This window comes from Dermacentor silvarum, chromosome 9 (assembly GCF_013339745.2).
Source record: "Dermacentor silvarum isolate Dsil-2018 chromosome 9, BIME_Dsil_1.4, whole genome shotgun sequence".
Lineage (NCBI taxonomy): Eukaryota > Metazoa > Arthropoda > Arachnida > Ixodida > Ixodidae > Dermacentor > Dermacentor silvarum.
Window position 1 is genome coordinate 132,794,792 of NC_051162.1, and position 144,179 is coordinate 132,938,970.

A 144,179-nucleotide genomic window follows, 5' to 3' on the forward strand; every position below is an offset into this window, starting at 1 on the left:
CAGCTCGGGCGGGTCGCCTCAAAAAGAAAAAGAAAACGCCCACGTTTTACGGCTGGCTGAAACACCTTCGCTGTTCAAAAGTGTCCCCTGCATCGGACAGTCAGGCAACGTGAGAAGCGCGGGGATGCGCCGGCCCCCGTGATTGGCTCCGCGGGGCGCGCGACGTAACGATCGCCGTCCGGCGTGGCCCGCCCCCGGCCCCATAAAAGAGACGGGACCCCCCGGAGCCCGACGCTGACCACCACCACCTGTTGCGCGCGATGGCTGTGCCGACGTTCGCCTCTGCTGGCCGGGCCCGGTTCGCCATCAAGAGCTACAGCGTAGAGGTATGCCTCCCAACATATCATGCTCAGTTCGTTTGCATTCTGTAAAATTCAACGAAAAAAAAAAAAAAAGCATGACTCACTGTAGACTAAACAGAGATTTAATGATTTTGTAATTGCGAAGACTGAATAGAAACTGCATAAAGGATCATCCTGCCACCTTGAATTGCTTTCAGCGGAGTCACAGGGTCTGCAGCGCCTTCGAACAAAATTATGTAACTTTGATACATATAAATGCGTATATAGATTCAAAATAACTTTATATTGGCAGATGAAATGTCGTTTTATAACCGCGATGTTGAACATAGAAAGACATTCTTAGGTTCTGAAGCCGCATTCGCTGACATTTTGTGGTGGTCAAAACTATGTTTAAGCTACTTCACTGAGCTATTTAGGTATTTGTACATTGCTCTTTCGCTCCACTGGAGAAAAATGCAAAAGAATTTTAGTTTGACGGCCGAAATGTAGCTTATTGCTTCTTGTAATATAGACATTTCTTGCATGCAAAATCAATTAGCCTGTCCGCACAAGTAGCACTCAATCGATTATTGTTTGCGGTACATGGGCTACATGGATACCGACTGCATCATTGTCCCTGGCGGCGGCAACACGTGCTGCTGTGTTCTGCCATAATCGGTCAGAAACATTTTTGTGTTGTGCACGTGTCCTTAACGAAGGAAAAAAAATGGTGCAGGTAATGTACATTCCTATCATACTGCTGCCGACGCCTTTACGGCAGCAACTGAGTTGAACATATTCGGAACTTATAGTAATAGTTACGTGCATTGATCGACATGAGCGTCAGAAAGTGTTGGTACAATCTGGAATACTGTAAACTGTAATGCGTATACCGACATGTAAGGAGGTGGTGTTGCGGAGACTCCGTGTGGGGGCGGCACTTACCCCATCGGTGACCTGTGCCTGGCCACAACACCTCCGTGGACCATTTGCGGATACATGCCCATGTTGCCCAGCTCGAGCGTCCGCGGCTACAATCAAACACATGTTGTGAACATGCCCTGGTCTAAACCAGATACGACGGCGCTACCTGCAAACAGTGGGCTTTCATCCCACGCGACCACCGGACTGATTCTTGGCTCTATGGAAACAACCATCGAGCATTATTGATGTTCATCGCCGAAACCGGCCTACATTTCTATATTTAATAGTTTATGCTGTTGGGCGAACTTTCCAAAAAAAAAAAAAACTGAACGCGAAAAAAAAATTTTTTTTTTGCAGCCTCCAGTGTGTATTAGCGCACAAAATGGTAGGCAGGATACCGAGAGGCTCCCGATATCACAGCTTCTAGTCCATGCAAAAGTAATCGTTTGTTTCAACAACCTCAATATTTAATAATTAACTAGAGGATATAATAGCTTGAACTCGCAGGCCGCTTTTTTGCCTCCCTTAATGTATGCACGTGAAATCCATATTGGCAGGGAAAAAGTGCCAGAACATATAGCCAGATTCGCGCAGAAGAATGGCGTGTCTGCTAAAAAAAGAAACAAAAACAAATTACTGTTAGACGTAATGTTCTTAAACGACGAAGCACGTATGTAACATGCACTCTTGTTCACAATTATTAACTAAAGTCATTTCAAAATAGATTCTGCGCGTGGTCAATTACGAATGCAGCCGTATCGTTTTTATGCAATGATATTGTTACGTGAAGCTGATGCTCAAGGCTGTTTACAATTTATTTGCACGGAAGCCAACAGAGGCCAAGATGGCGACGCTATAGCAAGCGGGAGCACGTCGTCTTCCTCCTCTTCAATGCAGCCACACTGTGGCGGCTGTTCCGTATACAGACTTGTTACGCCTGGGGAGATAATCTGCACGGTTATTTGTAGATATTTTACTAGGCTTTCCTTATGTGCTCTCTTTGAACAATTTATTACTCCAATAACCCAGTATTTCATTTAATGAAGGTGGCCTGCGAAAGAAAGTAACGGAATATTGTATTCAAGAATTCGTGTAACATTCAGTGACACTCAGAACTGTAAACGCGTGTAGACAAGAAGGCGGCACAGCTTAAATCTGCCTCTGAAGTTCCTTCTGCCAGGGCGGAGGAATCTAAACGTTGAATGGCGTAAGCTGCCGGCACACTAGTGAACGAAAGGTGGCCTATTGGATCAGCCAAGCGGTAAAATGTGGTTTCGTATTCCCTTCAGTCTCGAGTTATGAACGACCGTCGATAAATGTACGAGATTTACATAATTTCGGGCCAAGGTGCTGCACACTCCATTGAAATCAAGTCAAGGTGGTAGAATGACTCTGTGCATGCATGTTATGATGGCTCATTATAGTTAGAGTAATCGAAAATCTGTTTATTGAACAGTCAGTCATGCTACGTTTCTTCATAAAATAAATTTAGTAAACCGCTTGAACTACATGCGAAATTTAATTATTGGCTGCAAACATTACTAGAAAGGAAATAAAAAATGATTTCGCAATTGCTACCGAACCACCCCACGTCGAACGGCCCGTCAAACACGGTAGTGTCCTTATTTTCCTTAAAGACCCCTTTCAGGGGGTATTACATAAGGGGTGGGGTTATATATTTGACAGATGAAAATCAGTACAGGTCATGCCTTTGGATATGAGTGGTCACGGCATCAAGAAATGCAGATGGGCATGTAATGGCGGCGACTTCGCCGGGAAGGGCATTCCAGTCGACAATTGCTCGTGGGAAGAAGGATCCTGAAAAAGTTGTAATGCGGGTAAGAGGCCGAGTAATCTGAAATGGACGCGCAGTGCGGTGGGATATGTGGGTGCGATGCACAATATAAGGTGCCCGATTTAATTAGCTGTGAAATATATTGCGCCGCAAACAGGTGATGAGGCGACGAAATTCTAAACTGTTGAGCATGAGTGTCGTCACCAATGATACGTTCCACTCAGAAATAAAATGAAAGTACTTTAGCTAAGTAGAACGTTCAAGTTAGCATAAAGCTTAATGTTCTATTCCTTGCTACCACTGCACAGAAATTCCAAACATAAGTCGCGTACACAAATGTGTATGTCGTGACAGAAGGGGGTATAACAAGATTTCGACTGGGATGCTTGCGAAAAATACGAATGCTATGAAGTTGCAGCTGTAAAAAATGGTGCCGTTTTTTCTCGTAATACAGTCTTCAAAAGGTGGACTGGAGGTGCGAGTTATTTGGTTACATTGAGCAAGCTTTGGCTTCAAGAGTTCATAAACGGGCTCGTCGAACGGAGAATTATTAAAATCGTGTTTGAAATGTAGTTATAGTAGTGCAAAATAATCGTGCATGTAGTGAAAGTGAAACAAACTCGGGAAAAAAAAATACGCAGTACTAGTAGGATGAGTTATCATTTGGTTTCAGTTATCGACACGACTGCATGCTGTTGTCTGTTGCGAGTGTTGTGATGTGGTGTGAAACAGCAGATATTGCGCTGGTGGTGTTTTTACCTATAATTCGCTATATTTTTTTTCAGCTTCTATGGGCTTGCTATTTGTTGTATTTAGTACGTACGCATGCTAAGAGATTTAATTGGTGGGCAATAAAATGTTTGAATGCTCGCTTGACCATGCGATGAAATCTTGACAGTAAAAACCTTTTGCAAAACAAACGCTGAGAACTTTATCGCTACGAGACTGATAGCAACGACAATAAAAATAATAAACAGTCGCCGCTTCTGCGATATCGTACACCTCACTTCTCAACATGAAAATAATTTAGGGAATCACAGCGATATCACCTCACAGGTATTCGGATGATGTGTAGTTAGTGCGACATTAACATAACAAATAAAATCAATACCTTGTCAATACTACTCGAAATATATCTGAACTTAAACTGCAAGCATTGCATAATCAAGGAGGTCGTCCAATAAGCTACCGCTCGGTATCTTTTTAAGTAGCTGGGCTGCTCATTCGTCGAAACGCTTCAAACATAAAATAATACTGTTAATTTCGGTCGAATTATCTGCTCGGAAGTCTTGCATAATTTAACTGCTATGGCTTGTGAAGCAACAAAATTGTTTTCATAGTACAGTATTTCTTTCTCGCAGTTATTGTTCTGACAGTCACTGGTGAGGTAGGTGACGCAGTGAGAAATTCACATAAGCTTCTTCAGGCTAAATGTGTTAAATTTACATCTCTCTATGGCGGGCTCGTTCACTGCCGATTCGCTGAGGTCATGCGACCAAGTTGGGTGCAAATGCCCGAGAAGCTACCGCTTTGGGTCGGTCGCTAGCTGCTCGGTTCAGTAGGTGTGCTGCCGCAATCTCAAACCTACTGAATAAATCAGGAGCGCAGGAGTAGGTCGTCGTAATACACTGTCGGTTTATTTGACGCAGCGATGGTTGTGCGAGAAGGCGTGAACGGCGCCCATCACGTGTTTTTCGGCTGTGGTGACGGCAGTTCGCGCTCGCCGGTGCGAACATCGTTCGCCGTGAGTCGCTCCTTGGTCGCCAGAAGCGTTCTGTCGCGCGACTTCTGTCAATCGCCCCGATGTGAACGCGCCCTAAGAGGGCTGACGGAAAACGTGTAAGCAGTCAAGAGTCGTTTTTCGTAAAAGATGGTCACGCACAACAGTGAGAATAGGCCTGTGGATACTAAAGATTATATCATTTTATACTGATTACTTTCAAAACTCAATTTGCTATAATTTGGAAAAATGTTTCTACTACTGTGTAGAAAGGAACGCAGGATAGATACCTGAATTGAATGGCGCGTGCCCAGGAAGCCTAGAGCGTAATTGTTGTTGTTGTTGCCTCCAATATATGACACAATCACCGCAGCAATTACAAGCACTATACAAGTCGTCGTCGTCCTATATTATGCCTGATGCAGGAGACAAAGGACTCTCCCAGCGACCTCCAAGCACTGGCTTATGAACTAGCCAGCTGGTATGCCTAGGCCTGCATATTTACCGAAATCAGACCACCTCATATATTATGTCGTCCTTGATTGCGTTGTCCTTTACGTGGCGCACATTCTATTACACTCTCACAAAAGAGCTTGACTGATGTAGTAGCTGAGACCAAGTGTAAAAAATAGAGTTGGGCAGGTCATATGAAGCGCGTGTAGAACAGATAACCGCAAGCTGCAATTCAGTTCAATTCTATTCAACATTCTATTCAACACTGACGCATGATGTTAGAGGCAAAGGCAAAAACTAAAATGAAAGAAACGTTTTCATCAGCTTGGTCACATTCGCTCCCATAATTTTATCGGCTCTTTCGTTAATTACGCTTCCCCTGTGTCTAACAATGCGTGCACTTTTCATTCTAAAGCGTGCTGAATCCAAGAGCCCAAGCACAACACGAAGAATGGTGACAGAAACACAGGCAGGGGAAGAAAGACGCGAGGAGTAAAGCGGAGAGGAGGGTATGGCGAAAGCGTGAGAAGAAAAGCGTAGTGCGATGGCGCCAGAATAGCGTGCGTCGTCTGGTAGATTTGTTGGCGGCGGCTGCTGCTGCTGTGATTCGCGCCGACGTGTCACATGCTGGCTATCCAGATTAGCGAGGCAGTCGCGCGGCACTCCGCTCCGTTTGCAACGTGCCGCACGAGACAGATTGTCCGCGCCAGCCAATATATCGCGAAATGAAAACACGTATAGGGAGTATCGTAATCTTCGGTGAACTTTTTTTGGTCTGTTTTTCGTGTTCCCACTGAAATTTTTAGCAACGAATCGAAGGTTGTGCTGAACTGCCAACAATTCAAGATGTTGTAGGCAGCATTTGGTTCTTCGTACTTATTAATTCACAAACATAATAGTTTAAAACTTGGCCACATATTATTTGAACACTATTTTCGAGCACCAAAGACAGATTATACGCATTAGGCGGTAGGTTCCAAATTTACAGCACAGATGCCTAACGTCAGCGTGGTTTTGATGCATGGAAATTTGTAAAATATCAGAGAGAGAACCACTTATCTGCGGCACAAGCCATGTGATTGGCATTGCTGACAGTAAAATTTCCGAGAATAGCCTTTTTTCCTTTCTTTTTGTTATCGATGTGGGATGTTTTCTGCAAAATATTACGATGCCTATAGGAATCATTGGACCAGAGCGTGTTACGAAGTCACATGAACCAACTAGCACTATTTATTACGTTCCGTGCCTAATGCATGCAAACTGTTTGTATTTGCATGCATGTATTTTTTCCACGCGGCTATTGTTCCGACATAGTCGCTGGTGAGGTAGGTGATTCAGTGAGAAATTCGCATACGCTTGTTCAAGGTAAGCGATCGTAGTCGGTCGTTCTTCACGCCGGCAAAGCGACTCTCCTTGCTTTCTTCGTTATTAAATGTTAAGTAGGGGCAGTTCGGATAAAGGAACAGCGACTTGTTCGCACGCCACCGAGTGAATGATTGATCCGCGTTGCATCCCCCCGGCTCCACGTCCCAGCTCAGAGGCCAGTAGTGCCAGTACATTACAGAGAGGAGATATTCAAGCTTGGAAAGAAACGGCGGATACAAGAAAGATGAGAGGTTGTGTCACACGGAGTCTCCCATCGATCGGTCGACTCGCATGTCGTTGTGTGACCCCCGGTATCAGCTACTTCATGTGGTGTTCGTAACAGGTGACGAATTTCTTTCACTTCCAGTTTTATAAAACTAAAGTAAACCTTAGGACAAAGAGCCCACGCTACTGTGTAACACCGAGTTTGTGCCAGCAACCAGTCTTTGCGCCTGCTTCATTGACAACGGAAATAGCACATTTATTTTGCTGGAGGACAAAAGTTGATTAGGTGGCGTATTGTCTGTTTACTCCATTAGTCACGTATTTAGCATCCTTCACTACAGGAAAAAATGTATTTAGCCCAAGATTAAAAAAGAAAGTTACACTTTTTAGGTTTTGCAATTGTCATCAATCATGTGCGCATTTCCTTTCTCGGTTCGTGCCGGGAGCTTTCAGGACTATCAGAAGCGCCATGCGTATTTCGGCGCGCCATATAATTCCTGAAAGGAAAGTAGCAGGCGCCAGAACTGTAAATGCACATGAGATCTTCAGCGATTAACATTACTGACGAGTTCAATGCTACAAAAGAATAGCGGAAAAAAAAAAGAAACGGCGGATCTTACGCACGTGTGTGAAAGCGGTGATAAGCCAAGCTGATGATGCGCCACCAAAGCATGGTTCCTACTCACTATGGAGGATGAGCCAAGGATCTTTGTTTTACGCTTACTGAAATTTTTCACTCCACTTCTAAGTAGCTCAACGCGCCTCGCTCAATGCATGCTCTGGTCCCGTTTTGTTCCCTTCGCTTCTATCTGCTCCCTCGGCTGCTTCTGTCGCCGACTTCACTTCTTGTTTAATGGGGCACCCACCCAGGGGTACATACCCATTCTGAGGGATTGGCCAGGAATGTTTCTACTACTGTATAAAAACTGGGCATGCCACTGGAACATGCCCAGTTGCACATATGCAGTATCTCAAGTTGCCTATTCAGACACGTAACCAGCGACACAAGTTGCCCGTTCGGACATATACACAGCGGCACATACCGAGGGGCCCAAGTTGCTGTACACTCGGCAAGAGAGTAGCCTGCACCCCCAAAGAGGGGTCCGGGAAGGAGCAAATAAAAGCTCGCTTAAAAATAAATGTAAAAACTTGGGCTCCAATCCACGCTGATGAACGTGGCTCGTCAACGAAGCTGTGGTATCATACGATCCGATAGACCACTTTGACGTAGCCTTGAGCTGGGTCCAGCCGAGCCTGAGCACAACGCCGTTGTGCATAGTGACGTTGCTGTTCCTTTCGTCACTCATCGTATTCGCGCTGCTCTTCAGGCGTCCTAACTGTGCGTGGCTTGTCGACGGAGACGAAGAAATACCGGGATCCTAGTCATAGCGCAGCTTCGCTGTAAAGTATATGGTTATCGGTATTTTGGAAGCCCGAATTTCTCTAGTCAATTTTTTTCTTGCGTCTTTTCCTGGCTTCGCGCTTTCTTTGTTCGGGCTGTTAAAACTTTATGAACCGTCTTCATCGCTTTCCTTCAGCGCGGAGCCATATTGGCAATCCCGCCCGCCACCATTCAGGTGCTGGCTTCGACGGGAAGGATTAGGAAAGCAGGCTACGGTCGCGCCACCGTTCCGCAGTCGCCTGTTGCGCGGGTCGCTCCCGAGCGCTGCTGGCGATGATGGAGCGGCAGCAGAAAATGGCACTTTCCTGCCCTATTCGTCGCGGCGATGACGTCCGGCCCTAAAAGCTACGTGCACATAGACACAAACACACGCGCTAGTATAAGGTTGGCGTTGCAGTTCGGGGGCAGGAAGCGAAAGAAGGTTTAGACGAGAAAGAAAGAAAAGAAAGAGCGGGGACCAGGATCGGAGGGTGTGCAACCGAGCGTAACCGGAAGGAGCGGGCTCGCTTCCGAGTAAGATGGACGGCACCGGAGGTCAGTTGCTGTCGCAAGCAGCGGCCATTTCCACCCTCTTGACTCCGCCGCCGACGCACTCGGTCGATCTTCTCCGAGAGCAGGCCGGCCGTTGGCGCTGGCCAGTTTGGGTAACGGCACAGTCGACACGTGCCAGCGAGTGGCCGCGACTGCATCTTTAGGCGCGACCCATCGACGAACACGGAGTGTTGGAAACTCCTTCATGTGGAAGTATTTGCTTGCCCCATATTTAACTATGGAGACGTTTCAGTACTCCCCGATCGAGAGTAAGTTTGCTCTGATTGTTCAATTAAAACTGACTTACTTATCCACTGTGTTTGCTTAGTGGCTGTGGTGTTGGGCTGCTAAGCACGAGGTCGTGGGATCGAATCCCGGCCAAAGCGGCCGCATTTCGATGGAGGTGAAATGCGGAAACACCCATGTATTTAGATTTAGGTGCACGTTTAAGAACTCCAGGTGGTCCAAATTATTCCGGAGTCCCCCACTACGGCGTGCCTTATAATCAGATCGTGGTTTTGGCACGTAAAACTCTATAATTTAATAAAGTGGACCTACTTCATTGGAAGGAAGAGAGAGATAGAGGAAGATATAGAAGGGAAAGAGAGAGGGAGAGAGAGAGAGAGATAGATGTGCAGGTGGAGGTGTTACTGGTACAACAACCCTCGAAAATTGTCAAATGTAAAGCGACCAGACATTTTCGCATGAAGGAGTGGTTATTGAAGGCACTTGTATATTCAAATATAGAAGCCCAAAAAGATGGGAGGCTGACTACATTGCGTGTCGAACCAACCTACCGTGCCTTGGAGCAGAGACAACCCTTAAATGTTGCATTTTATGTTCCGTCCGCTTACACCCGCACTAACCGCTTTTTTTTTTTTTTTTTTGGTGTTAGGTAGGTTAGACACACTGCCGAAAAGCATTGCGTCTATTGGAGCATCACGCTTTTGCTTGAAAGTTAAAGTGCAACGGAATATTTAGTACTTGCGTAAAGAGTGCTTCAAAATGTACCCGTGTTGCACTGTCCAGTTTCACAAACGTTTTCTTTATGTATTATTACGTGATTAATCGCTGACCCTCTACCCCATGTATTGTGAGAACCAACCCTTAAAATAAATAAATAAATAAATAAATAAATAAATAAATAAATAAATAAATAAATAAATAAATAAATAAATAAATAAATAAATAAATAAAAAAAACAATGTTGCTGACAAAGATAGGTACTTAGGTGGAGATAGGTACTTAGGTCGTTAGCGGGAACACAGGTGTGGCGCCATATTCTGCGCCAAGCGGCACCTGATATCATGGCAGTGCGGGGACCTAAAGTCGCCTCACGTACCAGCTGAAGCAACGTCATTTCAGAGGGCATCTATGCGTTTAGAAAGCGAATGCAATCCCTATCAACACAGCCAGATGATGGGAATAGGTTGAAATTTAGCTAAATTTATTTACTTTCTCGAGGGTGAAAACTTTTATATAAACCTCACGGAATAGAAATTTAGCAAATTTAGCTTAAATGCAGCTGCGAAAATCGTTGTTGCTACTGTGCCATTTTAGACTCTTCAACTTCGAGCGCGTTCAAGCTCCTGTAAAGCGTGCTCTGCCTCATCTAATGTACATGTGCGGAGAAGAAAACTTTAGAGACACGGTGTAGCAAACAGTTTTCCGGTATAATTCCGATACTCGAGCGAAGAAGCGCAATAGCAACTTCATCTCGTGCGCTGACCTTTAGATATTGTTTTACCGCATAGATTAAACACATACATTTCATAATTATAACAGCGGCAAAAGCAAATACGAAAGAAATTGGTATATTACAGGAACAAACTAGCAGACGTTCTTTTTCATGACCACACTTGGTCTTCACTTCGGTGAAGATTGACTACACTGTATTCTAAAAGGCCCAAAGAATGAACGTAGAGTTTCAATAGATACATAAACGGCGCGGGAAAAAGACGAGGACGGAGTGGAGGCACATATGAAACACACAACACACACACACACACGTGTGCCACAACCAACAATACGAATTTTTTCATCAAACTTCGAGAATTTCAACGACACTTATTGCACCACAAAGGGCCAAATACGAGAATATACTTTGAAATCCGCGACATCGCACTGGCGTACTGGCGCTGGAGCTTCGTCGCGAAATTCAATGAATTGAAGTATTGGCCTTCGTTTTCTGTTCCGGTAATAAACGCTAATGTTTTCTACGAGTACCAGTATAAGCTGATTTAGTGTTTCTCTTGAGTGACCTTCTAACTCAAGAAACGACAAGTCGAAAATATTGCGACCGTGCTCCTTTAGGTCACATTTCTAATATAAAATTCGCGTTTGCGCTTATATCCACGTGCAATCTCCTTTTTTTTTAATCATCCCCGACGGTGATTCGCGTGTTAGAGGCTTATCCTAACGCCAACGGTGGGTGCCTTCGGCTTTTTCCTATCCGCGCTGAGGCTCATTTTTGTTGCAAGTAGGCTGCGACGAGCGCAGTGTGCTCACCCATGGCGGCAGAAAGGCGTGAAATCTGGCCCAGGAGGACGATGACGGAATGGAAAAGCGCGCTTTTTCTCACAAGCGCGGGCGTCACAATTGAGCCCCCCTTCCGAGACTGGGAACAAAGGCGCCCCGCCCACCCGCAGAGACGGGTCCCCTTTGTGCTCGCTTCCGGAGACTCGAATTAGGCGCTGCTCCGGTGAACCCACTGCCTTGGCCTCGTCCGAAAAGAGCAGCAGTAGAACACCGGCTTTGCCTCTGCCCAAGGTCGCTACTTGTTGGCGCACTGGCTTCAGGGTCTTGCTACTTTCATCGACATTTCTTGAAAAAAAATTTTTTTGTTTATTTTGTACAGTGTAGCTCCTTCACCTGCGTGCACAGGCGTTTCTCTATGCACCACGTGTTTCATACCCGCCACGGTCGCTTAGGGGCTATGACGTTCTGTTGTTGAGCACGAGGTCGCGTGTTCAATTCCCGGCCACGGTAGTCGTATTCCGATGGGGGCGAAATGCAAAATAAATATTAGTAGTAATTATGCTAGTAATAGACTTAGTAAATATACTAGTAGTTAGACTTAGGTGCACGTTACAGAACCCCTGGTGGTCAAGATTAATCCAGAGTTCTGCAATACGGCGACTGCCACAACCCCAGCGTTGATTTGGGACGTTAAACCCCACGTATCAATCAATCAATCAATCAATCAATCAATCAATCAATCAATCAATCAATCAATCAATCAATCAATCAATCGCGTGTTTTAGAGACGACGAAGAAAGTTTTGAAAGATGTCGAGCAATATGAAAGGTGACTCTTTCGGCAGTACCGTTATTTGCTCATTCTCGGTCACGGCGGTAGCATTCATGTCAGGGCGGAAAGCAAAAGCTCTCGCGTACGGCCTCCGTCATACTTAACCCAAACACGCCTCAAGCTCCTTCTTGCTTCTCCTGCAGAGGGTGCTGGGGGTAATGGGCTATCTTAATGCCACTTTCATGTATTCAACGTTTGCTCCTTATAGCCCGCCTGCTCTAATGTTAAGCCGCTAAATACGTGTCTTCATTGTGCGGGCCAAGTCTGACGGCGATTGTGTACTTAGATTTAGATGACGTCAGGGTGGCATTTTGAGATCAAGTTTAGTACTAAATTAGGATATCTTGTTTTGTAACCTTCATGCTTGCGAAGTCTCATCCTCTTACACGCGGGAAGAGTGTTACACTTTTTTACAACTTCGAATCCTTTAAGAAACTGGAAGACATTAGTATAGATTATAGAGGAGACACGCGTAGCTGATATAGTGAACACTAAGGACAGGAACTATAGACAAGCCATGTAATGCGAAGAGCAGATGACCGGTGGTCTACTATAGTAACAGAATGGGTTCCGAGGGAAATTTTAAGCACACTAGAGGACGGCAGATAATGGGGTGGTGTACTGAGATTAGGAAATCCGTCGTCATAGCATGCAATCAGCTGACGCAACACAGGGGTGATTGGAGATCACTGAAAGGGGCCTTTGTCCTGCGGGGGGCACCAAATAGGCTGGTGATTCTTGTACCAAACCAGTATATTTTGATTTATTTGACCATAAATAAAGATAGCTCAATATACGAACCTTCCAGTTTTCTGTTCCATAAACTTATATGTCAGAAATTGTCTTAGGTCTATATTTTGTTAATTTTACTTGCAAGCTCTATGTGGTGTTCCATGGAGTTACACAAATGAACAAATATAGAGCGGTAGAAAATGTGTTCGTGTTAAATGTCAACTTGCAAGTAGGAAATTCAAGGTAAGTGCAGTAAGATCGAGTTGGGATCAAGCGTACACGCGCATGGAACGCAGAAAACATATTGGAAATTCCACCGCTCTGCACATCAGCCACGCTTTTACATGTATTAGAGGGCGTCACCACTATCGGAATCATTCGAAGGCGTTTACATGGATGACTATTGGTGTCGATCATGAGGGTTACGATTTATATACTATTCACTTTATATACTATTCATACCAAAGTTCTCTCGTGCATGGAAAGGTACCTAAGTTTAAACTTGAAGGCGGCGAAACGTTCTGCATAACAAAATAAAAGAGGCTAACACATATAGTGCTTTGCACATTAACAACTACGCAGTGAAATTATTATTATTAAAAGCTGCAAGGCTAAATGCTCAACTGCGGTGCCGATTAGCTCTGTTAAAGCTTGTAAGGCCAGTTGATTCATTGTAGGCAGCGCCGCAAACTTGTCCGTTAGACCACCCTGCTCCAGTTGAGTGTTTCAGTTGAGATGAATGCGTCACGTCTCAAAACACGCGATAGCCTTCTTGCAGCGTCCGACAGACAAACGAAATTCTGTCCGCAAGACGTGAGTGAGGCATGTTTGGTGTTGGCATCGTGAAGTCAGCGTGCGTTCTTGTGTTGTGTATGTACGTGTGTGCATATAGACGGTCGGATGGTGGTAAGCATGGAGCTTCCTGTAGAAATTACTAGAGGGCGCTCTGGTGCTAGAGGTTCTAGACCCTGTACCATGGACCTGCAAATAAGGCGGTTCACTCAGCATGCGAATTATGGGTAGGGCTACATGGATTTGACTAAACCTCACCCTTCCGTCTTCAAACGGCTTTGTGCGACTTTGCAAATGAATCATTTTTAACAAGGTACTGCGTTATAAATGTAACCATTTGCAATGATTACGCATGTACGCAGGAACGTGATGCCTTCGTGTGTTTAGAATGACCTCTTGAAAATTTCAGAAAGATACAGCTTAATAAATAACGACCCAAGAATGTCTGAAGGCGCAAGCACGAAGATTAGACAAATCCGTGCTAAGCATCGTTCACATGGGCTTCGTTCCCACATTTGTTGCAGACGGCGAACCAAACTCCGATGCTGTCTGTTCAAATGCATGTAAGACGCAGAAATGCTTTTTCGAGATAAACAATGGACATATTTTAATGAAATTTGCTGCACTTGAGAAAGAAAGTTAAATTCTAGGGACTGTTTGAATCGGAATATTGATTTATGGCCTGAATTATATTGCAAAAATTGCCGAAAATTGGTTAGTATGGAAAAAATAGAAGCACGAAGTTTACAAACTCGTAACTCTGCACCAAGGAAGGTATCGCCGTCCTGTACATTGCATCCGTCACAACATCCAAAGCGGACAAATATTAAAAAATAATTTATATCTTACATGAATTTTATAAAATGTTTACCAAGGTTTTGCAAATGTCCTACTCACGTAGTAGCGGTGGATTTGAGAGCCATGTGTAATACAAGAAATTTGCCCGTTCTAGATTTACTATTAGATGCAATTTACAGAATTTCAATATCGTATTGCATTGCTGAATTACAGAGTTGAAGTAAGCTTCATAGTTTCGTTTTCTGAAGATGAGCGATTTTCAACAATTTTATAAAAAAATGTACGGCCTGGATAAAAAATACGCTTCTAGCAGTCACTAGATTTTAACTTTTCTTTTTTTCAAGTGCAACAAACCTCATCAAATTTGGTACAGTGGTTGCCGAGAAACACGATTTATCATTTCCCATGCATTTAAATAGGAGTCCCTGAGCTAAAGCTCCCTCTTGTCTCGTTCCAATTCTGTCAGGATTCCATTCTGGACATCGTCAAATTGTGTTGTGGTAGCAGTTTCAGCCAATCAGGGAGGCTGTATCGGCCCTCTGGACCAATCAGAGCTGACAAGATGGCGAATTCGACAATATGGCGGACTTTGGCGCTGTCCAGAATCGCACCCCCGTGAAAAAAAGGCAGCTTAGCGAAGACATGATCGAAGTGAAAACGATGCAGGCTACTTTTCTCTTCAAAGCTGGCGGATGAGCAGAATGCATGGAGACTCGACGGAATGATCGTCCGCGCACAGGAAAACGGAGTCAGGCTTTCTCATGCGCTTAATGGAAGAGATGTAACAAGATGCTTAATGTAAGCTACTGTGTTTTTTCATAGCTTCGCACACGCAAAGCGGCGAAATCCAGGGATAATGCGCGCTTTTCGTAGTTTTTTTTAAATTTTCAACGAGAGGTGGCGTCCGGTAGCAAAGACGTCTTCCAAATGCGTACCATTACTTGGATTCGAAGGTGTTTTCTGAGCAGTCAGTAGACTGTCTTCAATGCCAGCCATAATTGGAACACACCCATGTTAGCCGCATGATCGCCGCACCAGAGTTCCGTCTAGTAACTTCTGTAGATGACTCCTCGGTGGTGACGCCGCTGTGTGTGCGTTGAGTCCTTGTGGTGGTGTCGCAGCATGGATACCCGTCGAGGCGTCGTTCGCTGCTGGACGATGCCAAGTTCGAGACGCAGAAGCGCCGAGAGGCTCAGAAGTTACGGTCCCAGGATGAAGAGGCCCTGCTGGAGGACGTGAGTACACACTCGGCGAGGATCCTCCTCGCTCGTTGCCCTCCTGATCCCGAACGCGCTGTTCACCAGGACAGGAAAATGGTGCGCCGGAATAAGGTGGAGCAGACGGAGAAAACTACGCAAACCAAGGTCCCGCTGATAGCTTAGTTGGGCCGTATCGTTCACTGTTAAAAGGAACATTTAATTAGTATTCAAACAAACGTAACTTGAACATGTCATCAACCTCATAGAAAAAAATAAAACTACTTGATGTGATGCGATGAGTAGACCTTGTGGTGAAGTCCAGACGTTGCTGCCACTTTCCTTAGAAAGAGATCACTCGCGGACGAGTGACTACAGTTTCCACAAGCTTTATTGGTAAAATGTTATTTCCGCGATGCCTTCGCGTCAAAACTGAACTGTAATTATTCCTGAAATACCAGGTTTAGCGTTCGCCTTAACACTGGAGCGTACTGTACTATCTGCATAGAAAATAACTTTTCAGAATGCTTGTAACGCCGGAAGTTTGACGTCAAATTGCCCTGTAGCCGGTTCCTAAGCATCGAACACTTCCAAATGTGTGTTTTGAAATCTGAATTGGGTGATGCTTACAGATGAAATCGAATATGGAAACGCAACAACGCATTCGAATTGTTTTTTATTTGTTCGGTGTCGAACTTAAGCCGCTACCATGTAATTGGCGTTTATTGTATTTCTTTCGCAAAGCGCTAAGAGAGACACACGAGACCAAATTATTCATCCTCTGCTCATCACGGGAAGTGCACAACAGCCAATATCCCGAAACCCTATGCCGTTTTGTTGATGGTTTACAACCGTTTCGATGGTTTTCGAGGCGGGGACGAAATAACCACAACAATTACAATGATCACTACGACGGGCTATAATATTTCTTCTGATTATATAGTCTACACTAATATACCTTGTTTAGGCGTTTGGTGGCCTAATAATTGGATTTATCCTGCGCAACTTACATTTCATGGATCCAAATTTCATTTCCATGCCTGCCAAATATCGTGGTACGTTCTGTACGGGCATTCTTATCGAAGGCGGATAGTTTGTGCATGCAGAGCTAATGGCGATTTGCTAGAGTGCTGTTACGTCGCTGTGCGAATGTATGGCTGTGGTATCGTGCCACCGTGCGGTGACGTTCCTGGCAGAATCGTAAATAATAATTTCGTTGCTGCATTGTTTTGTGCCCGCGCTTTTGTGACAAGTGCCGCGCTGTGATGTACTGCTTTGCCGTTTGTTGTTGTGGACAAAAAGTTGCCACAGAGAGATTCCGGTGGTCACGAAGACCATAAACTTTCGGCTTGTCCGCAAACGTATTACCCTTTGCGGAATGCTTATCTACGAGAGACGTGGATGGCAATAGCGACGTTGGTGGCGCCATCTTGTGCTCCAGAGTTTAACAGGAAGACTCAGAGCTGTTATTGCAATCACAAGCCATATTCTACGAGCTGCTGGTTTAATCTCTTATAGCCAGAATTTTCCTTCCCGAAGAAAAATATTCGAATTGCACTTAGACAGCCTTCAATGCAAGATAAGAACGACCAGAATTAGTCTCACACCACTTGCTACCCCGGGTGAGATATCTTGACTTGCTGAAACAGACATCTAGCGCAACACAATGCCTTTATAGTATTCGCATGTTTTCTCACTGAACAAACATGCACATGGCAGGTAAATCGTCTGGCATCTTGTGGCAGTCTACAACATAGTCGTTATTGCAGAGATAGCGACTTCACTTTATACACCTGAATGGATGCAGCGGAACGAATTTCGTGGAGTGTTCACCATCGTTGGAAGCACCATGCGGAAAGTTATTTTCTCAGTAAAAGATAGGCTACACCCTGACGTGTGTTTACTAGATAACCCCACATAACATCAAAAGCAGAATTTCCATCTCTTAAACTCCCCGTTTGAATTTATTAGCCGAGATTCGGTACTTCGCGAAATCGAGGCAACAGGCTAGAAGCGATAAAGTGTTGGCAGTAATATAATCATTAACATTTACTTAAACACTCTTTTTTGTGACAAGAACATCCATGTAACAAAAAAAAAAAACATGTCTGAGGCGTTGTAATTGGGCAGAGCATCATAAGATGTCGCTGCCAGCGTTGCTACTGCCGTCCACGTCTACGGTAGGCCATGGAGTATACTGTAAACAGTAACTCGTTTATGGACATCGTAAAGCTCTGTATTGTCCTTATTGTAACGGCGCACGGACTAATCAGGCTTCCAAAAAAGCGTAACCCCGTGCCACAGTGGCGCAGTCAATGAGCTTATGTGCTGTTAGGCTTTAAGTTTTGACGACACTCGCTTAGTGCCAGACATGAAATTTCTCTTGCATCAATCAAGCCAATGCCCACCCAAAGAGTTCCAGGAGCTCATTCGCCTCAAACAGCGCTAGTATAGAACGCATAGCCTATACATTGTAGCCATCAGTCGAAGTCAAACACAACTTTAGGGTAAAAACGGAGCTGTGTTTCATCTTTTTTTACTCTTGTATCTCAACTATTTCGCGCCCAGAAACGCAGTTTCTGTGTTCATGTAAATGCAAAGAAAAATGAAGCGATGATATTATACATTATATCGCTGAAATATTTTACGTAGTCATTTAGAAGGCAGCATACTAATTTTACGTACTGGCCCACATTCTGTTAGATATTTAGCAGCCCCTGCCGTCTTCATGTCATCTGATGACCCCAAGTCTGCGTGCATGGTACCAGTGATGCAATTTAGCGCTCTAGGGAACATAAGTTGCGGTGTCAGAAATTCTGTATCCGCACGGCCCAGGCATTAAGTCAAACATGAGTGTGCCTTGGACATACGGCGTCTCAGTCTGCAAGTGGTAGCAAGCGCGCTCATTATGAACCTTGTTTTAGAAAGGTTCTAAGCCTTTCGTGTAAGTACCGCGACTTGAAGTACACCACAGTGATGTGTGCCAGAGTGCCTCACGGGCTTCGTCCCACGCTGGGCGGAGTGCGCGCGCAGATCCTTTCCGTAGGAGGAGTGGCGGAGGATGCGACAATAAGCGTCGTGTTTGGCCTCAAGAAGGGCGTCCAGGACTTGGCAACCATCCTCAAGGAGGTCGAGGTACGTCACCCGTAACTACACACTCTTCTGCAGGGACAACTCAGTTCAGTTCACTGCGATTGTTCTGTAACGTATTTTCACTAAGGGCATTGGTCAGATGTAGCCAAGTGTCTAAGGTTGGTTTCAATGAGATACTTTATTGTACTGCATTCAATAATTATTTTCTGTTGCACCATCATGGTTACGATCTGTTTTGTAAGGTGTACGCACCTCGAGGGCCCCCGTCAACCTCCTATCTTGTGAACGTAAGACGAAAAGTCCTGTTAGAGTGTGATCACTGTGGATGCTCTTCCTCTTTGTTGATGTGATGTACTATTTCAGCCTACATGAACAACGAGCTTCAACCTGAGTTTAACCTATCCAAATTTCCATAAAACATATTCTTGCAACTTCTGTCATTCATAAAGTCCACGACATTGATCATTCGTTTACACATTTATTCCTCAGTTAATCCCTTTCAAAATCTTCCTGGATAACGTCCTGCTGTCGTTTGTTCGTTATCTCCTTACACCACAGAAAGCTTGAAAGATCGCGCCTCTGATGTGAAATAAAGGTGAACATTGTCTCTCACCGCACAGCCATCCTTACTCAGCAGTTCACGCGGCTTCTAAAAAAAGTGTTCTCAGTAGAGGAAAAAACGAAATCAGGAAAGAAACAATTTCTGATAACTCCCTAGGAAGCTCCTTAGTTTTCGAAGCGAGATCAGGATGCCTTGGAACGCGCACTTATAAAGCGAGGTACAATAAGGACGAAGACGCATGTGCTTGCTGCGGTAAAGCTAGGGAAACGATAGATCATGTTCTACTAGAATGTGAAGATATCTGCCCAGTGGTCGATTTGGGTACCTCTGGCCTCCTTGAATGCCCCTGGGTTCAGCAAGAGCAGGAGAAAAGTACCCATGTCCTCGATAGAGATTAGTAAGAAGCGATTGGAAGATTGGTGGAAGAAAAGTAGGGAAACGACAGACAACGGAGGAATACAAAAACAAAGTACCGAAAGGGGGTTCAGAAAGTTTGGTAGTGGGAATTCGCGTTTTTTTTTTTTTTTGATGACAGGTAGGACATTAGGCAATATAATAACAAGAGCTTGGTGGCGCAACCCACCGCCCCGTTCCAAAGGGCATCCATTCATCTCTAGCTATGAAACGCATCCATTCATCTCTAGCTGTGAAATTAGAACTGTCGGAGTGGGTGAAAAAAAAAAAAAGATGATGTACTGGGGGAACTACAGAATGGGTTCAGACCAGGCCAACGCTTAGAGGATAAAATGTTTGTACTAACTCAGTGCACAGAGATTTCAGTAGCTCGGAACAGACCTTTATGAACAGCATTTACAGATATTAGGAGAGCCTACTACAACGTAGATAGGGAATTGTTATCGGATATTCTCAAGCACGAAGACATAGATGACGATTTCGTGGACCTGCTGCTGAGGAATATATGTAGAGACAACCGAGTACAAATCATATTGAAAGGCCGAAAATGTAACAAATAGTGGAAATTCAACAATGACTGAAGCAAGGATGTCCTCTGTCTCCATTATTCACGCTTTATGCTAAGGGCATATATAGACGACTGCAAAAAAGTGAGTTAGGGTTTGACTTATCCTACATGCGTAATGGCCAAATGGATGCTACAGAAGGTCCCCGGACGGATGTATGCAGACGACATTATGCTACTAGCGGACAATAAAAAAGATTTACAGACACTTGCGAATACCTGTGGCAATGCAGCGACAAATCTAGGCCTTAAGTTTAGCACAGAGAAATCGGGAATTCGGATCTTCAATGAAGAGACGAGTAATTACGTGGTGTCAATTCAACAGCATTTCATACTCATATTCAAGCAATATAAATACCTCGGAGTATATATAAACGAAGGAAAGAATTACTCAAGCACCCACCAAGATAATCTGTAAAAAAAAGGGAAGTGGAATGCAGCAATAATGAAACATAGAGCACTGTGGGGCCACAATAAGTATGAGGTGGTGCTTGGAATCTGGATAGGAGTAACGGTGACAGCGCTAACGTTCGCAAATGCCATTATGTGCTTCAAATCCGATATCTTGTCAGGGTAGGAAGTCAACCAAAGATCAGTAGGTCGGTTGTCTTTGGGAGCCGATAGCGCAACCACAAACGAGGCAGTGCAGGGTGACATGGGTTGGACCTCGTTTGAAGTCAGAGAAGCGCGGAGCAAAATTAATTTTGAAGAAATGCTCAGGAATATTGATCATAGTAAACGGGCGGCTAAAGTGCACAAGTATCTGCACCTGAAAAGCTTGGACACAGAATTGAGGAAGACGTCAAGAAAGTTGGCAACAAAGTACAGGGTATTTGAAAGCGTAAATAGACAACCAGCAGTCATCAGAAAGAAAGTGAGAGAAATAGAGACAGTGAATCGGATGCAAAGAATGTAAGCAAAAAAGACCATGGAGATATACAAGAATGAGGAGAAAGAAATTAGAAGGGAAAATCCGTACGATAACACGAATGGCAGTGCCTTGCTATTTGAGGCTCAATCTAGTTGCCAAAGGACAAAGACATGCCGGAGCAAGTATTCGCAACAAAATGAGATATGTGTATGCTGCAGCAGATATCCGGACACCACTCAGCACATCCTAATGGAATGCGAAGGAATTCGCCCAGTGAGACCCGTAGGTAGCGTACACCTTCCAGAAGCGCTTGGATTTAAAGTGGACGGAAGCGTCAATCGGTCAGTAGTCGAGATAAGCAAGGAGGCCTTTAGAGTAGTGGTGAAAACAGAACAAAAAAAAAAAAAAAACAGTGACGAGATGGAGACGGGGTCTTTACATGCATAAGTAACTTTCCAATATAGAGACATGGGTTTTAATGACGAGAAATAACTTAAAGTAGGCTAGACTGTCTAAGATGTAACAAACCTGATTAGACCAAGCAGGCTAGATTGTCATCTCAAAGGGATCTTTATCATCGTTTAGTCTTTTGCTGTCATGTACAGTGCCATGTGCAGCCGTGGTCACTGAGATGGCGCTCGTGCAGGCTTGCGGCGGACGCGTGTCGCACCTGGAGACCCGCACGGGCCGCACGGCCGAGGCACCACTCGAGGCATTCGCATCGCTCCGTGGCATGGTGCGGGATGACCTTCTGCGGCTGGCAAAGACCCTGGCTCTCGGCGGCCTCGGAGACATGCGCGTAGTCAAGGACGTGGGCTCCGCGCTCGCAGGAGGTAGGCTCACGAGGCGGAAAATCTCGCGTAGTCGGCGTTGGCGAGACCACGATGGTCCAAAAGGTCAAACAGTGGGCCAATCCAGGCAGTTGATGACGTCAATTAAGGCGGAGTGAGTTAAGGCAGGTTTAATTAAGATAGAGTTCATCACGGCACTCGAACCCACGACCATTGTTGCTAATTAGGGCGAAATTAATTAAGGCACTCGAACCCTCAACCTTTGGTGTCAAGTAAGGCACATTTAAACAAGGTAGACTTGATTAAGGTACAATCAAGTCTATAGTTGGTTCGGCAGCATACAGCGCGAAACAAACGGGACGTCTCTTCTTCCTGTCTACCGTTTATTTTATTTATGCCCTGACAATTTTCGCCTCGACTGTCCTTGAAGTTGCTACACAAAGTGGCAGGACGGTGTACTCGTGATTTAAGTGCGCAGTGTTTACATAAATCTGAATTGCGACAATAAACTCGCCTCAGGTGCCAAAAGGACACCGAAGAGACTCGCCATATTTATCGGCGAAACAATCGTATGCTTACAGCTGCTTCCGGGTGCGAGAGAGGCTGCCATACTTTCTTTAGACTAGCCTTTATGTAAGAATACTTCATAGTGCCGTTTCAATTGACTCATCTCGGGGCGCCAAAATTTTGTGTAGAAGTAAGTATGTGCGATAGTAAGGGGTAATTGCTCATTTTATTGCGCCCGACACACTATACCACCGACACATTCAGAGTAGTTGCAGCTAAGTCCGATATTTGTATTCTCCTGAAGAAGAGGATGTTTAGCTTCGCTCCCTTGCTACCTAGCGTGTGCTGCTGTCGACCACTTACGCACCTTAAAAACCACGCCATGTGTACATAAATTAGCGCGCGGCACAATGCTCTATGTTCACTGACTAATTAGTTCAGTCGCTGGTCTAGTCACCCGCCAGTTCACTTACTTGCCCCCGCCCAAAGTTCGCTGTCTGGCCCACTCAGTCACTCGCTCTATTTCACTGTCCCCTAAGTGAAAGGCGCCTGCATGGCTAATAGTGATTTCGCATGTGACGCAGACATCTGGTTCCCGCTGCACATCACCGACCTGGACTTCTGCACACACGTGCTGACCAAGTTTGAACCGGACCTAGACAGTGATCATCCGGTGAGGCACATGCCAACAATTTAACAGCACATGCAACATCCTTAAAGCCAACAAACATACCCTTATGGCATCACAGTTTGTTCTGTGAGCTGATTTCGCACACGCACTGTTGAAAAAAAAAAAACGTATGCTTAAATTCCTTCACAGAGTCTTATTACTGCCTCTTGCAACAACACATGCTCATGCTCATTAGAAAGGAAAAGCAGGAGGCACCGTTTTTTGAGCGTCGTTGACGCATTGGTATAGAGTGCTAACAGCTGATTACCTCGACAGCTGACGTTCCTGTACGTAACTATTTTATTTTACTTTACAATACTGCAGGCCTGTTAGGCCCAAGCAGGAGTGGAATGTCAAAACAAAGATTAGTGCAAATGCGCATTCACAAAAACGAGTTTCACAAATAGTTCACACGTGAAAAAAAAAGGCAACGAACAAAGAAGGCTGAAGCAACATCTGTTCCAGTGTTTTTTGAAAATCAGTCGCTTCAAAAATGGATTTAAGAAGCGCGTTCCAGTTGGAAATTGTCTGTGAAAAAAAAAGCTATGTTTAAATGCATTGGTTTTAGGAAATATCGGTTTTAGTGCATGATGATGACTGTGTCGAGACTTTCTGATATTTAGGTGTTGAACATATGAAGGTATGGGCATGTCTAATTTACCTTTCAATATGTTATGCAAGAACACTATAGGAGCATTATTTCCGACGCATTTGCAATGTTAAAATGCCAGTTTTCCTGCATGAGCTTAGTAGCGGAGTCACACGTTTTGTATTTACCGAAAATAAATCTAACAGCTTTCCTTTGTATCATATCTAGCTTATGTATATCCTGCTATTGTAAGCATATTCTATTCGAGGCCTTATTTTGTACCTTATGCAGTGTAATTTATCATCGGGTTTTGCGAGAAGCGTACTATGCTCAACGACTGAAATGCGAACAGTAAAGCGTGTGTATTCTGCGCGTCCTAACGAAAAGCAAAGGGCACGAACGTGCATGTAGAACCAACTGTGATGTTCCACGAGCAACGCACTCCGCTGCTCGCATTTCAGACGTTTAGCATGGTGCAGCAGCGTACACCTATCGACTCAGATGCCACGCGAGACGACGTTCACGTTTCTGTTCATGCGAACTTAGCGCCTCATGATGTATGCAAAACTAAGCATACCATAGCGTTATTCTATGCGCTGAAATTATGTTGGACAGGTTTGCGTTTGAGTCAAGAGGACATCCTCTTGGGAAAATTGGCAACGAAGTATCTCGTCTGCAAAAGAACATTCACCGTTCGCGGAACGTTTCTCAGACCCAGAAGTGGTTGAACGAGTGGGGCGCGTTCTTTCCCAGGGCTTCTCTGACCCGGCGTACCGGCAGCGCCGCAAGGAGATCGCCCAGATTGCCTTCGACTACAAGCAGTAAGTGCTGCACAATGTACATCGCGAAAACCCAAAGATCGAGTTGTTAAGGACGAGAAATGAAAAACGCATTGCGAAGAAAAGACTGAACATAGGTATAGATATGCTGGTGATCATTTCGGTGTGGGGGCCTGTTCTATAGCTAATCCTATAGCTTGCCATATCCTTGGCGTGTTAGTCTTAAGCTAGTATGATAACACGGTAGAATGACGGTGTGGTAATGCGGCAACGTGCCACCTGCTCGTGACCACCACCACATAGCTTTACCATGTCACCGTATTAATTATAGAATTAATACTTCAAGCATGACAAAGCCATGACAAGGTCGCTTTATAAAAGATAGCTCCCCTTATCGAGGGTTCGACCAGGCTGTCCGAGGCACTATACCGTGGCTTAGCCCATTGTCCAGAATTAAGAGCTTGACCGTATGAAGTTGGCAAGGCTTCATAGGCCAAATGAAGATTGTAACCGAAATCGATATCCCCCCCCCCTATTGCTACACTACTGAAAACCAATTTAACGCACGCGAAAGCTCCCCCAGACAAGTGCGCGCGAAATTTTTATTGCGCATGCTAAGCTCAAGGTAATTTTAAGTGAATCAGTCGGTTAGAAAATGTCATCAGCCTGTCCTGTGTTCACTGAAAGACAAACGACTCCCCCAGCGGTTTCGGATTACCCCTTGCGAGATTCAGGAAGGAGGAAACGAGCAATTGTGGTGCCAGGGTGGCCGGTAGCTGTTCTGCAAGGTAGTGCCTTTTTGTCGCTCAGTAAGTCTTTATAATGGCGTTGCGTATAGACCGGGTGCCATAGGCGCATTGGCCCCTGGACAGTTTTTTTTTCTCTACCAGATTCAGGCGCAGCACGCTGACTTGGACGATAATTCGAACCGAAGATTTGGAGCACAGGAACCCGATGATCTACATCATCAGTTTAATAGGCGTTAATACAGCATTATTATTTAAAAGTGAGCTTTACCGATCATCCATCCATGCTTAGTCGCAAGAGATGGCCGCATTTCAGGGCGAAGTATCACTACTGTTGTATGTATCACCCACTGTCGTGTACCGGGGACTGTTTCGCCGTACAATGTGCATCGGCTTCCCTTTCCTGCCGCAGGGGACAGCCCATACCGAAGGTCGAGTACACGCCGGACGAAGTACGCACCTGGTGAGTGAACGAGCACACATCGACGAAGAGGCCGCACCGCACTGGCCAAGCATGTCAGCGTTTCACAGCGAAGCTTTTAACGCGAAAGCGTTAAGGGCCCAGTGTCGCAGAAAAACCGGTGTCGGCGCTGTCCGTAAGCGCAAAATTCCGTATATATTTAGGTATATATGTATATGTCATGCCATTCTATCACTAAAGTTGCTCATACCCTGTCTTATATTCTTGACAAAGTTATTGCTCGGAATTTTGAGAATTACAGCCCTCAAACATATGTCACGAACCAAAACACCGACAGCGCATGCCTTTTATGTTAAATCTTCTCCAACTTAAATATTAAAAGTGCGAAACAATAACAGAGACCTGAAAATGATGCAATTTTTTTGGCGCGGCTGTGCACTACCACCGGGATCGGCCCACACAAGAGGCCGCGTTTCCAGCAATCACAGAGTGGCGCGCACCGCGCTACCTTGCAACACCATCCAGATGGCGCTCGTCTCAGCGCATCCACGGCAGCGGCGGCGCCCGCCGTGCGGGAGAAAGAAAACAAAAAGAACCAGAAAGCTAGCTCGCCTTTGTGCATAGCGTTCGCCGCCAGCGTTTCTCGGTAAAAATTACGGTTACATAAGCTGCAGTTGCAGGGAAGCGTGAGCAGTCAGAAATCTTTGAATGCTATCGCGTTCCACTCTTAAAGGCGAAGCTTGAGCGAAGATTAAAGGCGAAGCCTAAGGCGAAGCCTAAAGGCGAAGCTTGAGCTTGAGTTTTTGGCGCGGCTATAAGCGATCGAAAAAGTTGTATGCGAGTTATCACGGTGTCCCGGGAGAACTAGGTCACTCACCGACTTTATATTGACAGGACAAGAAGGGAATAATACGGGTAATGATGCGCAGGCAACTTGTGATGTTGTGATGTGTGGAGAAAGTTGTTTTTGGCTTAATTATGAGCGTTGCAAATAGTTAATGAATACTTTTGTTTCTATTTTCATGCGCAATACGTGGCGCGTCTTAGGCGTCCTTGGTGAACTAAACGGGGCACATTGTTTACAAACGGAATAAGGAGAAAGACCGGGACGATATGTAGAAAAAAATTCAAAGTGTGTGTATTAATTAAAATATTCACAGTAAATTTTGAATGCAGGCACTCCGGAGCATTAAAAAATGTTTTTCGAACGGCGATGAATTTAGCCCACTGTTCTGGAAGAGCTGTAACAGCCCCCGGCTTCAAATTTTGTGGAAATGAGGGAAACATTATAGCAGATGCGCATAAAAAGTTAATTGTGCGTGGGTAAATAAAAGCCTTCGTAAAAAGTCCTTAAGGAAGTGCTTCAAAGGCGTTATGTGCGGTCATCGTTTCTAACGAGTGGACCAGCGGATGAGTCACACGCAGGAAACTAAGCGTGTGATTTAATTACAGGCGACTGCAATTTTCAGTGCAACTGGCCGAAAGAAACAGCATTGAAAATTGGGTTGTGATTCTGCAAGGTCGCGCAAGTCTGCTGTCCCATTCCCCCCCCCCCCCCCCTTTTTTTTTACTGCATTAATAGAGTGAATTTAGATATAAATTTATAGTTGTATGATAGCTACGATTTTTACTGTTTGCACGCTTTTTCTCGCGCATTGCAAGCTCCACAATATTTTTGCAAATCTTGCAGTATTGGTGCCTGCATATATGTATATAAACATTTACCGCTGTGTGCCAGCTTCCTGAGGCACAGATCTAACCAAGCTTTTTTCAAGCGCCTTGTCCGCACTGCAAAAATTTGCTGGATGTTGAATAATGTTGGAAAATTGAAGTTGAAAGCAATATTCATTTCTTTTCTGTCCTTTTTTTCTTCTTTTGCTGGGAAAAAGTTGTGAAATTCTGTTTGGACAACGACGGCCGCATTGCTGAGGGGTGGGATGAAACATGGTGACGATTCAGATTTCGGTCGATTTTCAAAAACTCAAGGCATTTAGCAACAATCCAAAGCACTCCTCTACGGCGCCCTTGATGGTACAACAGCAGCGTTTCGAATTAATCAATCGACCAATCAATCAAAGTTGGATTGTAAATGAGGAAATATCTACAGAGGCGACATAGAGAGCTGGGGATTTCAACGAGACGGTAACCTATAGTGCGTTTCTCTGGATTGCACCAAAGGCCGACTAATGACAGCAGTGGTGATGGTTCAAATGAAGTGCGTAGTGCTAGGCGCAGATGCTGGGGCTCGTCTGTCTCTTGCGCGCGGTTTCAAAACGAGAGCCGCCTACTACATTTTCTATGTTATCACACAAGCAAACTGTGCTCGTACTTGCTATGACAGCAATAATGACGGCGCCGCCAATAGCTTGGCAAACCGCCTCGCGACGAAGATAGCTTAACTAGCTATGAAAAGGGTCCATTGGTGACACTGGTTATTGATAAGTATTTCTGAAGGGGTCGCAGCTCCGTTTGAGCCCACACGACTGTGATTGGCAGTGTATGCTATTCCTCTAGCGCGTCACTTTGTCAACGCAATGTTCCGCCAGCCCACGCACGCACGCGTATGAGCGCGTCGACCATGCCAAACATACGAATTCCTGACCTTGTTTAATTTGTGAATTTCCACCTCATTCTCCGCCATCACCGTCTGCATTTCTCTTGCCTGTAGCCATCCATGCACTGTTAGATTAGCGGACCACCGGTTGCTTGCCTCACACATTCCAAAGGTAAGTAACGGAAGCTCTCCGCACTGAGAATTATTGAAAATGAAGAACCAAGTCATTGTAAAGATTAAAAAAAATAAAGAAAGACACAAGCACACGAAAATGGGAGCTGAGAAGAAAAAGAAAGTAACGAGCTTATCGCAGCACGTTCAACGTGAGTATACCTACGTGTCAGTACTTCGATACCGTGTTAGATGCGACGACAAGTGTAGTTTAGTATAATTTGGAATTGAACTCACCACGTCCTGCCTAAAACTCCGTAGCCGCCACAGACTTTCCAAGAAAAATTACAGGAGAGGTCTCTAGAGCTGTGATCATTAAGCCATACCATGGGAACGGCGGGTAGTACATGGATTTCTCCAAACTTTGTGCTTTTGTCTTCACACACTCTTGCAGGCGTTTTTATTACGCTCTCTGTGTAATTTCCAAGCAATTTTATTTCACTAAACGCATGAAAACCGTGTCGGCGTACACGCGTAATCTTTGCGAATTCTTGCTATTATAATGCATTGCCTTGTTCACCAAACGATCAATTTGCAAAGTCACAAAGTCGTTCATTGAAGTCAGAAGGAGGAAGTTGAGGCAAATGTCCATCGTTCCCTGGCTGCACCCACTGTGGCTCAACCGCCATATACCTGTAGCTGCCGTAGACAGTGGCGCCAATTTTCCCTCTAGCGGCTTTTGTAGGAAACTATGATAACCACCCAGCAACCAGAGTGCGCGTCATGAGATGTCCACCTATGTACACGCTTTCGAGAGAGTCCAGTTCGATGTGCTCGGTGTCATGTGCGGTGCGCGTCGCAGGGGCGTCGTGTACCGGGGTATGCGCGAGCTGGTGCCGACGCACACCTGCCAGGAGTTCGCCGACGCCCTGGAGAGGCTGGAGAAGGAGCTGGGCTACGGCCCGGACGCCATCCCGCAGCTGGACGACGTGTCGAACTTCCTCAAACGCAAGTAGAACGCCAATGTCCGCCGCGCTATACGCATGCGATGGTGATAATTCGTTTAAGATCGACTGTGCCAGTGGCGGTGGCAGGCACAGGTGTTGCGTAGGAGTAATTGAGCGAAACATTGGTCTCGGGAGGTGAATTAAGCTACCACAGGATCCATGGGATGCGCAAATATGGATGTTGCATATACGCACGCATACATGAAATTATTTTTGTGGACACCCCCTTCGCCTTTCTGTGTAATGGGTGACGGTCCCAGTTAATGGACCGTGCATCCGGTACTGGTGCCCATAGAGACACTATATTTGTGTGCTTGTGCATAGTGCTTGTTGATAGTTTCTTCTTGTTGATTCTCGCTTGAGTAATGTATGTGGGGTTGTTAGATAGCTGGCTCTAAAGAAGCTTACCTTCTCCCTTTTCTACATTTAAGACAAACAAATGAGCGAACAAACGACATTGGACTTAGTTTTATTTTGAAAGATTATTATGTTGCGTTCTTGTTCAGATTGAGGATGACGTGACAGAAAATGACAGACATACCGCCGCTGTGGTCAGATCGAGCCCAAAACCAACGAGTCTCGTGCGCTGTGCAGCGTAGACTACGTTAACCAAACGGTTCAGCGGAAAACCGAAAGGTGGAGCAAGTTTCAGATGACAGGCGTCGTGGCGGCAGCGGAATGTCACAGTGGGAGTCTCCGAGAAAACTAAACTTCGTCAAGGGAAATTGACGGATGGCTCGATTTCGCTGGGACGAAGCCCTCGAACGACATCTTCATAGGCCTACTTCGCCAGCCGACATCTTTTTGCCGAGCGGAAAAGCGTTTCTTGGCGGCAAATAAATTCTACGGTTTTTCAAATGGCGTTGATATATTGCAGGCTATTAGCCCAAACAATCCGTATAACACCCTCTTAACAGATACTGCTGCTGCGACAGTAGCGTTTAGTACAGCACGTGTCTCCAGGCACTTGCGTTGGTGCTGCTTGAGAACTGTTGTAAATGCGACATTATTAATTTGCCATTGCTTCGTAGCATATAGCACATACAATAAACCTTCGTTATAACAATATTGCATTATCTGAAATATCGCTTTATTCGAAGTCTGAGGTTTTATTTGCAATGTATGTACTAACCGGATTATTAGAAGTGCAGTAGCCCGGGACTCCGCCAAGTACGATGTTCGAAGCCGAAAATCCGCACTGCATCGCTCGGTGAAGCATTCACGATGTCCACCCTGTCGTCGTACCAACCTGCCTAAGCAATAAGCGCTGCGAAGGTCACTCCGTCACGAGGTGGGAGCTTTTGGTACTATCTAAACCGACCGACGAGGCCATAGGTGCCATTGGAATTTGGCCGCTGTCACATGTCACCAGTGTCACATATGTCACCAGCTTTGCTTCAATATACGTTTTACGATCTCCCAAGCTGCTAGAGTGTTACCAAGACTCATCTTGCGTTAGCAAGACTCATTTATAGTCGCTCCGCTTCTAACAAAATATCGATTAAAACGAAGTCAACTTCCCGTCCCGACAACTTCGCTATAACGAGGGTTTACAGTACTTTGTGTTCACAACTCATCTCACTACAGCCAATTTCGTACTTTTATTACGTATGCATTTTACGCACTTATCCAGCTGTAGATTGTAGACCTCTTGACCAGCCGCGTCATATATGCATCCTTCGTAATCAATCTCTCCATCGACAGCTCATTACTATGTGCTTGTCACTGTTAAATTTGGTCATATCTGGCCCTTTTGCCATAAGGCACCACATCATGAACTTCGCGCACGATCGCCTTCGCTGTCTCTGAACTTGCAGGTCGTAGTGGTTTCACCTTGCGACCGGCCTCGGGTCTGCTGACGGCGCGCGACTTCCTGGCATCGCTGGCATTCCGCGTGTTCCAGTGCACGCAATACATGCGCCACGGGTCCGCGCCCCACCACTCGCCCGAGCCGTAAGTGACAGCCGCAAACGCGGCAAGTTGTCCATCACACCTAGAAATACGCACGGAACCTTTTTCTTCCAACAGAAGTTATGCGCGTGCTCTCTTTCGAGGAGGACGGGGTAAATCTGGTTAAATGGCGAGAAATCTAGGCTTAATTCGTGTCGCTTCCAACTGCTCTCCGTAGCTGTGTTACACCCCTCAATATCTCAATAGGTGCTTTTAGAATGACTGGAAGTTGAGAAAGTTCGTCATTATCTTTCTCTTTTTAACGTGACGCATTATTTGTCTCATTCTTGGCACTTTGCGATAGGTAGGCAGGTAGGTTCCTGTCTCGCCTCACTTCAAGAAAAAAACAGTGTGTGACCGATGTGGGAATCAAACCTCTGCCGTCGAGCACAGCAGCCGAGTGCTTTAACTATTACGCTGTGGTCGCTTTCTTTCGCGCGCATGCTGCTCGCGTTCCAAAGCTCTTTAAAACATGAGGCGCGTGCACCCGCTGCAACTTTGTCGTTGTCTTTCCTTGTGACAGCCCGTGCTCTAAGGCGCCGTGCTAGACTGCACTATCGCTGGGACCGGCCCACTTTGCCCAGTAATTTTCTCGTAGCAGCTTACGCTACGTAGAAACTGTGCGACTTTGTTCAGGTTTCACGGTCGACCAAGTTAATTAGGTTTTAATGCTTCTTCGCCGAAGTGCCCCCAAATGTCATCGTCGTTTTAACATAGACCACACGAAACGTACTATAGTATAACACGTAGTCGCTGATGACGTCACAATCCGTGTTTCTCTCCTTTACGCTCGTCCACTAGCTATGTAGAAGCCAACAATAGCCATGCGGTAGGCTCGCGCCAAACGGCCGGCGTAGAAATTGCGCAATTGCTATCATACGATCGACACGGTTGCCACACTGCTGTCGTCACACACACGCACGCTCGCGACCCACGCGCACAACTGTTCAATTTTACAGGAACACGTTGGTCCACCTGGTATCGTTTTGAGTAACCCAAAACAATGCTCGATAGCGAGGCACCTACCAAATGCTTCGCATAACATAGATCCCCACAGTGCGTGGGGTATGTGCAATTTTTCTCTGGTGTCGCTTTTATGAGAAAATTGCTAGCCCACTTTTATTTCTTTTTATGGTGTTTGTTTATGTTTGCAAGATTAATAATAATAATAATAATAATGGCAGGGATGCACGGTACGAAAAGCAGACGTCCAAACACGGACACAAGTACTTGAACGAATAGGACAACACAGACACCGAATATCGATTGAAAGGCACAGTGGGGGAAAAGAAGGACCTCACAAAACTTATCTGCGCATGCTCGAGGGAAGGCAACGCCAACCCGCTAACCATGACACGTGCGGGCACTCGCGAAAGATATCTGTTTAGGCATGGCAATTCCATTGCAAGATTACGCACGCGCTACCGCTATTAATGGTATGTCCCACCCAAACTATATAAGGCGCACTTCTTCGTTTTAATGCGATTAGCAAGCGAACGCGCGCTTTTCTAGCGGACAATAAAAATGTAATTTTCACTCCTAAAAGAGTCGCTAATGCAACGAAGCCGTTGTTCACTCGAAGTAAGATATGCCGAATCCGAATTCTACAGTGCCAGTGGCACAAAACTGGCTGATGTTGGGAGGCTGCGTTTAGTGCAGCTTTCTTTGGGGCAGCCGAAGGTGTACACGCTGTGGTAGTGTGGTGGGGCTGTGGTAGTGCATGGGTGTGATAATGCCATTAGCATTTTTAGCATACTTCCCCGATACAGATTGTAAATAAAGGTATTTTCTTTACAATGTGTATCGGGGGAAATAAAGCTGTTTTCACGACGGCTGCCGAACTTGCAGCTCTGCGTGCAGCAGTTAATTGATTGATCAGGAAACGCCTCAGAAATGGTCCATTTTCTGCGATTCCAAGGCTGCCCTCCAATGTTTGCTCTCTGTATTACACCGTGGACCCCACGAACGACTTGTCGCAGACACACGAGAAATTTACAATCGGACAGTCGACAAAGGACATGACGTCGTATTTCAATGGCTGCCAAGTCACTGTGGTATCCTTGGAAACGAGCAAGCAGACGCAGCCGCCCGATCTTCACATATACCAGTGCCATTTGCGTCGCTATCCCGATGTCCAGAACAGACGCAGCGGGAAAGCTCCGTGCGCTTGCTCGCGAGCTTACGTTAGCCCAATGTAATTCGACACTTTAAACACTAGCGCCTCGGCTCCCTGGATCCTGATCGGAAGCTCCGCCTTCCACATGGCTTACCACGACGGGAGGTAACTCATTTGTCGCCTATGACTTGGGGTAGCTTTTACCAACGCGTACTCCTACCTTATAGAAATGGCCACAAGTCCAGATTGTGAAGTTTGCGGGTGTAAAGAGATGATAGCGCACCTTCCTCAGCGATTTTCGTCGTTTTAGTTTACAAAGAAAAGTCATCAGCATCACGCCCAACAAGATTGACAGCCGTCCCCTAACGGAAGCCAGAATTCTTGGTCCCCGGTCCCAGCCGACGTCGGCACGAACTGCTTTAAAAGCGATAGTATGCTTTTTAAAAGAAACAGGACTCATTGAAAAACTATAGAACGTGCGAACTGATGCGTTGCTTTTTTTTAATCTTCTCTTGTTTTCTTATCTTTTCTGCCCTTACCCAATCTCCCTGCAGAGTAGCCAACCGGACACTTCATCTGCTTAACCTCTCTTCCTTTCACCTCTTGTTTTCCTTGCTACCAAAGGTGTTTTCAGCAATACGATTTGTCGCTGCATTACTTGAATTCTAATCGCATTGACGTCGACAGTGATCGTGAGATGGGTTCTGCCGCATTTTTTTTAATGTCGGAGCAGAACTACACTGTCTGAAAATCTTGAAGTATTTTGAGTATTGGGGGCATTTTGCGATACTTCTGTCCGTGTTTTCACGCCTACCTTTCGTTCTTCCCGTTCTTGTTTCTCCTTCTCCCCGTAATATATTTGCGACCCAATGCGTTACGATTCCAAACTTTTTTTTTTTATTCAAGCCCTTCTTCCTCCTTAACCTGTATTATCGCGCATGCGCAGGGACTGCGTCCACGAGCTGATAGGTCACGTGCCCATGTTCGCCGACCCAGGATTCGCCCAGTTCTCGCAGGACATCGGTCTCGCCTCGCTCGGCATCGCCGACGAGGACATCGAGAAACTGGCCACGGTGCGCACGGATCCCTTGGCTACGCTCGCAGTCTCGTCCCGCCTAACTATACCAGCTGTAAAGCGGAACATTTTTGGCAAATATCTTTCTATTACTTGAATGGAAATGCCTTCCATATATTTGAAGTTCTTACTTTTTATCTGCAGATAACAATAAATATACGGAGGTATCTTCCAATGAAATAGTCACCGTTATCCGGAACAGTGTTCCAAACACGTGGTACCTATTACCTGGAACATTTGTCTACGCATTCGTAAATGGAACAATGTTTAAGCATACGAAACATCGTCCCACATGCTTTCTCTTTAGTGTCCTATGTTAAATGGTCACTACATAGAAACAATAGTTCAGTTTGGACTGATAAAATGTTTTCGGAACTCTATATTTAGTTATTTTGGCTTAAGAGGTTGAATATTAGGATAGAAAATGAGGGCAAGAAAACTTCATTTCCTTTTTAAAATCCGCGTTTAAATCCGAGCGCCGGTACGTCCAACATGACGTAGTGAATTTGAAAGTACTTTTTTTTTTGCCTTTAAGCCGCTTTGGCGCAATAAATGTGTTATGTTGCGCGGCTTTACGTAGCGAAACCACGAGCTGATAATGTGACACACCGTATAGTGGAGGACTTGGGACGAATTTTGACCACCTGGGGTTCATTAACGTGCACCTAAATCCAAGTTCACGAGCATTTCTTGCTCTTCGCGCCCATCGCTATGCGGTCACCGCTGCCTGGATTGAACCCGTGACCTCCAGCTTCAGCAGCAGAACGCCAGAGCTATTGGGCGGTGGGTCGCGGTAAATGTTCTCGAAAAGTTCAGTGTCTGTGGCTTCTTTAAATACAGGGTATAGTCAACCATTACATCTAAAAAAAAGTTACCTAGACCAAAACATACGCCGCCAGAATTCATGACGTCATTACACGATGGTGCACAAAAGTTCAAGGCGGCCTCGCCACCCGTGCATGCGTATTTTCTGGCTTACTTCTCTCGCGGTAATGGGGTGACTTATTTTGATACTCCACGCGCGTAGTTTGACAGTACAGCTAAGCTTATAATGCAGAGTCTCATAACCGACTCTGCAGCCGCGAGAGGCACAACTCCGTCAACTATTGAGACTGTTTTCCAAAAGACGCCGCCATCGAAGCGTACTAACTTGAGCATTGTTCTGTCGTCGCACGCAGCTCTACTGGTTCACGGTGGAGTTCGGGCTTTGCAAGCAGGCGGGTGAGATACGGGCCTACGGCGCTGGCTTGCTCTCCTCTGTCGGGGAACTGAAGGTGGGTAGAAGACGTCGCCCGGCGCTGGCCGCACATCTGTGCATCTCAAACACCTGGTGGCCGTCACTGACCACGTGACTCCTTCGCGTGTCATTCAGAGGCCATCGTGAATGCGATTACTAAGCAAAAAGAGAGAGAGAGAGAGAGAAAGAAAGAAATCTGACTTCAACGAAGGCCATGAAAGCTAAAAGATGCTGAAAAGAACCTGTTGCCGGGCTAGTTGGTTTATATCTGCAGGTTCCAGAAGAAAGGGGGAGGGGGGGGGGTGCGCAAGAGCGCATTTTAACAAGAAAAAAAATGCAATGAAGGCGCGCAAACAGCACCGTGCATAAGCTAGAATTTCGCTTGGTTGGAAATTGACGACTTGCGGAATTCTGCGCGCCCTCTACTGAGTTATGACCGAACTACAAAATTTGGATTGGTAAACAAGGCACATCCCCGCTTTCGTTATCGGTGATATTTGACAGCTTCTCGGCCGGCTGAGTTGGGCTGAGTCACTTGCGTTTCACGAGATAGTGATAGCGCGGCCTATAGAACACGCGCTCTTCACCACTGGTCAGTCGCTTATGCTGTCTCAAGGTAAAAAAAAAAAAAAAAGAACACGTCAGCGCACATCTACGACGACACATTCCGTTTCTTAGAAAATGGCGGAACGTCCAGATAAGTACCTTTGGTTAGAAAATACATTTTCGCGCATGCGCATAATATTTCAGCTGATAATATTTCTATTCAGTTTATATAAAAAAAATACTGAGAAGGCTTTCATCAGTGGCAATTATAATATGTAATGTTGTGCAGCAGCGAAGAATAATTTCTGGAAAATCTGCTGTAATTTGGTTGCAAAATAAAGGTGATCTTCGGGTTGTATAGCGCAGAGGGAACGACCACCGGTGATGTTTTTTTTTTTTTTTTTTGGCGTTTATGCGCAGTACGGTCTGCGCACCTTCTTAGAATCTTTACATGTATGAATTAAAGTGTGGCTTTTTACGTGCCAAAACCACGATTTGATTATCAGGCACGCCGTGCTGGGGGAACTCCGCATTAATTTTGCCCACCAGGGGACCTTTAACGTGCCCAAATTCACGGGGACACGGCATTTGGCAATTTGGCGATACTTGGCGATTTTTTGCATTTCGCCCCCATCGAAATGCGGCAGCGACCGTGACCGTGACCTCGTGCTTAGCAGCTCAACACCATAGCCACCGCGGTAGCGTTCTTTAAATGTATGTTGTCTGGTTCAAATAAAATTTGTCTGTGATTTAGTGCTGAGCTTCACTTCATTTGCGAGTTAGTGTAAGCCGGCGTGTCTGGGAGGGGAGTTAGTTAGGTTTGATTGGACGCGATGCACTTTATCACGAAAGACAGATCACAAGAATAAGGAACACATGTGCGCGTACCTGCCAACATGACAAGCACAAACTGAAGCGTACTTCATTCATTTTAGCCACAACACGTGCTTGAGTCAGGCTTCGCTGTCGCTGTACCAAGATGAAGTCGCCTTCACAAACGCCACATGATAGCGTTATCCTTGTTTTCTTGTGTCTGCACTTGCTGGCATGCTTCGCGTGCAAACATAAGTGTCAGTTACTTCCAACATACCTTAGTTAGAGAATAGTTCTTCGTCTGTGTCTTACACTAACCATGCGACGTGTCTTTCATGCATCATATAAATCACCACACGCCGATAGTGAAGGAGCAAACCCCTTCCAATATTTATTATTGGTGGTTATATAGAAGAAAGAAACAACGTTTTTAGTGACTCGCAATGACTTATTTGAACCAGTGAGCTGTTATTGCTAGCGATTGCGCAAGCTTGCGACTGGGCTTGTTACGGTAGCCTCTGTGTCGTTCACACAATCCAAGCTTGAAGCCGGATTAAAGCGTTGCTGCGCGCTGAGATCATATTGCCCGGTCACGAAGACCTTGACTTCAAAGGTCTGCGCCTGAGAAATACATTCTCGCGTCGTACCGATCGAAAGGTCTCCGGACAATCTGGTGATGCACGTCTTCAGAATTGAAAGGGTAAACAGTCAGCGAGCACTCTTTTTGAGAGGCACGCCGTGAGGGCGTCTCGGTGCTGTTACTTTTGTTTTATTTTGTTTGGCTTGAAAGACGATGGGGACGTTACGGAGTGGTGATTGAGGAGGATGTGGGATCAAACAAAGAATAGTAAAATGGATCGAACGGTGGTGCAGTGCCTGTATCGAGCGACGAATCAAACAACGTGCCGGACATGTACATTCGGCCACAAAAGTCTACATGACGAGTATGGCGAATCTGAATATCTGCTCCGTTAAGGCGTGACGCTTCTAATTTAATACACGTGGGAAAAACTACTACAAACTGAAGGTTTGCATTCCAGGCCATGTGCTTCACGGCAATTCAGGTCTCTCTCTTTCTCTCTCTCTCTTTTTTTTTTTGCAAACCCGTGTCCCGTAATCTCTTGCGGCCAGTTTACAATAGCGTAATAGTTTACAATCTCTTGCGGTTAAGTTTACAATAGCGTAAAAAATGCATCCTAATCTGAACTCTTTAGATGAAAACAGAGCCAGAGCCGGCAGCAGTGAATGAAATAGAATGGGCAAGACCGAACAAACACTAAAACTGACACTCAAGCTTGTGTCCTCCGGTCGTTACATTTTCATTTGCTGCTTTCACGACGCACATGTTAAACATTCTGGAGTTTTTGTTTCAGCCGACCAGGGTTAGACAGGCAATGCACGTCTCGTTTTATCCTCAGAGACTCCGGCGTATGTAGGTCACACTGTTGTGAATGGAAGAGTGGGAGCTCATAAACGTGTTACTAGAACGCAGATCCGCGCTAAATTCGTTCAGACATCGTGAGATTCATTAGCAGTACTGTTGATTTTTATGATTTTCGCTGGCAATGTTCTTGTGAAAGTTATTCATAACTATATTCATAAATTTGACCACCTAGGATTCTTTATCATGAACCCAATGCGCGCTACATGGGCGTTTTTTGCATTCTGCTCCCATCGGAATGCTTTAATTCTCAAACGTGAAAACTGTTCCGGCACAAGTATCGAGTACCAGAGTGAAAGCTTGCATTGACGATGAACACGTGACCAATCTCGCATCATCTCGCAGCACGCGTTGTCGGGCAAGCCGGCCATTCTTCCTTTCGTGCCGGAGAGGACGGCGGTTCAGAAGTACCAGGACCTCGAGTACCAGGACACCTACTTCCTGGCAGAGAGCTTCCTCGACGCCAGAGAGAAACTGCGGTTTGTATCAGCGATACTGCTTCGAAAGGCAACCGAATCTCTCGAGCCACGCTCGTTTTCTTTCTTTCTTTCTTTCTCTTCTTTCTTTTTTCTTCTTTCTTTCTTTTTCTTTCTTTATTTCTTTCTTTCTTTCTTTCTTTCTTTTTCTTTCTTTCTTTCTTTCTATCTTTCTTTCTTTTTTCACGGCTAACACTCTTAAGTATGTTATGGCATACTTAGATTGTGATGGCTGTGACGTCTTGACAGCTGCGCACGCGTGCTTCACGGGCCACCTTGCACGCTCTCGTTTATCAAAGTGAAGTTTCTATACCTCGCGTTTTTTAGACACTCGATTTCGTGCACACGGTGACGCACTCACGAATGCTCAACACACCTAGAGCTTTTGTTGGATAACTCCAAAGGTGAGTGAAGTCCACCTTTAATTCTGTAAAGGAACGTGCGACCTATGTTGGGAGCAATAGCAGCCCAATGCTCTAACCGTTGGACCACATTCGCACGCATGCTCCTCTCGTGCCAAAGTCGCTCTCTGAAGCGTCTGACGCGTACGTCATGTGCTTGCTTCCGCGCGTTCTTCCTTCGTGACAGCTAGCGCTTTGAGACGTTATGTTAGACTGCACAGCTTTCGGAATCGGTCCACATTTTCTGTTAAATGCTCGATACCTGCAAAGTGGGTCAAGTCCACCGATAACGATATCCCATAAAATAGTAATAATAATAAACAAGCGAATGCTTGGACAAGAACAAAAAGCTACTGTAACGGTCGCTTGACGATGATCCTACCCATGCCCTAGAATGGAGGATAATGAACAAAGCTTCTTTGCATAACACTGTTATAAAGAAACTATGTGATACATTTCTAGATGTGATGATTGAACGCTAAAGCACACGCGCGTATGAGTAAAGTGAATTAAAAGGAGTGCGTCTATTTAAGTTTGTCGTCACAGTTATAGAATATTACAAAGAAGAAAAGAAGTTGAGGTGATTGAGAGTTTTTGTTATCATAATACTGACATAGTGAACACAATATTGAGACAAACAAATCTGAAAGTGCACTTGTACTCAGGAACAGATGTAGGTACGCAGTACCTTACGAAAAGATTTGTTGAAAACAGAACGAAACCAAACATACATAGCAGGATGTTACACGTGTCAAACTATTAACTTGACAAGTGGTACTATGCAAAAATTTCACAATTTCAAGTAAGAATACCTGGGGAGCTATTCTGTAAGAGTCCACCTAGTGGACATGTCCATTTCGCCTGCTGTTGAAGTTCTGATTGGCTGGGCTGGGGTGCGCTTCAGCAGGAGCCAGACGCCACAGCCAATCAGCACTTGAGCAGCAGACAAAATGGACATGTCCACTAGGTGGACTCTTACAGAATACCTCCCTTGATCAGTTTACGTAATCAATTAGTGTTTAGGACGAGGTATGTTTAAGCTGTCTTCCTCCCGTCCTGCTTGCAAGTCCTTTGTAGCACATTTAAATCCATATATGCACAAGTGCGTGAATGAAGACGAAAGCCATCGTTTACAAGTTTTGTTCAGCGAGTCAACAGACAAAGCTACGATGCTGACGAGAAATAAAGCAAAAATGAAACAATCTTGCTCCACTTAAGAAGACGAAGTAAAGAAGGAAAGGGAGAATCGCACATGTAAGAAACAGCGTAGGTGCTGCGCCGTCATGGCAACAGTCACGCATCCGTTGGTACCTCTGCGCCTAGCGCCCGGAAAACATCAAACACCGCAGAGAGTCCCTCGAAGATCTATTGCTAGCTGCATAATGTCGTGGCATACGTGCGTGTGCACTTAAGAAAAAAAAATAATAAAATAAGAAAGGGCGTTCTGAAAGTTGGCTTCTCCTCAGTAAGAGTGTTTTCGAGAAGAAGCCCGCTTTACTGGGTGAGTGCGTGTGTGACTGCTAATGCGTGTCGGAGCGTAACCGAGAGCCATGGTTATGGTAAGCGTAAGCAAACAAGTATTGAATAGACTACAGCCCATGAACATGGATATAACGGGAAACGCGTCGTGCTTACGTAATGGCATGACAGACAAGCATGTCGAGTACCACACGACACCGGGGTGACGCTGCATGCTAATGATCGCAGCGTCCAGGATAGGGCCTATGATGGACATCCAGCGAGAGGCACGCAAAGGTGTAGCCAGGGGAGGGGAAGGGGGCACACCAGACCCCTCCCCCTTATTTCCTGGTCAAGTGCGAGCAGCCCCCCTACCCCCCTAAAAAAATCCTGACTACGCCACTGGCCGCACCACCGTTGGGCGAGAAGAAGAGAACACCGAGACTATCGTCTCTAACGCTTTAGTGACATGATTCCAGAATTCTTTGAAGCGGATCCACAGTTACGTGGGCAACAAAAATGGTAAGAGCGTGCTGCGGCAGCCAGTGAGAGCGAAAGGGCCGATGGCGTCGGTGAGTGAGGAGATGCGGACGAAAATAATCTCTCCAAGTCCAAGGCCTCCGGTTTTCACTTTTGCGGTTGACTGTATGGCGAGCCGTGTATAAGTACTTATGCACGGTTATATGAGTACTTATATGTACACGCGCATATTGACCCATTGGATTAGATTCAAGGAGCGACCACTGTGCTCGCCACTATCGGTGTCGCTTGTCTTTTGTAGGCAAAAGTTTTTTATCTCGCGCTTTTGGCAGTGTTATTTTTTTTGTTCTTCACCGTCACTACAACGGTGACAATGTTGTACACCGCAGGCAGTACGTGGCCAGCGCCAACTTCCGGCCTTTCGAGGTGAGCTACGATCCTCACCGGCAGTGCGTGCTGGTGCTCGACACACCCAAGAAGCTGCTCGGCGTGGTTGACACGCTGCGCGCCGAGATACAGGCCCTCACGAGCGCCCTCGGCAAGATGAAGTAGTGGGCGACGTGCAGCAAGCCGGTCCTGCGATATATTCGTGTTTCAGCTCCGCCCGTGGTGTTTCACTCTAGATTCCGGGGTATGCGCCACTTGTGGGGCCGATCACAGTTGTGGTGTCAACTCTGCTTCCGGGATGTATTCTGCCTTCTGGAGCTCTGCTTCTTTCCTGCCCTTCGTTTTACTCTTGGTCCCGCAACGTTTTTCGCCAAGTATTCTACCTCTCCGGATTCTAGTCTGACGTCATGGATGCCGTTCGCTCTGTCGCTCTAGTACGAGGGAAAGTGGAGCAAGGTGATGAGGACTTGGGGTTTCCAAAAGCAGGCGCAGAAAAGAATACAGGAGAAACGAGAAGGACAACAGCCTACAATTCGACACTTCGAGAGAGAGAGAGAGCAAGAAGAGGAAAGGAAAGGAGGTTAACCAGAGTTGACTGACGATCTGGGGAGCTCACGCTCTACCGAGAAAGAAGCAGTCAAGCCTATTTAATTCCACGCTGCGCTAAAACCGCTCAGCCACACTCGCGTCAGTCACTCACGAGTCTAATCGCCAAGACTGCTCGCATGTATACGAATGCTTTTAGAGCGACAGCCCGAGAGTGCGAGACATGTGTGCTCTGTTGTGATTGCTGAAGGGTTTTGTTCAAAAGTAAAACAGGGGGGGACATTGCGAGGGCGTCTGGCAAATACGCTCGTGTGGTTCAATCAGCGTGCGAATGATGATTAATGCGCGGATCTCAAAAGACATGGCTTCGTACGTCGCGGAGTGATAACTCGCTTCAGGGTTATATGCCATCAAAAAATGTTTGTACAGTTATAGCTCAATTAAACATATCGGTTTACTTGTTTCTATTATCAAAAGAAAAGTGTTAATATCAGAACAAAAATTTAAACATATATCGTAGTGCTTGTGATATTAAAATAGTAACCAAACTTAGCAGCACAATTGCGCTATGAATTGCTTACTGATTAAATTGAAAATATTGTCAAACTTTACTGCTGCTCAACGTTATGTACTTAGTTCGTACAAAAGAACGACTTTATTCGAAGAGAGAACACAATTTAACGTATACTGTATAATCCACAAATACATTGTGAGCCGAGTTCATGGCCAAATAAAGTAGGATGGATGTAGTGCACATCATTGCCACGTTGAACCAACAGTGGCGGAGCAATGTTCCCGCGACAGTTCGTGTTTTTTTTTTTTTTTTTTTTTTTTTTTTGTAACCGTGCTCCAACACCACGAGATATCCATGTGACGCGCCTACTTCGCGATTTGTTGTTTTTCACCCTCTGAGCCAGATTGTGCGTGGTGGGAAGTGGCGAAATTACTGTACTTCTCGTGAACTGTTTATGTGTCGTGCTAAATAAACCTCTTCCGTGTATAATAAACGTTCACTGTTAAAAATGCAGTCTGTCTTCATGCAAATTGGTTTCAAGAATGCTGCAGGTTTTGCGTGAATCTGGAGCATCCAGCAAGCGCCACTGACTACTGTCGTTACCAACTCTTGATGTAGCACATAAACTGCCTCACTGAAGGTTATTTACTAGAGTAATCTCGCCCTATTCAGGATCACCAAAAAGCAGAGCGTAAAACGAGAAGCTTTGTGTATGTTTCGTCTATGTTACATCCATCGCTTTATGCGCTATTGGATGATCATGAAGGCTTTTTACAATAAGCTGTGGAAAATTATTTTTCTGTTAAAGTGGCACTGTGGCACTCTTATGCCGACAGGAAGGAATGAACTAGGCGGGGAGCACTGCGCAACAAAATTGAAGTCATGGGAGTCGGCCCAACATGTGGTCATGTCTCGGTAAGGTTTAGTGTTCCCCACCGCCGTGCGAGCTGCGCTCAGCGCGCGCTCTTTCGAATGGACATCGGGTGCGCGACAGGAACGTACTGCGACTGCCGCACTTGCACGCTGCGACGAAGACGACGAGGACAGGTGCACGCGTTGCAGTGTTTGAACGATTGAATCAAGTGCGCGAACACCACGGGAGAAGATGTGCACGGTGTGGTTGGCAAGGCACCCCCGAACAAGTGCGCGTCGATTAAAACCTACCGCGAAACAAGCACATCGGACCGAGACCACCGAGTTGGCCGACATTTAACAGCGGAGCTGGTTTAAGCCGGGCGTAATGTGTCTGTTGAATCCAAAAATGTGGGCTGAACCTGGCAGTAGTGCAGAAAGGGTCCAAGCGCAATGGCACATTCCCCTGTGAACTAGCAAAGCTGAGCTGGCTAAGTTCAGCTAAGCATGGTTGGGACTACTTAAGCTTAGTTAGTCATCGATAGTCAATCGATAGCCAATCAATAACTAATCGATAATTGATCAATAATCAATGCATTTCGGGAATTGCTGCAGGGGGATGACTTCGTAGTGCTTAGACGAGCCCAAATACGTGGCCAATACCTTGCGATAGCCAACCGATAGCCATTCGATAGCTAATCGATAATCGATCAATAATCAATAAATTCCTGAAAATGTTGGGGTTGACTTGGTAGTGCTTAGCCTAGCCCAAAAGCTAGGACTAGCTAGGTGCCCATCAGCTCCGCTGCCTCTTTAGCATTGCGCCTCCATGAAAACTACACTAATTTTTTTAAAGGTGACAGCCTTATATGCCTCATCGTTCAGTCGACCTTCAACGTCCTTGAGCGAAAACCGTGTCGTCGAAGTGAAATCGTACACGATGACGACTCGGTATTACTACACCGCCTCGGCATCGCGCCTTACCTATATTCCAACGCTCACACAACTATTCTGATGGTGTGCGGGTCACCGTCGTCATCGGGTTAATTAAGATAGAGTAAATTCAGGCACTCGAACCCACAACCTTCGGTGGGAGTCGAACCCACCACCTGTGGCGTTAAAGCGAAGTTAAATTAGGCACAGTTAATTATTATAGAGTTAAATTAAGAGTTAAATTAAAGTACTCGAACCCACGACCTTTGGTGTTAATTATGGCGAGGTTTTTTAAGGCACAGCTAAATAAGGCACTCGATCGCGCAACCTTTGGCCGCAAAAAAAAAAAAAGTAATAAGAAGTGACAACGCATTCGGATGCGAACGTCAAATAATTTGACGAATGTCCCTTGAGCGCGCAGGCTTTCGGCTTCACCCTCTTTGGCGTGTGCTAGAGTGACTGTCAATTTTTGAGAGAGAAACTGAGAACAGGATGGCTTCATGGAGAGTTATAATTGGTTTGCGAAGGCTCGTGGCATGATACGTCGTGATGCTCCCTCCTAGTTTATTGCCTTCCTCCATGCTGTTATGACACTCATATGTTGCGGTGAGGTCATTTAGGTAGCGTTTGATATTTCACTGCGCAATTATTTATAGAACGGAGCCCTTAAACAGCACATCAGAAGTGGTAGCACAGCTGGCCATACGTGTAAGCTGATTCGTCTTGTGTGTGTTGGCTGCAGCGGAGGGGAAGGTGACAGCAATCCTCCTCTGCCACGCTGGTGCCCTCTCCCATAGACGCCACAAGGGAGAGGGTGGCGGTAGGAAAGGAAATCTGCCCTTCCCGAGAGCTTCACCACGGCATGTAATTAACCTTCAGACGCTCCAAATTAAGCTCTCGTGCGAACGAACGAGATCGGTTTAATTGAAATGTAAAAATGATAAGATAAAGAGAAAGGAAGGTGGGCGGAAAGATAACTTACCGCAGATGGAAGCCACACCCACATCTTTTGCACAACGCGCGCGATGATTTACCAATTAAGCTGCTTTGCGGCCGTGTTCACGTAAGGTAAGTTTTGTGAAAACGGGACCCAGGCCTCCTGACTACTGTGCACATTTTTTTCCCTGGGCGTACACTTTCATAGCGGGCTTCCTTCAAATTTAAGAGAAAATGTGGAATCGTTACTGAACGAGCGACTGGCCTACATAATCATCATTAGAAAGTTTTAGATTAGGGAGACGCAAGCGTAGGGCCCCCCTAGCGCTTGGGGCCCCTGCGCTAGCGTCCCCCTAATCTAAAACTCTCTATTATCATCACCATGCACCCTGCAGGACGAAGGCTTGTCCTAACAATCCGAAGTCTTGCGTCAGCTGGCTCCACAAACCTTAATCTCATCACACACCCCGATACTGTGCCTTTCTCGACTTTATGAGGCTTTTCTTGAGGCGAGATTATCAGGTGGATGACCTTTTCAATGCACGGAGCTCAGAGCGATGACTAGAGCACAGCCACGGAGGCAATCTCATTGTATTATCACGCTTTCTTTGTTTTGTTTTTAATGCGATAGCATTATATGGCTCATGAAGCGGACCGGCGGCGTGGCCGGAGAGAGGGATAGAAGGAAGGCAGGGATGTTAACCAGTCAAGAGTCCGGTTGGCTATCCTACGCTGGGGGAAGGGAGAAGGGGAAGAGAAAGAAGGGGAAGAGAGAGAGAGTGGGGTTATGGAGACGTGCGTGGCCGGAGATGGTACAAAAAGTCACGTGTTCACAGAGACAGACCGCGCGCCATGTAATGCTTACATTGGTGGAAGTGCACGCGACGCCACGTGCGCTTCCGCCAATGAGAGAGGAGTGTTTACGATGGACGAACAAGTCACGTGGTCACAGAGATACACCACGTCGGTCTATATGTAGCGTCGCGCGTCGCGGCGCTGCCAGTCGGTGCGGTGATTTCGGTGAGTTTTGTCGTGCGCTCCATTCGACTTCCGCTTCTCAGTCAGTATACCTGCGCTCCTCTGGACGTCCACGCGAGTACGCGAAAGAGGCCGTCGCAATGCTTTCGCATTCGTCCATGTAGGGACACCTTAAGTGCCCTTGACATTTTCTTTCCAACGTTCAACGTCGTGAGGTTTCAGGCACAGCCATCGGTCGACGCCCGTAAGCTTCAAACGCAGCGGCCGATTCACATTGGACGAGCGGGTACGGGATTGCCTCCTCACCCGCTTTTGGTGTGTCACGTGATCCGAATGGGTGGAACATCGATGTCGGCCCAATATGACCGTGATGGACCAACAAGAAAAAATACACAGATAGACGCGCAGGCTTTCGGCCTTGGTTTTCGGTGCTTGTATCTGAATTTAAATCGCCAGGATATATTTTGCTGAGTACATATTCATTTAAAGAATTCATTCACAAGTCATTATCGTTGCCGACGCAGTCATCAACATGGACAATGAGCGAATGCACTTGTAGAGAGGACATTGATCAGAAAAACGCAATGTCTTTTCTTACGACCGCGACGGCCATCGTTTCTTCTTCTTTTTTTTTTAACAACTACTGAAAATAAAAGCTCTCAAGGAAAGAAAATCCTTATCTACAGACTTGATTTGAATTACCGTTCTGCAGAAAACACCCGTGTGCTTAGATTTAGGTGCACGTTAAAGAACCCCAAGCGGTCCAAATTAATCCGGAGTCCGCCACTACGGCATGCCTCATAATCAGATGGTGGTTTTGGCACGTAAAATCCCATACTTTAATTACCGTTCTGGTTCGCTCTCAACGGCGATGTGAAGTGTCATTAGGCGCCGTTTGGGATATTTCGTTGCATTGTTGTAGGTAGGTAGGTAAAACTTTTTGTCCGGCAAGTTTATAGAGTGGGCTTCACGCTGCCTAGGCGTCTGACACGAGCCCTTGGGCTCTGGCGGTGTCGTCGGCCCGCTCGGGACAGCCCACAGTTGATCTTCGGGGGCTGAGCTGAGCAGCACACCAACGCGCGCGAAGGCTTTCGCTAGAGGCTCCGCTGCTACTCGTCAGCCCTTGGCATTCCCACAGCATGTGCTCAAGAGTTGCTCTTGAGCCGCATAACTTGTCTTGTCTGGATAAAGTACCGGGTGTTCGAAATTACCTTTACGGAATTTTTAAAATTTTATATCACCTGTGGCAGGTTGCATAATTCTTATCGTTGAGCTGGATCATTCGAAGAGGCGGACATTAGTAGCACGAGAAATCGAAGCATATATTCAACTAATTAATAAAAATTGACTAATGAACTTAGGTAATTAATATACGATACATATTGTAATTTACGAATCGTAGCCGGTGAGTTTGCAAGACGCACCCACTTGAAATGAATTTACAGGATGACACCAGTTTCGAGATATTATTTTCCAAAGTGTGGGGCGATATACATGGGCGTTCTAGTTACTTTTATGCTTCAATGTATAAAACAGCATTTTGGTAAAGAAGTGGAACAACGGTGCATTTTTACGGCGAGTTTGATGGCGCATATCTCCAAACTGATGTCGTTCTGGAAATTCATTCCAAGTGGATACGCCTGCCAAGCTCACCGGCTACATTTCATAAATTGCAATATGTGTTGTAAATTAATTAACTAAGAAGTTAATTAGTAATTTTACTTAGTTGAATATGTGCTTCGATTTCTCGCGCCACTAATGTCCGCCTCATCGAATAATCCAGCTCAATGATAAGAATTATGCTACCTGCCACAGGCGATTTCTAACGATACCATAAAACTTAAAATGGACACCCTGTATATTCCACATTACTGGATTACAGTATGTCCTCGTTTGTAACTGCCACCACTGGACAGGCTGCGATTTATTTAGTTTTTGGTCAGGTGGTGGATAAATACACCTCTGGATTTTATAATGTGTTGTTATATCTTTGTATTTGGCCCGTCTGTCTCCCCACTCCCAATCTCCGTCCTCACCTTCTTCGGCGACCTCCAACTTGACGGCACCAATGTTTGTCGCAACTCGGTCGGTTAGCCCTCGAGCTGCGTTGTCTGCCGCCTCGTTGCTTCCACCATCCCCCGGTGAGGTCGGAATATGGGCAGGTGTCCATAGTAATTAAACGTGTTTGTCTTTTTTTAAACAGCGGAAATGTTTAGGCCGGCCGTAATGTGTGCCGCCTGCCACTGCGTTGCCTAGCAACCACCTCGCAGAGGGTCGCGCGCTATGCTCGGGAGAGAGAAGCAACCACATCCCGGAGCGTCGCGCGCTATGCTTTGCGTTATGCGCTATGCGTTCCCCGATGCCACGGACCACAGGGAAATGCTTATACACTTCGTATAACTTAGCATCACTTGGCATTACTTCGTATAACTTAGAATCCCTTCGTATATCCAGGACCAGCTAGGAACCGATCAGCTCCGCTGTGTCTTTAGCCTTGCGCCACTAGTGCAAGCTACCCCGTTTTTTTTATACTTTCAATATTAGGTGTAGTGCCTCTGGGAAGATTCGGCCATTTGCATAGTGCCGAATTGCTGCCTGTGAGTCACTGATTATTATGTGTGTTTTAGTTTGTGTTATTGCTAGTGCTATCACCATTTCTTCTGCTGCTTCTGTGTGTTCTTTCTTTATTGTGACGCTTGTTACACTTCTTTTTTGTGATTTACTATGACTGCAGCGAATCCTTTTCTGCGTTTGAGTCTAGCTGCGTCTACAAAAACTGCTGCTTTATCTTGTCGAAATCTTTTCTGTATCTCCTGGGTTCTGCTTTGTCTCAGCAATGAAAAAATTACTGGCGGCTACTCCACTGCACTGGAAACAATACGCACTAGGTTTGCTTCGTGTAAAGCCATTCCTCTTTTTTTTTAATCGTGCTGCGTGATAGCTGGGACACCCTGTATATTTAGGGTTGTTCTTTTTCGGGTAAAACACAATTTTACCCAATTTTTACACCCCGAACATGTTTCAGGAGAATCGGGTTAAACCCAATTTCTGCCCGAATTCCAAAACAGCATGTCAACCTTTCTTTCTTTCTTTCTTTCTTTCTTTCTTTCTTTCTTTCTTTCTTTCTTTCTTTCTTTCTTTCTTTCTTTCTTTCTTTCTTTCTTTCTTTCTTTCTTTCTTTCTTTCTTTCTTTCTTTAACGGTGCATGGAGTTGGCGTTACATACACGCTAGCTCCGGGAAGGCTTAGGAGTGAGGATCAACGGCGAATATCTCAGCAACCTTCGGTTTGCAGATGACATTGTCCTATTCAGCAACAATGGAGACGAATTACAGCAAATGATTGAGGACCTTAATCGAGAAAGTGTAAGAGTGGGTTGAAGATTAATATGCAGAAGACAAAGATAATGTTCAATAGCCTGGCAAGTGAACAAGAATTCAGGATCGCCAGTCAGCCTCTAGAGTCTGTAAAAGAGTACGTTTATCTAGGTCAATTACTCACAGGGGACCCTGATCACGAGAAATAAATTTACAGAAAAATAAAATTGGGTTGGAGTGCATACGGCAGGCATTGCCAAATCCTGACTGGGAGCTTACCACTGTCGTTGAAAAGAAAAGTGTACAATCATTGCATTCTACATGTGCTAACATATGGGGCAGAAACTTGGAGGTTAACAAAGAAGCTCCAGAACAAGTTAAGGACTGCACAAAGACCGATGGAACGAAAAATCTTAGGACTAACGTTAAGAGACAGGAAGCGAGTGGTGTGGATCAGAGAACAAACGGGGATAGCCGATATTCTAGTTGATATTAAGAGGAAGAAATGGAGCTGGGCAGGCCATGTAATGCGTAGGATGGATAACCGGTGGACCATTAGGGTTGCAGAATGGATACCAAGAGAAGGGAAGCGCGGTCGAGGTCGGCAGAAAACTAGATGGGATGATGAAGTTAGGAAATTTGCAGGCGCAAGTTGGAATACGCTAGTTCAAGACAGGGGTAATTGGAGATCGCAGGGAGAGGCCTTCGTCCTGCAGTGGACATAAAATATAGGCTGGTGATGGTGATGACGCGCTAGCTCCACTAACACTAACACTAACCAAGCAAGCCCCACTAACACAGCTGTCGAACTCATTGAGCGTTGGCATGACTCTACCGGTCGCTACTCAAGGCTGGTAAATGCTGCACTGACATTGTTGTGCCTAGCTGATGGAAGCTGTGATGTCGAGAGAACTTGACGTCACGGCTCACGCAGCTGTGGCGAGGCTCGGCGCGGTCACCCAACACTCTCTTAGTGGTGTCGGGTCGGCGCAGCTGGGGCAAAGCGTTGCTAGGCGACGCATTGTGACGTCATCGCCAGGCAGAGTTTTTTTTTTTTTTTTTGCGGCGTACGCTCGACGGACCATCCTCAAGCTTAGATAGCTTCGTTAGTTCACAGGGGTATGTGCCATTGAGCTTGGACCCTTTCTGCACTACCTCCAGGACCGTCCCACAATTTTTGTTCGCACTTCGCTCCCTAACCAAGAAGCGCTTAAACAGCTCCGCTGTTAAAATAATAAAAACCAGATGATGTCGGTAGAAATTCATCACAGTTGTACTGAAATTAAGGCCTTAGCGAGATAACACCATACAATGTGAACTAGAGGACGGATGGATGCGAGTGGAAAAGAAGCCAGCAAAGCAAGCCGCTTTTTCAAACAAAAAGCTTTATGAATTCGACTGCAGCAGGACAACGACGTTCCTGTGTGCTTCTCTGTCTTGTGTTGCCATTATTTTTGCACCGATTTTACTATAAAAATCAACCACTCGCCCAGTTTTACACTCAATTACATACAAGTTTTGCCGTGTCCTTTCTATTTATGATGAAGTAGAATAACTAACGAGTTCGCCGTTCACTCTCATTCATCGCAAATGAAAGGTAAAATCAGCTTGGTAAGGAGTTTTGGTCCTGGCACCAGTGGAATCACATCTTCTTGGCGAAGTCTTCGACATCGATTTAGTGTCATGAATGCCCTTTTCGTCGGCCTATATCTGCGCTGAATATCTTATGGCTCCCAGGAGAATTACCGCGAGCCTAACTGTTGAAATCAGCGCTTACGATTCGTCTTATTGGACTTCGAGTTCTGCTTATTTAAATATGCAGCCTGTTGAAAAATGGGCGGCAGCTCTTTTAGAAAGACATCCCGCGAACTTCTCTTGATTGCTTTATTTCTTGTGTCACCAAGTGGGCCTAACTTCCACACAGCACAGCAGGCTTTTCGGCGATCCACCACTCGATTACAGACTTCAGAATAACAAATGACAAACGGAAGTATTGACAAATGACATCAAATATTAAAAGGACTCACAACAAACAAAGGCCCACACAAACATTTGGCACAGGTAGCCTTGTTCGTTCTTATATTCTGGTTATTCAGCTGCTCCAATATCTGGCATGCGTGTTGGGCCTTGAGATAAATATGAACGCATTATGGCCTCTACTTAACACAGCCATGGCTTCTATGAGTACGAGTGATGACGCATATTTTTTTATAACGTAGAAATGTCATTTGTCATCTATAAACTTATGTTCAAAGCTTATTGATCAGAAAGACGGTGGTACCGTGCCGAAGCTGCATCCAATTTTTAAGAGAGGGTGAAAAAAAGAAACGCAATGATTATGAACGGTAGGCTTTCAAACGTCTCTTAATGCTTCATACACTGCTCTGTTCGAAACGAAGTGCCCGGTAATGACTTTGTTTATGACATGAACTCGCGTGCATAAAATGGCGAAGCTCAACGAAACGGTTAAAGGGTGTCGATTCTCATAATGAGCCACGGCCCGCACCACATAGCAGAAGCCACAAGATGCGAGGCGTAGATATCTGTGAGCAGAAATGGCTTTTATGATTTCTAAGAGATTCCAGGTAAGCTTATAGCACGCAGATGCATTAAGCCGCTAGCTCGCAACCCTGTCGAGCTGCAGTCGCCGTTTCATTTCGGCGTCGTGGTGGGAATTAGCATGGCCACACTTTTCACGGAGCTGAAAGTGCGCTGAAGGACAGTGTTTATCTCTTCAGAAGAGAAGCAGGTTTTGCTGTTAAAAGTGCTTGGTATCTCGGTTACGCTTTGTAGAAACTCTGGCGAAGCTCTAGCGACTGGCTTAAGGAAGTTCGTATGAAAGGAGCGCCCGTTTGTTTACACACACCAACGGCGTTAGCGCGTCGAGCCGGTCTTACGGAATCTCAACTGCTCGCGGAAAAATGTTTTTCCCAACGGTGGACGCACCAGCCAACGCAAGCATCGAGCAGGGATATCTTCGTGTCGTCTACCAGAGCGTGAGGAACTTGATTGATTGCGATAACTGTGGACAGCACGCATAAAAACACGAGATGCGCACAGATATGAAAAAAAAGTAAAAAAAAGCGCAATGTTTGAGTAGAACATATACACTCTTCATTTACACGCTTTGTCTAAAGCTTAGCACATCCTCCAGAAATATTCCATCAATAATACATTCCTTTAAAATCTCTGCTATGTTCTCGCCTGTGCGTGATTGTTAGACCGCCATTTTCACTGGCAGCTCTATTTGACGTTGGTGCTATTTGGTGCAACATTGTTCCTCTGTACGTTCAAGTGTACGTTGCTTTATTTTTTGCTTGGGATCTTTTTCAATGTGGATTATTACTGCTGTCAAGTTATCATCGTTGTGCTTAAGGCGCACCTACTGCTCTACCTATCGCAATCATTCACCCCTCCCCCGGTACAAGGTAGCCAACAGAAAAAAAAAATATCTGGTTAATTACATCTTTCTTTGAACTTTCTCTATCTCTTTCTGTACTGCATCTGACATATCTCGAATGTCTCACCAATTCTATTGCAAGAGAGTCTTGTTTAATCAAATTGCGCGTGCCACGCTAATAATGATGTACAGTCAACCACAAAAGTTTACGGACCACGGAGTCTCAGAAACCGTTGAATTTCTGAGCAGCTTGTAACAGTAGTGAGTAAAACCGAACATCACAATGTTGTTCACATATACTGGTAGGGGTTGTAAATGCGAATACTAGGTTGCGTTGGTGAGGCTGCGCAGATATTCAATTTTTTCGCAGATTTCATGTTCCGTAAAATTTTGTGGTTGACTGTACATTATCGGATGTACGCAAGTGATTAGCCTAGCTGGAATGTAGATGTATAAATAGCGGGTGGACTTGACTACATTATATTATATTGACGTATATTATAGCAATAACGTCTCGGTGAGACCTACAGTTGGTTCACCTTCATTATAAGTTGAAACAGCACGACTGAAACCAGGACACAAAGAGGTCATTTTAAACGAGGACACGTCCTGTGGTGCCGGTTTTTATTTTTCGTCGTCATTTCGCTCGTGCTGTTTAGGCTTTTGTTGCATCTTAGTCACTACTTTTTTTTATAAAAAACGTTTCTGCATAATATGCTCCTCGTGTTTGTTTTCGCGCTCTTTCTGTGCCAGATGTTTCCATTCATCGTAGTTACGCAAGAAGCAAACGGCCATCGCATGTCCGGACCTGTCGCCGAAATGCTGGCGCTCATCGTACGAGGTCTCAACGTCAGGTAAGCACATCAAAAGTCGGTGTCGGCTTGGGACAGGAACATAAAAAAATGACCGGTTATTATTTACTTCATTGTAACTGCCCACAACACGGATGTGGAACTCATTTCTTGCTCGCTAACAAATATATTACCGGAGAAACGCACGTGTCTTTACTGCAAGTGACAAACCTACGAACCTATTGCCTGAAATTGCGTCCGTCTGCGTCACTGTGTTGGCACTCCTTTGTTTGGTTGCTGTGCTAGCGAGAATCTCAGCGACGCTCAGCTGCAGTTAAGCTTTCAATACCTCAGTCTAGGTGGAAATTAGTTACGAAATTTGCAGGCGCAAGTTGGAATCAGCTAGCGCAAGACAGGGGTAATTGGATATAGCAGGGATATATATATATATATATATATATATAGATAGATAGATAGATAGATAGATAGATAGATAGATAGATAGATAGATAGATAGATAGATAGATAGATAGATAGATAGATAGATAGATAGATAGATAGATCTTTATCTTGCCCCGAAGGGGCATCGCTAATGGTCGGGGCCCCTAGTCCAGGGCTCCGCTGGCTCTTGCCATTTTCTCTGCTCTCTGGATCAGCTTGAGCTGGTCGTCGAGGACCGAGCTGGACAGCAGTGCCTCCCATTGCTCCCTCGTGGTGTTCGTGTCATGGTGTTATATGTTGTGTAGCGTGCACTCCCACGTAATGTGGTATAGAGGCCTTCGTCCTGCAGTGGACATAAAAATAAGCTCATGATGATTATTATGATGATGATGAATATGATGACCTCAGCCTTTCCTCTCCCCCCCCCCCCCCCCTTTTCCCTTCCTGTTTAGGTGCTGTTTGGAAAATTGTGATGTCATTTTGTCATTGTTTAGTTACAGTGACTTGAGTTTCTTGCAATTTTGAAGAAATGAAAATAAATTAGGGCTTACATTGAACATCCACTTCAATTCAAGATCCACCACAATTGGTGCAGTGGTTTCCATATATTTAGATAGGAGCTCCTGAGAGAAAGCTTCCTTTTAAGTGTGTCATAGCACGAGACGGGTCCAGTTCGGGTCTTTGTGCCGAAAAATGCGTATGCACTTTTTACGCCTAACAGGCCGGTATTGTCACTACCTCCGGATGGCCAGTGGGGGTACAAAGTGAACGGAAGCTTCACCGGCGCCATCGGCATGTTACAGAGAAAGGTGAGCTCACACACGGGGTTAATTGATTGATACCCTGAAAGGAAGAAGCATCCGTTGAGTCAATGCACTTCCAAAACGCACATACACCCACGCAACCGCTGCTAGCGATATCTTGTTTATCGTTTTGTTTTGTTTGGCTGTATTGGTTGACTTACATCCCCTATATTTCCCTGATGTCTTCGTGTCGTGTTAGTTCAACAGAAATTCTCGCATTCCCTTATATATATGCACACCAGAACTGTAGCACAAACAACGGAGATAACGGCAAGACAACACGGAAATCATACAGCACGACGCGATAAAAATATAGCTTATTCAAAGATCCAAATTCATCGTATATATGGCTGAACACGCCTGAAAGGCCACACGAATTGTGGCTTAGCAAGAAGCGTTGTTGCGCTAGAGAGGGAGGTTCTTTAATGAAAACTGGGGATTCCAGCCTGGCGGCTCGCCTAACCCGTGCTACTTCAGGTGTATGCGATGACAAATGCGATGATAAGTACAGGATATAACACAGACTCCTAACCCGCACAACATTCACAATTATCTTGTCGAGACCAGTGTTTCACGTAAAAGTTAACAGTGCCTTCATAGTGCGGGGATGCGCAGGCGGAACTGGTCCATGGTGCAAGTAGATGTGTGCGATCCCTTAGGTGCATATAATGTGCGGAAATCAGGACGATTCTTTGGAGTATAAAGAAGTTGCAATAGCAGATAAAACGCACTATGCCCTCTAGGAAGGAAGGAAGCAAGAGAAAAGAAGAAGGTAGGGAGGTTAACCAGGATAACGTCCGGTTGGCTACCCTACACCGGGGGAATGGGAAAAGGGAACAGAAAGATGACAGGGAGAGATAGGAGGGAAGGAAAGACGGGAAATGAGCGGTTAGTTCGCTGACGCGTGTGTTAGTGCACTAATAGTCACAGACGTTGACACAAGCCCGTCGTCCTCAAGAAGCACAAAAGTGCCTTCACCGCTTTATGGGCCGACGAGCGATGGGGGCGGTGTTCCAGCAGCACCTGCACGGAAAGCGTCCGATCGTCCAGTTTTTTTAGCGCGTTAGCAAGATCTTGTCTTTCTTGAGCATATCGTGGACAGTGGCACAGCAGGTGGTCAATAGTTTCGTCGGTGCCGCAGGCCTCGCATGCTGCACTGTCGGTCACTCCAATTAATGTAGAGTATGCCTTTGTGAAGGCAACTCCTAACCAAAGGCGACAGAGAAGCGAAGCTTCACGTCGAGGAAGTCCGAATGGAGGTCGGAGTTGCAGTGAGGGGTTTAATCGATGGAGTCGTGTAAGTCGTAAGTTTGGCGAGTTCCACTCGGTCAGTGAGAGACTGCGTGCCAGGTGTCGAAGCTGCCTTGCGGCGTCTGTCCTCGAAAGTGGAATTGGAACGATGCCCTCTAGTATGCTGCATGCGGGGCAGATTAGGCGGATATGATCGCCACTGTGCCATGCCCTCTAGTATGCTGCATGCGGGGCACAGTGGCGATCATATCCGCCTAATTTTATGCAGCAAGTATTTTGTGTAGGCGATGTTCAGACAAATACGGTGCACACATGAACAGATACCTGCCAAGGCTGAACAGCATGCCGAAATCACACGTTGTGTAGTAAGTGCAAATAGTTGTGTGCTGATGCTCCACTTCGGTACGGATAGCACGCTGTGAGAGCCAGGGGCGGATCCAGGTTTTTTCTGAGGGGGGGGGGGGGGGGTCAGCTTCTGTCAATCATGATGATGATGATAGTAGCCTTTCTTATTTACCGAAATTCACCGTTTCTGCTCACGCAAACCCGCGTTTTGTTCGTCTAGAGCAACACCTGTAGCCCACCGTGGTGGCTCAGTCAGCTCAGGCGTTGTGCTGCTGAGCACGCGATCGCGAGATCGAATTCCGGCCGCGGCGGCCGCATTTCGCTGGAGGCGAAATGCAAAAACGCCCGTGTGCTTGCGTTGTAGTGCACGTTAAAGAACCCCAGGTAATCAAAATTAATACGGAGCCTTCCACTACGGCGTGCCTCATAATCAGAACTGGTTTTCGCACGTAAGACCCCAGTAAGAGGAAGAAGACCTGTAGCGAAGCCAGGTATCGGTTTCTCCAACCTTATAGGAAAAGGACGTTACCCAATACAGTCATGTGTTTGGCGGCTGTGCCTGATAATACAAGGTGTTCAAAGCTAAGCTTTGTGCTTTTCTTAAAATTAGGCACGAGGAGGCACGCGAAGACCACCTTTGCAAATAAGTTATGTGGCCAGGGGGGCACAAAGTGAGATGATAATAATCACTGTGAGCCGGCCGGCCAATTAACTAAAACGGAACAATTATCTTTTGTCGACTGCAGTAAGTGGGTATTTTTGTATTGAAAACTCATTAGAGGCAGTCGTGTTTCTTACTGCAGTCGACAAAAAATAATTGTTCCATTTTAGCTAATTGGCCGGCTCACAGTGATTATTATCATCTCACTTTGTGCCCCCCTGGCCACATAACTTATTTGCGCAGGTGGTCTTCACGTGCCTCCCAGTGCCTAATTTTAAGAAAACCATAACGCTTAATTTTGAACACCAGGTATATCTAGCATGTATTGTTTATTAAAATAAAATTTGGGATGATCTGTTGCAGGTTCGTTATAAATACGTCAGCACGGGTCCATCTTTGGAGTTCTGTTCGGACACCTTGTTTTCCTTAAGGAGATTCTTTGTGGTCGGCTGAGACACCTTCGTTTGCTTTGGAGCTCAAACGCGGCAACCACTACGCTGGTTGTTTACGATGGCGAATCACCGCGTATGAAGACTCATGACGCCACCTACAAGAAGAACGATGTGGTGTAGTAGCCGAGAGCGCGAGCGAGCGTCTTCATGTTTTGTTTCCCACGCGACGCCATCCTTGGCCCGCGCGCTGGCGTTGGCCGCTAACGTCACGCTCCCCCACTTCGCAGCCGCTGCTCGAGGCTTCGCCCCGCTCCGCGAGAACGGCCACTCAGACAAACGGATCCAGCGGCTTTGACCGTACTATGCTTAATGTACGGCAATAAAACTGCGAAGTTACAATGAAAAACTTGTAGCGTACGAACGGTACTGTGCTCGTATTGGATATTGTCAACGTGTAACTGTGATCACAATGAGTGCTACAGTTAAAAGAAGCTGCCCATGCGTCGTTCTTAGTTTAGCTGTTAGTTGTTATTATTTATAGAGGGTTTGTCCGAAAAGTAATGTCAGAGAGTCGATTAAAAATAAATTATTGATGAGATCGGTAAAACACAATAAAATGTTTCAAAATAGGCTCCTCCTTCATCGTTACATTGCTTCTAGCCAGATTTCCAACCATCGAAGGCGTCACGGTAGGCGTCCTTAGAAATGTCCTTTAGAGCCTTGGTGCAAGCCTCTTCGACTTAGCCAACTGTCGCGAAATGATGTCCTTTCATGAGAATTTTTAAGCGCAGAAAGAAGAAGAAGCCTTGGAGAGCCACGTCAGGACTGTAGGGCGGCTGTGTTAAGGAGTTGCCAAAATCTTAATTTTGATTATTCACCTTTACCATTTTGTTCGTTGTTAGGTGCATGTTTTATTTCATCCAGTGTGGCCAATCCCCCTCGTGGGTGCGAGCCATGTTTTGAGGCAACAACAACAACAACAACAACTGTAGGGCGGCTGGGGAACCGTTGGCATCTTTAAATCGGCCAGGAAGTGGGTCACGAGGAAGGCGGTGCAGGCTGCATAGTGCGTTGTCATGGTGAAGTTTCCAATCGCCCCCGATATCAGGTCGGGTGCGATGAATCCTTCGTTTGAGTCGCTTGAGCACTTTCACGTAGAATTTGGCGTTCTCGGTTGTTGCCATGGGGTACAAACTCATGGTGGACAAGGCCACTGATGTTAAAGAACACAATCAGCATGGTCTTGACCTTTGACTTGCTTATTCTGGCCTTCTTGGGGCGAGGGGACGCCGAGCTGTGCCGCTTGGCACTTTGCCTTTTTGTTTCGGGGTCGTATTGAAACATCCAAGTCTTGTCACCTGTGATGACATTGTCCAAAACGTGGGGGTCACTTTCGCACAAGTCCCAAACCTCCTGGCACATTTCAACTCCGCTCGATTGTTGGTCGTCCATTAACATTTTGCGCAAGATCTTCGCGCACCGCTTTTCGTATCTGAAAATTATTCGTCAAAATCATGTGAACGGTACTTCTTGGAATGTTTACTGTCTGTGCCACTAAACGGACACTCAAACGAGAGTCTGACTGACTGAATAAACTTTATTAAAACCAGCAAGAGGTGGTGGCTGAGCACAAAAGATCTCTCGCGCGCGTCACATTTTCGTCGGTGATGGTCGTTGATGGCGGTACAGCGCGGGCTTCATCGCTGACCTCTTCACAACCTTCTAAAAACACCTTGTGCCCGCGGTAAACTTGACGTTCTGACAAACAATTATCGCCAAAAGCTGTCTTTATCATAAAAAAAAGTTTCCACTGCAGACTTGCCGAGTTTCACACAAAACTCGATGGCAATACTTCGTTCCAACGAGCACTGTATTACGGCTTGCACGGTAAATGAAAATGAGTTGACAAAAAACCTTGTCCTTAATAGAGTGTACTAGAATGGGGGAGTGGGTCCAACGGGCGCCTTAGCAAGGGGCGAGGGTGAAGCAAAAAACACGGAAAATGTGGCGGCGCTGCCGTCGCCTTCTTCTGAATCTCCGGCCAATAAACGTTGGCTCCGGCTGTTTCGGCAGCGCTCATTGGCTGAGGCGAGCTCGCGGGTTGAGTAGCTGTCGTCTGCTCGACGCACCGTCGTTGTTGCGTCGTTTGCGTTCTTTCCGCCGCTCTTTTTCCATTTTATTTACAATAGATCGGTGGGGAATAATCTCAGCCACCGAGTATCCGCCTGTCAAAGCTCCATGCAGCTGCGGTAGGGTCTCCGACGCGACAAGCGTCCGGCCGGCGAGCGGGACCGCTCAATCGGAAGAAAGTGACCGTGGCGCCACCTGGATTTTCCATAAAAAATGACTCAGCGCAGAGCCCTCGTTGGACCCACTCCCCCAATATAGTACACTCTATCCTTACTCTCCAGATGGTCGCAGACGACTGAGCGACCCCGCGTGCGTAAGCTAACTTCCCCCTCCACCAATCCCAACTGGTCTTAGCGCGCTGTGACGTATAGTCGCTTCACAATATAATCACTGACATTACTTTTCGGACAAACCCTATATATGAACACTTCAGCAGGTGATCTCTTTCATTAAGCAGGTTGGTTGCGGAACCGATGACAGCTAATGAGGCAACCGATGACACCCCAAGGGGCAACTAAGTTGATCAGGCGTGAAGGCGCTCGCGCGGACATCGGCGTGCTTGGCAAAAGGGACGTCCCCTCGTTCATTCGACGCCACCGACGGGACGAGTAAGGCACCGCCGGCGCCAGCAGGTCCAAGATGTTCATGAGAAAAAATAATTACGGCAACTTCGCGACACCACACCCCGGCGGAATACAACTAAGCTTGTGAGCGAGCTAGCTTTACTTCTCAATGGCTGATATCACTGGTACTCGCGAAAAATACTTTTGAAGAATGCTGGTGGTCATATTTGTTTTTGCGACAGGGCCATCAGGGTCAGCGAGGGGGCGATGCAGAAATCTGAGGGGGGGGGGGGGGTCAGGACATCCGGACATCCCCCCTGGATCCGCGCCTGAGAGCAACATAAAAGAACGCATCATAACTGAATAGTCGCTCGCAGAAAAAAGGTATCGAGATATGCTCCGAGGAACTGCTGTGTGCTGAATCAACAGCGCAGTAAGCGTGTTCGGTAACAACCCAAACGTGTACGTGTCTGGGTCGTTACATGAAACTGCATGAAAGCTACATGAAACTACCGAGTGTCCCAGTGGGCTGCAAAGGCTCTCTGTACCGAGTCTCACCGTGTATGCGTACGTCGCGCAGGAAGTGGACCTGTTCATCGGTCCGGCAGGCCTGATCGCCGAGCGACTGGAGGCAGCCAACTTTTACCCCTACGTGTTCGGCTACTCCACCATACTGGCACCGCACCCACGGAAGATCGTGGACCCATTCAGCTTCGTCAATGCCTTCCAGTCCCAGGTGAGTTACCCAGCCTTTCGACTTCTGCATTGTAGCAAAAACACTCATGCGTAAAGTGGACCCCAGGGTCAGTGGTAACAACCACTGCAATAACATTTATAACCGACAAGATCACCACTGGGCGCACGTTAGAGAACCGCAGGTGGTCAAAATTAATTCCGGAGTCCCCCGGAGTGCCTCATAATCACATCATGGTTTTGGAACGTAAAACGACGGACTTTATTTAGATCACCCACTCTCCTCCTTCACCTGACAGCCCACGTAGTTCCCTTACCCTCCGATTCCCGGTACAACTTCGTAGGCCGGAAAACTCTTCTCCGGTGGGAAACACGTGCTCTAATCGCCCCGTGTGTCTCTCTTCGGCGACTTCGGGCTGAGGCTGCGCTTACCCCTTGCGTAATCTGGTCCTGGGGCCCACTGCCTCAAAACCCTGTGAAGTGCCGAAAATGCCCTGCCTCCGCGTCTGCAGCGGATGCTCGCCGCCTGATATGACTGTGCCCAGGGACAAAGGTCACAGTTAGAGGTGTACGTGCAAGACCACCCACACAATACGAACAGTTAATTATAGATAAGTACCACACGCAGCTTGTGCAGGCAGTTTCTTCCCAAAGGACTACACGTATTTATTTAACCAGAATATGTTGTATGGCAGTTTGTATATATTTTGCACCCTAATGCAGTGACATCTGTTGGAAGTCAGCGCTCCGTCTTGTCTCGTCTTGTCTCGTCTTGCCTCGTGTCGTCCACTAAACCAAACGGTAAAGAAAAAAAAAAAGCATAGCGGTTTATTCCGTGAATATCGACAGATGTTAATAAATGCGCGCGAGTACGAAAACTACAGAATGACGAATCATTCACAGGGCTCCGAATATTCGCCTTATCTGAAGCTCCCGGTTAGTATCTGGAGTAGTTGAGAGCGTTTGCTCCCGAGTGCTGGCCGGATTACACCAAAGCCCCACTCTTGTCCCCGAGGTCTGGGTGGCCATTTTCCTGAGCTGGTTCCTGGTGGCCCTCGTGTCAACTCTTGGAGAATCGCTGCTTTCCACGCTGGCGCCAGGTCGCGGCATAAGTGTGCGTCGCGGTGGCTACTGGAACAGCCTCTGGGAATACCTGCAGTTCATGCTTCCGCAAGGTACTGTTGATATAACATGGAGCCTCCTTCTTCCTGTGTACGCCTGTCTTGCTTTATTCCGGCAGCAACTTTTGGTTGAACACTTTCATTCTTGAAACACCGGCATGACGTCCCGATTGCAGGCTGCAACAAGTGCACCTCGAGCGAGTTTGGTCGCGTGCTGCTGGGCTTCTGGTTCCTGGCCATGCTGGTGCTAATGTCCAGCCTTGGAGGCGAGCTCAAGGGGAGTCTGCTCGTCAAGGACATCGAGGATCACGTGGACTCGGTGGACGACCTGCTGCGCTTTCCCTCAATACGCATCGCTGCAGAGAAGGGCAGCGTGCACGAGCGGTTCTTCAACGTGAGCCATGCATGGCTACTGCATGATACGTTTAAAGACAATTGGAGCAAAACAAAATACGTTGCACCAGCTAAAACGATAAACCACACGCGCACGCACACACACACACACACACACACACACACACACACGCACATTGCTAGGCAATTAGTTACTTTTGTTGGTAGAATTAGCCTGAAGACTCGTATAATAAAGTAAATACACAAGAATACATAAATATTCATCTGTTCCTTTCTGCTTTTACCACCAGTAAAAAGTGATCCAATGAGAAATCACGACAAAGAAATTAGTACATGTTACAGTACTATAGATTGCAACGTTGATTAGGTGTGAAAAATTGTTGGGAACATTAGTGATGTGGGGGTGCAAAATGCTTCGTTACTCGTTACTCTAAAATGACTAAGAATATACAGCGGCATGTGCGTGACAAGCTTTTAATATATTTCTTACTAAGAGTTCTTAAAGAGTGTTCCCATTAAATTTACATTATCTCGTAAATATACTAGAAAGTGATGTCAGAAGAAAAAGAAAGGAGCCGATAAAAAAGTTGTTTATAAGTATTGGACGCTTCGGGTTTGGATTTGTGGACCAGGCTCCCGTACGGAAGTAGAAACGTCTAATACTTATAACACCACTTTTTGGTCGGCGTCATTTCTTTTTCTTCAGACATGAAATAACTACCTGACCAGAGAGGTTGTCGTCCAACCCTCGATTGCATCAAACTATAAAGGGCCATTTACTTGGGGCATTTCGTTTTCCACTTGGCTCTTTGCTCGCTGCGTCAAGTTCTATGGTGTTTCACAGGCCCTTCGTCTGCATACTCTATTAGTGCTTTAGATTTATAACTAAATAGTTAGTTCGTAGTAGATTTTTATAGCGCAAGGGCAACTGTTGCCAAAGAGCGCCAAACACAGGGTAGATTTATAACTAAATATAGCATAAGGGAATCAGCTACTGCGAAGCCGTTTTATAGCCCGTGAGACGACACTTATAATACCGACGCTAAGCTAAAGCGCTAACATTGCTTCATGCGGTCAGAGCTCAATATGTTTCCGGTGTAACACTTTCGCACATTTCCACAATTGCCAAAGATCCATGACTCTTTTTCCCAAACTCTGGAACATTCTTACTGCACAAAAAAGGTGCACAAAAAGAAAGAAATTGAATGAGCACTGGAAAACTGGAGCTTTAACAAAAGTAAAGCTTAAGCCTCGTGTAATGATGGATGTCTTATCCAGCCAGTGAAGAAAGAAGTACACTTGTCTATTCATTGAAAAGATCTTATGAGAGTAAACTAATGGAAGTCCAAGTGCCAAAGGCTGGTGGAGGGTTAGGCTTGACCCTCTTGATCGATCCTAGTAATCAATATTACCAAGTCCGTTAGTTGAATGATTGAAACTTCCAACACGCAGACGACGGCCAAATCAAAGTCGTCAAAGTAAGATTTTTTATCTGTGTTCTCCGATTAAATTGCTGCCGTGGTTTTGTCATGAAACACAAATCGAACATCGCAAATCATGACCCGAATGCGTAACATTGGCCGAGTTTGAAACGAGGACGAGCTCCTAGTGTGTTTTCGCTTCATCGTCATAATTAAAGGCACAAACTGGCAAATCAGAAAACACAGGGGATACAGGAACAGCATACTGTGACCCGGATATGAACATATGGCAGAATATTATTTCTTTAATAAAGTACTACTGCATGCGTTTAGTTCTAATATCATGGACATTTCTTACGGCTTCTTTTCTGTACACCGCTGTTTCTTAGCGCACCTCTTCTCTGCTGCCTTTAATTATCGTACGTGATTTTTCATCGTGCATATTTTTGCACAACATTGTTTCTGATGTTTATGCCCGTTTGGTCATTGTATTTCCAATTAGTTGCCTTGCTTTTGAGCAATACTTAAAAATTGAACCCACTACTAGCCTCTGGTTACGGGTTCTAAAAGCGTCTGTATCCAGTCGAACCCGAATATAACAAAACAGAAGAAAGCTAATTATGTTTTACACGGAGAACTTACTGGCCGATGCTCATGTGAAATTTCTCCTTCATAACGAAGTACTAGACATTGGGTTTTGTGAACTAGGGGAATCCACTGGCAGATCTAAAAAGCTACTTATATGCCGCAAACGCAGTGTCAAAGAGTTATTTTTCTGCTGTAGCTGTGCTGGGCCGATGATGGACAGACAATGAGGGACGTGGACTGGAGAAAATCTACGCAATCATAAACATCGAGAATGTCATTCCTAGTGATGCAGAGAAAGAGTTCAAGATACAGGCAAACAATTACTACCTGCATAGGCGTACTTTTGTTTTCTGTAAATGACTTTCTTGCTTGCGTCCTTTCTCTACTGGGTATAATAAATCCGTCATAAGAATGCATCACAGAATTTCGCTTAAATAGGTGAATTTGCGTATATCGAATAACTTAATATTCCAAACTATTTTGAGCGCATAATCCAGTTTGTTATAACCGGGATAGACGGTACTTCTTGTGTGATCTTTGAAAGCGCAAATAAACATGCAATTCAAATGCAGCCTGCTAAGTCATATGTTGTGACGCAATAGAGATGGTTTCCTTTTTTCGTTTACCGCCTATGAACTCACAGTGGGTCTCTCGATACTTTTCTCTTGCGATGCGCACAAACACATCAAATTCTTTCAGAGACCGGCGCACCCGACGTTCCGCAGTCTGCTTCCGCGGCTGCAACCAGTTCAGGGTTCGCTGACGTCAATGGAAGTGGCGGCCGCCATCTTGGACAAGGTGGAGGCCCGCAGCCACGTGTTCGTCCTGCCGCTGACGTACCTCAAGGGACTGCTCAACGCGCGCTACACCGCTAGCGAGGGGCGCTGTCGCTTCCACGTGGTTCGACATCCGCTCTCGCTCACCACGGTTGGCATGTTTCACCGCAAGGACCTCGCGCCGGACACGAGAGAAGCCATCGAGAAAAGGTGCGTCGGCCATTCATCTCCTCAACAATCGAGTGCATAAATAGGACGAGTGAGTTGTGTGCACGGCGCGTTCAGTAGGACGTACGCCCGCTAAATTTAGAAGCTGCTGCTGCACACTCGTTAAGTGTTCGCAATAGCAGCGCAAAGCATATGGGTACGCCGAGAAAGAAGGCACAGATGACACGTATATTATTATTATTATTATTATTATTGGATGTGTATCAATAAATTATTATTATTATTATTATTATTATTATTATTATTATTATTATTATTATTATTATTATTATTATTATTATTATTATTATTATTATTATTATTATTATTATTTGGCCGTATTGCCTGAAGAAGAAGCATTGCAAGTGACAGCATGGTCTGCAACGTTGCGCTGGAGCTCAATCTTCGGAAGGTGTTGTTTATTACGTGGGGGCAGCACGTTGGCGTCACGCTGCGCGCGAGACAACTTCTGCTACGTAGCAGGAACATCGCCTTGGCAGCTACCAGGCGTCTCAGAACGTTGGCGCGACGAGAAGCGTTGCATGCGTCGCAATTCAATGGGGCACAAGATGAGACCGAAGGAAAACCGTGGGCGTTTCTAGCTTGAAGCTGACTGTCCGTTCCGCTGCGCGCACACAGCTGCACAGCATGGGACACGAGTGTGCCCCCAACAATTTATATATTCAATATTCCCATACGCTCATACGGGATCGTATACCGGATATTTTGTAGAAATAACAGAATTTAGAAAGATCGCCTGTGGCAGAGAGTAAAACTCCGATCCTCGAGCTGAATTACTCGAAGAGGCGGGCCTTACTTGCACAAGAAATCGAAATGCATGCAAATGCAAATTTGAGTGCGCAAGGCACATACACCGGTACGAATTTTGAAACTAGCCTGTTTTCTAGTAGATTCAATTATTAAATTTTTATTTCCTTAAAATAATTCATGGACAGAGGTGGTCACAAAATACTGCTACCATGAGCAGTTTGACGTGGCAGCCACCCCTACACGATAGCACGAGCAGGCACAAGGAAATTCAGAAAGTACAACAGCAGGTACAGGATGAGCAGCATAAAAAAAAAGTAGATTCAAAATAAAGGTATGTGGTATGTTGAAAGGCATGCATCGCAAACAGTAAATTAACACAAACGTGAGCCACGGCCTCTCTGTTCCGACATGGGACTAGCCAACGGCTGGCTAGGGACCTACCTAGCAGGCCCCCCTGCCTAGCTTCTCAGGACCTCAATAAAGTTGTTTATTACTACTACATGCTAGATTTCAGCTTTTGGAAATTAAAGGTGGTACATATGAAAAGGCATGCTCCATTAGCATGCCAGGAACTGTATGTACTAACAAAAATACGTCTTTCATTACGTGAACAAATATCTGATACTGTTTAAAGACAGTTGAAAGATATTAACAGATCTCGCCTCATACTTGTTGAGGAGACTGCGCAAAGCTTACTTAATTGCGACTCATAATCGTTACGAAAAGGTAAATAATACATAATTATTAACCACACAATGTGTAACATATATTGATAATTGTTATTATTTTATTATATCCGAATATATCCACTAATTGTGTGTGATATACTATAATAATAAATAAATAAATAAATAAATAAATAAATAAATAAATAAATAAATAAATAAATAAATAAATAAATAAATAAATAAATAAATAAATAAATAAATAAATAAATAAATAAATGTTGCTTTTCAGTTTATTTTTGTTTATTAAACGTGTCTCGTTTGATTTCGAGCTAACCACACGAAGCAAGAATATAGCAGCCAGCTAGCCTGCCTAGCAATTTGAACTACAGTTCTTGCGGTATGAAGGATGGCGATCGCGTTCGTCTGTTCCCCTCAGCACGACTTATTAGCCTATCACTCTAAATATTTTTGAACCTTTATGGGTTTATGGACTTGGGTGGCATCTTCGGCTTGCCGGACGTCCCAGAGCTGGTCTTAAAGCTCTAAGCAAAAATGATGACAGCTGTGACAGGCGACATAAAAAGTGCCTTAAATAAAGTTTCATATCTATCCCTGTGAAATTCTCCTGTCGGATATTTCTGTGCGCCCAAGGCTGTGAGAGTGATTATATAGTTTTCAACTACGTCTCTATCATCGCACGTCCAGTGAGAGCTCCGTTGTCATCCTCCATAAATGTTTGTAAGGCCATAACGGTAGGGGTGTTACCCGTACGTGTGACAAGCAAACGCCCTTCAGGGTGTAAACGTTTTCTACAGGGCATAGAATCGTTGCTGTTGTGATGTTTAAAAAGACAGGCACGGTCATTCCAAGTTCGCATTGCTTTCTTGACTTTCGTGACCAGAGCCCGGTACATGATCGACAGCCACCTCTTCGAACGCATGATCGACACCCGAGTCATCAACTACACTCGCTGCTTGCAAGAGGAAGAAGACCGCGTCGACGCACTCAGCATCAGCGACGTGCACGGAATCTTCTACCTCTACTTGGCCGGCGTCTGCGCCTCTGTTATCGGCTTTGGCCTCGAGTGGGCCTCGTACGCCTTGTCATCCCGCGAGAGGAATCAGCGTAAAGAAACGAAATTGATGGCGGTGCGAGCGCGCCGCTTTAAATAGAACGTTGAGCAGGAGAACCACGGCATAGTGCAACAAGTAGAAGAGGACATGTCTTTAAACAACTTGAGCCTCTTGTAGCCTGATTTTCTTAGCGGAAGAAAAAATACTCAAGTTACACTTAGAACTACTTATATGCGATGCTAGAACGCCCAAAATTAGTTTCACGCCCAATGTATGGGGACAGCGCTATTGGTACGAGGACTGAAGAAGGTATGAACAGTGCATGCACTCAACTGACAACTTATCTTTACTGGAAAAAAACGTGAATATATATATATATATATATATATATATATATATATATATATATATATATATATATATATATAAATGGGGGTGAGTGAAAATTAGGAACGAATCATGATCGTCATTGCGCAACAAAAATAAAGGTTAGACTCATGGAACTCTGCACGTGCTAGCGAGATTTCTTTGTCAGTGAGATTGATAGACGCTTGACTAACACACATGTCGCCTTTCCTTCTGATATGGAAGGCTTCAATCACCTCTCGGGTCAGTTGCTGGCCAAGACGGAATAAAAAAGTGCCACAAGAAACAGGGAGTGTTCACCCTCATTGGAAGCACAGATCATTGTTTTCTGAGTCAGAGATCGCAACAGGTAAGCATATTATTGCATTTTTTTGTCGAATGACTAAACATGACGTGAAAATCAGTATTTCTGTCGCCTATGCGTCCCGCTCGCATTTAGAAGCTGAGGTTTGTTACGTCACGAATTCGTGACAAGAGTCTAGATTTAGTTAATCGCTTTGGTCGACCCTCTGCCTTTCCTTTCTTCGATATGGGGAAAGCCTAGCCGTAGAATTGACGTTCCACACACACCACAATGGTCGAGTGACATTGGCTAACATTCCCAGGGCTATGGTATAAACACATCGTGTGCATAATTACTAAAAGAAATGGACTAAAGAGCAGCCGTCGCGTAGCCCAAAAATTGGCAGAGCACCGCAAGCTTCTTGCGAAGGTTGTATAGGTATCATTGTATAGGTATAGTTGTATATATAGCTATCACATTGTATAGGTGTAGGTATCAGCGGAAAGTTTCCTTTTCTTCCAATTATATTTACTTTTTGTTTTTATTTTCCGTTGCATTTATATTGCTGCTACGAACGATAGAGGACCTTTTATTTTCCCGATGGTGCTCGTTCTTTAAAGGTACACTTATTCTTGTTTGACTCACGAGTGGCTCTATGCCACAAGGGAGGCGAAGCGTGGATGACAGGACACAGTTTTCTGAGGCCGTATTTTGCAACGATTTCACCAGGAGGATATTTTGTAAAAAAAGAAAACGTATTGTTATGTATAAGCTATCCGCGAGTATTCATTTAAATGCAATTGCTTGTTATGTAGTCACGTATGCTCAAGCAAATAAATAAAGAAGATCTGACTGCAAGCTTGAAGTCCAGCTACCTGGCCCCCCGCGATAGATACAATAAATAAATAAATAAATAAATAAATAAATAAATAAATAAATAAATAAATAAATAAATAAATAAATAAATAAATAAATAAATAAATAAATAAATAAATAAATAAATAAATAAATAAATAAAGTCTGTTGTTTCTTCCCATGTGAGTTGTCTTTTGTTTTGCGCTAATTTTCCTCATCAAACAAACAAAGCGCGTCTAGGCGCTCCATTTTATTGGTAATATAGTTAAACAAACGGTTTCTGGTAGGCTAATTGATTCTAGATTACGAATATAAAGTTACGCTGATTCTAGTATGTGTGGTCCCGTTTTTCTCGTGCCGTCTTATTAGAACTACACAGAGCAAATTCGCATTCGTGAACGGTATAAACGGTTTCATTTGAGCAAGTTGGTTCATGAATTCTATAGCGTACAGCCGTAATTTATGGAGAGGACATAAGGAATGCAGCACGACGCATGGCTGGCAATGATAGTCACAACTAGTGTTGCCTCCTTTATGTTCTCTAATTCAGGCTGTATATGCTATAGTAAGCAGCATCAATTAATTCTTGTCGGGGCTGCACATTGTACTCTATGTGGACAAGACTGTGTCTTCCGCTCTTCCGCATAGTTTTCGTGTGTACAGACGCATCTAATAGTTGGCAAGGGAAAAGAAGAAGAGAAAACCCGGGGTTCACGTTCCACTTGGAGGAAGGAAACCCAGGAGAGGCCCCGGCCAGCACGTACGTGTTGGAGAAAGTGTTGCGGAAGTCACGTGCTGTTTTGCGCGAAGGAGCACTGGGACGGGTACCCCAAATGTCAACGTTGCCATAGCAACCGCGCTGCTGCTCTCGGTCTCTGACAAGTGAGATAAGATTTTTCCGCCGGTGTCTTTCTCGCCGCACTTTTGTTCACGAGAAAAGCTGACTTCGGAGTGTGGTGTGTAAGCTTGAAAGTTGTGTTTTGGGTCGGTGAGTGTGTCAGCCACCAACAGATACACTCAAGCAATCACGGCGCGGGTCTTCGTCGTCTTCTTCAACGTGCCATGGAAAAACACAGGAGCGCGTGTGGTTCACTAAAACTGCTACAGAAGTTTCGTAGGCTTTGTTTTAACGCCGGTCAGCAGCACACACTTCCGGCGGCTCGTGACAGTGCAAGTTCAAAGTTTGCCCCCATCTGCTCCGGCGAGCTGCAGAACCTCTGATTGGAGGCGCAAAGAGAGATGAGAAACTAACATGGCTGCACTTCCGGCTTCAAAAACGTGACGTCAGGGCCTCTCATGTTTTGTTTCTTTCCTCCATGACGTTCCATAACCTTACCACCCGGTTCGTGGTATATCCCCCACAGTGGGTTTGCGCCATAAATTGTGGCTTCGACATCATCATTTCCGCTCAGCATAGAGGGGAGAAGAAGAAGCTGCCTTGCGCGAACGTTGAGGTCTTGACGCCTGCCAGCCAGAGAACTGCGCGCGATGAGCTCGCCCAAGACCGAGGCCACCAAGAAGCACGCCAAGGAGAAGAAGGCGCGCAAGAAAATCAAGAGCCCGAAAACGGCCCACCGGTAAGGCCTTTCCTATATCTCCGTAGACAGCGGTGTTCGTTGCGCGGTGTTAATGAGAATTGCTCTAGAGGCAAGTGTCAACTTAGAGACTCATCCACACTTATGGGAACACAGTTAGTATTGAAGCTGACATATTTTAGACGTCAGAAAGCAGTCGCCGATGGGAGCGCTGAACGAGAAGTATTAATTTGTACATAAAAGATTAATCGGCAGGCCTTTGTTAAATATTTAGGCGCTTGAACACAAGCGACAGGTTTCCTATAAAAGTTTTGGGTGGCGTCGGCAAGTCGACTGGTGTAGAGGCCTAACTGCTTGGCTCTAGGACCCGAAAGGAACAATGCGGATGGGTAAGGACGCATCTTGTTAGGTTCAACTGTCTTAATAGGCCCAAGGTGACGCGAGGTGCCACGGTTGACAGACTCCAAAACGGAAGTCGGCCATAGATAGCACGACACAACCTCGCGTGAATTCAAATCTATGGGGAACGAAAAAATGCTATCAGGCAGACGTACAACCAAAGGTGATCACACCTTGAATTGACATGAGCAGTTATCTGTTTTCGTTGCGAATGGAAGTACTTGTAGACTTGCCGTTTCGATATTTGAAAATTAGAAGTGTGACTTCCAGTAAGTGCGTATTTAGCAGTAGATATTAATACTTTTTGTCGATTTCTACTACATACGCTCTCGAGGCAAATTAGATGAAGAAGTTTTTCAGACTTTCAAGTAGAAAAAAAAAGGCTCAGGATATAAGCGAAATGTAGAAAGGGTGTTCAGGAGAGCTTATGTTAATAGATTTTGGGAACTGAACTTTGTGAATCGTGAAAGGGCGCCGAACGCATTGGATAGCGAGATCTGAAGTGAAGGCGCGAAAACGACGACGGACGAAGAGAGAGCACACACACACAGGGCGCCTTCACTTCAGATCATGCTTAACCAACACGCCCAACTATCCATCCTAGCATTGGATAGGATTCATCTTGGGCACTCATAGACTCTATAGAGGCCGACATCTATACACTTTCTGCACATCGCCCCCCCCCCCCTTCCCCCCAAATAAAAGAAGGTTATTAAATGCGTGAGCAATTACGGTAAATGCGACAGCGCATTTACCGTAATGGCGCCAAGACGAACGCAGCCGCTGAGCAGGGCTAGGAGCAACCACGTCGTTACTACGAAATGGTTACGCATCATTCGGATACCTTCCTGAGGATATTCTACGTCTTTAAATTATTTTTTTTTGTTCCTTCTCGCTTTTTTGCTGCGCGGCGCACTTCCGGTGACGGCCTCGTGCGCGAGCTGTTGCGCTTGTCTCGTTTCGAGCAGCGCACGATTTTTGGCGCTGTGCACGAGAATACCCGACTAGCGATATAAGTCAGTGCTGTACGAACTCTGCGGCAGACGCAAGCGGATCACAGATCATGATCGCGCGCTGGAACACGGTGTTTCGTGCTCTACGCGTGCGGCGTCTACACGACATGGGAACAAGCAGACGAAACGGAAGCATGTCTCTCTCACTGCGTTACGAAGTAAAACAAAGACACGCAGACATTCGGTTTGTATGTTTTATTATTTCTCTAAACTTTAATTCGTCTATTGAAGCAATAGATTACACAAATACCATATGTTGCCTCGAATAATTCTCAAAGCACGTGCCACTATGAGTGACGTCACAACATATACATGTACGTAGGCGCACTTGCTGATATAAATCACATACGTCGGAGCGCGGCGCCCGCAAGAAGCAGGGCAAACGGCGATTAGTTTCAAATTTCAGCTCTTCTCGCGGCGCCCAGCGACGTAATTCTTAGCAGACAGGATCGTGAGCGCGCATTGTATGCAGTGCGCTTGTCAGCTCAAACTGGCCAGACGTGGTGAAAAAAGGCGAAGCTGAGGAGATTCCACGTAATTTTTTTTTATTTCTATACACTGTAAACTTGAAATTATCCGTGATTTTATTTTTAATGCGCCGCAATCGGCAGCGCGCACTGGAATGGTATCTTCCTCAATACGGACGCATCTCAGTGGCTGCATGGTTCATTGTGTGTGTGTTTTTTTTTTCGAAAGCTTGCCCTTAGGCATAATACAAAGCATATCAAAAATACACGAACAGACTTGACTCATGCAAAAAATCTAGAAGTGAACGATGATACGGTCCATGAATCCAACGTTCATGGTCGGGTGGGCGGCCAGGCCGAAGGCCTGTTGCCCGTAGGTGGCGGAGACCGCTTAGGTGAAGTCCTGGGCACGTACATAATAGGTGTGTCACTGTCACATTTTGAATCGTAGTGTCACAAAATGGGCACGATGTATCATAGGGACCGTGGTACTGTTGTGCCCAGAGAGTGGTCACAGACGGGGTGAGTGCGACCCCGACACGCAGCCTCCGTAACGTAACCTCCTCTCGGCGGGTTAACCCACCAGGGAGGTCTGACCCACACGGAGGTATAAAAGTCCGTGTGGTACGTCGGAGGGTTTCTTTTTCCCGGAGCAGTTGTCCGCAGGCGTCTTCAGGAAAATGCGGAAGTGGGTACGTTATGTTCTCAGGGTGGGTTGCTACATGGTGCATTGTTAATGGAGCCAACTGAATAGCTGTGGTGTTAAGATAAGCTTCCTTGAAAAACCTACGTTCTTGCTCAAGGTAGTTTTTAAATATCGTCCGCACATCTAATAAACAATTGAAGAAAACATTTCTTGCTGATTTATTTGTAAATCCGTTTTAAATTAGGCCATATTCTTTAAGTCAGCATATCTAAAATTAGGAAAAATTGGGCAGCGACCCTCGAGGATAATTGCCAATCTAAGCGAATAGCCAAACGTTTCAAGAAAGCTAACCATTTGTTAAAGGAATGGCGCACTTGACGAAATTTATTTGATTCAGTGAGAATATTGTCACGTTGTAGTGACTGAACAACCATACAGTAGCACAACGCAAGTCACCGAACTAATAACCTGTGCCCAGCAAAACAGGTAACAATCACAACAATGACAGCGGTGAGCACCACTTTCGGTCGTCGAAATCTGATCTGCGGGTGAAGCACTTTCATAAATGACTCGCCGAAGCTTGCAGCGTTATCGCTATAGTACCCGCCTGCCTTCCAGGAAGTACTACACAACTCACGTACAGTCAGGTTACACAAGGTTCGGTGACAATAGACAACGGATAGAACGTGCGATAACATTCGAAAAACTACCGATACAGAAATGCGCGTCTTGCGCTGAGCGATAACTTTTAACGTTTGTTAGGACAAACAAGTGCGCGCGTCAATATTTAGGTAACGTTTGTTGTTTCAGTGCGTAATCTCGTAGCGAACAGAGCCAGCACATCTCTATACTCTGTTTCATACAACGCTGTGGAAGCTACGCAAGAAGTACGGTCGCCAAAATGTATCACTCCGCGCGTTCCGTCTATATACAGCGTTGCATGTAGGCTCCCTACGACTATATGCTTCGCTGCGCGCCAGCGGCGTTTGCTCGCGCGAGCATGCACGTGAGGCTGCCGCGACGGGCTGCAAATAAAAGACAACGAAAAGCAAATTGATTTGAAGCATCGTGTTAGCAGCCGTACCGCGCGACTGACCGCTCGAGGCAATTCTGCGTGTATTCGCGGGCTTCTTTCACACTCGGAAAAACACATTTATGTAGCATGTATTGAGCAACAGAAAGCTGTATCAGGAATTTCTCATGTTGCTCTACAATCTTCCCATTGACACTTTGATAATTATGATAGTAATTTTCGAGTTAGATAATTAATTACGATTACCTAATTAAATCTCAGTAACCAAAAAATTACTGGCGCTACTCCGCTGCACTGGAAACAATACACACTAGGTTTGCTTCGCGTAACGCCGTTCCTATTTTTTTAATCGTGCTGCGTCATAGCCGGGACACCCTGTATATATATTGAATCAAAATTTGCTCGTTGTATTGAAGAATACATCAAATGGCATTTCGAGAAATGTCGTTTCTTGTAAAGTAATAAAAAAAACGATTCTGATGTTGAGCGTGCGGCCTACGTGCGTATTTAACAGCTGATATATTTTTTAGACGGAGTTTAAGTATGCACATCATGTAACACTAGCAAGCTTTGCTGGTAGATGCATCTTTCACCACAGGGTCCGAGGGTTTAATGCTACAGAACCGTGAGAGGAAAATATTGCTCTTTTTGTTTCAGCTAGTTAGTATCAATTAGTATATTTTGTTTCAGTAGTTAGTATTAATTTGACAGATAAAATACAAAAAGTATTTGTGTGTTATTTGTGACCTGTCATTTCTGCTTTGCAGCATTGCTCAACCACGAGAAGTCCACTGCGGAGCAAAGCCATTTGCTTGAGGGACCTGAATATATTGGTGAGAAGTGGCCTACCTGATATTGACAATCGCTGGGAATGCATAGCGCCTAAAGGGGCGCTGCAGAGCAACGCACAATCAGATTAGCTGTTTAAGTTAGTCGTCTAAAACTATATTTCCACTCGTTTCCCTGGAGACGTTTGCTCTTTAGTTGAGATAATGAAAACCAAACATTGTTTTATTGAGTTTGCTGCCAATACTTCACCAAGTATGTTAGTGTGACGCCACACATTTCAAGGTACTCTCGTATTTGAGCCATTTTGGCGTGGGATAAGTTCTCGAAACTTGCTTCAAATCAATCAATCAATCAATCAATCAATCAAATCAGTTTATTCCAACACCAGATGATACAGTACAACAGTCATAACAGTGATGCTGTGGAGTGAAAGCAAAAAGCCATCAAGGCTTGACAAGGGCTTTCACACCATTTAACACATAGCAAACAGCAAGAAATAATAAGTACTTATAATACAGTGGTAAACATGTATTTGAGTATTATATCGCTTTTGCTCTGAAACGCACAAAAAATATGTTTGTAGAAAAAGAATGGTAGTGTTCATTTTGGGGGGAAAACCTGTTTAGTGTATGTGGCAGTAAATATTTCATCATTTGGCGACCATAGTTGGTACGTGTGTAAGGGATTTTCCAATCATCTGAGGCTTGCGTGCCATACGGGCAGGTGCATGGTGTTAAATGCGCTACGTCTATGAGAAAAGAATCATGATTTTTTCTGCAAGTACGATATCTCTTAAGTAAATTCGAATTGTAAATGTCAGGCATTAGTAGTAAGTTAAGGGCTTCAAAAATGGGTTTAGAGCGTGCATCGCGTGGAGCACCTGTAATTATGCGTACAGCTTTTTTCTGTAGTCTATATATCTTGCCTAAGTTCTTTTTCGTTGTGGTGCCCCATACCAGATAGCAATAAGTTAGTGTAGATAAGAATAGAGAATTATATAGTAGAAGCTTGATCTTTTACGGCAAGAGAAAGCGCAGACGTGATAGGACACCTACGACACGAGAAAGTTTAGAGTGAACAAGCTCAGCGTGATTGTTCCATAACATATTTTCGTGAAAAATCACTCCCAGGGTTTTCACTATAGGTTCAATTTTAATTGTTTCCGGGCGAATCGTTAGTGTCAAATCGCAGTTTACGGGCTTATTTTTGGGACGAAAGAGTACTGATTTTGTTTTAGAAGTGTTTATAACTAACGAATTCCTTATACTCCGTGTGTTCAATGATTTCAAGACATCGTTTGCTTTGTGCACAAGTTTATGCAAATCGCAGTCCCTAAAAAACAAGCTTCTATCATCTGCATAAATAATGAACGTTTTACTATTATCTATGTTCACCAAATCATTTACATAAATATTGAAAAGTAGTGGACCCAGAATATTACCTTGGGGAACGTCATTTGATAACTCTTTAAAATTAGACGCGTAGCTATTTATTTCAACTTTTTGCTGTCGGTATTCCAAATATAATTTTATTACATTTAAGAAGCTACCCCGGAAACCATAGTGGCCTAGTTTTTTTAATTAGTGTAATATGATTAATTCTATCGACGGCTTTTGAAAAGTCAACGAAAATTCCAAGTGTGTATGTTTCCTTTTCGAATGCATCTAGTATGATTTCTTTTTGCGTTAGTAGAGCAGTTTCGGTTGAACGCTGCTTTGTGAAACCAAACTGGAAAGGCGTCATAATGTGGTGCTTGGTTAAGAATGAAACTATCCGTTCATGTATTAGTTTTTCAATTACTTTAGAAAAAACTGGCAGAATAGAAATGGGTCTATCATTTGATATGTTATTTCTGTCTCCACCCTTGAAAATAATAGAAACTTTGGCTATCTGAAGACGCTAGGAAAAGTGCCTAATAAAGGCCGAATTTCCCGGCCGTCAGCGTCACAACACCTGCTGTTCTTTAGGGACATGAAATGAGCCGTAACCTCCTCTGTAGTTACCGGAAACAGAAATGCACTTTCTCTTATTTGCGTGCCCATGTACCGGGCGAAATCATTGTCATGTGAGCTCTCTCCAATGGAGGTGAAGAATTTATTAAAGGCTTCGGAAAGGTCATAACCAGTGAGGATCTCGTTGTCCACAGTAAGTTTAATCCGGTATGTGTTTCTGTCGGAGCTTGGATTAAGCAACATATTTAACTTTTTCCAGACGGCTTCAGATGTTTTTTTTTCAGGGTCAAAGAGGTTACTGAAATAATCAAGTTTGCTTTTTCTTAAGAGAATTTGTAATATTTCTGTGTTTTCTAAATGTCTCAAAGTCTTCCTTGTCCCTAGATTTTAAAAAGCGCTCGTAAAGTGCATTTTTTTTTATTTTATAGCTTTAAGGCACTCTGAAGTAATGCAAGGTTTCCTTGCCTTGCGTGCCGCTTTTTTGTTTTGACTGGAAAGCACTTGTTATAGGCTTCTATGGAAGTTTCAATAAAGACATTATACGCTGTGTCTGCATCGGTTTCGCGGAAAATGGCGTCCCATTTTTTATCCTGGATATACATGCAGTGGACATATCAATAGTACTTGGGCATATGTACCAGAATTTTGGAGGTGGTGGCTTTGCATCCTTCAATTGAAATTTCTTTTGGTTTAAAATTACGTATACAGGTCACTAATATGTGTTTTAAGGACACCAGCACAAATAGGCGCATTTATGTTATTTGTTATAATGACGTCAATAAGTGTGCAGGATTGAGCATGGAATCGAGTAGGCTCTTTTATAACATTTGTAAATGCGTTAGATTACAAGATATCTGAAAGTTCTAGACACTGGGGGCTGGAAGTTAGCATGTCAATATTTAGATCTCCACCGATAGTAAGGTGGTAATCATTTTCATTGGCCCACGACAGTAGAGTGTCAAAAAACATAAGGAAGGTAGACACGTTGCATTTAGGAGGGCGGTATATCACAGAAAAAAATTCCGAACTACACTTCACCGTCAACACCTCGTAATCGTCAGTAATCATAGAAAAAGGCTCAACTATTTCACACTGAAACAGATCCTTTACTAAAATCATAACCCCACCACCCATCTTATCACCCCGGTTGAAGAAATAAGTAGCCTAAATAGGTATACGAAGAACTTCAGACTCGTGGCGATACCAGGTTTCGGTAACCATGATGACGTCAAAAGTGAATTCAAACGATTCGAGCAGTATCGTTATCTCGTCTGCCTTGTTTCTGGCAGATTGTGCATTTACATGAAGGTGGGACATGTGGCGTTCCTTTCCGGACAGTGATAGACGTAACTCGTATGGTGTTAAAGAATCTGCAGCCATATTCATTTTTTTGATGGAACTCAAGAAACGAGTTTATACAATCTTTTCTAGATCGCTTTCACTTCTTATCTGAAGCACTCGCGACTTCTCATCCTTTCGCGCAAAAATTTTGCCGCCCTTCGACCAGGCAAATCTCCATTCGACTTCCTTCCTGCGCGCAATAGTTTGTCCAAGTAGCTTTTTTAACTGCGGGCATAGGTGCTCATTTACATAGAGGAAAGTATTTCCTGGGCAACCAATACTGGCTGTCGCTAAACGCGTCTTCTTCGCCTTCTCTAAGGGTCCATTCACACTTGCGACTAGGAGAGGTCGCGCGACCAAGTTAGTCGCAAAGCGACCAGTCAGAAGTAGTCGCAAAAATGGTCGCTTTTCTTCAAATGCGACCGTTTCGGGCCAGTCGCTCACTGCTCGATTTTTCATTCACGTGACCGCAGTCGCAGAACAGCTGAACTAATCAGATGCGAAGGAACAGGATGTCCGTATACGCTGACGCTTATTTTACGCGGCTATGGCATCGGCAAGCAGACGTGAACGGCATATCGCGAGACATTTCGGTTTAGCGACTCGTCGGTCGCATTTGTCAGTGTGAACATCGTTCGTCTTGAGTAGCCTTCTGGTCGCCAGTCGCGGGAAATCGTCTAGTCGCAAGTGTGAATGCGCCCTTATACTGCATCACGCTTTGACCGGCTGTTGAACTGTACAACAATATGTGGGCAATAGCCATCTTTTGTAGTCGCTCGATGGCAAATTTCTATGTCATCTTCCCTCACGGACTCGCCGACAGCTTCAATTTTCTGAACGACCTTGGTCAACTGTTCACCTTCTATAACAGGAACGTTTTTCACCTCAATATTTCGATTTCGCGAATACTGCTCCAGGGCGGTAGTTCTACGTTCATTGTTTAGAACCAGCTTCTTCAGTTGATCGCATTCAGTTTTGAGAACGTCATTCTGAGCCTTTAGCTCACCATTTTCTTCTACAAGCTGCGAGCACTGGACCGACATTTCTTCAAACTTATTAAAAAAATCAAGACTTGTTTTCACGTCACGTATTTCCTTGCGCAGCTCTCTCTCGAGGGCAGTACGCATCTCACGAAATTCTTGTTTCAGCTCTTTGAAATGTTTTTACGTTTCGGCTGGCGACATGACCAAACACCTTGTCAGCAGCAGCAGAAAGAAACAGTAACAGCACTGACCTGAAAGACAGTAGACAGTGGTTTAGTAGGCTGTGCACAGATCCGCTGCTGCTTCCAAAGTGCGGTTCAGTACACCCGGCGTTGCCCCGAGTCAAATAGTAATCCAGGTGGCGCTCACAGCGGGTCAGCACAAAAAAAAAAAAAAAAAAAAAAACGCCACCAGAATGATCACAGTCCCTGATATGATACAGGGCGATGCGTCGACGTTTTACAAGCGAGTCACGAGTGACTCCCGCGCTCCGGATTCCAAGAGGAGAGAAACGGGGAGAGCGTAGGAGAGAGAGGGGGAGGGGACGCGCATGCGCTGTGGGGGTGTAGCACGCGGGCGCCGCTCCGTGCAGTAGAGGACTCCTAGAGGAGAGAAAGGGGGGGGGGTTGAGCGTAGGAGAGGAGAGAGGGGGTGAGGGGACGCGCATGCGCTGTGGAGGTGTGGGACGCCGCGGGAGGGACGGACAAAGCCCCCGCCATAAGCTGCTTCGCATCTAAAGAACACCACCAGGATGATCACAGTCCTGCCCTGATATGCTACAGGGCGATGCGTCGACGTTTCACTAGCGAGTCACCAGTGACTCCCGCGCTGACCACCGTCCTCCCGTGACACGAGGCAATGCATCGACGACAGTTTTATTTTATTTATTTAATACATACTGCTAGCCTTATATGTAAGGCTGTAGCAGGGTCGGGACACAAATACAACTGTGAGAGTGGTATCAAACTTGATTAACAGTTTCCGTTAATAACAATTCCAAACAGTTTCTGTTAATAACAATTCCAAATATTGTGGACAAGTAATAAAGGCAGTACAGACACTTTCCTGCAAGTCATATAAATGTATGCAATTCATATACATGAGACATGAGCTGAAAGACAGTAGACAGTGGTTTAGTAGGCTGTGCGCAGATCCGCTGCTGCTGCCAAAGTCTCCTACAATGGAATCCTATAGCCTCATCTACCGATAAGCCATTAACTATACCCGTGTAGAGACTGCCAAAATCGAAGACGTCATGGCATGCCCCCCGAGATAGCGCGCGCCACCCGAACTCTGAGGCAATGGTCACGGCTGGCCACCCTTATTTCGTTTTTACGCATTTTGTAGCATTATTCCTTGTATTCCGGTAAAAGTGGTCCTGTTATTACTGCAGGAGTGTCATAACGGCTTCACTATTAATAAATGATCAAAGATTAACCTATGTTCTTAAGAGTTCCATTAAACCGCGTTTAACTTAGCGCGTCATCGAATGAAACGAGGTCCCAAAACCGAATGAAACATCTGCGAAAGTGCTGACTTGTAGGCAACATCTAACTCGACAGGTCTCAGCGTGACAGTCCCTACTCACGAAGGCGTCAAAGGCATCGCTCAGGACAGTCCCAAGAGCGTTTCCAGGGAAGTCGACGAGGGCGTCGCTAAAGACGCAGTCAAGCACGCAGCCGTGGCTGCAGCCGAGGATGCAGTCAGGTGTGCAGTCAAGGACACAGTTCACCATGCAGCCAGGAGCGACAGCATCCCTACGACACGCAAGAACGCCCCCGTTCGACTGGAACCGGAAACCAAACCGCTAGGTATGGCTGTGTTCTCTACGCAACTGATCTCTCGGATGTTAGACGTATTCCGGGATATTGTAGCTTAAGCGAACGACTGTACGAAAGCTCTTCCATTATGGGCGAACGAGTGCCCAGGAACTGTAGAAATTAAACAATAATGCACATTCTTCAAGGAGAGCTTGATGGATTCTTCCTTCCCCCAGAACACCTTCAAGATTAGTTTTTATAACTGAAGCAGTCTCTGACGCAGGAGGACGTTGTGGCCAATTCATATACTACCGCAATTAATATAATTAATACAACGAGAAAGCTTTCACCACCGTTTTAACAACCAAAAATTGCTGGAACAGTGATTATGGAGACTCGTTTCATATGGCTGGGATGCACACATCACAGTGATCAGTTGTAAACGTTAATTTTCCTCATTGAGTGTTTTGTGTTCACCAAATCAAATAACAGGTTATCTCTGGTATCCGCTGTAGCATTCGCAGCCGTTTTCAGTTAAGAATAGCCATCAGCGGCGCCTGCGTTATTAGCTCACTATTTAGATTGGCTAGCACTCCTTCTTCCGAACCCCTCTTGCGTACAAACGCCTTTGTGAACTTGCGCTCTAAATAGCTAGACCACGACCGCGTAAACGTTCAGGAAGATTGATTGTTGTGCTAGTACTCGAGTAACGCGGGAACATTACTCGATTTTTGGTCGCCGCATGCGAGTCGAACATCAAAGCGCGCAAAAATTCGGAAACCCGTATTGATGAGAGGAGAAAACTGGTCTTTAATGAAGGGACGCTTTCCAGAACCGACTAAATTCTGTGGTCCCACTCACCAGCATACACATTGTGTACTTGTATACAATAATTGAATTATAAAGGTTGATTGAACAATTGATTGAATAACATACTTACCAGCCAATATGTTATTCAATTATAAGGTGGGCTATCACTCATGTGATTAATCCCCCGTCCCTCCGATAATCCACGCACACACACTTTTCCAGACACTCAATCGATTTATTGATCCATCGACTACGGCACCGCATGTGGCACACGCCATATATATATATATATATATATATATATATATATATATATATATATATATATATAGAAACGAGCACACAAGTAACAGGGACGAGGAAGGACACAGGAGGACAAGTTAACACAGGACACGGAACATGTGAACGAACAGGACATCCACTGTTCGCCATCGACACCTCAGTTTTGCTTAGACAAAGTGAATTCGATGCGATCAACAGGCTTCATAATTTGCAATAGGTGGATGTTTGTCTTCACTGCGCGCATGCCTGACGACCTGTCGAAGCACATATTTTGACCTGATGGTTTCCAATAAAGATCCGCTGGAGCGGAGCACAGATTCCTTCCTTCTCTTTGATTATTTTGTGCTCGCTTCTATCGTCCAAATATGTACCAACTCGTCCAACAACGCGCCACTGCCTGTTTCTACATGTCCCCTCCATGGGGAGAGCAGATGTGGAAGAGATGCGCAAATTAGACGAAAATTTAGACTCCAATCCACGCTGTGAAGGTGGTTGGCCAGCGAAGCTGTGGTATCACCTGACCCGATAGACCAACGTGACGTAGCCTTGAACGATGGCCACGCATAGTTAGGACTCTCGAAGGAACCGCTGCGTCCTGCATGCCTAGGCTGAGCACGACGCCGTTGTGCATATTGACGTTACTGTTCCTGTCACCGCTCATTGTGTTCTCGCTGCTTTTCAGGATTCCTAACTATTCGTGGCCTTCCCATAGCGCTGTCACAACACAAATGAAATCAGTTGCTAGTCGGGTTCTTCTGCGTGTGGAAGTGTAGTGACGTCACTCCCGGCTTCATATGCTGCAGTTACCGCGTCCCGGCGACTACAGGTTATTCAACCGTTATCTTTACCGGGAAACGCATGCGGCGATCGCTACGTGCTTCACATTGTTCGAACGCGCCTTATCTATCATGTGGTTTTTGACACTTTTTGTTTTCCTTTATTGAAACGAATGCTTTGGTGTGTATTGCATGCGTAATTTCAGTGGAGATAGGCACTTTTCGCTTCAATTCATGGAATCGTTTTCTGTCGACTGTTTTCTCGACGGAGACGAAGAAATTCCGGGATCTGAGTCATATACAGCTTCGCTGTAAAACTCCGATCGAGACATTTTAGACAAAGCAAGGCCTGTTCGCGCTGGTTGTGACGTAATCCGGAAATGCCGACGCCATATACCAACGCGGGCACCATGTGCTCACGAAGTTGCATTTCAGCGATCCTTATTCGTCCATACAGCACGCGACTGAAATGAATCTCCCATCCCCATCACAGCTACGACTCACTGCGTCCACAGTGAACGAATAACAGCGCGAACTCAAGAGGACGAAACGAGATGACGACGCGTTGACTTACAATTCGTTCAGTATGAATCAGCACCAACTAGCCTTATCTAAATGACTGCAACGGTTTCAAATGTGAAATAAAATAAAATCACTTCTTGCCATTTAATTGTCGTCAACTAAGTAACGTTTCCAAACGTTAGTCATACGCGCACCCCCGATGTAATGTCCTATAGTGGACGGTTGATGTGTCAAGAGAGAAAGAAAGAAAAAGGAAGCAAGGATCGTGCGATGGTGATGCCTGTAATGTATGGATCCTCAGCTTTTCTGCGCAATACGTTAAGGCTCCAGGCACACGCAGCTTGTGTACATGACTCAGCCACGATCACTGCTGCACTCTTTTTCATTCTGCAGAAGAGCGCAGCCTGTCCAGCAGTGGAAATTTGTGCCCGCCAGGTCCTTACGAGCACGTTGCACGTGAGTATCTCTTCGTGATCGAGGGTTTAACTGTTTAGCATTGAACAGCGCAACTAAAGAGAAAGCTTTAGCTCGTGAGCTCCTATCTAAGTACACGGGAAAGGAGAAATTGTTTATTTTTAGGCATCTACAGAACAAAATTTGATACAATCTGTTGAGTTGAAAAGACGAAGTGAAAATATAGCGACCGCAAAAAGCAGATTATTGGTTAGGTGAGCGAGTGAGTAAAAACTTAATTGAAAATCAAGAAAAGAAGGCACGATGGTTGGTGTCCCTATTCCAAGGCTCCCATGGTTTTTACAAATATTGTACAGGGGATCGGATCCCGGCCACGGCGGCCGCATTTCGATGGGGTCGAAATGCGAAAACACCCGTGTACTTAGCTTTAGGTGCACGTTAAAGAACCCCAGGTGGTCGAAATTTCCGGAGTCCTCCACTACGGCGTGCCTCATAATCAGAACTGGTTTTGGCACGTAAAACCCCCATAATTATTAATATTGTACAGAAAACTGAAAAAAAATGTCACAGTTTCGCCCTAAGGGCGAAGCAATGAATGCGATAGCAACACAGCAATGTCATACGAAGTAAGGTGAGCGGCTTTGGTAGCAATATGAATTGTAGTAAACATGAGCTGATTAAGTAAGCAGGTGTGCTGCGGCGTAAGTAGACCGACATGAAGAGAGACTCGATGACCACGAGAAGGCGCGTGTGAAACGGTGGTGTTGATGAGAAGCGCTTCCCGTGGGCAGCGCGTGCGAAGGGACACACCTGTAGTGCTGCACTGCCGATCCGGGCAGCATTGCATGTGTAGCGTGCGTTGGAAAATGTGGCCCGAATATTACTAACTGAATGAACAAGCGTGGTGTGAGCGCGCACAAACAAACAGGAATAGATCACACTGAACGACTGCAGACGACGACTGTCAAAACGCTGGCAGCGAGCGTATATACGCCGGAGCGGGCGAAGGTACGTGCGGTCTATCGCTTCAACGGAAACTGAGCGGCGAATGCACGGCGCATAAAGGTCAGAGCCGTGTGGAGATAAGAGACGGTGCGGACGAGCGACGAGCGCGGTTGTTGGCAGCGTACAAGTGCGCCCCCCCCCCCCCCCCCCCCCCGCGCTCCCTCCGGCGCTGGCTTCCCGCTTCCTTGCTTGCGCGTGGGTGATTGAGTGCGTTCGCTCTCCGTGAAGCGCGCGTCCCCGCACGCTTCCGCTCGGGCATACGGCGCGCGGCGAAGATTTTATCTATAGGGAACCTCACGGCGACGGCGACGGCAGAAATCCGGTAGAAGTGTCCATATAATTGCTATCGCAATAAAAAATACTCCATGTCCCGCTAAAGGGAACCATGTGTGGATGCGAAGCAGCGGGGAGGATGGTTAGCTTGAGCGGGAGATGGTTTCGCAGCAGCGGCCCGAGTGCTCATCGCGGCGCTGCACAGGAGAGAGAATGAGGCGCGCGCGCTCCGTCGTTTTCATACCGCGGAACTACAGTGGCGCCCCCAGCGGAGTGTGCAGCTGTCGCACCACCTGTCGTGCGCGCCGCTCCGCATTCCTAGAGGAGAGAAAGGGGGGAGCGTAGGAGAGGAGAGAGAGAGGGAGGGGACGCGCATGCGCTGTGAGGGTGTGGGGCGCCGCGGTAGGGACGGACAAAGTTCCCGCCATAAGCTGCTTCGCATCTAAAAGAAAAAAAAAGTCCGTCTCCATTCCACACTGTGAAAGCGGATGTAGAGCGAAGCTGTTGCCGACGTTACACAAGTGCCACCACCACAAGGCGTCGCACCATCGAGATCAATGTAGCGTCCACGACGTCGTTCGCGCCCTTTACGTTGGTGCTTCGACGCCGCGTTGCACGTTCGCGGCGTCCATACGCTTGCGCGTAACCCGCGTTCTCGATGTGAACATCAATTTAACAGTATTGCCCTGATGTCGATTACGGTCGCAGCACACTCCGCGCGATCGCTGCAGTGGACAGAGCGCCCACTCTTCAAGGACAGATACATCGTGCGTGCACACGTTCGTCACGCGCGCACGCAGGTGTGCCGGAGTGCTGAATATAGCCTCATTCCAGTAGACCCTCCGCCTGGCGCAAGTGCGTAAATAAACTAATTCAATTTCTCAAACTAAAGTGCGTCACAAAATTTGTAAAGTACGACTTACACACAACGTGCAGACATGATAGCATCGAATTGTTATTTGAACATACGAGAAAACATAATTCTGTTACGCGGAAACTCAAAATTACACTAGCTCTGCAGACAAAGATTTTTCGTTGTCGGCGCAACGGTGCACATGCACGGACGCAGCGAATTTGCCGGGTTAGCCATGTACAGCTTCGCCGTAAATAAATAAATAAATAAATAAATAAATAAATAAATAAATAAATAAATAAATAAATAAATAAATAAATAAATAAATAAATAAATAAATAAATAAATAAATAAATAAATAAATAAAGTACCAATTTCAGTTCTGTATCTCGGTAGTAAATAACCACATAACAATTTTGTAAGCTACACCTAATAGGAGATATGAAAAAGGCGAAATTGACGTATTTTACAGTGGTCGGTATGCAATATGTGTCGTGTACAAATTAGGACGCGAAAATGTAAGCACTGCCCAGCACACTCTCTTTCTACCAGGAACAGTGCGAAAATACATTTTCACGTGACAGCTTCACTTATACAGTACAACCTCCCCTCATTTTTTTTTCAGCTTTTGCCTTGCTTTCCATAGGAGGTAAGTCAGTGTTCACTTTCGATTTATTTAGGGAGAATACAGCGCTTTACGCAGGAACATCGGTTACCCCCTATGGATTAAAGAGAATAGAGGGTAGATGCTATTTATATAGAAATAAATGGAGTTGGGCAAGCCATGTTAGCAGTCAAGTGGTCTATTACAGTGACGGACAGGTGCCAAGGAAAGCGCTATCGAGGAGGGTATAGTACTGTATTTGCGCTGGGCTAGTACTGGACTGCGAGTACTCTATTGTGGACCGGCCTTCGTCGGAGTGCCGACGAATTCCGGTCCTCCGGCCGAAACGTCAGTCAGTAAATATGCCATAAACGTTCGTCTTTTTTCCTTTTTTTGAATATATATATATATATATATATATATATATATATATATATATATATATATATATATATAATGATTATAACACGAAGTGATGCCGCATGAAAATAGGAAACGGCGCATAAAGGCGGACGCCCGCAGGGCCCTTTACTCATCCTTACTTCAAACCACGTTTGCAAAATACAGTTAAAGTACGAGCGCACGCACAATTCACTCGTTGTCAGTGCTGGTGTCTGTGTTACTGTCGGCGAGAACGGCGTCGTCCTCCATGCCACCTATACTCGCGGACAACTTTCTGTGGTTATGAAGGGAAAGCTACGGGCGCGTGGATGCTCCACATGTGTTACCGCGCCAAGTAGTCCGGCAGCGTTTGACAGTGCTTTTGGTTGCTCGGAACAGACGCTGAATCGACGCAGCTTCCACGTGCGACGGTTTCGCGTTTGTCCAGACGCAGAAGGGAAAAGCCGCAAAATAAGTAAACTTTTACGCTCAACGATGTGTTCTGTCTTATTTAACTGTCGCTAGTAAGGTGTTTATGATTTCTCTTGCCCAGCCTTAACTACCATGGATTAAAACGCGGGACTCTTTTCAGAAGCGCTCTCACTTGTGCGCGCTTTGCCTCCGTAGCTTTCCCTTCATTGCCACAGAGTGTTGTCCACGAGTATAGGTTTTCGGACCTGCATGCAGCACTTCAGAAGTGCCCACGGCACAATCGAACTCGGCAACGGCGTGTTCGATTTCGTGTATGTTCGAACACGGTTCCGTAAGTGGTAGCGATCGTGGTGGTGCCTAGTGGTTTAGCTCACTGCAGTTTGAAGTGCCAGAAAAAAAGAACGAAAAAAAAAACAATGCGTTATATTCTAGTTGACACTAGGAGGAAAAAATGGAGCTGGGCAGGCCATGTAGTGGAGAACCGGTGGACCATTAGAGCTACACAATGGGTACCAAGAGAAGGGAAGCGCAGTAGAGGACGGCAGAAAACTAGGTGGGCTGATGAAGTTAGCAAATTTGCAGGCGCAAGTTGGAATCCACTAGTGCAAGACAGCTGTAATTGGAGATCACTGGGAGAGGCCTTCGTCCTCCAGTGGACATAAATATAGGCTGATGATGATGATATTCATGTCACAAACCCGATTATAACGTGATGCCCGTTCAAGGGAAAAAAAACGCGTTATATCGATGCAAGTATGGTTGGTTTTGTTACACAATTAGGAAATTTACAGGCATATAGGATGATTTCAGATGACGCAAGCGAGCTGACATCCTTGTATTATTATTAACAAAGTGCTTTATGTTCTGTATAATTGTATGCTCTTTATACAATGCAAAATTTTGAAGCTCCCCTTACCTAATGCCCATTCTTCGGGCCTGTAGGGCATTTTGAATAAATAAATTGGAGATCGTTGAGAGAGGCCTTCGGTCCTGCAGTGAACATAAATATGATGATGATGATGATGATGATGATGATGATGATGATGAGGCAAGGTAATAATGATGCCCGATCTCGGCATAGTTCAATTTAATCACCCCTAGTGAATTTTGTGATGACGTTAGCGTTGATGAATTTTATATCGTGATTGATACCAGAGGGCGTTGCTGGCACAAATGTTGAATTTCGCAGCTAAGCGCCTTGGTGATTCTTTAGCTGATTTAAGTGATTGATTCATATATTGGTAGATTGTCTTTATTCGGAACTGGGCGGAATGGAATAATTTCAGAGCCATATTATTTTGCAGGAAAAACTGTAGAGTTGATTGCACCAGAACGTAAGTATGAAAGCGAAAAGGCTAGCGCACGTTCAAGCATAAGAGTGATCGCGCGTTCCTGTCTTCGAGCAGACGTCAGCGTTATGAAAGACAAAAGAAATATCAGGATGCGAGAGAAATACAGCGTACTTTCCACATCGCGAAACGAGCATGTGTGTGTGCGAGTGACCCGCCAATTACATCGACGAGCCAAGTAAATTGAGACGATGGGTGCACACACGTAAATGATTAGGTTTTCACATGAACCAAGAGTGGTGCAAAAATACGCGCAGCAAACTGTTCAATTTCATGTTCTTTTCTTTTAAGCGAAGCTTTATAGGCTTACAAGAGTCGGCGGTGGTGGTGGTGGTGGTGTCACAATGAAAAGTGGGCCGATCCTGGTGGTAGTGCAGAAGGGTCCAAGCTCAATGGCACATGCCAAGGACAAAAAAGAAAGAGAGAAAGAGAGATAAAGAGAAAGAGAGAGAGAGAGGAAGATAGAGAGAGGAAGAGAGAGAAAGAAAGAAAATCACCAGGAAGATTAGATACACACACGACAAGCTTCGCTTACCATCATTTTCTCGATAGGGGAAGGGCTGGCGGTTTTTTTTTTTTTTTCAACAGAAATAAATTGTTGGCGGTGGTCACCATGTAGCCTATTTTTATCTGTTATCTGTATTTTGATGATCTGTTCTCCAGTACAATCCATCAAAATGATCTATCGTGCAAAGAAACGTCAAAGTTTCAGGAAGGAGCCAGTGTTTCGACAAGGTTCCATCAAGGTGAGAAGCGCTGTTCTTGACAGCGTTCATAAGCCATCTCTCCGTCACCACCAAATGAGGGCGGATAATAAACGGGTGCGTAAATGAGATTGATAAAAATCGAAATGTCCAAAGGCCGATTCTTTATCTGTGATAGAGACAGAAAGATAATGGGGGTGGTTATGGGTATGTTGCAGGATTTTCAGACAATATGGGTGACAGCCGCCCCCTTTTCCTCGGTATGACAACAAAACAGCCCCTTTTTCGAACTCACCTTAATCAACCGTTTATTCTTCTCCCCCTTTTGGGGTAAGGAGGAGTGTCACACTGCCAAGGAAAGCAGTTGTTGCCCTGACAAAGACAAGCCTCTCAGTATAGAAACATAGGTGGTGCCCAAATTCAAAGCCCAGCGATCGCTTCCTTGGGATAACTGACACCAATCTTCAAGGGGATGCTTTTGCGCATTAGGTGCGCCGCAAGCAATTGCAAAGCCGGAAACACGTCATTGCCACCATGTTTTGAACACAACTTACTGGCTTCTGCTAGAGACACTTTGTTACATTGCTTTGTTAGGTCACTGTGAACACTTCAAGTCTTCATGCTCCCTACGACTCTGTCTTGCTTAGAGTCTATTCCTAAACTAATTTTAACTAAAATGCTTTCCACAAGGAATTTAACAGCGTAAAATTTGACAGTCCTGCGTGGAAAACTGTGTGACGTTTCACTTACATTGTTTGATGCGTTAGAAAGCCAAGCTTATGATGAAAGTCCATGAAAGTAGAGCGTACGTTAAAATTCTTCCCTGTTTCTGTTTCAGGCCGGAGATGCTCTGCTGGACACTACAGAACGGAAGGTGTGTAAACCTGCTTCCCCTTGTTATCTTGCGGTGACGGGTAGAAAATCGCGGCCACGTGCATCTGGAAGCTAGAAATGTCACTAAAACGGGTCCTCAGCTAAAGCGGGTCCTTTTGAAATTTTCTGATTTTTGTAAACAGACAAAATAAAAATGTGCAACCAACAGTCAGCAAATTTCGACATTTTCTTTTAAATGCAACAAAGTAGTTGATTCAAAGGAAGCTGAGCTAAACTGTTTTTCCGTTTCCGAGTTGAAGCTTCGTCTGAAGACATTTTTTTTTTTGCGTTTTCGTTCTCTGACTGTCCGGTTCCCTTGTGATTTCTCAGCGAGTGTATGATGTACGTACATACATGTGCTCGTGCATAGTAGCCTTGCCTTGGTAGTGCTGGCCCCCTACAGCGCAGCTTCCAACCATATTGTTTTCACAGGAGCACTGTATTAGTAAATTGAGCTTCTATTGCACGCCCGAAGAAGCAACGCTAACCGTGAAAGGAGGCTCGGTAAGCAAGACGCAAAAGCGAAAGACCGCCTTGAAGACTCCGCATAAGCTCGTCGCGACAACACCCATTTTGACGGCATCTGCTCGAGCCTATTAATCTTTTGATCGGTAAAAATGGACTATATAGTATTCTTAAAGAACCGCGCGAAACTCAACTTAAAGAGGACAAAGAACTTTAGGAGTACAAGAAAGCACGTGAAATTAATGAAGTCGCAATGACTTATATCAGTGCTAGGGCTTCGGCGCGAAATTAAAAAAAAATATTGTCGCAGTTTCGCCCGAAAGGCGAAGCATCGATTTCGATAGCAAATTAGTAGAGAGCTACACGGAGTAAGGATAGTAGTTTTATCAGCTGTATAATCTTGGACATGCAGCAGCACCAGCAACGCGCATAACTGTTGTCGACGCCGTCGACGTTTTATCCGCGTTCGCACCGAACGCGCGTGGAGTTGATGACTGTTGCCGGTGCCTGTGGGGGCGGCTCGAAGGTTTTCGACGAGATCAGAAAGGGACACTCGTCGAGCAGCGTCGGAAATCTCACCTACCTTCTCGCCTCCCAACGTTTTTATATAAATACGCATTTGGTGCCGCAGCTAAACGTCGCACTTCGCGCCACGGAAGAAGTCGCGTTTGCTCTCTATATATATGGTGGTTGTAACGGAGGAAAGAGACGCAACCCTTCAGGGAGCACGGCGCAGAACGCGCGTTTGCTCTCCGACGTGCGTTCGCTCCACGTGAAAGCGCGCGTCCCTCGCGCCCTTTCACTCGCACATACAGCGTCCAGAGCGCGGCGACGATTTCACCGCCGTTGACGTCATACGGAACCTCACGGCAACGGCGACGGCGACGCCGACGGCAGAAATCCGCTTTGGAGTGTCCATATAATTGTTATCGCAATAAAAATTATGGTTGATCCCTCTTTCATAGGAATTGGTAGAACACGAAAGCGAAACGTGTCTTCGCAGAAGGTGTTGCATGTTTGCTTCATGAACTCACGGTCCGCTGCAGCGCAAGGCGGACGATTTGCGGGACGGCGACACTGTCGCATGTTTGCTTCGCGCACGGCGTCCTGTTGGCGAGCGGCGTTGAAACGCGCCGCCAACATTGATAAGGGCGTTCGAAGCCGAGTGTCGGCGCATGTGTCCGTGCGTAATGGTTTCAATGTCTGTACTAGAGGTCCTGGGGTACGAATGCTGCCGTCGGACACTTTTAGTAATATTTATTTTATTATTTATTACACAGTACTTCGTTGAAAATAACGAGTTTACAAAGCCACGAAGCCGTTTACACTTGGTTCATTATTCTGTGGCTACACCGCGTTGGAGCCTCCGCTGCGTTGTGACTACCGAAGCGCTCCCTGTTGGTGCTTGTTAGTCTCACGATGCAGTACGTCGCTTCACCGCTCCTAGAGCGCGGCGCATCATCCGTTGCAGGAAGTCATTCGTGAAAGCCGGCATGAAACACTTTCGCGTTAAAAAAAAGGAAGTTTTTCTTTTTTCTCTTCTAGTAATAAACCTCTTACCACAGAATTAAGAAAAAATGTGGTTGATCCCTCTTATATAGGAATCGGTATAGAACACGAAAGTGAAACGTGTCTTCACAGAAGTAGTGTAATGTTTATTGCACATTGATATATAATGTCTATTGGTGTTTTGTGGCTAAAGCGCCCTTAGGCGTTGATGCACCCACGCTGACGCCTGGTGGCACGTCTCCTCCATCACGACTACCAACGTCGATGACCATGAGCAACCGTCGTGCATATGGAAGCTGCACTACGCTGCACACGCTAGCACAACGCGAAAGACGAAGCACGTAACTGACACACTAATACAACGCGCAAGACAAAGCACGTAACTGAATCGTCACCGAGTCAAATCAGCGCGTACAGCGCGTCGTAATTGCAGCCTCCGCGATCAACTTCAGAAACATTTTCAGAGCTAATTGCGGAGGCCACGCTCCGCTGTGCTGAGTACGGTGAACGCCACCTAGGTGGCGTTGGTAGTGCTTCTTGATGCCAGCGTCCCTTCGAATGCTGGCATCGAGGCGTCGTAGTGCTGAGACCACCGAAGCGGTCACTGTCGGTGCGCGTTAGTGTCATAATGCAGTACTTCTCTTTTTTGCTCGTAGGCGGCGGCACCGCCCCGAGCAAGAGCGCGGGTACACGGAGGAGTGTTAGATATATAAGGCGCGTCTGTGTAGCTCTCTGCAAATGCGTTTGTGGCGCAATGGGTTAAACGCTCGGCGATCTATCGTCGCGGACCGAGAGGTCGTGGGTTCGATTTCCAAATTTTGCATGTTTGTGGAACTTTTTCTTCTGGTTTCTTTCTTTGTATTATGTTCTATGACGTATTTCCGTGACGGAAATACGTCAGTGAAGTCTTGGTGGACCCCGGCATAAAACACTTTCGTGTTAAAATAAGATTTTGAGACGATACTTTCAGGACCAGCAGTTGTTGTTCACGTGTCTGTGCCACATAATCAGATTGGGATTTCGGCACGCAATAACCCAGAATTCATCCCCCCCCCCTCGTGTCTGGCGCAGATGCCGCTTTGGTGTTTCGGCGCCGGTCTGTGATGCTGATCGTGGCCGCCTTATCTGTAGGCTGCATCATCCTGACGCTCGTGGTGTACAAGCTTCTGCACAGCGCGCAGGAGATAGACCTCGCCTGCTTCAGCAACGAGTGCCGAAAGGTGATGCCTCCTGGACAACCTGAAGTTTATCGAAACGGATCACTTCGATCCTATATAGCCTATAAGTGCATTCAGCTGCACGAACGCAGCTGAAGCCCCGCACAACAAAACCAGTGCTGCGAGACTGCGTTGAATCTCGAGAGTTCGAGCGTCTGAGTGAATACTTATAGCACGATCTTAAGACAGGATACAGGGTGCCCCAACTATCATGCAGTAAGGTTTAAAAATATGCAAATGCCACGTAGTAGAACAGAACCAAAGTAATGGTGCGTGTCGTCGCTTGGAGATACTCAGATTATTTTTTGCAATCCGCCTAACTTCATAAATATTCTTAATTAATTAAACAACTTCTCAAACATTATATTGAATGAAAATTGTAGAGCAACATGCAAAACTCCCGATACAGTTTTTTCATGTTGCTCTACAATTTTCTCAGTGACGATTTTTCTGTTTTTCACTGGCCATATAGGGAGCGCTTTCCCCTAGCTCCAGCAACAATGAAGGGCTGTGTTTAACAGCGAACCCGGACCCAAGAATCGGAGCATTGAGTAACTAGTCTTGCGAGCTGGGCGTTCGTAAGTTACTACACAGTCTTTCTCTACAGAGCGCACATCGAGCGACCTTTCAGTGTCGCTGCTAGGTGTCTCGCAAGAAAACAAGAGAAGATTACCGAATAAAATTTTGAAAAGCGATTCTTTGTGAATATAAACAGCGGATGATTTGGCTGCCGACGATGCATCAAAAGAGCCCACTCCTTTCTGGGGTTTTACGTGCCAAAACCAGTTCTGATTATGAGGCACGCCGCAAAAGAGCCCAGCCAGCTCATTCTATTTACTCTACTTGTGCGATGTTAAGAAAAGTAGGGAGGTAAGCCACGTTTAAGTAATCGATTAGTAATTGCATTCGTGGGGCAGTAATTGGTAACTGTAATCAATTACATGTTTGAAATAAGTAAATGTAATTATAATCGGTGACGTGTTTTTTTTTTCTGTGACGTACGTGTACAAGTGTGGACGTAAGCACAAGAGAGAAGCGCCCCTTTTCATAGTTGTGAGCAAAATGAATCTTGGCCAACTCGCCTTTTGTCTCCCTCCCATAGGTCGTAGCCAGGCGCGTAGCCAGGGGGGGGGGGGGGGGGGGGGGGGGGGGGCTGATGGGGCTTCAGCCCCCCCGAAATTTTTTCGTGCTCGCCTGCACCGCCGACCAAAACTACCACCGACGCCGGCAATCATTCTGGATTTTGTCTACAATGTCCTTTTCACGCTCGAAAAGACATTTCGGCACGAACATTGCGCACACGGGCTGGATTTCGTGACAACGCCCTTGCACCTGGAGTCACGTAACGCAAGGAGCCCTATCCGAGCACAAACTTTCAACGGCTTTTCGATAGCAAGCGGGCGCGTTGCGGCATCTCGCAGCGGCCGCGGAATATACAGAGAGCATGGATTTAAGTTACGAAACTTTATGGGTATAAAGTTCTCATAAACTTTTGACGCGAAAGGTGCGCTGACATTTCCAAAGGCATGTTTTAAAAGATTTTCAATTCTAGAACTTTATGGGGTTAATGTTCTTATAAACTTGGGCCAACATGCGCGCACTGGAACGCTCGTGTCCAAGCCGTTCCATAAATGGAAGCGCGCGCTCGCAATCTCCCACACACACGAAAATACTAAATATCACCGTGACTGTCAGCTAGCAGCTGATAATTTTCTCCAAACATTTTCAGGAAGCGTGCCCAATGTGATTGATCAGCTGGACCAGGGCAGGCAAAGTAAAATATGAGAAAACAGAAGAAAGTGAACGGCCTATTATTAAGTTTTTTTTTTTTTTTTTTTTTTTTTTTTTTTTGCGGGCGACAAGGTCTGGCTCTCCGGGGCCACAGGGACAGGGGCCCTATGGATTTAAGCAATGCCCCTGCTGAAAACACAGGCATTTTCAGAGTGCTTCTTCGCATGCGAGCTGATTGTGGAGATACATATCTGAAGAACCATTTGGAAAGTTGCCCCAGTATTGCCTCGTATTTAAGCGCAGTCGCACAAAACCAAATTATAGAAATTTGTGGTGACATTATCAAAGAAAGCTTAGATTCAAAAGCAGGCTGCTTCTCCATACTTCCTGACGAAACGACGGACATCGCTGGAATCGAACAGCCTACTGTTCCTGCAAGATACCTAAACAAGTATGCCAACGACATCAAGGGAGTGTTTTAGGTTTTAGCACCGGAATAGATGCTCATCTCTCACTGCGACAGCAGGTTCTATGTAAATGTGTAAATACTGCTGCAGCTTCTAGTCACCCTTCCAGTGACCACTGCCAGCGCAGAGAGAATATTTTTTTTTAACAAGAGTTTACTAAAAAACTACTTGCGCTCTACAATGTCTGTGGAACGCATGGTTAGGCTGGCACTTCTATACACCCACAGAGACGTCGGCATCAGCGTGACCGTTTTGCACAACTTTCCCGCCGAGAGAAGTTTGTCCTTTAGATAGCGAAGCAGCAACAATCAATGCAAGTAAAAAGCACTGTTCCTTCAGGTCCATAAGTTCTTAATTAACTTTTAAAACCGCAGAAATTTTCGCCGTTTATTCTAGCAGTTAGCATCATGATCACAATTATCACGCGAATACAAAAGTTACGAGGATACCAATAACCAATTTTGACCGACCTTGCTCACTGAAAGCCCGGCCCAGGCGGCGTTCGCCAAAAACACTCGGATATTGGGTAGTGCAACTTACCGCATCATCTGTGGCCTTCGTTTGTCCTTTTCTTTCCTTTTCAGCTACCTGCTTTTATTTCTTTTTTGAAACGAAGGAATGCTCTCCTTTAATTTCGGGTGCAGAATAATTGTTGGCGTTGTGCACGCAGTTAAATTACACATTTTCGTACTGATTTATGCATTATTCCTCTATTATTCTACCCACATGGCACTGTCGCGACCGCTGCATGGCCCAAGTACATATCACGATTTCTGCGATCATAGTTATGTTTTTGCCAGGATCATCTGTCTTTTTGTGCTCAAAGTTTACTATCTGTGACTGAGCAACATGTTTATTTGTCGTATTTGACGCATTATATACACTGACGTTTGCTTAAATACGTAGATTTATTGGAGACTCATACGTATTTTTAAATATCTTTCTGCGAGGTTTTGTGTATACAAGCAGTGAACATTGTTTCCAGCGACTCTTTTTTTTTTGCCCTTTAGCGAGTTCTATCTTCGCATTTGTATATTCCATTCTATCTTCGCATTTCTAATATATACTTTGCAGAACTCCCACTTTTTATTTGTACTCACTGCTGCGAGTATTATCTCGGTGTAATTACAATACACGACGAATTACAGCTGCTCCTGCGCAATCGATTGCAACGAGGGATAGCGTCATTGAGGTTTCTTCCTGGCCGTTGCAGATGTAGAAAAATGTAAACAAGGTTCTTGAATGACAAAGATTCATCAAAATATTTGTGCTCAACTTATTCATTTCATGGCCTTTACGTTTTTCATATAAGCTGTATGCACTGCTTGGCTGGTTTCGAACTGATATTGACCCTTTTCGAGGCGATCCCGTGGGCGCTGCCATATTTGATCACGTGGTGACGCGTCCATTGCTTGCCTCAACTGCCTCCGTTGCCTCCTTGTTTACAATGGAAGTGTATGACGCCGGCGCGGCTTAGAAAACCTCTGTTTTCGGAGATATCGTAGACGGTGACTAGGTGGACGACACAAAGCTTTGATCACAGCTTGAGAGAACATGCAAAAGCTCTTTCGGAGCTGATTGAGCTATGTCCAAACGGCGCAGGCAGTTTATATTGTGCTTCTTCTAAAAGCGGGGCTAAATATGCATTCCAAGCTTTGCGATTATGAATTCAGTCAGGATTAGTGTGTTTTGCTCTTTGTTCTTTATTCGGCAAATATTTTGAAGCAGTGGCTTGTCAGTTTCTGACTCAGTGAAGTTCCTCGGTGCGGCCACTATCTGATTATTTTCTGCCTAATCGCTCGCGGGTGTGCTCAGTTCCGAATCCGATAGATTTGTTCTTGCTGCGCACAAGGCTTGAAACGTAGCTATTTTGTGCATTGTAATACCTTGTAGAAAATATATATTACAGCTAGTAACTTGCTTACTCTTGTGGACCGTCACGAAACATTCAGCTTCGACCATTGGTGCGCCATAGGTGTAGTCCGTCATTTATTGTGTGTATACAGTGCGCATATATTCAAGTGTGCGTCCATTCACTTATTCTTGATACGTCGGCGATAGAGTGGGCGTAAGTTTTCCTGCCATTTGGACAGATGTGTATAGATAACGTGCGCGAAACTTACTATGACAGGAAGCGGCGCTACTCCCTTTGTCATTGTTTAACGAGTGGTACTCACTGTTAGAGCACTGCACGGGCCGATTTTGGCGGCCCGGGCCCGGCCCGGGCCCGATTTTACATTGGGCGGCCTGCCCGAGCCCGATCAAAACTTTTATGGCGAGACCCGGGCCCGGCCCGGGCCCGGAAATTATCTACTTTACCCGCCCGGCCCGGCCCGCCACACCTTTACCTTAAGCCCGAGCCCGGCCCGAGCCCGGCTCGAAACCGGCCCGAACCCGGCCCGAGACCGAAAAATACATGTTTTTCAGAGTTGAGAAGCCCGAGAATAACCCTCAGAAAGCCCGAGCCCGGCCCGGGCCCGCGTCAAAAAACCCGAGCCCGGCACGGGCCCGGGTCAAAAAGCGCACGCCGTGCCCGAGCCCGTGAAAAAACTCCTCTACCCGGCCCGGCCCGGCCCGCGGGCCGGGCCGGGCTCGGGCTTTCGGGTAAGCCCGAGCCCGTGCAGTGCTCTACTCACTGTTGCCGACGTTCTAGGGATGAAGCCCTTTCTTTAAAGGTTAGCGATACAAGGCTGGTGGATGAGCAAATTTCTGTATCCTCGAGGAAAGCCGTACATCACGAAGTGCCGGTAACACGTTCGGACAGTTGCAGCAGCGGTCCGCGAGCTTCGCCAGACAGATTCATTCTATTCCTTAACATAACAGTCACTATTTTTGCAGCCAACTACTGCACGCGTCTTCAATCCACATTATTCAATCTAGCATAATTGGAGCACAGTGTGTTAGCGAAAACTCAGTTGCATTTCCTACAGCTGATCGCACAGAAGCAAGGTAGAATCGGTAATGGTTTCGTATTCGTGCGCGGTCGCTGAGGAGAGGTATGGCGCGCCGCCGTGAGCGCCATCTCGTTTCTCTAAAACAAACTGCTCCGCGAAAAGGGTCAATAGTTCGAAAGTTCATGAGATGTTTTCTTTACTTATTAATTAGACAAAAGAAACAACAACGAAGCATTGATATCAGTTATTTCTGTCCCAATTTTTGGGGCATATGAATATATTCTGTTATGAAAACATACATATTTTAATGGACAGTGCATAGCGTTCAATAATTCGTTTGCAGCATCTAATATACAATGAAATTGTCAATGCAGTTATTATTCATGCATTTGATCCCTCGACAAATTCTATAAGGAGGAGGCCGCGCTGCAACCTCAGCCCCCCCCCCCCCCCCCCCCCCGAACAAAATTTCTGGCTACGCCACTGGTCGTAGCAATCCTTCAAAGAGCGCGCCAAGAAGTCTTACAAAACTGAACCAGGCGGCATTCTAGCAAACCCAATGCTTTCAACCCGCCCTTTTCGAATAGCCCTTCCGTCTTGTTCCCCAAGTGGTAACCAGCAATAGGGGATGACGTATCCATTGGTGATCTAAAAGTTGGCAGTCACTTTCGCCTGCGCTAAAGAGGATGAAGGCGAAAGCCTGCGAGCTCACGAGACATTCATTAGATGACTTGACATTCTCATTTGCATGCGTTCTTCCTATATCCTGTTTTCTCCCACCAAAGGTAGTGGGTTCGAGTGCCTTAATTAACTGTACCTTAATTAAGTGTTCCTTAATTAACCACGACCTAATTAACACTAAAATCGTGGGTTCGAGTGCCTTAATCAACTATGTCTTAATTGTGTCTTAATTAACTTCGCCTTAATTAACATAAGTATTCGTGGGTTCGAGTACCTTAATTAACTGTGTCTTAATTATCTTCGCCTCAGTTAACACCAATTGTCGTGGTTTCGAGTGCCTAAATTAACTCTATCTTAGCAGTGCCTTAATTAACCTCGCCTTAACTAACATCAAAGATCGTGGGTACGACTCCCACCAAAGGTCGTGGGTTCGAGAATAACTATATCTAATTAACTGTGCCTCAATTAACTGCGCCTTAAGTAACACCAAAGGCCGTGGGTTCGAGTGCCTTAATTAACTCAATCTTAATTAAGCTAGAGTCGATTAAGGCACTCGAACCCACGACCTTTGTTGGTGGCACCATGACTTTCGCTGCCATGACGCCGACATCGGATTTATCGTCCCATTAGCCATCTAACGCTTTCGCCCTAATCATACATCCATCCATTCAGATTGTGGAGTACATGAACAGCGTGGTGGACGCGAGTGTGAGACCGTGCGACGACTTCTACCGGCACGTGTGTGGACGCTGGCTGCGGGCCGATGTGGCGCCGTCCTCGTTCGCGGCGGACGCGGCGCGCAACTTCAGCGAGATTCGCCACATTCAGCTGTCGCGGGAACGCGACGACGGCGTAGCCGAGCGCAGCGCGTCGCTACTCTACCGCTCCTGCCTGTATTTCTACGGGCAGGCGCTCGACCTCGCAGGCGTCGCCGATTCGCTCTTCAAGGTGAGCGGTTTTACGTCTGTTCGTGTGTACCGTTCGCCGAAAGCCGTGTCATCGTAGCCGTGGACGGATATCTTGTGACGGTTTGTCCAACTACAACACGTTCGAGCCTTTCTTGCGTCACCTGTGTGTCCTCGTCGAACAAAATTTAAAGAAGGACTGAATGTTAACAAATATGGTGCTACCGACACTTTACAATAGCGATTAAGCCCCCTATGGGAAGTCATTTCAATACTAGCAGGTCTGTTCTGGTTAAAGTATGCTTCAGTGCGGTGGGCAAAGTATCATAATATTGTGCATCCTAGACATGTTGACTGTAAAGCTAATTTTTGAAATGGGATAGACATCTTTTGGGATGTATGTATCTTAGTTTTGTTGTTCTCTAAGCGTAATTGATTTTTTAAAGGCTATATAATTATCTGAAAAGATGGATGTTTCTTCACATGTTGCACTTTTGTTCTGCTACATTGTAATTGTACATCCTAACAGATGAGTGTTTTCATATGTTGTACGTATGCCGATAGGAGACTGTATGTCGCAGCTTTTTGCCTGGAAGACCCACAACAAAGTTTCTCGGATGAAAACATTTCTAATTCTTTCTGAAAGCTTGGTATGTACCACGCTTTCGAGCAATGAAGCAGCGGTTGTTCTATTAGCAGGACATAGTTGGTATTTACTGAACGTGATGCACTTACATGATGTGGCACTTTGTCAGCGCGGTATGTTTGTCTTGTGCGAGGTCTATCGCGCTAGTGCATTAAGTACATCATGTTGGGTCCATGTCGTTTGAAATAGCGTTTCATTTTGCTCACCTCCCTAGCGGCTAGTGTCGGTGATGCTGGGGTGATAAATGAACGTGGCATAGTGCATTCTGGCCGATGCCAGGGAGCCAATAGCTGCCCATAACACTTTACAACAGCAATCCTTTATAACTTCACCGGTGTTGGGCGGAATTGAACCCGCGTTACACGAATTCCTCTAGCAAATAGCCTGGCGCTTTAGCGTTGCGCCGCGAATCCCCCGGGCAGCGAGGGCTTGATTCTAAGCGTTAGAATGGCACAGCTGCGCCACGCACCTCGGGGGCCACGCACGGACTTCGCGGACGCGCCGATAGATGGCGCTGCGTGTCCAGAGAGAATAATGAGAGGTTTAGAAAAATGCTAGATAAAGAACATGTACAGTATACCCGATTAAATCAAGCCCGTTTGAAATGGGATACCATTGAATATTCATCATCATCATCATCGGCGTCCGACTGCAGTAAGGTACGTCCACACTAGCGACAAAAACGCGCTAGACACGCCGCACGCGGCAAGCGCCCACGCGGCAGACTCGCGCGGGCAAGTCCACACTCGCGTTTTGCGGCACGCGGCAACGGCGCGTGGAGTGCCGCGTTGTCTCGTTACATTCGATACTTCTCGTGACAACGCGCTCTCCGTTCTGCCGATTTCGTGTTCCATTGGAAGTGTCTGTGTTTCGTTGCGCCACTGCCGGCCACGCTCAGCCATGTCGGATACGGACGCGGAGCTACTGGTGACTGTGAACACTATAATACTTATTTGTTCTTTACTTGTGCAACGTCGACGTGCCAGAAAGCGGACGAGAAAGTTTTGGGTGCGCCCGGTACCAGTGCCTCAAAAGTCCCTAAGCGATTACGTCCCTAGGCACCTAGGAGCTTCACGATTGCCATGACAACCCGTGTTAAGCGGAAGTCACATGACCCGCAGTGCCACGCCCCCGCTGTGCCTACTAGCATTTGTAAATACGCGCCCGGTACAGGGACACTGAGAGCCAGGCGCACTCTCTGCTTTCCCGCATGTGCCAGCAGTTGGCACGCAGCTCCTTGTCCTTAAAATCGACGTTCGATTTGTCATAGAGGCACGCATAACCGCGAACGGTTTCCAAAAACGCCTCCATTGCGAGGCGAATTCTTCGTCGACGTCTCGGTGGCGGTGTGGGAAGGTTTAACAAAAACAGCCCCCTTGACTGGACATGGCCTCTGAGATTTTACGGCGTGCGCGTCACTGTTCGATCTCAGAGCCCATGCATTATTGTTCTTTGCTTGTGCGACAGGTGGCGCCACAACTGCGCAGCTCGCTTCTGATTGGTGCTCGTTTCGCGGCTGCCGCAAAAAATGGGTCTCGCACCCATTCGAGCGTTTGCCGCGCGTTGCTGCCGCTTTTCGTGAATCTTGCCGCGCGCGACAGCATCGCTCGCCGCGCGCGTTTTTGTTGCTAGTGTGGACGTACCTGTATGCGGCTCCTACGTGACGCGCTTCGCCTATGGCACTGCGGTGTGTCGTTATGCATTGCTTTAATGCTAATGGCATTGACGTCGTCATGAGATGGATTCTGCTGAAAGTTTTCTAGATCTACTTATATCTAAGAAGGCTTGAGATGTGTTATTTTTTATGTAGGGTCGTTATTTTAATTTGGGCGAGTAGGCGGCGCAGCAGTGTCATTGGTGTTGTTAAATGTGCCAGTTTATATGTCAGTGCTTCACGAAAATAAGTTTTAGTTTGAATTCACGGTTCGTCTCCGTCTTGACTGTCCGTATTTCGTTCGTTGTTGCTCTGTACATACTGAACAGACTAGGGTACTATCACGATAGGAATGTCATATTGTCTGTTGACGTTGCTGCGCACCAGCCAAGCCAGCTGTCCGCGCGCACGCTTTTTGCACCCTCTCGTTCGTATACCCCTTTCCACCCTCCGGCTCCTGCGCCGAGTTATCGGCGGCGTTCCCTTTCCTAAACCCTTTCACCGCTGCAATATATATATATATTGCAGCGGTGCCTTCAATAAATGTTGTTCCACCACCAGCTAGCGTCTCGTTGTGCTGCTGCCTAAGTTGCAGTTGTCCTCTATGCGCCGTATGTCGACGAGAAACGCTTGCATCGACTCCCCTTCCAGTTGGCAACGGGTAAAAAACTTGTAGATCTTCGCGGTCTCGTGACGCTTGGGGTCGTAGTAGCTATTTAGCGCTGCAACTGCCTCGGCATACGTAAGCGAATTCGGAGTCTTGGGCGCGATTCGACCAGCTAGCACTTGAACTGTCTGCGTGCTGAGGGCAGCCACCAGCAGCGCCCGTTGCTTATTTGAGTCGGTAATGACATTTGCTTCAAAATATGCTTCTGCCCTTAGAAGATATGGTTTCCACTTATCTCTGGTATCGTCGAACAGCGGTAGCTGAAGACTGGCCATGGTTCTCTTTGGTGTTTCACGTCGCGGTAGTCCGGTTTCACCGCCGTGTTGGGCCGCTTTCACCGCATGGTCGGTATCCGTGATCCTCGTCGCCACTGTAGTAACCGGCTGCGACAGGCAGCAGCACAACGAGACGCTAGCTGGTGGTGGAACAACATTTATTGAAGGCACCGCTGCAATATATATAGTGCAGCGGTGAAAGGGTTTAGGAAAGGGAACGCCGCCGATAACTGGGCGCAGGAGCCGGAGGGTGGAAAGGGGTACACGAACGAGAGGGTGCAAAAAGCGTGCGCGCGCACAGCTGGCTTGGCTGGTGCGCAGCAACGTCAACAGACAATATGACATATTAAGGCACCGAATATTCACAGCAGGACCTCATACATAAATTTCCGGTATTTGTCCATTGGACACCATATTATTATGAGCTCTCTCCAGCTTCATCGAGGCACTAGCCTAACTCTCCATGCGCTTTGTGCGCAACGAAAGCGCTTGTCGTCTGCCTTTGGGACCTGACACTTTAGGCACCTGTTACCGAGTGTGTTCAGTAAAAGGAAAAATTAATCTTACATTCTTACAAATAGAAATGAGTAGGTCTTACATTATTGTTCTATTTTCCACACTGTCTAGTGTGTGTTCTATGCATTAGCAATTCGTATAATTTTTGGTGTCGTGGAACATTGTAGTGCGGAATATTTGCAGCTTATGCATGTAGATGACATGGTCTATTATACAGCGCAGCTGTTAGCCTCTAGCTGGTCGGAAGGTTTCGGTATGTGCTCACCGAAAAAGAAACGGCAACTGGAAAATGGGTATTATGAGTTTCTGCGCAAGCGAATTGCGTTTTCTCGTATATTCAAATTACAATCCCATGCTATTGTTACAGTGCGTCTGCAGGTTGTAAGTCGTACATTACAAACTTTTTGACGCATTTGAGTTAGTTTAAGAAATTGAATTATTTCAATCACGCACTTGCGCCAGGCGGAGGGCCTACTAGAATGAGGATGTATGCGGCACTCCCGCACACGAACGTGTGAACACGATGTACGTATCTGTCCTTGATGCGTGGGCCCTCTGCCCGCTGGATATGTCGCACAGCGGGTGCTGTGACTGTTTTCGACATTAGCGCGAACACTGTTCAAAACATAAGTGAGGTTTCCCATCGTGAACGCGCCTTACGCGCAAGCGCGCATGGACGCCGCGAACCTGCACCGTGGCGTCGAAGCCCAAACGGAAAGGGCGCGAACGAGATCGTGGACTCTAGATTGATCTAGAAGGTGCGATGCCTTGTGGTGGTGGTGCTTGTGTAACGTCGGCAACAGCTTCCTTGTACATCCACTTTCACAGGGTGGGATGGAGGCGTACTTTGTTTCTCTTATAATTACGCTGTATAGTTGGATGTGTCATAAAATATGTGTATTTAGCTGTATGCCTATTGTAGGTTCCATTGTGGATGCCATGGTAGATGCCACTGCTGTCGTATGGGGGCCTCCAGGCACATTCAAACCCTCAATAAACTTGTTAGAAAATAAAGTACTCTCAGTTCGGTATCCTGTGCTTGTTACTCGCATATGCTGCGTGTGCGTGTGTGCTATGCAGGAGCGTGTCATTTCACGCAGACCCTATGCCATGCCGAGTAGAACGCTAGGCCCGGCAAATGTGTCTATCCAACTCCGAACACGTTTACCAGCTTGTTCAAAGAGCACACAACGTTTCCAGGAGCTGAACGTGTCCGCGGCAGCCTGGCTGGAAGAGTCCGCCCCCGAGAGGTTATTCGCAGACGTGGTTCGCGTCTCCTTCGTGCATGGCTTCCACTCCCTCTTCGAGATCACCTCCTGGAAGGAAGGAAACGAAAGAGGATACGCCGTCGACGTGCAGCCCTCGTTCAATCAGCGGGTAGGCGGGCGCCGAGTGAGAACCGTAGGACTTAGGCGTTACCTCAGCAGCGTGTTGGAGGCCATAGTCACGGAGGGCAACGTGTCCGGCGACATCTTGGACGAAATCGTTCAGCTGGATATCGGCAGATTGCGGAACCAGTACAACGAAGCGCCTAACCCAGCGAAGATAAACGAACTGGTTTGCGGACGCTTCTCCGGGCCGACTTGGGTCGAAGCGCTGAATCAACTCGTAGCAGCGAAAGTGAACGGCGCCTCCGTGGAAACGCGTCGGTTTGACGCCGTCTGCGACGATCTCAACGCCGTCCTCGTCCATACTACTTCGGCAGCGAGGCCACTGTACCTGATGGCTCTTATGATGGCTCACGTGGTTCAATACGACTACAGGCTTTACGGGCTGAAGCGTACGGTCGACTCGCTGCGGGAGTCGTGCTACGAGGAAACGTCGGGAGTCTTCGGCAGCGCCTGGCCCTCTCTCTTAACTCGGTTGCTGTCGGTGACTCAGGCTTCGCAGAAGGCGATAGATGGCTACTTCGGGTCCATACTCAATGGTTCCGTAAAACAGGTCCTCTCTCGGGAGTGGATGACGCGCGCTGATGCACTGGCCACGATCACGATGCTAGAGAATGTCAGCTTGTTAAGTTTCTCCGCTGGAATGCCTTCGGAGCTTTGCGGTTGGAACAGCGAAGACAACACCAGCTTGATTCTCACGCCGACTGACTTCATCAGGAACAAAGTCGCGCTCCAAAACAGAAAGAGCGGCGCCCGCGACAACTGCGACCACGCCCCCGGTTTCGATAGTCGCCTGCTCCACTTGCTCAAAGGCACGGCGATGGTCTTCGACAGCGCCACGAAGACGCTGGTTGTTCCGCACGCATTCGGCCTGCCTCCTCTGTACTACCCGCAGCTGCAGGAAGAGTACGCCAACCTGGCCGTCCTGGGGGTCCAGATGACGCTACGAATTCTCGGCTTTACGATTACGAGCCACACCAATGACAGCGGCGAAGATGACCGCCACCCATGGAGCCAGGAGACACTGGCCAGGTATGCAAATACGCTTTGTGTTCCAAACTATCACGCAATTTTGTAAGCTGATGGAAGCCCGTGCTTTCCGATCTGTATATTCATCTCGATTGCAGTTATTTTAGTTTCATCCTTTTCTTGTGTTCAATTCAATTCTATGGATAAGTAAATTATTACAGAAACACTTTTATACAGCAGGAGTTCCAAAAGTAATAACTGCAGGCGGGACTCCCTCCTTATGACAAAAGAAAAAACGCACACACAGAATAAAGTGAAGCGAACGTGGAAATATATGTATACAATACAGAACAGAAGTTCGAAAATGATTGAGCAGATAAAAGACGAAATGAGTGCACTGGTGAGATACAAGACCATAAAAAATGAATGAGAGCAAGATACAAAAAAGCACAGAAGTGTTACGTATATTGTTTGACTTAGCACTGATCAAATGATTGTTCTTTGGTCTCCGGCCAGCCACGGTGCGATAACGATGTACTGATAAACATATCAACGAGGATAAAATGAAGATTATGACCAATGTAGAAAGAAATAAGCACGGTGAACTCTCGTCAATGTTTGTCCTGTTTACCGAAGAGTAATGACACAAAAATGACACGGACAAAGGAGGCGAGACACACAAGCGTTAACCTTTAACAAAGGTTTAAACAAGCCAAGGAAATATATATGCATAATTTCACAGGAAGTGCGCATTTTCACACAGCCATGGCTCTGAAAACTAAAATCGGTCCGAACGAACGCAAATTCTATTATTGGGATAGCAATTATATGGGCAATCCAGGCAAACTTGCGCCGTCGCCGTCGTCATGATGTCCCGTGTGAAATCTACGTGCGATAACATCCTACTGCGCCGCGCGCGCCGTGTACTGTGGGTGCGAGGGAAAGTGCGCGAAAGTGAGCCAGAAGTATGGTGGTTCGATGCGCGCCCCCTTTCTGCGCACCCCGCGCGCCCTATGATGGAAGTCACGTGATCAAGCGCGCGCAGAGGGAGGGAGGTGGGCAGGTGACGCGCGCCTCTTAGCCGGTCGTGGCTGCACATGGCTGTCCGCGCGGTGAGCGCATGCACGGCCCGCGCTCCCTATCTAATCTGCAGCGGGTACACAGATTGGGGGAGCCGAGATGGCTGATGGCTTAATATGCCCGTCTTCCTGCGCGCCTCGTAGGTCACGTGATCTCACGTTTCGGGGAGGCGTTCGGAGCACGAAGCTCCTCTCTGTCTGCACTCTTCAGGATGCCAGCGTTGTAAGCGAGTGCTCGCACTATCATCGAGTGAAATCTGCTCATGTTTTCATGCGCGCGCGTGACACCATACTTGTTATTTAATTAGTAAGCGAATATTTACTGCAGTTAAATGACCGATAAAGCTACCAACCTTACTTCGCGTAGTTGTCTAATACTTTGCTATCGCTATATATGTTTCACTTTTGGAGCAAAACTTCGATTTTTTTCCAATAAACCGACATATGGTGAGATGACGCATATGCTGTTTGCTTCTTCATCATTATCATCATTTATTTATTTATCCCCACAAGAACCCTGTTAAAGGCCTCTTGGTGAGTATTAGATAAGGGAGGAGCATGCTTGAACAAGAATAACTACATGTAATGAAAAAAAAGCAAAAATAATAAACATGTCACTGGCGCAAATGGCAGAGGTTATGGGCGTTGAAGGCATTGCGAACTCGTTGTTCCGCTGTCTACTTTGAATTGAATTGAACTTTTATTAGACACTGTGGTCCCATAGAAAATTATGTTTATATAAACATCTAAATCCGTAGCATCATGCTAGTATGGATCCCTGTAACAATAACATGCATAAACTCGCAGGCAGGAAACGCATATATGTATATATATATATATATATATATATATATATATACAACCGCATATCAGGTTAGCATATAAAACAAGAAATAAAATATTCTAATACGGTTCCTTGTAATAACGTTGACCCGCCACAAGAAAAGCTGTGTTGTTTTACATAAACTGAGAGATTGTTCCATAAAGACGTGCCAATACTAGAAAGCCGTCTTTTTCTGTACGCATTTTTTACCAGCGGTTTAAGGAAGTTACCTCATTAAGTATGTTTCTACCTCGGTCCTCGTCTTAATTTCGCACTCATCAATACTTGTAAGTACAATTTGAACTGACTATATATCAAATTGTACTTATAAATACGTATAAAATTGGGGTATTACGTATAAATTGGGGTAAAATTGGGGTATAAAATGGGGTATTACGTATAAGAATACGTAAAACCCCAGAATCAATCAATCAACTGACTATATATAGCACAGCAACGAGTCACATGTGACGACGTTTCCTGCACACCAGGTACAGGAGGATGCAGAACTGCTACGCCCTGCTGTCCCCCGCGTTCCACGACCTGCTGTCCGACGATCAGTTCGACCTGGCCTCCGTCGCCACGGACGCCATCGAGCTGGCCTACTCCGAGAAGGCCCGGCTCGAGCAGACTGCCAACTCGTGGCAGCGGGTGCGCGCAACCAGCGCCCTCTTTTTCAAGCGGGCGTGCCTGGCGCTCTGCCAGTCGGTCGAGGTCCCCGCCGACGACTACGAACCCGACGAGGCGACCCTGCACGCCGCCTGTCTGATGGGAGTCGCCAACGTGCCCCGCTTCTACGAAGTCTTCGCGTGCGCCAAGGGCGACCACATGATGCACATACGGAAATGTTTCGAAAATTGAGGAGGCGTTCATTTTCGTGCGGTCAAGTTGCGTTCCAATGCAGGTTGGCATTCGATATAACCTATATTTGCGGAGCCTTTAGAAGAAACGCCCAAGTTAGGCTTAACTTTTTTTCTTCCCCCGCTCTGTTGATGACAGAAACGCAAGCTTCGACAGTAAGATATTTTAATGAAAATGTTAATTTTATAATTGTTCATATTCGGGCTTGTGGGTTCAGCATATTTTTTCTGTTCATCTGTGTCTATCCGCGTTACAACTTGTTGTAATCTTTAATTATACACTATGTTCTTCCCACTATTTCGCTTTGAACTGGCACGCTTGCTTATGTTGTACGTTTATGACTGCAACTGTGATTTTGTCAGTGGACCTCATTTATCGTTCTGACAACACTCAAGAAGGAAGACTGAATCCTTCTGCATTCTGGTTATGGTGTTAGTCGACGTTGGCGCAAAGGTATTTTTTCGGTTGCGTTACAAATTGCGTAGCTACTTGAGGAAATGATATGGCTCGTACAGTTGAGCTGGCTTCCGGAGCAACGAATAAAGTAAATTTCTTTGTAGGGAGCAGCTCATAATCGGTAGTTTGAATAGCTGTCATAAAAAGCTGATATGAAATTTATCAACATAAGTAAATGTAGCAGTTCTGCCTCGCCTTCCGCCGAAAGACTACATTTACAATCAAGCCGATTTCTTAGCTAAAAATGAACGTGCATGGACGATATAGCTTGCCTCCGAGCGGTAAAGCAGATTCTATTTGCAGTAATGAAACATGTTATCATATCATAAGTACAGAAATGACAGAGTAGCATGTTTTGCGAGTTGGGAGCGTCGTGTTTATTGTTATTTTCGTAACATCTTTTTATTCTGTAGCGTACCGCAACAGCCAAGGCAGCGTGTTTATTTGTACTATATGTATGGTTATATTCGTCTACAAGCATATTATGCATAGGGACGATGCAACAATGGGGACGAATTAAAGCAAATGATTGAGGACCTTAACCGAGAAAGTGTAAGAATTGGGTTGAAGATGAATATGCAGAAGACAAAGACAATGTTCAATAGCCTGGCAAGGGAACAAGAATTCAGGATCGCCAGTCAGCCTCTAGAGTCTGTAAAGGAGTACGTTTATATAGGTCAATTACTCACAGGGGACCCTGATCACGAGAAAGAAATTTACAGAAGAATAAAATTGGGTTGGAGTGCATACGGCAGGCATTGCCAAATCCTGACTGGGAGCTTACCACTGTCGTTGAAAAGAAAAGTGTGCAATCATTGCATTCTACCGGTGCTGACATATGGAGCAGAAACTTGGAGGTTAACAAAGAAGCTCGAGAACAAGTTAAGGACCGCACAAAGAGCCATGGAACGAAAAATGTTAGGCCTAACGTTAAGAGACAGGAGGAGAGCGGTGTGGATAAGAGAGCAAACGGGGATAGCCGATATTCTACTGGACATTAAGCGGAAAAAGTGGAGCTGGGCAGGCCATGTAATGGGTAGGATGGATAACAGGTGGACCATTAGAGTTACAGAATGAGTACCAAGAAAAGAAGCGCAGTCGAGGACCACTGTGACCCGCCGGGGTGGCTCAGTCAGCTGAGGCGTTGCGCTGCTGAGCACGTGATGTCGGAATCGAATCCCGGCCGCGGCGGCCGCACTTCGATGGAGGCGAAATGCAAAAACGCCCGTGTGCTTACGTTCTGCACGGTAAAGAACCCCAAGTGGTCAAAATTAATCCGGAGCCCTCCACTGCGGCGTGCCTCATAATCGGAACTGGTTTTGGCACGTAAAACCCCAGAAAGAAGAAGAAATCTAGGTGGAGTGATGAAATTGGGAAGTTAGCAGGCGCAAGTTGTAATCAGCTAGCGCAAGACAGGGGTAACTGGAGATCACAGGGAGAGGCCTTCGTCCTGCAGTGGACATAAACATAGGCTGGTGATGATGATGATATTATGCATCGAAATAAATGTACATCACAAATAACTCAGATTCAGGAGGGCCTTCGTTTTTTGGGCTCTTGATCTGGACGACTGCACCAATAAGTGTAGTCTCTAAACCTAGAGCAAAATGTTTAATTATCTCCCTCTCACCGTTCTGAGATTATCCACAGCGATAACACCTTTCAATTACTGGCTAATCTTCCATTGTGGTTGTGCAATGTTCCTGTAACCAAGTGGAACAATGCATATATTTAAAAAGGCGGATTTTTTATGAGGGAAGGTCCTATAAGTAGTAGTAGTAGACCTGGTGGCGCATGGAGCGCATCCCCCAACCGGTTAATAATCGTTTGGTTACCAGAAACAGAACAAAACGAAGTGCGTTAACAATTTTGCGCTGTCGCGTTCATGTAAAAGGAATTTAGGCCGTGCGAAAATCGGGCATTTGAAACAGATAAATAACACGCAAACGAGAATAAGCATAATAGACTGGATTTGATAAGACGAGTCCCGGGCTCCGAAGCCGGACCAAGTCTGCGAAGCGGAGTATCTAGTACGATAGAACGGAAAGAAATAGTCTATAAATTCACCATCGCCATAGAACGTGCATAAGGAGGCAACAAATGCAAAGTTCTGGAGAGAGGGAGAGAGAAACAAGCAAAAGGCTGGAAGATTAACCAGACGGACCTCCGGTTTGCTGGGGAGAGGCGATGAGGGATTAAAAGAAAAAAGGGAGATGGCAAGAAGAGAGAGATTGTTCACTCGCTCAGTAGTAGACGGAATTAAGTGCGACGTATGACCATGCAGCCTTCAAATCTTCGTGTCTCGAAACCTTCATTCCATGGCAATAAAAATTGTAGCTAACATGGAGGATTAGCCAATGTGGAGCCATGCAATGCTTGCACGACTACTGGCTTTAGAAAGTGAGCGGCACTGACTTACGCTAACAAAGGAAAAAGGGAACAATCGTGGGTGTGCGCCACAGTTCAAGCACCATCGTCATCATGAATGGCTGCCCTGCTTACAGCAGTCACCGGCAACAACGTCTGCGAAACAAAAAGAATACTTCGTCGGTGCTTCGTTATTTTAACAATTCACTAGTGTACTTACACGATTTATTTGTTCGTTATCCAATTATGTAGAATTGAAATACGAAAACGCAACTAAAAATATTCGAAATCTGCTTTAACTTATTATCTACTTTCTATTTCTTTGTCTTACAAGGCTGGCTACTGTATTAAGCAGAGAGAGAGAAGGAAATAGAAAGCGATCTTTAATATTGAAACGCAGGGAATCCTGCCAGCGTGTGTAAAGTCGCCTACATGCCACTCTGTACAGGGGAGTGGATGACGGTTTGAAAGGCCCTAAGAGAGACAGAAAGAGAGTGATGTGGATCAGAGAGCAAACGGGGATAGCGCAGAAAACAAGGTGGGGTGTTGAAGTTAGGAAATTTGCAGGCGCAAGTTGGAATCAGCTAGCGCAGGACGGGGGTCATTGGACATCACAGGGAGAGGCCTTCGTCCTGCAGTGTAGATAAATATAGGCTGATGATGGTTATGATTATGATGAGGATGGTGATAAAGTGAGACGGGGGTGGAAGTGAAAAAAAAAAGGTGTGAAAAGGGGAGACTTGGTACTTACATGTGGAATAATATTCAGTGTGTTACATTCAAAATTAAGGCGATAATTTATTTTATCTATAATATACTTTCTTTTTATTTTTATTTATCTTTTTCGTGTAGTAGTGCCGCCAGATTTCTGGCCTAATACCCACAGTGGGTTAGTGCTGTTGTTGAAAAACATCATCATCGTCATTACCATAATCATCATCATCATTATCGTCCTCGTCGTTATCACTAACCGGCATCGTGCTGTCCGACGCCTAACCGTCAGCAAGGCCTACTCGGTCCCGTCATTAGCCATCGTTCTTGATCGACTGCCGTCACAGGGCTTGATCCCATCGGTCACCGTCTTTGTTCACGGCGCAATTCATCGGCCGAGAGGTGAGACGCTGCCTTTCTTTCGCACACTCGGAGTGCTTTGCCGATTTGTTTGACATCGCTGAGTTCGGCGTTTCCTTAAGCCTCGAGCCTCCGAAAGTGACTGATAAAATAATTATACAGAAACCATCGGCGACGATTGTCAAGCTAAGCAGATAGTCGAGCACTTGTAAAAATATACCTGCTTTATTAAAGATATGCACTTGAAGGCATATCTCCCACATTATTGAAGGCATATATTTGTTGCAGTGAGAATAAGACTTGTTGAATAATTCATAAAAATTAATTATCAGTATCGACCTAAACGCATTTATACCTGCAGCTCGAAAAATTTGCAGCAGCTATAATCACATGACGGAGACAATCAAGTGGGCATTTATCAATACGCACTGCAATTTCTTTCTCGAAAGTATTGGGTTTATTTCAAGGAAGTGGATATTCGCCCGGCAGCCGGCCGAACACCGCGAGCGGAAGTTGGCCAGCAGTGTCTCCTCATTGGCTTGCTGCGATCACGTGATTAGTGCCGGCATGCCGCATGAGAACGCGCTTTGTCGGCAGTTTCCTTTCGCAAGCTGCCGTCGAGCGAAGAGTGCCGGCATAATTATTTGCCGGCTGTTTACTTCACATCCGCCGTCAAGTCAAGAGTGCCGACCGAAATAATAGCACTAGGAGCTATTATTTGCCGGCAGCTTCGCTATACGTCATATTCTAGGTCCATTTTAAACGCTCTGTGACAGCACAAGTAGCCAGGTCGTGCTCTCACCGGCAGTTGTCCTTCGCGAGCTGCTGTCGAGCGAAGAGTGCCGGCATTTTGTTCCAGGATAGTTATTAGGTTAGTTTAGGTTAGGTTAGGATAACACGCTTCCCCGCTCATGCAGCATGCCGGCACTAATCACGTGATCGCAGCAAGCCAATGAGGAGACACTGCTGGGCCATCTACCGCTCGCGCCGTTCGGCCGGCTGCCGGGCGAATATCCACTCCCTTATTTCAATAGTACACAGTTAGCGAATTAATACTTGTCAGTGTAAAAAAGGAATATCCGAGTATTTAATGAGGACAGTGAATCGTATTGTGTCGGTTGTGCTCGCGTGTGAGCCAGTGTTTTTTTTTTTTTTTTGGGGGGGGGGGGGGGGGGGGGGATGGGCCGAGTTAGCTTTAACACTTGTATATAGAGCTTTTGCAGCAAGCAGTCTCCGTACCGCGCACCAGGGTCCGCCACAGGCACGCCGCCATTGAACGCCTTCCGAGTCGGGAGCAAGCAGGCATCAGCCGCCGCCGGCTGCTCCAGAAATATTCCGTCGAGATGCCGTGGATCGCTTAGTACTATTTATTTAAAATGTCGAAAAGCGGAGGAAACCATCCTCTGTCGTAAACTGCAAGAACTGCGATAGAGACTTGAATGTGTGGGATTAGATATGTGTGGAAGCTTTGTCCGCCACAGCTGCACAAGGAATGCCCATGTTAACGACTGTTCGTCATGTACAGCTTTCCGCAAGGCGAGTGCAACTTCAACCGTCAGAGCTGGATAGTCAAATGCGGGCAATGACCTCCAAGGGCCAACACCGCCTGCAGAAACAACACAGCGTTACCGCCACAGCTGGCACAAATTCTCACGGAATGTTGAACTTCGATGAGCATGCAAGTCAACGCTACGCCCTCCGTACAAGCGCCACTGACGTACTATATAGAGACTGCGCAAAAACGACTGGAGCAAGTACACAGGAGGCCGAGCGCAAGAGTTTGTGTATTTGCTCTGGTCTTGTCCTTTCGTTGTTTTTGCGCACAGTCTCTAGTATGCTTAACCAACCAGAGCAGTGCCGATTTTTCCCTTGATTATGCGACTGGAATACTCCAGCAACCTGGCTTTCTATAGCAGCGAAGTGAAACGTAGAATAAGAGGCGGGCACCGTGGATTTTCTTTCTGCGCCGGGACAGCAGGCGGGTGGTCGTTCCGCCACTTGCAATATTTTTGTCGACGCGTACGCGAAATTTATTCTGCGCTGTAAGTAATCGTAAAAACATTCTCAAGTTATCCTGTCAGTGCTGACTACAAGAATGAAGTCGTCGGAGCAGGTCACAAACAGGCATTTTCTGCGCCTAATCCCGGACGAATTTGTTGCACATACAGTTAGCGACGACCACAGATGCACGTACGGCCGTAACAGTCTTACAAATCTACAGCTGTAAAGACTAGAATATACAGGTTAAAAGGAAACATCGGGCTACATTCGTCGCCTTCACTCGGTAAGCTTGCACACGATAAAGTTGCAGTGCAGACTGAACCTATATATGAGAGGTATTTTTACATTTCCTCTGCACCTTTGGCCAAAGTCTTCTGCCGTCTACCAACTCGCTGCTCGCCGTGTTGGCCGAAAGAGCGGTGGTCTGAACAATTCCTGCGGCTGCCGTGTCCATTGTAATAAACAAGCGAGCAAACGCCGATCAGAAGCTGCTCAATGGCGGGCGCTGTCACGTGACCAAATATGACGGCGCCCATGGGTATGCTGCTGTAAAAGGTCTATACGCAGCACAGAAGGCAGGACGAAGCGAGGTGACCGACACGGACATCGTATCGGCAAGTTGGTACCAGTTCTGTGCCACGTCGGTGCCGTTTACGCTTCATCCTGTTTTCTAGGCAGTTTGTATGAAGAGTGTTTCAGCTAACTTGACAGTCAGCGCCATCGGCGCCTTGTAGATCATGTCGCTTGTTATTTACCTCTACCGATACGATACAGACGTTCAGCAGCTGTGTCGTCTACATCATATTGTACTACTTTCTGCGCTGGTTACACAACGTTGAACATGAGCACTTAAAAAAAAGAAAACACAAAAAAGCCATGCTGATCGAGTCATATTTTCGTTCTCTACAGTGGGTACATGCGGAAAGTGACACGTATTTGATGCTTCTGATTTTTTTTTTTTTGCTGTCTTCAGATTTAATCATTTTCCCGATAAAGGCCATCTCTGTGATTAGCACAGGTAAAAGTCTTGGCCAGCATGGAAGGTAAGTTGAAATTTTCTTGAAGGCCGTAGCTGAGTTCTGCGCTACGAATTTATGGCGACATCGTCACCACCGTGCTTTTCGCAACGACCCTCTTCGCTTTCTATTTTTCGTCTTGGCTTCCGCATTATCTCGGCTTCTTCTTACGATTACCATTTGTAACTCGTCCTATTTTGGCTTCTCGATGCTGGGGTGCTGTTCTGGATACAGTTAAATTTCATCGTGTTGTCGAATTCCACCAAGTTAGCGTTTTGAGTCAGACCCGAGCTCTTTGTGCGCCACACCCCACAAAAATTGCTAACGGCTTCATGAAACACGCTTACTGCGCTAAGACGAATATGTACGTATAAACACGAGCTACACAGGAGGTCCTCGACTGGCTTTATTGCAACAGAATGACTACAAGCAAACTGCTTCGCCATGGGAAGTTTAAATTTTAAGCTTATGTCCTCGCCTTTAAATTACGTTCGTCTTGGCCCTAAGTGTTTTTTTTCTTTGTCAATCAACATCTGGTGTTCTGTTGCTCAACGGTGGACTTCAAACTTTTTGCAAAATAATTCAACTAAGGCACTCGTTACATTATTTAGCAGAAAAATGACTATTACACCCAGTATACTTACAAAATTGAAAACCTAGTCTTAGAAAAAGCAAGCGACATACTTGATTTTGAAGTGCTGATTGACTTTAGTTGAACCTTCTGAAAACATGTTGCAAGCATTGTTAATATGCGTCCTACAGAAAGCTAGGCTTTACATCAGGAATGAAAAAGAGAAGTATTGACTACGAACAGTGATTTTTCTCCTATATTTTTCTTTTGTCCGCTCAAAGCTGGAGTTTAGTTCTGGTGTTTAGAACTTTAGAACGAACGGAAGAACGGATGAATGAATGAGTTAACGAACGGATGAATTAATGAATTAATTAGTTAATTAATGCATTAATTAATTAGTTAATTATTTATAACGGGCATGCAGCTCATGCACCACGACGAAGACTAAGCGCACACATCTGGAACACAGTTGTTGCGAAAATTAGACCTGTTTTTTTTCCCCCTTCCAGACACGAGAGGGTCAAGGAGGAGTGCTCGCAGCTCAAGTGAATGTTATTCTTTCTCAATGCATTCTTCATTTTCATAGGGCACCTCATTAGTCATTGCCATGATCTTAGTACATGTATGTTTTACGCACTTTACAGCGACTATTTTAGGCCCCTTTACAGCCACGCCTCATCAACGTCTCGGAATTCATCGCTCCACTGCAAGCTCAAACACTGGCATGGCGCTCTTTGGCCATACCTGACCCTTGCGCCACTAAACAACACACATTCATTCATTCATTCATTCATTCATTCATTCATTCATTCATTCATTCATTCATTCATTCATTCATTCATTCATTCATTCATTCATTCATTCATTCATTCATTCATTCATTCATTCATTCATTCATTCATTGCTTGTGGTAGCGACGAAGCTTTCGCGAATGTGTTTGTGCTTGTTCTGTATATCGATTTTTTGCGTATATGATTTCCGCCATCTCCCCATGACGACCTATGCATCTCGCTGTGAATCAGTCAGTGCTGACGACACAAGAGAAATACCCTAGTTCCCAACAGGTGGCGCGACTCCGATTTCCCATTTTCGTCCTTTTCTCGCTGACAAAAGCTCTGTTCTCGCTACGAATCGCGAATTAGCTATTACCGAAGTCGAACGTTTCAATCTAACTCGACTTGATATTCTCCTTGAGTGTCCTTTCAAGCGTCATCCTTTTGTGCGCGAGAAGCGTATGGTGGAGCTTCTACAACTTGTTAAATATGCGTCAGCACTGTTTTAACACTTAAAGGGAAGCTGAAGGGGTTTTAGAATTGGAAGATTTAAGAGGGTTTGGAAGGCTGACACATTATAATTCAAGTCCTGCAATTATTTTCTCTGTTATACGCATAGCAGCGCTGAAATCGCCGCTTAAATTTTAGGATGATGTAAATACAGGGGTCACGTGAGCCCTCTATTCGAATCACGCACCTCGCCAATGCCTAAGATGACGTCACGATCATCTTCGCCATCAAAGCCCGTTAACCGACCCGTCACACCTCCCGCGGACGCTGCGGCTTGTTTTTTCTAAATTAAAGCAACTAGCGGTGACTTCCGGCCTGTTAAACTATAATTTTCGTATTCAGGGGATGAAAAACTATAATAGCTCGTTGAAAGCTCACCTTTTTGAGAAGTGCTTCAGCTCCCCTTTAAAACAAGGTGAAACTACGAGTATGATAGGAAGCTGTCTGTAAAATGTATTAATGTTGACGGACGCATCCGCGTCTGTCGCCATCACTGCTATGTGGATTGCCACGGGGTTACGAGATTTTGTCATCTCGAAGGACGACTCATTTACAAACGGTCACATTTTTATGCAGCCAGTGTGAACACTTCAATTTTTAATTCACTACTCAAGTTGCTCTTTAGCCATATAGCACGATGGTATCCCGGTGCTAGTATCCACGTATACACCGAGAAGTGGCATTCTCAGAGTACAATTCTTGGACAGAATATGAATCGGACAGAATACGAATATTCGAAAAGTACAGCCTAGTAAAAATAAGCTGAATACTGAATATTTTTGTGCTTGCAAAGCAGAATAAGAAATGTCCGCAAGTAACGTGGTACAAAATAATATTACCTTCAATACATGAAACACTACAAAATCGATTCGACTCAGCAGCTTATAAACTGGTCGATTAGCTCCTGGTTGCATTAATATGGGCAGTTGAAGAGCCCGATTCATCGTAGGTCAATCTCTGAAATTTGCGGCGAACCCATGTAATCGGGTGTCAGTTAATTATTAGATAAAACCAAACATTATACTCTCCTATTCAGTGCTTCGATTAAAAGCAAAAGTTTTGTTTATTTGTATTAAACTCAATATATTCGCACATCTTTTGGCATAAAATATCGGTCGCTTTGCTGTGGAACTAAGTGTACAACACAGTTAGCATGTAACCGACGGCGTGTCACTGGTGCTTCAGACACGCGCCATACATCTGGCCTTTGAATACAAATTTCCATTTCTTTATTTGCATCCAGAGACGAAAGAACCATCTGCCCTCCAGTCAACATCGGAACTTCAGGGTAAGCCAACTAAAAAAAATTTTTTTTAATTACACTATCTTCCCGTAGGGGAACCCTGAGTAGTATGCAAAGCAGCCATGGGGTCGACTCAAGGTAGTTTTATCAGCTGTATAAACTTGGACATGCAGCAGCGCCAGCAACGTGCAGAACTAGGTAGTTTTATCAGCTGTATAAACTTGGACATGCAGCAGCGCCAGCAACGTGCAGAACTTTTGTCGACGCCGTCGGCGTTTTGCCCGCGTTCGCACCGAACGCGCGCGGCTTTGGTGACTGTTGCCGGTGCCTCTGGGGCGCCTACCGTCGCGCCTCTAACCTAAGCTGCTTCGCATTATCGCGCGCGGAGGCGCAGGTGTTGCCATTCGTTGCGCAATCCGGAGAGGAGAGAAGGAATGCCGAGAGGAGAGATGAGACAAGGAGAGGAGGGGGAGGAGGGAGGAGAGGAGATGAACGAGGGAGAGGAGGATGCGCATGCGCAGTAGGGGTGTGGACGCCGCACGGCGGATGGAGGGAGCCAGGGAGTGACGTAGCACCGAGCATAAGATGCTTCGCATCTAAAACAAAACATTCGGCAGACACGTTGAAGACTATTACCGTGTGGGAATGCGAAAGCATTATTGTCTTATTGGTGTCCTCCTCCCCATTGACTGCACCGTCACGGGCCCAATGACGGATGCACTAGGCCACACCTTTATTCAGCCAGATGGCAGCGACGTGACGTGTGCAATGACGCACGCACTAGGCGCACCTTTTTTCCGCCAGAACCGTGGAGCAGCCGTGGCGTCGGTGAGGCGTGCTCGACTCACATCCCAGAGGACCGGGTTCGACTCCCACCCAGACCAAAATACAAAACTTTCTTTTTAGAGCCATTAACGTACTTTGTTTACAGGAACTTCCCTGAGAAATTTGACGTCAATCCGAGCATTGTTGACGTGTTTTACTCTTTGCGCCGTCGGCCATGTTTGGTACCATGACTCAATCACGCCGGCGACGACGCCGGATACTCGTGTAATTGGGGCATATATATAATGCTTTCGCACTAAAAAAAATAAATAACTAAGCTAATACGAGCAGCTCATACAGCGAAGCTATATAAGCGAGCTAGTTCCGACACCTTTTGGAAGTACTAGGGGTCTGTTTTGCCACTGTTCAAAATGTATTCATGACTTTGCAAATGCTTTAATATGTATCCGCTGTTGTGCCTTAGCTATACACGAGCCTTTTTTATGTGCTTCACTGCATCCAAGCTCACCACATTTATGCCACCTGTTACATGCGGAGCATTGTCCTCCATGCTGCGTCGTATACGAACGCCGACATCTGACCGTGTGCTCCAACAGCCTGGGCTGCCTTGCTGGCGCTCGTCGCGAAGGCCGGCGTCCGGTCGCACGATCTTGCCGACGCCATGGTCACGTGGCCGCCTAGGGGCTCCCACGCATAGGTTACTTTAAATTTAAATTATGGGGTTTTACCTGCCAAAACCCCGATCTGATTATGAGGCACGCCGTATTATGGGACTCCGGAATAACTTGACCACCTAGGGTTCTTTAACGCGCAATTAAATCTAGGTACACGGGTGTTTTCACAATTCGCCCCCATCGAAATGCGGCCGCCGTGGCCGGGATTTGATCCTGCAACCTCGTGCTTAGCAGCCCAATACCATAGCCACTAAGCAACCACGGCGGGTAGGTTACATCGCAGGCTGTTCTATGATTGACATTTGATACCGAGCACGAGGCCGCACGCCATCGTTGTAGAACGCCCCTGAAGAGCACTGCTGTAAAATATTTGTCACAGTAACAATATTGCACGAACACGACATAATCCGATAAATAAGCCCAGCAACGACATCTTACGCTTATCACCAATAACGTTTCCACTACACTGAACAAGGCTGAACTGAAACGCCTGACTGCTTGCGAAAGAAGCTATGCCGCCTGACACAAACGATACGAGATGGCGCCGATGATTAACAATGATGCGCAACGTCCGGCGAAAAATTAGGAAGGTACAAAAAGTTGCTTCTGTACTTCAGCTTTCATACCGCTTTTCTTTTTTTCTGTTTGAAATTATAGAAACATTACTGCAAAGCATGGGGATACAATACAAATATATGTAATGTGTCGTAGATATATTGTTATTTTCGAGCTTTTTCTATTGATCGGTTTTAGTTAGGGTTAAGAGGAAAATTTGCCTCGAAAGTTCAATTCCTACAAACAAAATAGCGAAGAAATGATTTGCTCGGCATACACTGCGCCAAATTTGATCATTTTTTTTCATTTAAGAGAAATAATTATCTCACATGCAGCAGTATATTTTTTATTTCGAATATGAATACTTTCTTTAAAATGTTGAATTTCGCCAAAAAAAAGATAAAAAGAAACAAAACTAACGTGAGCTATCCAACTCGGTAACTCAGCCCAATTCTGTAAACTGCACCTATTGAGACATTCAAAGCTAAAAAAATGATGTAGTATCATAGACCGCTCTTAAACATACCGCTGAGTTGTCATAGGACCTTTGCAAAACCCTCATAAATATTGTAACATTTGCACGTAAACTATAAACTCGCACATCAAGTTTGTTCGCGTCAAATACTACAATAAATGCAGTTCACAGAACTGCGATACCTGTTTTTCGGTGAAGAGTCATATATTTGTAAACTTATAATTTTTGCAATTTTATAACAGCCATGAGGCACTAGGTCAAAATCCTGCTTCCTACGGTGAGGCTTTCTCTCTCAAACGTAACGAATCTCATTTCAATCGATGCAGCGATTGTTTATTGAGGGCATTTATGTGCTCGCAATATGTGCTCGCAATAAAGAATTTTCTAGTTAGCTCCAAGGTATACAGCCGCCTCTTAACGTGGCAGCGTAGCCAGCAAGAAAAAAAGTTTTAAACAGTGTTGCATCCGGTCAGGCATAGGCTACGCAGCCTTTTTAAAATCAGTAATGTGAGTGTTCTCAGAGATACATGGCGCATGTCCGGTCATTCCTGTGCGCCGTGACTGCCATACGTGTCTTAAGACTGACTATAGGCGCAATTTATTTCTCTCACCCCCTTCCCCCTGAAAAAAATGGAAAAGAATGGCAAAGAGAGAAGGGGGGGGGGGCGTTCATCCCAACACTGATAGCGTAAAAAAGAGTCTAGATTAAAATGTCGTTCAACATGTGGAGGGAAAAGTTTACATCTTGGCGTGCACAGAAAAAAAAAAGCGATTACTGATCAGCATCGTTTTTATCATTCGTCATCTAAAAATAAATCATTCATCTGCAAACATTAATAAAGAAACGCACGAATAAGCCAGCATTGGTGTACTTGTTACTGTAGAAATTTTAATGTGCAGCTTGAAAAAAAAAAAGGCAAACAATTTTTTTTCCAGTGTTGGAGAAGTCAGCAGTGTTTCAAAAACAATCGGAGCCAGATCTATCACGTGAGTATTCTTCTCCTATGCTTATCAGCTTTGAGTTCTCGCTAAGTGCAATGCTGAAGGTTCTGTGTATGTCACAAAAGCTAAACTGCCTCCAATGTCTCTAGAATGTACCAGCAATCCAAAATAAGAGATAGGTTGAGCGGAAGGTGGAGGCTTGCAGTGATTAAAGGAGGTAGAACGAGTAATGTTAGAAGGAGCAAACGTTTCGAAAAGAAACTGGTTCTCCGTGCCCAACAAAGACAAGTCCTCTTGTCGCAACGTTGGCTTCAGTGAGACTCCTTGTTCTACTCTTTTGATCACTCGATTGAGCCAGTATTTTTTTTTTTAGGCTATAACAAAATGTTGAACAATTGCCTGTGGCCGATAGCACAATTCTAATCTTTGAACTGTATTGTTCGAAGAAGCAGATATCACTTGTGCAATAAATCAAAATGCATAATTGACTAATTAGCACACTTGCACTAAATAATTTTTAAGTACGTACTTCACGACGGATACTGCAATTTACGAATGGTACGAATGTAGCCGGTAAGTTCGCTAGGCATCGAGAATGAATTCTAAACGCCATCCTCGGAACGAATTCTGAGGATGGCATTTAGACATAAGCGTCGTCATACTTGCGGTGAAAGTTAACCGTTAGATGAAGTAACAGCACAAGAGACATGATAGACAGAAGGAAATGGACGAAGTGTTCTTTCTTTTTCTTTTCCTTTTTTTTCTGTCTGTCCTGTGTCTTGCGCTGCTGTTACTCGATCTAACTTCGTCATGTACCAACCAACCCAATTTGACGTCACGTTCACCATTCGACTTGGTCCGCTGTGCATCAAAAGGTCTGCGCGATGCGAAATGAAGTATGTTCAACGTTGTGTTGCAGCTCACTGTTGGAATTACCTTTTCACCAAACGCAGTTTTATGTATAGAAGCACAAAGTTTTCTGGAACGCCAGTGTATTTCGTCGCAAACTTTAGGATTGAGAAGCACGAAATTTGTCTCGTCCTAAGAATTCGCTCCAAGTGGATACGCCTTGTGAAGGCTCTGGTGAATAGCAACGTGGCATCAAGGCATAATGTTCAGCTTAGGTATGTATACAGCATAATTAGGCCACCATTTTAAATCTTGTAATTACTTTTTCAACTAATGTTAAGAACACAGGTAATGAGTGCATGTTTCTGGCAGCAAAATGATACAGCGTGTTCCATTCACGTGTCACTAGAATAAAATAAGGAATATTTTAGTACGATATGCGATTTCGTTTTCTGTCAGGTTGGTCATGTCTCTGCTGTAAATAAGTATCTGGTACTGCCTAACTTCATTTGATGAACTATTGACACACAATCCTAAGAAGCGTGATCTTGGCTCAATTTTCTAAAATAATAGTTCGGGCTTGTTCTTGCAATTCTGCAAGTCAATATGGCATTCTGTTGTATTAAATTTTAGTGCGTTCCCTTGAACAGCTTCTAGTTTGTTGATGAGTTGTTTGGTGAAAAAAAGCTATAAACTTGATAGACTTTATGTAAATGGACAAGTATGAAGGAAAGCAGATCGGCCCGTAAGAGGTCTACATCGCTGATTAGACTTACTGAATTAATGTTTTTAAGAGAATCGACAAATGTCAGAACAGCGGAGTGCGAATGTGTCAGCGATGTTAACCATGCTTAGTGAAGCAAATGGCGTTCGCTATGCGCGCCGCATATACTTATGTTTAAGCGTGTGCGATGGCGACCTGAAATCATACCTTTGCAGTGTCAGCAGACAAGGCCCGCAAGGAATCTGAGAAGGATTTGTCACGTGAGTGTCTCTGACTCATTCACTCGCTCACAAAACAACGCTGAAGGTATGAAACACGCGTATGAAGAGCTCCGATTTGATTTTGACCACCTGTTTCTTTAACGTGCCCATAAATATAGGTACACAAGCGTTTGCCTGCATTTTAGCCCAAAATTTAAGTGTCTCAAATAACATTTCTGTGAGAATGTATGCAACTCCTTGATTTTCAACGTGGGTTGTCGGCATTCGAGTCGTCTTCTGGAAGTAGTGTGACATCATTGTCAGGATCTCTGGGGCTAAAGGCAGCGTGTACTTGCGCCCCTCTCAGCTTGCTCAATACCACTGTGAGTCAGTTCGCACAATTACACACTGCTCTAACGATATGAATTATGCATCGCGTGACAGCGAAACTGAGTGACAATAATTTCACACGGAGGAAAAGGCGCCGCAAACAAGACCAAGCTTTGTTTTCTAGCTCCGATATTTCATTGTAATGAAAACCGGTAAGCAAACTGCAATTAAGAACGGTTTGCGTCTGAGGCTAGTAATAAGGTTCATTGCTATGCTTAATGTTTTTTTTTTTTCGGGAGAGGGGCGGTATTTTGCAGGTGAGGCGGTAAATTAAGAATACTTCGAGACTCGAGTACTCCGCTCCGGCGATTGTGACATTAGACAGCCAACTCGACCTGTTCCCCTGCTCTGTTGAATTCTCGCCGAGACAGTGTCGAAACACATGATCGATTTGACGGAGGCTATATAGCGGAAACTGCACTAGCACTCGATAAAGGACGAAGGACAGCGGAAAACGCAGCACCGTCATTAGTCTCTGGTGCACTGCTAGAAATGTACCCATTAGGCGAGCTTTCGATTTTTCAACACTGGAAAGTCGGCGAACTTGCGGCACAACCGCACGGCGTGTCGTTGTCGTGCCTGTGCTGGACTGCGAGGTGCAGCCTTGTAAACAGCCGCAACAAGCGGCGACGCTTTGAAGTTCGGCGCATTTGAAAGTGTCGCAACAGCGTGAGACCAAGTCGGTACAATGCCGACACAAGAGCAAGTTCAAGACGAGAAATTCGGCATCAACGGATACAGACAGTGACACAATAACAACGCGTCGCATCGTCATTAAACAACTCTTCACATAACATCGAATCTCACATGGCGTGAGATCTGCGTAGTATTTTTTTTAAAGGTATCGGTGTAGCCAGGTGGGTACTTCCTGTCTCGAGTAATTTGCAGTGCACGACAACGAGAAAAGGTGGGACAGAAACGCGCATACAGTACTGACTTTCAATTGAATCTTTATTAGAAAATGTGCCTCTTTATACAGGGATGGCAATTCTTTCTCATCGCAAAATACAAATGCTGCGTAACGATACTCAATTTATTTTTCACAGAGAGACACATTGAAGGGCTGCTGACACATTCCGTCTTGCGCTGTTCTATTTCAGACGCTTCTAATATATCTCTCGTCAGATTATCCGGATGCTTGTGTACCAAGGTACAGGTGTAGACAAAATTAATTGAAACACGGGAGCTGTGGCCGAACTAAAGCCCGGTAATATTCGAAGGACTTTTATGCAGAAATGCACCCCAGTGCAGTTCTGCCAACCTGCACTGGGGTGCCATATTTTCAGTGTATTGAATTCCGGGGTGTTACGTGCCAAAACCATAATGTGATTATGAGACACGCCGTATAGTGGAGGACTCCGGACCACCTGGGGTTCTTTAACGTGCACTTAGTGCACGGTACATGGGGGTCTTTAATTTCGCCTCCTTCAACTCTCTGCCGGGATTTGATTTAGTAGCGCCCTCGGGCTTAGCAGCGCGACGCCAAAGCCATTACGCCACCATGCACGGCGGGTACAATCTTTGTCGACGATCGATATTATCAATGTGTAATAACAAATGATCACTTTTCAACAAGCCAACTATTGGCGTGATTTACAATGGTCCGAAAGGAGTACAATGTTTTCGTCACTTAAAGAGAAAAAAACTGGGATCGAGTCTGGAACAGCCTTTCCTTAACAATCAAAAAGATTCGGTTTGCAATTGAACCGATAGCCGCTTTATGTCTTCTTCACCACTCAAGCAGCTCTGTCAATTTTTCTAGTGTTGCAATAAAAATCTTCCTCTTCTCTTGTATTGAGGAATAAAAACTATAGCAAGGAGCCTGGAGGACGCCCTTTAAGCTATTCAAGCGCGATAAACGGCCCGCATGGCGGCCGGCGCTTACTGCGCCACCATTGAGCGCTGGTTGATCGCTGGGGGGCCAGACGCTGCCGCAATGCGTGAAAAAGGCCATCGCTTTTGTCGTATACCACAATTGATCAGATCGGTGTCCCCAGCGCCCACCGGTACCGCATGAAGCGCTGGCCATCATGCGGGCTGATTGTCACGTTTGAATCCCTGGGCACTGTACTCCCCCGCAAAATTACTGTACCAATGGCCCGAAGACACAAAGATGGTGGGACTTTATACAAATGTAGACATAGTGCGGACTGTACGGCATCTGATCTATATATATATATATATATATATATATATATATATATATATATATATATTGTAAGCACATTTCACGTACTTCATCGTTCTCATTTGTATATAGCCATCATCATCCCTGTTTCTCTTCTTCTTCGTTTTTGAGCCTCGGCCGTGCCGGTGAAATAAACGGGTCTGCCAGTGCTGCCTGTCCTGTATATATATATATATATATATATATTGCTGCGGCTTAGCTCAGCTAACCTTGGATATGCAAGCGAAAGCTTGGTTTAGCCTGGTTAAGTCTTGGTTTCACTTGGTTATCCTTTGATTTAGCTGTAAATATTATACTTAAGTATACACTCATCGATATACGCCAGGTATAAGTTATAAGCCGACAAGTCCAAGCGTTTGCGAGCCGAACGGCTAGCTCTTCCTCAGTCTCCGACGCTAGCTTCGCGCGCTTAGCATTCCGGACCCTCTCCAGGGAAGCAGTTCGCCGGGCGAAATACGCGTGTCAGACGCCGGTGCCACCACCGTATCTTGCGAAAACACGCTGGATGCTTGTCTTTGGAAAACCATGAAACTAACAGATATATTAAAAAAGCCGGCAGATCCCACGCCCTGCGGGAATCGATGTTATGCGAAGCAGTGTGCGGGGAGCCTACCAAGTTAACGAAACGACCATAAGAGCACCAAGACGTAGGCGGCCAGACACAGATGTGGCCTAGTGGTAGAGCGCCCTCCTCGGCTGCGGGAGGTTGTGGGTTCGATTCCCACCACCTCCGGGCACAAGCGTACCCAGGGCCTGGCGTTCGACTTCCCTCAGGGGTGATAAGCTTGGGAAAGGAGCCTGCGCCATAAATTCCCATCGAGACCCTCGTGAGCGCACAAAAAGAACTCACCGCCAAAGCACTCCGTACAGATGGTTAACCAGCGAAGCTGAAGCGTGCGGCCCCGGTGTTTAGCGGTGGGTTAATCCCGGCGCTGTATTGAAGCGTTTCGCAATTATTGGTTACATGTTTGTGTTTCTAGTGGAACGCAAGTGCCAATGGCGGGCGGATGCTGCTCACCACGACGCCGAGCTAACTCGAGATATCGAACGCATGCGACAACGGCGAGCCGAGGAGGAGGCGTTGCGGGCAGAGCAGCGTCAACGTGGCAATGGCGGAAACGCGTTCGCTAGCGACGTCACTAACGGCGCTGCCAATGGCACGCGCGCTTGGGTGCGACGAAGAGAACGACGGAACTGACGGCGCAGCCAACGGAGACCTTTATTGAAACATGTGGCGAACGGTTTTTCGTTTCGCCTAGCCATATACAGCTTTCGCTGTGAATAAGTGATGTTTGGGCCGCTCCCAAGTCGGCCATTTCCCATGTGGCGCCCCAAGCACCTATTGAGGTGGGGAAGCCTTCGGGGTTGAGGACAAACACCTCTTCCCATGCGTTGAGGTCCCATAATGGCCGAGCACCAGGCCGGAATTGCACTTGTACCTCTTTTTACCGGTAGGTACCCGGTGACAGCATTTGCCTCCCACAGCGGCGGCGAAAGCTCTTCAACAAGGCCGTCGGCGGTTGGACAAGAGGCACCTAGAGACAAGTCCTGAAATCTCTATTGGGCCCTCTTTCAAGATATGAACCCCTACGAGAGCCGAACACCAGGCCAGGGATGTCTCTACCCGTTAGAAAAAAGCCAGTGGGTTCCCGGCGGCACTGGGATTTGAACTCGGTACCTCCCGCATACGAGGCGGATGCTCTACCGCTAGGCCAGCGCTGCGGTAACAAAACAGACAGACACTGTCAAAGTGGCAAATGTTCGCCAAGAAATGCTTCACATTTTAAAAAAACTTTCAAACATAAGCACACCGGCGTTTACTGAAATCCAAATTTCACTCTGATGTTAGGGGCGACACTTAATACTATCGCCACAATTAAATGCGTCATTTCTATCTTTTTTTTTTCTTTTTTTTTCAGAGTTGGAGAGTACACACAAGTCTTCAGGACAAGGTCAGCCGGGTATGAAGGGCAATTTTTCATCCACTTTAATTTCCATTATTTTATCATTTCTTTCATTCCCTTAGTAAGTACAAGTAATTTCCCGTATGTTGTCCCTGGCGTCGTCGTTTGTTGGCTTCTTATGATATCGGGCCCCTCGGTGCGCTTTCTTGTTCATTACATAACGAGGGTCTGGAATCCGGCAACATTGATGCATTCAGGTTAGCAGCACATGGTTTATTGACCAGTGGCCTTCACTCAGAAAGATCACGCACTCGTGACGCCTGCTGCAGAAATGATGGTACACATCCGCAGCCAAGGTTTGTGAGTGGTGGCGCTGGCTAGCACTCCCATGGTAATTCTAGTAGTAAAACATTAATAGCCTAGAAAGTGGATGCGAAAACAGCACCGCGGTAGCTCAATTAGCAAGAGCATCGCACGCGTAATGCGAAGACGTGGGATCGTTCCCCACCTGCGGCAAGCTGTTTTTAATCCAATTTCATTTCTATTAATTTATCATTTCTTTAATTCAATTAGCAAGTGCAAGTAATTTCCCCTATGTTGATCTTGGTGTCTGTGTTTGTTGGCTTATGATATGATTACTAAAAATCGGGCTCCTCGGTTCCCTTTCTTCTCGTTCAAACAGAAAAAAAGCTGTATGTATCACAAAGAACAAGTCAAAGGGTGATTAATCTAAACGACACTTTTCTTTCTTTAGTACGGCACTGTTTATAATAAGCTGTATAAACAATAATTCAAAATATTTTTTTCACATTACTGCTGGCTTTTTGGTGACTTCCCTGTGCGTTGGGGGAGCGCAATTTCAGGAATAATCAAGCACGCGAACGAGATGATGGCGTCCACTGTGAAAAAGTGCTTCTCTAGCAGTAAATGTGTTCAGAGCGGGGGCTTGCTGTGCAGTTCTTTCGTTTGTTTGTTCTTGTTTTTATTTTTCTCGACATTGCTTGTAAATAATATTAGAAAAAATTAAGTTTAACGTGTGTTAGTTCAGAAGGATGGGCAAACTGGTGGTTAATTTAAAACGAACCAATTACGAAATGCGTCAGGCTAGTTTGGCCGTTTCAAGCAGCAACAACAACACAGAGAGCTAATATATTCGTATAAGTAACCGCTTGACGCACGATTTTACTTCATTTTGCAGAAACGAAGCGCTCGAAAAAGCCCAGGCGCAGTATTGGTAAGTTAAACAGTGTCTCCAGCGTTGCTCTTCGAAGAACTTGGTTTACAATTTTTAGTGCCTGAACTCTGTCAAGAGCGTTCTCTTTTTCATTCCAGCTATTGAGCAATCTGAAACGTCTGTAATAGACAAAAAGTGCCTAAATGTTTAAGGAATCTTTAAGATAACATCATCATCATCAGCCTATATTTATGTCCACTGCAGGACGAAGGCATCTCCCTGCGATCTCCAATTACCCATGTCTTGAGCTAGCTGATTCCAACTTGCGCCTGTAAATTTGCTAACTTCAAGATATAGGTAGATATAGGTAGCTTGACATATAATCATTTATTTGGCAAGATAAGACATAACCCACGAATATCCTTATTTCATGGTGTTTGATTTACTTGCTTCAAATTATCGTCAAACCGAGTATGAAACAAATGCAAAATAAGGAAAATGTAGAATGTCAAAATGTTTACTGATATAGTAGTTAAAGTAGGAAGAAGCAAGTTAGCAATACATTCATGTGTGTGGTGCGTTCGATAACAGACAGAGAATAAACGACCCAAGAATAAAGTTTTCCTACAGCTTTCTATAATGCCATTAGTTCCCATCACTTGAACGTAAATCAATTTCATGAGAAACTCAAGACGGCAGGTAAACTCTTGATGTTGACATTCTCCTTTTAAGGTCATATTTACAAGGTATGTAATACCTTGATAATGCGGAGGAGTCGATTGAAGGGTTCAAGAGAGAAAGGCAGTCCTACGCAGCAGTGGCGTAGCCAGGAATGTTTTTCTAGTGGGGCGCATTATCATACACCAGGTACAACGCTGTGGAGCCTAGAGATACTTCTTTGCGGTGGTTGCGTTCACGCTTAGAAATAGTTCCCTGTTTTCTCACCAAATTTTGAGATGTTTCTTATGTGGGTTCAGCGAACAAAAAAAAAAGATTTAATCCTGAGAAATTAGCAAACCATGTACCGATACGACTGCTAACACGTTGTTTTAGATCAACTACATTTTGTTGTTTTTCTTATCGCGCTAATTATTTGAAACCCATCGCGGCAGCCTCACATGCATGCTCGCGCGAGCAAACGCCGCTGGCGTGCAGCGAAGCCTAGAAGGAACGCGAGGAGTGATAAATATTGGTGACCGAACGTCTTGCTTCACTTCCACAACGTTGTGCCTGATGTATGAAACGGAGTATAGGTTGTCCTCTTTGGAGGTGTGGAATGAGGCAACCCACTGGGCACTCGATGCTCAGTGGGCCCCCAACACCACCACGTTGTGTGTCCTCTACTCCCACCCTGGTTACGCCCCTGCTACGCAGAACTATAGAGAACAGCCGAGCTCTTGTCCACCACACTCCACAAGGAATTGCTAACGGCTTTATGAAACATGCTCACTGCGCAAAGAAAGACGAATATATATATAAACACAAGCTCCACAGGACGTCCTCGACTGGCTTTACTGCACAAAAATGACTACATGCAAACTGCTTCGTCATAGGAAGTTTAAATTTCTCTATCTCTCTCTCCCCTTTATAACTGTGAAAATGATTTCTGTTTATACCACAGCTGCCGTGATAGAAGAATTCATGCTTTTCCGCACCGTTCACCCACAAATAGCTGGTGTGAAAACCATCACGAAAACCTGACAAACTCGAAAGTGCAGTATGTGCTGCTGCTGTAATAATGGTCAGTAAACTAGATTGTATTTTGACCTCCCGTAAGCTCTAGTCTACCGGCATTAGTTCCGGCCTGTCATCGCTTATTAGTGACCGCCGGTCCTGGCGTTTGAATTACGTTCGTCTTGGCCCAAAGTGGTCTTTATCAATCAACGTCTGGTGTTCTGTGGCTAAACGGTGGACTTCAAACTTTTTGCAAAATAATTCAACTAAGGCACTCGTTATATTATTCAGCAGAAAAGTGACTATTATACCCAGTATGCTTACAAACTTGAAAACCTTGTCTTGGAAAAAGCAAGCAACATGCTTGATTTTGAAGTGCTGATTGACTTTAGTTGAACCTTCGAGGAACATGTTGCAAGAATTGTTAACATGCGTCCTACAGAAAGCTAGGCTTTACATCAGGAATGAAAAAGAAAAGTATTGACTACGAACAGTGATTTTTCTCCTATATTTTTCTTTTGTGCGCTCAAAGCTGGAATTTAGTTCTGGTGTTTAGAACTTTAGAACGAACGGAAGAATGAATGAATGAATGAATGAATGAATGAATGAATGAATGAATGAATGAATGAATGAATGAATGAATGAATGAATGAATGAATGAATGAATGAATGAATGAATGAATGACCTGGCATACAGCTGGTGCACCACGACGAAGAGTAAGCGCCCGCATCTGTAACACGGGTGTCGCGACCTGTTTTTCTCTTCCAGACACGAGAGGGTCAAGAAAGACTGCTCGCAGCTCAAGTGAGTGTGCTTGTGGTAGCGACGAAGATTTCGCGAATGTGTTTGTGCTGGTGCTGTTGTACCGAACGGTTTACTCCGAGAGTCGACAACATTTAAGAGGTGCTTAAGTGGATCATTCGGAGCTACTTTAGCAATCCGAGATTTCAAGCATATCACATTTTTCCACGTCTGAAACAAACGAAATATTTACTTTCCTGTCCCCAACTAACGATAAACAAAACTTCCCCCTTATGGCTAGACTGAAAGAGTATGACGTCATGGATGAGTTGGTGCCCTTTGTGCGTTTGCCGACTTCCGATAGAGAAACAAAATGCCGCACAACGACTCTAAGAGCGCTAATCTTGGAAAAGAATATGAAAACATCAGAGAAAAAATGAATGCGACGCGTGAGACCTGGGGTTACTTCGCTTAATGAAAAAAAATAATAAATAAAATAACATAAATGCAAACTTTTTAGTAGAGGTATCATAGTGCGTTTAGCGTGTGGAAGGAAAGAAAGCCAGGTTATTAAATACGGCATAATCGAATGTATCGATCTATGAAACGCGTATATTCGTTACTATAGTTAAAATGTTGCTAACTCGCAACGCTTGTCGCCACGTATTTAAGTACACAAATTAAGCTCCATTGGTCCGGCATAACTTTATTTTATATAGCTTATAACGGCACCACCTCAAATACACTACATGTGCATCGCTTATAAGTCCAGTATTCACTCACTAATGAACCCAAGAAACGAGTGGTCATCACAACTTCCACTGACTAGATATTACAGGAAAAGCAGGCAAACTTTTGAGTAAGTAGTAAGCCGAAGACGCTAATAAGCTTCCGTAATATCACAGTGCAGTGACAGCGAAGAAGCAAGAACACAACTAAAACAAGATTAAGAATAAAAGAAAGAGAAAAATAAAAGAAGAAAGAAAGCGAACCTTTCGTTGGGTGAACTTGTGCCCTTCTAGAAAGCAAAACGCTTAAGAAGATTTTTTTCAGGAGCTTCTATCTGGGCACAAGAAAACGGAGAAATTGTTTTCTCGGCTTCCATCGCACCTAATTTGGTGAGGCCTTGTTCCATTTGAATTATAAAAGTAAAAATCTACGTACTGTAGGGAGCAGGTTGTTTTCGTTAGGGCATCATTGTTATTGAAAGAAACGCACGAATAGAAACAAGCATTGGTGTGCTTGTTGCTATAGAAATTTTAATGGGCAACTTGAAAACAAAAGGAATAAAAAAAGGCAAACATTTTTTTTCCCAGCGTTGGAGAAGTCAGCAGTGTCTCAAAAACAATCGAAGCAAGATCTATCACGTGAGTATTCCTCTCCTACGCTTATCATCACTGAGTTTTCGCATCTGCAAAATTGACCATGCATGGGAGAAGAATAGTCAGCTACGTACTTGTTGCGACACTAAGTGCAATGCTGAGGGTCGCTATTCTGCTGAGTATAATTTCGCTGTGTCACAACAGCGAAATTATACTTCCAATGTCTCTAGAATATACCAGTGATCCAAAGCAAGAGAGAGGTTCAGCGGAAGATGGAGGCTTGCAGTGATTAAAAGGGGTGGGGTACAACGAGAAATGGCCGTCGTTGGAGCCACCGTTTCAAAAAGGAACTGGTCTTCGTGCCGAACAAAGACAAGTCCTCTTGTCGCAACGTTGGCTTCAGCGAGACTCCTCCTTCTACGTTATTGGTCACTAGAACGTACCAGTATTTTTTTTTAGACTATAACAAAATTTTTAAGAATTGCCTATGGCAGATAGCACAATTCTCATCCTTGAACTGTAATGTTCGAAGAGGCAGACATTACTTGCACATCAAATCAAAATGCATATTTGATTGAATAACAACTTTCACTATTTGGTTTTTAACTACGTACTAATAAAATAAAGAGAAAGAAATAAAGGAAGAAAGTGAACCTTTCATTGGGCAAGCTTGTGCCCAGAAAGCAAGAAGCTCAAGAAGCTTTGTTTCAGGAGCTCCCAAACAGGCTCATGAAAACGAAGAAATAGTTTTTTTTTTCTCGGCAACCATGGCACCTAATTTGATGAGGCTTGTTTCATTTGAAATAAAAAGTAAAAATCAACTGACAGTAGGGAGCAGGTTGTTTTCATTTAGGACATAATTGTTCTTGAAAGAAATTATGAGCATCGCTAAATATCAAGAAAACTGAAGCACGAAGTTTGCAACTCTACAACTCTGCCAATAAAAATGAGAAAAATTCTGTAAACTGCATCTATTAAAACATGTATAAAGCAGACAAGCTTAATGAGTTATAATGCGCTCTTAATTATACGACGAATTTGTGAGTAGGACTTTTCAACGCCCTCGTAAATATTGTAACAGTTTTACTTGTGCTGAAAATTCATGTATCAAACTAGTCCACTTTAGATGCTCTAACACCGTTTTTTCTCAAATTTTCAGTACCTGACCCATTTTAGTTGTACCGAACTTAATATGGCAACCGCATCTTTATAAGCCTTCTGAAAAAAATCTTATTGTAATGACCCAAATACATTTAAATTTTAATTTATTTAATACATATTAAGCACAGCAGACAGCACACCAAACATACTTGCTGATGTTTTTAACAAATATTGGTTTAATCAACCCCAATTCTAAAGTTTAGAGGATACAAAACTGGCGGAGGTGTGTGTGTGTGTGTGTGTGTGTGTGTGTGTGTGTGTGTGTGTGTGTGTGTGTGTGTGTGTGTGTGTGTGTGTGTGTGTGTGTGCGTGTGCGTGTGCGTGTGCGTGTGTGTGTGTGTGTGTGCGCGCGCGCGCGTGTTCGTGTACATGTGTGTGTGTGTGTGTGTGTGTGTGTGTGTGTTGTGTGTGTGTGTGTTGCTTTACACTCGCAGGAATCTGTCAGTGCATAGGCAGTGTAACCTGATATGCAAAATAGTAAATTTCCAGTTGGTGCGACATTTGGGTAAAGCACAGCGCCGGTGTGGCACATCAAAAAGGCCAGTAGAGAAATAACTTTTCTAGTCTAGCTGTCTTTCCGAACTATCTAGTGCTTCCCTTCACGTAAGCCTAACATTGACAGCTAGTTTTCTATTGCCAAGTGATTAGCGCCGCCATGACAACTGCCATGGCATGGCTGCAGTTTATTGTTTTCCGGATTTTGTTTCTTAAGTTTCAGTGTGGTCTTACGCGTTTTAATCCAGCGAAATTAAGGATTCTGCACCGACGTGCGCGCGTTCTTATTGATTGATGTTTTTATAAGCGTGAGTTGTGCACCTACATGTGTCATGCCCTCTGCACATACATGTTCTTACATACGCTTTACACGATATAAGTGTGTGCCTCTCTCTCTCTCTCTATATATATATATATATATATATATATATATATATATATATATAATCTCAGCACGCACGCACATGGAATATCACGCGCAACACAGCTAGAGGCAGTTTGTAAAGCTCACTTCTCTGTATACATGTACTTACTGCGGTGAAGACAGCAAAAAAATACGCTTTTACAGCGGTTGTTACATACGGGGTTCGGGGTTCCTTGCAAGTGCAGTATGCGGGATACCGTTACTTAGCGAAAGTGTAAACACTTCGTTCACACTTCATTGACATTTATGTCGGGAGCGATTGTGCAGAATTTAAGCCATTCGAAGCATAACACCCGTATCTGATATTGCAGAAACAGAAACTTCCAAGAAGGCCAGGGAAACTGTGGGTAAGTTTTTCAGCACACTGATATCGGTTTTCCCATTACTCTAATTGAGGAAAATTCCTTTCTAGATGACGCAGCCCCGACTAAGTCTGAGAAAGAAGGTAAAGTTCAAGTATGTTCTTGACCAAAGCGATTTTGGCGTTTTCTCTGTCTCAAAAGAGCTGGATCGAGTCGTGTTATGTCGAATAGCGGTTGTCAGTTTCAAAAGAGCGCCAGCCGATTGAGCCGAGCGAGCGGCTGGGAACGTCTACGGCAAGTGAGTGCCCTCGTTTTAACCAGAAAAGAGGAACGCTCTCCTATTCACTAAAAACCTGCTGGACGATCACCCACTCACAGAAACCACAATTTTGGGACACTGACCTACAGGGAAATCAAAGCGAGTACCCATAAAGGCGCCGAAGTGTTATATGAATGATACCGGATTGCGCGCCAAATTATGCCTTGCTGACACAGCGCAGTGTGTTGACGTATTTCTGTGTACGTGGCACTGACACTGTGTGTGACTATGTGGTGACTCGACAGACTTTGTGACAGTATTCACGCACATATAGCCTGATATTGTTCGTTCTTCCCTTTCTTGTCTCTCATCTTACATGTCTCCCTTTCCTAGTACCCCGTAATCAACCGGATATATCCCCTGGTAAGCCTCCCTGTCTTTCCTTTAAATGTATCTCTATGTGCAAGTGGAGTCAGCCAACTTTCCATTCCATAGTTGTCTCGACTACTTCGACGGGGTGATATATCTATCACTGATTCCTAGCTAAAATATCGAGGAAAAGAAAAAACTTGGAGTCATACGAGATACAGAGATCGTGCACTAGGTCTATTTCGGAGTACGGAGGCAGGATCCTGGAAAATCATGCATTCACAATGCAGACAACTTTGATTAATTGTGCAGCGCGGCTGTAAGAAGACTGAACAAGCAGAGTGGATGATAAAATTCATTTGTTAATATTGCAAGGCGATGGGTTGTTATAATCAGTTCATATTCTGCGATCGATGATGTGTAGTGTTTATCGGTGCAAGTATATTCTGTTATCATGATGGCTTGTCCAAATGTTATATAATTTGTACGATACCTAAGTCCTCAGTGTGGACGATGCTGCTCTGCGTATATTTTTAAGTCTGTCCATTTGCCTTATTGTCTCCGCGTAGTAGAAATCATCAAAATGTCATGCCGAAACGAGGAGTCTTTTTTTTTTTTTCAATGTGAGCAAGATTCATAAAAAGTGAAGTGGACCAAACGCGAGAATTGAACAGTGAAGCCCCTAATTATCAATGACAAACACGTTATTGTAACTCGTTTTCGCAGCGTAAATTGGATGATTTTGATATACCGTAGTGTCCAAACGATACGTGTGAAGGTGTAGTTTCGAACACAAGCAACTATTGCTCAGTTACGGTTTCGTGATTTGGCTCACTTTGCAAAAGAGAAACTTTATTGCTTCAGCCCGATGGGGTGCACTAATTGGTTTATCTTAAGCTATTATGATTGCTTGTGCAGCTACTATAACATTAAGCTATCGGTCTTTGACAACCACATTTCACCCATAAAGTTTTCAACACAAATCATTAAAATGAAATGTCACTCCAGTGTCTACGGCAGCTGCCAGTATAGGAAGTGGTTCAGCCAACCAGCAACCCTTCCGGCTTTAAACGATGTTGCTACTCTACAAGTACATCAACTTCAACGAAATATAGAGTCATTAATGTAACAATTCGCCATGATTATTCATGCTCATAGAGTCTTACAATTTCTCTGCGATTGGATCCGACAAGTGGGAACCTGGAAATTATGAAATTGAGACGTAATAGCACCACAATAACACACAAATCTAGTCCCTTTCGTAATTTTATTACCTAACTCTGAGTCCGCCATCTGCCTTCGGAGCTTTTAGGGTATAATAAATTCGATATTTTCCAAACACCTCTCCCCAAATAGACTTGACTTATTCTTGGCATCACTATCAGCCCCATTGTCCTTCCTGTAGTTTTTCTCGTTAATATTTATGTGCGCGGCAAGGTAGAAAACTCGTATTTTATCCGACATTAGACTAATTTTTAACCGAATACTCATGCCTAATTCGGTTCATCATTTTCGATGTTCCCAGACGCCTAATAATTACGCACTCGCCTATGTCTACTCGTGCCGTATATCTTAGGGCGGCATACTAACAATGCACCAACGAACATTTTTTAATCTTCTAGAAGAAGTGGCACGCCTGTGAATGCCGAATTCGCACAGCTTTTCATTCGCAAGTGCTGTTGGTCGGCAGCCTTTGCTAATTATACGCCAAGCACCAGGATTGGCTGAATTACGAAGAATTGTATCGTAAGAGCTTCTTGTGAATGCGGGCCCTGTATCGTCTTAACTATAGCGCGCAGCATGCGTTGGTCTCACTCGTGGGCGGGTTAAACTGCAGATCCCAAGAAAGAAGAACAAGTTGAAGCGTCGCCTCATGGTAAGCCCCGGCTTCCGCTTCAATCGGAGAACCATGTGAAATGCTGGTGTCACAATGTGTGTCCCGTAGGTATTTCGTGAACTTATTTATACAGTAAAGTCTCGTTTTCATTTAGTTATTCGTTATATTGGGTCTGTGCCTCTCACTCCCGACTGGGGCAAGCCGTCCCGACTTGCCCCAGCTGGGACGGCCAAATGGCATGACTCTTCGTTTTGCTACGGAATAACAATTATTAAAAGAGATTTCATTTTCAGAATGTCTGATAACCCAGTTGCACATTCTTATCTTGTGTTGAATTGCCATAATCGTAAAGGTGGTTTCATTTTCGTCGTGGTTCTACCTCCATTGTAGGTCCTACCTACTCACGATACCTTTATATTCATTGGTATTCATGTCAGCCAGGCAATTACTGCACCTCTCGTTGCAAATCGCGGTATGGTAGGACAAAAAGAAAAAAAAAAACACGCGCCATTCCACTGTTGTGAAGGTTGATTACCAGCGAAGCAGTTTAGCACACGACATAGAGCTGACACAGAATTTAGATAAAAGGTAAGAGGAAATTTTATTTCTCTTGAGCGGCGACGGCGGTCATTCCGAAGAAAGAAACACGCACACACACTTTTATTTTGATCGGCGGTCTTGATAATCGGCGTCAGACATTCGCGTGGAAGACTACGGCCACCTCGGCGAGCCTAAGGAAACTAGACACGCACGACGGGACCGCCCCGCCGGGAGAGTGGAACGAAACTAGGTACACAAGCGCTTGGAACGACGACAAAGGGAGGGCGGGGCGAGCGTACACATGGCCGACGCGGGTCGCACAGCGGCAAATCTTTCAGAAACCCTTATTATCTACCTGAGAGTCTACTAATTTTGAAAATGGTGCCTATTAACAACTAATCTACTGAAAATACGTATCCAAGTGACAAGACGAATAAGTTTTTGCAGAGAATGAAGCGATTTTGCATCGAATTCTGGAGTTGTTTTTGCACACGCAGTTCTGTTGACGGACTCGAGATATGCGTGGAACCCTAGCTATGGACAGCTTCGCTATAAGAAGTTGTACGTAGAAAATTGCGGCTACTGGCACTGACAAGGTCAACCATCACCAGCCCGACTCGGTCCGCTGGAGAGTTGGCAACCTTAGTGGCACGTGAAAGCTGTGCACTGATTCAGTATCTGTTCTGAGAAACCGAAAGCGCTCTCAAACGCTGCCGGCCGGAATACTTGGTGCAGTAGCACATGTGTAGGAGCACAATCCCTTCCCCTTCAGTGCCGCCGAAAATTGTCCTCCAGTATAATTCCCGGGCAAGTCTAATGCCTAGCAACTGCTACTCCTAGAAAGTTCACTACGACAGTTATTAGAATTGTGGCGCTGCGCTTATTCGGCCCCACGGGTATGATGGCTAGTGCGTGGATTTGTCTAGCCGCAGGGCTTGCGGCTTCAGACGCTCATGCGGCTTTTTTATTACGCACTTAACAATCAATTACATTTTTTAACTAAATGCGTCAACGCAATAAGTTTCTGCGCGCATGCGAAATAACATCGCGAATGGATGCGTTCATAGCGCAATATTCGCTTGAAAACAATAAACATGGCCTAGTCACAAAGCCGTTTGAAGTGAAAACGACAAAGTTTAGGCAAATCCCTGTACTGCCCATTATTATCATGCGGGCTGAACCACCGCACTTGCAACTTCCATAAACGCTAGCGTCAGATCACAGAGATGACAGCGCCTAAAGTTTCCGCTAGTAATTTCTGTGGGAAACTGTACGACTGACACTTGCCTCTCTCTGACTCTTTCAACAGATGGCAGGAAAGACCTACCGGTGACTGACATGTCCCCCCCTAGGGGCCACACGACTACCAGTAAAATAGGTAAATGCGAACACTTCGACCGCTTCGGCATGGAAGAGCGTCTAAGGGATGCCTATTAGGGCTACGAGGAAACGGGTACTGAAGGAGGAGGGAGTAGAAAGGCGCAGAGCTAATGAACAGCGCCCGCTCGGTTCCTTTGTTCTCCCTCCTCCTCAAGTCTCCGTTTCGCGCTGTTACGCCTCCCTTGGAGTTCAACCAACTCGCCCAGCAAGACATTTTGATTGAACAGCGTGCAGGGAAAGTTGTTGCGTTGTCTGGAAGCCACCTCTCGAAATCTGTCGCACAGCGCTAAAAGAGGATCGAGTAGGTGAGGGGGGTTGTGATGTAAACGTCACATAACGGGAGAAGGCAGGAATAGACTGCCGCTTCAGAACACTGGCAGAGGAAATTGCATGGAGTTATTGTATATGGATCCTTTAAAGAGCTCAGTCGTAAACACAGTAACAATACGATAAGAGAGAACCTTGCAACGTTCCATTTGCTTCAATTTCGGCTACTGTACTAAACCTCTTTATTGAAATTCATGCGGTACAACAATCGCTGGAAGGCGCCTTCTGCTACACCATAAAAATATTTCACGCCCTTCTGGGATTGTCTTGCGCCCACTAAAAATAGTCATCGATCTTGGATACACTCCTTTTATTTAACACTAAGTACTCGGCCAGGAACGACACGTCACGCTTATTCGGACATGCCATGCATAACGTGAAAGTACCCGGAGCGCAGCGTTAAGAGAGGGGGGGGGGGGGGGGGGGGGGGAGTTTTACGTCGCAAGCTGCTCAGTACACAGAAACTGAGAAACCATTTGGCTGGCTCGGCATTTACTGCACCGAATTGGTTCAGTCTTGTTTCATTTAAAATGAAATGTGAAAATTATTAACTCCAACAAGCACATTTCTTACTGTGGAGTTACGTATCTCTACACTATGCGTGCTTCCATTTTTTGGACTTACCAATTTCTGCCAAAGAAAGGGGGTATATTATGGTTCCCATGGTTGCTAGAGTTTTGCTTTCTCTTTCATATGCTACAGAATTCATTCAAACCGGTCAAGCGGTTGTCTCATGAAAGAATTTATGCGTTTTACGAGTATTTGGACAGGGAAGTCGTATTTGGTCCCGAGCTTCCTCTTTATAAGAGTGGAAATGTATGCAGCTTAGATGGCGGCTACTGTCGGGAGACAACATATACCGCAAAGGATGCCCAATTTTATTGCGATAGCGATTATACGGACACTGGAGGCGCGTCCATGCGGCCGTCGCCGTGCTGTGCTAATATCGACTGCGATGCGCAGTCTGCACGTGGAAAATGAGAATGCCTCCGGAGAGGCATGTAAAACATTGGTCTATCCCCATTTAATAGGAGTCAGTCATAGCACGAAAGTGAAACGTGTCTTAATTCATAGAAGTAGTTGCAGCTTTGTTGGACGTTAAAAATACAAGGCAATAAATTAGCACAGTTTCTGTTGGTATTGGGCCGGCATGCCAACATTTGATGTGGACGCACCCACGTTGGCGCCTAGTGCCACATTTACCCCTTCCCGACGATTAACGTTGACGACCGGAAGCAGCCCCTTGTGGTAGCCGAAGTAATTGATGTAACATCCGGGCACAATGGATGGTAAACGCCACGCAAAGATGGCATCAATACATATTTTATGAACGTGTCGAGTAGGCCTTGGGGTTGGTTGGTCCCGAGATGCAGGTTGAGTATATTGTCCATGTATTCGATGAGCCAGCGGCCACTTGGATTCTATATTTCGACATTAAAGTCACCTGCCACTATCACTGGGGCGACCGGGGAAAATTCCCCGGGGACACTAGCTGCATTGCAACCACCGGAGCACAGCGCAACACGAAGGTCAGTTCGCTCGCTGCTGAAGCCACGCTTCTTCACTCCAGCGTTTTGACAGCGAGTGTGCGCGGTCATCGAGTGAGATGTGTCCAGGTTTGCTTGTGCGCGCGTGACACCATGCTTGTTTATTTAGTCAGTAATTAGCGAACGTTTACAAGTTCATACGGTTGATAAATCTAATATCCTTACTTCGTATAGCTGTCTAGTAATTTACTATCGCAATCGATGCTTCGCCTTTCGGGCGAAACTAGTACTACTCCAGGTTGGCATATGTAACCGGCAAACGGAGGCCTCAGGTGAGCTTAAAAAATTTTAAAGGTGAATCCTCCTGAGATTATAATAAAGCGGGCGGCGCAGGAATTCCAGGGTGGTCAAAGGGCAGCGGGTGGACCAAAGCTTGAAGCAGAGCGGTCCGTGGGTTGGGGTTTCGGCAAGGCCCAACCTAAGGACAAGTTCTGGTGATAGATTTGGTGTCCCTGTTGGTTCTTTGGTGTCCTGGAGGCGCCGCCAGTAATATGAAATAATGACGCGTTGTTACAACTAAGACATTAAAGAAATATAATCATGCCCAGCCACCAACTTGTGACGCTAAGCTCAGCGCTACCACACCCCAAGACCTCTGCAACACCAGTTTTAACCTTGCCGACGCGTTGAGCTTCCCGAATACGAGAGGCACAGTTCGTAGTGCGCGCCCGGTACGCCCGAATGCGTTCGTACTTCCCGCTGGCGTGTCTCTCGCTGGTCCAACGCGGTCAGTTTCATGAGGTCCTACCGTCGACATCGCAGCCTTTCAGCTGTGCTTAACGCAGTAGCATTAATATTTGGCGCCATTGTAAGCGAAGCAGTAGGCGGGTACCAAGCGTCACAGGCTTATCTGAACATTTCGACTGGCGCCATACTTTCTTTGTTTTTTTTTTATGTGCTAGAAAATAGTTTTTCTCTGCTTAAAAAGGCTTCCATATTTCGGGCTTCTTTTTCACAGTTCCGTACTTACTACGTTTCCAGCTGATTGGGATGGGTTTTAGTCTTCAAAAAAACACTACTGCTCACGTGGGATGCGAGGAAAGGGTCATAAAGTCGACTTCCTCCGGATATTTCTGACCTGTACGATTAACTAGTCGCGAAAAAAAAAAAAGAACCTGCTCTTTTTCATAGAAACCACACCTGTTTCCAGCTAGAGGCGCTGCTTAATGTGCATGCCCCCCTTCCTGGACATAGTCAGAAATTAAGAACACTATCAGGAATCCAGGGCCACGTTCTTGGCCCAATTTCGATTCCTGCATGGTCCAGGTTCCCGATTCAGGTTCGATTGCTAGACACGGGCAGGAATCGAAGTGGCCACGTGCTGATCTGCCGAACTCCATGGACCACTGACTATACACTGTGGCATACACCGCCAGT

At 45.5% G+C, this 144,179-nt stretch overlaps 3 protein-coding genes across 5 annotated transcripts; all 3 read left to right on the top strand.

The window, feature by feature from the left end:
* Positions 1-245: 245 nt before the first annotated feature.
* On the top strand, positions 246-43,145 carry LOC119464389 (tyrosine 3-monooxygenase). The gene is made up of 13 exons (XM_037725333.2): positions 246-326; positions 15,449-15,562; positions 18,557-18,658; positions 21,675-21,861; positions 22,911-22,999; positions 24,339-24,406; positions 25,523-25,573; positions 29,059-29,204; positions 31,021-31,156; positions 34,216-34,342; positions 35,523-35,618; positions 38,727-38,860; positions 41,586-43,145. The coding sequence occupies exons 1-13, from the start codon at positions 261-263 to the stop codon at positions 41,746-41,748; spliced, it is 1,479 nt and encodes a 492-aa protein (XP_037581261.1). The 5' UTR covers positions 246-260; the 3' UTR covers positions 41,749-43,145.
* Positions 43,146-52,579: 9,434 nt separating this feature from the next.
* On the top strand, positions 52,580-71,192 carry LOC119463912 (glutamate receptor 4-like). The gene is made up of 9 exons (XM_037724734.2): positions 52,580-52,654; positions 53,812-53,912; positions 55,012-55,099; positions 61,016-61,171; positions 62,144-62,303; positions 62,426-62,643; positions 65,312-65,598; positions 67,936-68,159; positions 71,083-71,192. Exons 1-9 carry the CDS (start codon positions 52,580-52,582, stop codon positions 71,190-71,192), a joined length of 1,419 nt encoding a protein of 472 aa, XP_037580662.1.
* Positions 71,193-81,285: 10,093 nt separating this feature from the next.
* LOC119463913 (endothelin-converting enzyme 2-like) lies at positions 81,286-109,598 on the top strand. Of its 3 annotated transcripts, XM_049656259.1 has the most exons (7): positions 81,286-81,580; positions 84,313-84,375; positions 90,773-90,808; positions 93,853-94,001; positions 100,444-100,719; positions 105,635-106,854; positions 109,185-109,598. In XM_049656259.1, the coding sequence occupies exons 4-7, from the start codon at positions 93,885-93,887 to the stop codon at positions 109,552-109,554; spliced, it is 1,983 nt and encodes a 660-aa protein (XP_049512216.1). In that variant the 5' UTR covers positions 81,286-81,580; positions 84,313-84,375; positions 90,773-90,808; positions 93,853-93,884; the 3' UTR covers positions 109,555-109,598. The 3 variants fall into 3 exon arrangements, with proteins under 3 accessions (XP_049512216.1, XP_049512217.1, XP_037580663.1); XM_049656260.1 differs by lacking the exon at positions 100,444-100,719; XM_037724735.2 differs by lacking the exon at positions 84,313-84,375.
* The last annotated feature ends 34,581 nt before the right edge of the window (positions 109,599-144,179 follow it).

What these genes read in the sequence shown, in the direction of transcription:
- LOC119464389 (XM_037725333.2), top strand. Translation starts at nt 261, where the DNA reads ATGGCTGTGCCGACGTTCGCCTCTGCTGGCCGGGCCCGGTTCGCCATC. An exon ending in AAGAGGCCCTGCTGGAGGAC is followed by an intron (nt 15,563 to 18,556) that starts GTGAGTACACAC and finishes GTGCGCGCGCAG; the next exon opens with ATCCTTTCCGTAGGAGGAGT. An exon ending in CCTCTGTCGGGGAACTGAAG is followed by an intron (nt 35,619 to 38,726) that starts GTGGGTAGAAGA and finishes ATCATCTCGCAG; the next exon opens with CACGCGTTGTCGGGCAAGCC.
- LOC119463912 (XM_037724734.2), top strand. Translation starts at nt 52,580, where the DNA reads ATGTTTTTCCCAACGGTGGACGCACCAGCCAACGCAAGCATCGAGCAG. An exon ending in GTACGAGGTCTCAACGTCAG is followed by an intron (nt 53,913 to 55,011) that starts GTAAGCACATCA and finishes TACGCCTAACAG; the next exon opens with GCCGGTATTGTCACTACCTC. An exon ending in ATCCCGCGAGAGGAATCAGC is followed by an intron (nt 68,160 to 71,082) that starts GTAAAGAAACGA and finishes GACGCCTGCCAG; the next exon opens with CCAGAGAACTGCGCGCGATG.
- LOC119463913 (XM_049656259.1), top strand. Translation starts at nt 93,885, where the DNA reads ATGCTGATCGTGGCCGCCTTATCTGTAGGCTGCATCATCCTGACGCTC. An exon ending in TCAGCAACGAGTGCCGAAAG is followed by an intron (nt 94,002 to 100,443) that starts GTGATGCCTCCT and finishes CCATCCATTCAG; the next exon opens with ATTGTGGAGTACATGAACAG. An exon ending in AGCCAGGAGACACTGGCCAG is followed by an intron (nt 106,855 to 109,184) that starts GTATGCAAATAC and finishes CCTGCACACCAG; the next exon opens with GTACAGGAGGATGCAGAACT.